The sequence below is a fragment of the Lycium barbarum genome, chromosome 3 (genome assembly GCF_019175385.1).
Source record: "Lycium barbarum isolate Lr01 chromosome 3, ASM1917538v2, whole genome shotgun sequence".
NCBI classification, from domain to species: Eukaryota; Viridiplantae; Streptophyta; class Magnoliopsida; order Solanales; family Solanaceae; genus Lycium; species Lycium barbarum.
Window position 1 is genome coordinate 147,322,498 of NC_083339.1, and position 123,803 is coordinate 147,446,300.

The 123,803-nt window shown below is 34.8% G+C and overlaps 11 protein-coding genes across 15 annotated transcripts; 8 read left to right on the forward strand and 3 right to left on the reverse strand.

The window, feature by feature from the left end:
* The first annotated feature begins 1,985 nt into the window (after positions 1 to 1,985).
* LOC132633479 (uncharacterized) lies at positions 1,986 to 5,240 on the forward strand. 2 transcript variants are annotated; one of them, XM_060349924.1, is made up of 7 exons: positions 1,986 to 2,139; positions 2,259 to 2,398; positions 2,526 to 2,566; positions 3,580 to 3,743; positions 3,855 to 3,957; positions 4,030 to 4,199; positions 4,298 to 5,240. In XM_060349924.1, exons 2-7 carry the CDS (start codon positions 2,292 to 2,294, stop codon positions 4,859 to 4,861), a joined length of 1,149 nt encoding a protein of 382 aa, XP_060205907.1. In that variant the 5' UTR covers positions 1,986 to 2,139; positions 2,259 to 2,291; the 3' UTR covers positions 4,862 to 5,240. The 2 variants fall into 2 exon arrangements, with proteins under 2 accessions (XP_060205907.1, XP_060205906.1); XM_060349923.1 differs by having other exon boundaries at positions 1,994 to 2,150; positions 2,261 to 2,398.
* A 349-nt stretch (positions 5,241 to 5,589) lies between these two features.
* Positions 5,590 to 11,714, forward strand: LOC132633480 (glyoxylate/succinic semialdehyde reductase 2, chloroplastic). 2 transcript variants are annotated; one of them, XM_060349925.1, is made up of 12 exons: positions 5,590 to 5,876; positions 6,969 to 7,050; positions 7,313 to 7,378; positions 7,613 to 7,688; positions 7,775 to 7,830; positions 8,361 to 8,445; positions 8,613 to 8,673; positions 9,918 to 9,970; positions 10,048 to 10,118; positions 10,211 to 10,283; positions 11,145 to 11,249; positions 11,327 to 11,714. In XM_060349925.1, exons 1-12 carry the CDS (start codon positions 5,747 to 5,749, stop codon positions 11,483 to 11,485), a joined length of 1,017 nt encoding a protein of 338 aa, XP_060205908.1. In that variant the 5' UTR covers positions 5,590 to 5,746; the 3' UTR covers positions 11,486 to 11,714. The 2 variants fall into 2 exon arrangements, with proteins under 2 accessions (XP_060205908.1, XP_060205909.1); XM_060349926.1 differs by having other exon boundaries at positions 5,737 to 5,876; positions 6,958 to 7,050.
* A 4,854-nt stretch (positions 11,715 to 16,568) lies between these two features.
* On the forward strand, positions 16,569 to 20,812 carry LOC132633481 (uncharacterized). The gene is made up of 10 exons (XM_060349927.1): positions 16,569 to 17,073; positions 17,692 to 17,786; positions 17,949 to 18,016; positions 18,117 to 18,160; positions 18,321 to 18,398; positions 18,489 to 18,642; positions 19,254 to 19,406; positions 19,554 to 19,664; positions 20,042 to 20,107; positions 20,367 to 20,812. The coding sequence occupies exons 1-10, from the start codon at positions 16,766 to 16,768 to the stop codon at positions 20,463 to 20,465; spliced, it is 1,176 nt and encodes a 391-aa protein (XP_060205910.1). The 5' UTR covers positions 16,569 to 16,765; the 3' UTR covers positions 20,466 to 20,812.
* Positions 20,813 to 25,289: 4,477 nt separating this feature from the next.
* Positions 25,290 to 28,161, reverse strand: LOC132634382 (transcription factor LAF1-like). 2 transcript variants are annotated; one of them, XM_060350637.1, is made up of 4 exons: positions 27,698 to 28,161; positions 27,103 to 27,232; positions 26,060 to 26,585; positions 25,290 to 25,894 (listed from the first exon to the last, which is right to left on the reverse strand). In XM_060350637.1, exons 1-4 carry the CDS (start codon positions 27,828 to 27,830, stop codon positions 25,550 to 25,552), a joined length of 1,134 nt encoding a protein of 377 aa, XP_060206620.1. In that variant the 5' UTR covers positions 27,831 to 28,161; the 3' UTR covers positions 25,290 to 25,549. The 2 variants fall into 2 exon arrangements, with proteins under 2 accessions (XP_060206620.1, XP_060206621.1); XM_060350638.1 differs by having other exon boundaries at positions 25,290 to 25,891; positions 27,698 to 28,160.
* Positions 28,162 to 57,020: 28,859 nt separating this feature from the next.
* Positions 57,021 to 60,429, reverse strand: LOC132633482 (protein IQ-DOMAIN 8-like). Its single transcript, XM_060349929.1, has 5 exons — positions 60,092 to 60,429; positions 59,346 to 59,600; positions 58,363 to 58,590; positions 58,082 to 58,189; positions 57,021 to 57,985 (listed from the first exon to the last, which is right to left on the reverse strand). Exons 1-5 carry the CDS (start codon positions 60,155 to 60,157, stop codon positions 57,359 to 57,361), a joined length of 1,284 nt encoding a protein of 427 aa, XP_060205912.1. The 5' UTR covers positions 60,158 to 60,429; the 3' UTR covers positions 57,021 to 57,358.
* A 3,053-nt stretch (positions 60,430 to 63,482) lies between these two features.
* Positions 63,483 to 69,457, reverse strand: LOC132634383 (IQ domain-containing protein IQM6-like). Of its 2 annotated transcripts, XM_060350639.1 has the most exons (8): positions 68,746 to 69,457; positions 68,528 to 68,642; positions 68,007 to 68,072; positions 67,098 to 67,186; positions 66,885 to 66,972; positions 64,942 to 65,172; positions 63,997 to 64,098; positions 63,483 to 63,889 (listed from the first exon to the last, which is right to left on the reverse strand). In XM_060350639.1, exons 1-8 carry the CDS (start codon positions 68,844 to 68,846, stop codon positions 63,773 to 63,775), a joined length of 909 nt encoding a protein of 302 aa, XP_060206622.1. In that variant the 5' UTR covers positions 68,847 to 69,457; the 3' UTR covers positions 63,483 to 63,772. The 2 variants fall into 2 exon arrangements, with proteins under 2 accessions (XP_060206622.1, XP_060206624.1); XM_060350641.1 differs by lacking the exon at positions 68,007 to 68,072.
* Positions 69,458 to 78,589: 9,132 nt separating this feature from the next.
* Positions 78,590 to 79,893, forward strand: LOC132634384 (EPIDERMAL PATTERNING FACTOR-like protein 6). Its single transcript, XM_060350642.1, has 2 exons — positions 78,590 to 79,011; positions 79,366 to 79,893. Exons 1-2 carry the CDS (start codon positions 78,892 to 78,894, stop codon positions 79,606 to 79,608), a joined length of 363 nt encoding a protein of 120 aa, XP_060206625.1. The 5' UTR covers positions 78,590 to 78,891; the 3' UTR covers positions 79,609 to 79,893.
* Positions 79,894 to 81,614: 1,721 nt separating this feature from the next.
* Positions 81,615 to 86,274, forward strand: LOC132633483 (coatomer subunit zeta-1-like). The gene is made up of 6 exons (XM_060349930.1): positions 81,615 to 81,772; positions 82,320 to 82,479; positions 83,314 to 83,461; positions 83,562 to 83,639; positions 84,885 to 84,969; positions 86,026 to 86,274. The coding sequence occupies exons 1-6, from the start codon at positions 81,749 to 81,751 to the stop codon at positions 86,083 to 86,085; spliced, it is 555 nt and encodes a 184-aa protein (XP_060205913.1). The 5' UTR covers positions 81,615 to 81,748; the 3' UTR covers positions 86,086 to 86,274.
* A 1,219-nt stretch (positions 86,275 to 87,493) lies between these two features.
* Positions 87,494 to 92,289, forward strand: LOC132634385 (serine/threonine-protein phosphatase 7 long form homolog). The gene is made up of 9 exons (XM_060350643.1): positions 87,494 to 89,244; positions 89,332 to 89,499; positions 89,586 to 90,013; positions 90,099 to 90,685; positions 90,778 to 91,278; positions 91,371 to 91,469; positions 91,597 to 91,694; positions 91,781 to 91,879; positions 91,953 to 92,289. Exons 1-3 carry the CDS (start codon positions 88,702 to 88,704, stop codon positions 89,871 to 89,873), a joined length of 999 nt encoding a protein of 332 aa, XP_060206626.1. The 5' UTR covers positions 87,494 to 88,701; the 3' UTR covers positions 89,874 to 90,013; positions 90,099 to 90,685; positions 90,778 to 91,278; positions 91,371 to 91,469; positions 91,597 to 91,694; positions 91,781 to 91,879; positions 91,953 to 92,289.
* A 1,503-nt stretch (positions 92,290 to 93,792) lies between these two features.
* On the forward strand, positions 93,793 to 100,799 carry LOC132633484 (probable phospholipid-transporting ATPase 4). The gene is made up of 11 exons (XM_060349931.1): positions 93,793 to 93,993; positions 94,466 to 96,350; positions 96,441 to 96,551; positions 97,238 to 97,514; positions 97,599 to 97,687; positions 97,769 to 97,856; positions 97,943 to 98,152; positions 98,236 to 98,361; positions 99,304 to 99,402; positions 99,565 to 99,756; positions 99,888 to 100,799. The coding sequence occupies exons 2-11, from the start codon at positions 94,591 to 94,593 to the stop codon at positions 100,533 to 100,535; spliced, it is 3,600 nt and encodes a 1,199-aa protein (XP_060205914.1). The 5' UTR covers positions 93,793 to 93,993; positions 94,466 to 94,590; the 3' UTR covers positions 100,536 to 100,799.
* A 1,358-nt stretch (positions 100,800 to 102,157) lies between these two features.
* Positions 102,158 to 109,431, forward strand: LOC132633485 (casein kinase 1-like protein 2). The gene is made up of 14 exons (XM_060349932.1): positions 102,158 to 102,546; positions 102,639 to 102,679; positions 104,350 to 104,419; positions 104,518 to 104,666; positions 104,740 to 104,835; positions 104,926 to 104,996; positions 106,782 to 106,843; positions 106,945 to 107,008; positions 107,100 to 107,184; positions 107,265 to 107,391; positions 107,531 to 107,613; positions 107,689 to 107,752; positions 108,124 to 108,260; positions 108,730 to 109,431. Exons 1-14 carry the CDS (start codon positions 102,471 to 102,473, stop codon positions 109,018 to 109,020), a joined length of 1,416 nt encoding a protein of 471 aa, XP_060205915.1. The 5' UTR covers positions 102,158 to 102,470; the 3' UTR covers positions 109,021 to 109,431.
* Positions 109,432 to 123,803: the final 14,372 nt, after the last annotated feature.

The following is a 123,803-nucleotide window of genomic DNA, read 5'->3' on the forward strand; positions in this document are numbered from 1 at the left end:
ATGACATGTTTTTTGAGCTAATACCCCAAAATAGGATGCCTTTTTTTTTTATACCAAAATGGGTACCCGCAAGCAACACTGTTCCGGTCCGGTATTTGTTGCATTTCGCTACACTTGTAGCGAAATGTAGCAAATATTTTTTTTTTTTTTGCATTTCGTTGGTATATGAACGAAATAGGATTTTTTTTTAATTTCGTTTATTAAAAAACGAAATATGAATTTTTTTTTATTTCGTTCATATAAAAACGAAATACGAATATATATATATTGTATTTCGTTGGTATATGAACGAAATAGGATAATTTTTTTTTTGTATTTCGTTTATAAAAAAACGAAATATGATTTTTTTTTATTTCCTTTATATAAAAACGAAATAGGAAAATATAATTTTTTTTTGTATTTCGTTAGTATATGAACGAAATAGGATTTTTTTTTTTGTATTTCGTTTATATAAAAACAAAATAAGAAAATAATTTTTTTTCGTTTATATAAAAACGAAATAGGAAAATATATATATATATATTTTGTATTTCATTCATATACCAATGAAATAGGATAATTTTTTTTTTTGTATTTCATTTATATAAAAACGAAATAGGAAAATAATTTTTTTTCGTTTATATACCAACGAAATGTTTTGTTCCATTTCGCAGGTATATAACGAAAAACTCTTTTTTTTTTTTTACCGTTTTTCCACCGATAGTTCAGGATCATTTGCGTTAAAAAAAAAAAGGGGGGGTTTTTCGTTGTATACCTGCGAAATGGAACAAAACATTTCGTTGGTATATAAACGAAAAAAAATAAATTATTTTCCTATTTCGTTTTTATATAAATGAAATACAAAAATAAAATAAAAATTATCCTATTTCATTGGTATATGAATGAAATACAAATATATATATATATATATTCCTATTTCGTTTTTATATAAACGAAAAAAAATTATTTTCTTATTTCGTTTTTATATAAACGAAATACAAAAAATAAATAAATTATATTTTCCTATTTCGTTTTTATATAAACGAAATAAAAAAATATTTTCATATTTCGTTTTTTTATAAACGAAATACAAAAAAAAAAATTATCCTATTTCGTTCATATACCAACGAAATACAAAAAAATATATATATATTTTCGTATTTCGTTTTTATATGAACGAAATAAAAAAAAAATATTTCGTTTTTTAATAAACGAAATACAAAAAAAAAAAATCCTATTTCGTTCATATACCAACGAAATGCAAAAATAAAATAAAATTATTTGTTACATTTCGCTACAGGTGTAGCGAAATGCAACAAATCCCGGACCGGAACAGTGTTGCTTGCGGGTATTTCATTGGATAACAAACGAAATACCCATTTTGGTATAAAAAAAAAAGACATCCTATTTTGGGTATTAGCTCCAAAAACATGTCATTTTGGCTCCGGAGTCAGTCCTCTTCAAATTCATGAAATGCTCTATGAAGATTATCATTACATTACCTGGATTCATGAATTGAAGGGCTCTATGAAGATCTACTTCATTGAAATTCATGAATTGAAGTGTCTAATAGAGAATACATCAAAAAAATCCATTAGGAAGGCTCTATGAAGATTATCATTACATTACCTGGAAGTCGCTGAAAATTAAACATCACACATAGACAGAGAACTAAGAAATTTACTTAGCATACATGTACATATAATTCTTAATATTCCTAAGAAATAACTTTTAAAGGATACATTGACAAAATAAGAATTAATTAAAAGAGCATTATCTTTAGGGAGGGTAAAGCAGTCAAGATATATTATTTTTTTATTTGTAATAAATAGAACAAAATAGTTGTTATAAAAAAATTAAAATAAGGGAGGTAGCCGTAATATTGCAAACGTGAGAAAGGTCAGTGAAACGAAACGAAGCAAAACGCGAGGACAGGTCTCTGAAATTTTCCCTTTATTTTAAAACTCCTTTATTAATTTAATTTGACTTTTATTATTAACAAAAATAGAATCGAACCCAACCTATAAGAAGTCCAGCTCGGCGGCAATTTGCCTATCTCCACCATACGAAAAAGCGCAAAGCAGCAGCAGCAGCAGCAGCTAGGGTTTCTTCTCACTATTCAATTTCGTCTAATTTCACAAGCTGTCTACGCCTCTGCTAATTTATCAAAGGTTTTGTTAGGGTTTCTTCTTTTCCCCCCTTTAGGGTTTAGATGAAAAAAAAAAGAAAAGAAAAAGAAATACGAAGTGTAGTTTAGAAATAATTTTGTATTTATTTGCAGGTAGTTAGAGAAAGAAATAATAGGAACCAAAATGGATTATGATGTAGCTGAACAAAACGTTGCCGTTTACGGCGATAACACAGAAGAGATGGAACGAAACGATGAATTAAAGCCTTCAGTTGATGATTCTTCTGCAGGGTTAGTTTTTAGATTAGTACTTTATAGTTTTGAGTCCTTTAGGTTTTAGATAATGACAAAATCACCCCCCTCTTGCATGAGGATGTGGTGAAAAAGTGTTATAACTGCTGGTTTTGCTTGTTGATAGAAAGCTTTTTGTTGGAGGCATTGCTTGGGAGACCAGAGAAGGTATTAATTTTTGATACTGCTAAGTTGTACTTGTTTCTTTTTCTATGTCCCTTTTCACCTGTAAGTGATTGATGTTTTAGCACAGGCTCTTTTTTTGCCGGGTTGTTTTAGCATAGGCTTTGTATACAAATGTGGTGTTGGTCTGGACAAGTATTATTGTTTTATATTCATATATGGATCGATGACCACATATTGAAGTCTAGTTTTTTAATAAAGTTTACTATTTGGACACTGCATAAAAAGTACTATAAGTCCCAATAATTGATAATTTAAAATATTTAAAGGCATATGAAAAGATCGTGGTAAAAGAAAAACTAGTTTTACTCTTGAAATTCGAAAGGTGCCACATAAATTGGGACGGACGGAGTAGTTGTTTACTTACTACAGCTGTCTAATAGTTCTGCCTGTTGATCATTTTGGAATTTGGCTATGATGCAGTGGAAGTTTTGAAACTCTGCTTCTGTTGAAGTTATAATTTCGATTAGGAAGGCGGGAATACGAAAGTTGGCCCTTTGTTCATACTCTCATCTCTTGAGAGCTTTTTTCTTGCCCCACAAATATGAAATGTTCGACTTTTTAAAATCTCACAACTCATACGCATCTTTTTTGATGATTTATTCAACGAAGTCATGAACATATATTTAGCTCCATGCCTCCATCACCAGTTGTAGTTCCCTGGTTCGAATTTTGCAAACATCTTCAATAAATCAGTAAAGCGCTGCAGCCTTTAAGTCATATGCTTCTTTGACATCTAAATTCTGCATTGTTTGAGCTTTCTTGGAACAATTTTCGAGTTGATTCTCTCCTTTGTTTATTGGCTTGTCTCTGTCTTCTTTTGGGTCTGTAATTTATTTAGATGTTTTAAAAAAGACAAACTGTTATTGTTGTATGAATGCACTTTCAAATAGTTTATGTTAGTTGAACTGTGTATACTGTGTCCAGTTTGTCTTTGTTTCCTACTCTTATATCCAATTTTAGCTCTATACTTATTTTGTACATATTATTTTCTCCAGAATCTTTTAGGAAGTATTTCAGCAGGTTCGGAGAGATAACAGATTGTGTAATAATGATGGATAAGATCTCTGGTAGGCCACGGGGATTTGGATTTGTAACATTTGCTGACCCAGAAGTTGCAAATAAGGTTTTAGAGGAAGACCACGTGATAGACGGTAGAACGGTAGGATATTTGCGTGGGAGTGTCTTGTACTGTCATGTTTTATTTGGTTTGTCATCCTCATTTATGGAAGTTTATGTGTTTTAAGTAAATTTTCTGTAATTTGTGGATCAGGTGGAAGTGAAGAGGACAGTACCCAAGGAGGACATGCAAGTCAAAGGAGCTCCAAAAACAAAGAAAATTTTTGTCGGCGGCCTTCCAATATCTTTAACTGAAGGTACCATTGAATACAGTTTCTCATTATCGATGATCTAAAAAAATGATGTTTTAATCTTGTGATTCGTTGCAGATGAGTTGAAGGAATATTTTTCTTCGTATGGCTATGTTCTGGAGCAACAAATCATGCTGGACCGCGAAACTGGTCGATCCCGAGGCTTTGGCTTCGTGACTTTTGATAGTGAAGATGCCGTTGAGAAAGTTTTAAACAATGGCCGTATGCATGAAATCAGTGGCAAACAAGTAAGTCACGCGACTCTGTACTTATCATGATTGATTATCTCTCTGGTGCTTATGTGAAATGAAATGTATACAGTTATTTGACATTTTGATATCTTCAGGTTGAAATTAAGAGGGCTGAGCCAAAAAGAGCTGGTGCTGAACATGCAAATGAGAGCAGGCAGCGTCGTGGTGGAAGTGGTTCTAGATCATACAATGGGTTTGGTGGATCTGAAGGAGGAGGGTTTGGTGGATATGGTGGAAGGATGGGTAGAGGGTATGGCGGCGGATACGGAGGCTATAGTGGTGGCGGTGGCGGCGGAGGATATGGTGGTTATGGAAACATGGGAGCAAGTTATGGCGGAGGTGGTGGCTATGGTGGTTATGGAAACATGGGAGGAGGTTATGGTGGATACGGTTATGGATTTGGGTTTAGTGGACCTATGTATGGAGCAGCTGGGTATGGAGGCGCTAGCTATGGTGCTGCTGGTAGCTATGGTGGTCCCACTGGGTATGCTGGCGGTAGAGGGTATACAAGTGGTGATGATGGTAGCTGGTATGGTGGGGCTAAAGGCTCTGTATCTTTCAATGCTAAAGGGTACGACACTGGTGGTAGCACTGGAGGTGCTAAAGCATATGGGAATGGTGGTGCTGCTGGCGGAAGGTTTCATCCTTACCGGAATTGAGATGAGTCTAATGTTGCAATTGTTTTGACTGGCTCAAGCTAGATGTAAATCGTTGCTGCTGAGATTGTTTTCTTTGTGGCTGATGATTCAGTTAGATGTAATCTGCTTAATTTTTGAGTAAACCATCTGTAGATTGTATTAGCATACTGATCTGAGTGAACTATAACAGTCTCTTGGCTTAAGTTATTTTTCCCTTTCTGTTAAGGTAAGGGGAAGAAGTTGCAAACTTTGTAGTACCGATCTCAAATTTGGATACTGTTGCTTCTACCGACCGGGCCATTCGCTAGTTGGTAAATTAGAGATGTGCTGTACATATTAAAACAACTTTTCATTTTTTCAGAGAAACTATGCAGAAGGCTAGAAGCCATTGTTTTGTGTTTGTTTGTTAGTTCTTAATCGAACTTGGGTATTTCTTGTCCTCGTGTTTGTGTGGGAGATAATCTATGCTCACTATTAGACTAAAATAGTAAGCAGACGTTAGGACTAAAGACTAATTGACATTGAGGTTAAGAAACTAAGTTGAAACATGTTTTGACACGAATTTTTCATGAAAATAATTGACGACTTGTGAGGAAATAAAACGTAAGTTGTTCAATATTTCGCGCAGAAGTTTAGTAGTTGCAAATAATGATAGCTAATCCTGTATTTGCGAATATTAAACTTCATTATAGCCAATGGTATATTAGGCAAAAAATTTAGTGATAGATAAGGCAGAGAAAGAGATAGCAGAATGACAAGTGTCTCACTGATAGACCCTACCCAGTAGTTGTAATTGACAGAGTAGAAAAGCCAGAGAACTTATCTGAGATAAGCATTCAGGCTTAAATCCAGTTGCAGTTTCCAAATCCTATCCGCTGCACTCTTCAGTTCATCTCCAAAGCAGCCATGGCAATGTGCTCCACATTTTGCCCCCGTGTATCAACTCACCTAAATTCCAAACCCTTTTCCTTTTTCCCAGTTAAACATCGCTTCTTTGTTTCAATCAAGGCTCAAGCTTCTGCTTCTACTCCCAAAGGTACTTTCTCTTTTACCTCCTATTTTCACTCCATGTACGTGTTTCTGTTTCTCTAATTGTAGTTTCAGAAATTTATTACTACTAAAGTTACTATTTGATTTTCTTGCAATAAGACATTATATGTGGATGTCAGTTGGATATATCTGAGCGCAATGCTACTCTTTGGTTTGTTTATTCAATTGAGTTTTCCAGAATATAGCGACTGTTGAGGAACCAGCTGGAATTTAAAAAATAAACGTAATTTATGCTTGGCGAAGGTTACAAAAGTGCTTCTTGGCAAAAGCTACTACTTTTAGCTTTTGAAAAATCAGTTTCTGTTACTACTTAAAAATACTTATTTTCCGCCTAAAAGCTTGGTCAAACACCTCTGACTTTCTGAAATAAGCATTTTTGGCTTCCCAAAAGCTTGACCAAACATGCTATTATTATTCCATAAATAAGGTTATCCGCTACACTGGCTGCTACTTCTGGCTGTACTATTGATTATGTAACATTCTAGTAGATGTAGAAAAGAAAGAGGACGACTAATTTAGATATTAGTCTATTTTATTAAGCATATATTATACTCTTCCCTGTTTTATATAAGCTTAAGGAAAGGCCTCTTTCTGTAGCTAGAAAATTGGAAGGTCTTTAAGACTTTAATCAGTGGAAACTGGAAAGTCTTTAGGACTTGCGGATATCCAAAGCAGTGGTATGTAAAAGTTGAATGGGAATATGTTGGATAACATGATGAGCTTTTTGAGTTGATTTATCACGGCTGCATGGTATCGAGGCTATTATGCAAAGCGTTAAATTTTAGCAGTTTTAAAATACTGTAATGTATGTTTTAGCACCAGCAGTTAGTAGCAATAGAAAATTATCAAGGCATTTCTCTTGATCCACACACTTGAAAGGAACAAGAAATTATTCTGGCAGCATAACATCACGTGAAAATTGAAATAGGATGAAATTATTGGTTGTTGAGAACCTGATTTCCTCTTTTAAGGTGTCATTTTGCATTGAGTTATAGGTATCTCTTTCCGATGCTATTTTACAATTGACAGAAATATTAGGTGTTTATTTTGTCTGATTGAAATTTTAGTTTGTCTGCAGATGATGATATTCCAGCAAGCATTGGCTTTCTAGGTCTTGGAATTATGGGCTCCCCAATGGCACAAAATCTCATAAAAGCAGGGTATGTTCCAATTATTGCTTGATAGACTAATTTGATGGATTTCAATGAGCTTTCACTTCGTACACTTCATAAATCACAGGACAGCATGTAGTTAACTTCATACTCATCATTGTTATCGTTCTTTGTTAACCAGCTGAAACAGTCTAAACATGTGGTCTTGTCTGGAATAATGAAACAGAATCTTTATACTTAAATACCTCTTTTTCTGAATAATCGAATTTCAAGCTCTTACAGTTTTATTGTGTTTGTTCTCATGCTGCAGACGTGATGTGACAGTCTGGAATAGGACCAAGAGCAAATGTGAACCCCTTATCTCCTTGGGTGCAAAGTAAGTATATGCCGATTTTGGTTTAAGCTGCAGGCATAAGTTTGTTTGAATTGGAAATCCAGGAAATGTGGGTTTAAACTTATAAGATAACCCAACAGTGAAGTACCCAATGGTAATCTGTGGTAATGCTTGTATGGCCTCGTATGAGATCAGCAAAAGTTTTCTCGATTGTTGTTGCTTCGGGTACTTGAGGATATTTTGCATTTCAAAGTAACTTGAGGTTCTTTTCTACAGATACAAGTCCTCCCCTGAGGAGGTTGCTGCATCTTGTGATGTCACATTTTCCATGCTTGCAGACCCGGAGAGTGCAGTGAGTTTATTTAAGTGCAATTTCTCATGTTTCTGTTTATTTGACATGTCTAGCTAGCATCTAGAAGTATTACCTTATTTTTCCAGCTGGACGTTGCTTGTGGAAAATATGGAGCTGCAAAAGGAATGGGTCCAGGAAAAGGGTATGATTTACTTTCTCTCCTCTGAAATTTTCAAGGTTTGGACGTTTATAATTGTTCTTCTGGGTGACATGTATATAATTCTAATTATTTTACTGTTAGTTATGTGATTGAGTTTGGAAGTGATTCTAGTCAAGAAGTGCAGAAAATGCTTTGTTGATTTTGTTAATTTTAAAATGAATTTTCTTGGGATTCTTTTCCCCGGTGCTTATTATGTGAGATATCTGTCTTAGTTATTTCTGGAAACATGAGGTTTATGATTGTTCATGATGCAAGAAGTTGGAATGAAAAGAAATGCAAAGTTTCCATGCTTTAGGCGGAACTAATTATAAGTTACACCTTTATATAATCTGAATTTTGTGGACCTTGTCATATGTAAAACTGGTGATTTAATCATCCTTGTGATTTAAAATTTTTGTTAGAGTAGATATTGCATTTTATGAACGCAAGTTTCTTTGGGTTGCTTTATCTTGACTCTCATTCAGATCTCTGAATTTCATTTATGCCTTCTCATTCTGTATGGGTAAATGCAGTTACGTAGATGTCTCAACAGTTGATGGTGAAACTTCTAAACTGATCTGTGAACAAATTAGAGCTACTGGAGCTCATTTTTTGGAGGTGAATATTTCTGTCAGTCATTCATTCTGCACACGAAAGCTATAATTCCAGTTTTACGGCGCCACCTTTCTCCCAGGCCAAAGAAAAACCAAATAAGAACAAAATATTGTCTTGTGTGTGTTACCATGTTGAATAATATTCCATGTTTCTTCAATATTCTCGAACAGGCTCCAGTATCAGGGTCCAAGAAGCCAGCAGAAGATGGACAGCTAATATTTCTCACTGCAGGTGAGGCTTTTCCCTTCAATGTACTCGAGTCATAGGCCATGAAATGTGCATTGGTTAGATACTGTTACATGTTTTCAATAATAAACTTTTGTTGTCGTTATACACTTTTAAGTTCTTCCTTATCCGATATATACTCCATATCTACAACAACAACATACCCACAGGTGGGGTCTGGAGAGGGTAGGATGTATGCAGACCTTACCTCTGCCTTTGTGGGGCAGAGGGGCTGTTTCCGAAAGACCCTCGACCCAAAGAAAGGAAAAGAGAAGGAAAGAAGAGAAAAAGAAAGTGAAGGGAACAGAAAAGTACTTCGGAGCAGATACAAAAGGTATAGCAGTAAAATAGCAAGATACAACGCAAATGTTCAACAGATGGTAATGCACATCGAAGAGTAAGAAACTACGTGAGTACTAAATAATATTGCTAATAGCAAGAGGCAAACCAAATGCAACAATAAATAGTAATACACATCGAAGCATGATAGACTACGCGATAACTGAAAAGAAAAATATCTCAATTAAGGGAAAACTTGTAGTTGGAAAAGGAGTTAAAGCAGAAAAGAGATAAAACTGAAATAGCAAGCATCTGAATGTCGCATATGTAAAGCGATTGGTCAAGATGGGGCTAAGCTTTGGGTGGTGAACCTATCTATGGTGATAATTGTATTATGATTTATGTTCTCAACTAGAAGATAACACACCATAACATATGAATCAATTGGGTTATATATCTCCAAGGGATGGGGGTAAAATGTGAGTAGTGTATAAACCTATGGGATGTCATACTTCTATTGTGATTCACAAGTCTAAACTCTCTTCCCCTTCCACCATCACCCTGAGAAGGTGTGCCCTGTACTGGGACTGAAATTTCAACTCATCATCTTGTGAGATAACTCTTAATTCACATTTTATGAAATGTACTATTTTTAAAGAGAAAAAAAAAAAAAAAAAAAAAAGACGGGGCTGTTACTGTATACCTAGAAGCATGAGAACTGGTGTCTAACAAATTTATGAAATTAGCAATCACCCTTCATTTATAATTAGTTTGGATTGCTCAAACTTTGTTTATAGCTGGGATAACCTATTATTTGACAAACAATTGACTTTTAATTTGTCCACATGATACTTCACCTGAAATATAGCCACAGGCAATGCATTTATCTCTCTAATTTTGTCAAAAGCTGTTTAGTCAATTTCTTGAGGCTATCAAGAATTAAGTTAAAACCACGGATGCAAACTTTTCAGGTGATGCCGTGCTGTATGAAAAAGTTGCTACAATATTGGATATCATGGGGAAGGTCTCATTCTGCCTCTTCACTGAGTCTGAGTGATGCAACTCTTTCCACCTTCTAATATTTTCTTCCCTTTATCTCAGTCAAGATTTTACCTTGGTGAAGTTGGTAACGGAGCTGCAATGAAACTCGTTGTCAATATGGTTATGGGAAGGTTCGGCTTCTGAATCCATTTTTATCTCTTCATAGTTTGTTCTATCTAACTAAAACTAATGTCAACGCTCCTTTCACTAAAAAACTGTGCAGTATGATGGCCTCATTTTCTGAAGGATTAGTTCTTAGCGAGAAAGTTGGACTTGATCCAAGTGTATTAGTGGAGGTATTTCCTGATAAAACAAAATCCTTATTTTTTAGGCTGCCCCCCCCCCCCCCCCCCCCCCCCTTGTGAATATGTTTCTTGTATCACTTTATCTTCTAAATGGTTTATAAATTATCTTGCACGATTTTCTGTTATTTGCCTAGTCGCAAATAACCCGTCTAATGAAGAGAACAATATAACGAGATGCATGTTTGTGCTCTTTAGGGATTCTGAACTGGATATCTGTAGGATGGTAAATGTTGATAACATCCTGAAAAATTATCTTTTTGGATTTCTGAGGAAGAATGGAATTCGACATTGATTAAAAGTTGTTGAAAATTTACCTTTATTGGGATACGATTAAGCCAGCAGTAAATACAAAAAGGGAAACAAAGGGGAAAGGTTATGTCCACGATCAATTCGATTTGCTGAAAACTGATACTTAAAGGATATTGAGTAGCATCCTGTGAGGCTGTTGAGTGTGGAAAAGTTATAGAGATGGCTACTTAGTGAAAAGTCTGCACTGGCTTATTAATAGCTCCCCGAGTTCCTGAGCAATGCATGGTGTGAAAATGATTTAAATAGATAAATTGTGCCTGAGGAAAAGTAAAATGAGAACGCCTAAGATGAATCCTTAATTCACTTGCTGATGTAAAATCAGCTCATCTTTGTTTGAGTTGCAAGTACTCACAATTTAATGCAGGGTGAAGACTTTCCGGCTTTCTTTTTCCTCTTTATATGCAAGGAGAACTTTTTTGAGAAATTTGTCGTCTCAATGACATACCCGAGGGATTTCCTAGTATAAGATTCTCGCAAGATGCATTGAATCTAGAAATATGTCTAATATCTGTTGCTAAGTTTTGCTCCATGGTTTATGCACAGGTGATCTCGCAAGGTGCTATTAGTGCCCCAATGTATGCCCTTAAAGGTCCTTCAATGGTTAAATCTTCGTATCCGACAGCGTTTCCTCTGAAGCATCAGCAAAAGGTTTTCTAGCATTCCAAGACTCTCTACTGTATGCAAAGTAAATGTTGTCTTCTAACCAAAAAATATGATTTCCTCAGGACCTTCGTCTAGCTCTGGGTTTGGCTGAATCTGTTTCACAACCCATTCCAATTGCTGCAGCAACTAATGAACTTTACAAGGTAGCAAAATCTCATGGACTGAGTGACCAGGACTTCTCTGCAGTAATTGAAGCGTTGAAAGTGAAATTGCAACAGTAAACATAAAAGTAGTCTTTCCCGGTGACCAGAGGCATTTTGTATTGTAGAGCTCGCGTACAATATATCCACCATGATGCGGCGAATCTTTAGGTTCACAACTATTGTTTTCATTGTTAACCCATTTCAAAGGGTTTTACATGTATACCTCCTTTCACCCTTTTAAAAATCTTTCTGGCTATTGTTCAAACAACTGGAATGTCTTTATTTGAATTGGTGCCTTTTGCACGTACTCGGATGGTGGCACTTGAGTACTTTCTATTCATGTTCTTTTAGAAGCTTTTAACTACAACAGTCAACAGTAAATCTCACTCTGTCGGCAGAAATGCCTGTCATTCCTCAACACAACACGATTCTGATTAAGTACCTCATATGCTCCCATGCTTAGTGTTATTGTCATATCTAGTCTAGATAATATTTGTATATCAGTAGGAAAACGTTGGGAATACATAAGAACTCAAATTAGTGAATATCATAATGAAGTGGTTTAAAAATAACCTCAACTAACTTGGGATCTAAACATAACAATATTATTATCATCTTCAAATTACATGTCATATTTGCTACTAAAAAGTGGGGCAATTGATTATAGAGATGGTTGAGAAGCTGGTGGAGCAGTTGGAATTTTTAAGCACTTGTATGATTTTCACTACTGGTATGGTCTACACGCCTTTCCCCATACCTGCTCTTGCTTCCCCCAAAAGGGGAAATAAATAAAGGAAGGAGTTGGTTGGTGAACAGAGTTCCAAATAATTATGCGCTGATCGCAGGTAACAGGTACCTCATCTAACTAGTTGAGGTGTATGTAAGCTGCCCGAACACTACAATCAAAAATAGCAAAAAATAAAGAAAGGAGGAATAATAAAACAATCACTTTGGCCTTTGTGACAGGCTTACCAATTACCATGGTTGAAACAGCAGGGATCTTTTTGGTTTAAAAAATTAAAACTTTGATGGTTTCAATGGATCCGTCAAACTAATCGATTGCACGTTGTATGCTAGTATATTTTCTCTCTGAATATTCTATTTCTGACATTTATCTACGTTAACCACTCTTTTCTTTTAGGATTTTGGGTCCTCTGTCAGATAATATTCAGAAGTGAATTAATAAATTCAGAAGCTACATAACTTTCTTATAAACACAAACATTTCGGAAGTCTATGAAAAATTGTTGGTTTTCTTTTTTAAAAAATTTCGAGAGTTCCATCTTTACGATAGAGGAGTTAGGCATGACTCTAATCTGTATATTTACTAAAAATTATAATTACATGGAGGATGACATAAACCTTAGCCTCAATAACTTTGGAGATGTTAGCTATGGCCAACATATTACATAATTGTATGCAAAATCTTAGTACAAGTTGATCAATAGAGACTCTGTTAGTCCTAGAGTAATATGTAGCGCCATATGGAAAATTGGTTTAGAAAACATAAATTGTTGATTGGGCAAATAGCGAATATGAACCCTTTTCCCGCTTTTCAAAGATCTGATTGCCAGATCGAAAGTAGTACTTGTACAGCTAAAAGATCAAATCAACTTTGACATAAGAATTTCCATTTGAAATGAAATGGTGGGTCTAAGGATTTAATTTCAAACAAAAGTTAATAAAAGAAAGGACGGCAGGACAAGAATAGTAGTAATGGTGAGATCCAAAGGACAAGGAAAGCTATGTGCTAAATGCTAATAAAGGAGTTTGTACTGGGGTGGGCATAAATACCAGAAATCAAAAAATCGAACCGAACCGAATCGAATGAATTCGGTTTTTCGGTGTTTCGGTTCGGTTTCAGTTTTTTTAAATAGCAAATTCGGTGTTCGGAATTCGAAATACTATTAAATGAAACATTGCATAATTCAACATAGTTTATCTATTCTTTACAGTAAATTCATTTTCACAATTGTAAATAGGTGTTTGGATATGAATTTGATGATATTTGAAAAAAATAGTATTTGAAAATTTAAGTTGTCTTTGCATATGTATTTCGTTTGAAATAATGATGCCGTTTTGTAAGAGAGAAAAGAATTACTTAAAAACGTGTTTAGAACCAATTTTTCAAACGTAAGAATTTAACTTTTTGACTACAACTGTATAACCAAATAATTTTTTGGAAACAAAAGTTTTTTTTTTTTTTAAAACCTCTATAATGACACATATGTGTATAAGAAACGCTTAAAGGTGTTATAAATGTATTAGATAACTTTATTCTATTTTTCTTCTTCTCACTCCATGTTGATGCTTGGATTCCTTTTCCAGGTATCTCTTCTTTTCTAGTCCAAAACAATACTCTATCCTCTATTCCTTTTAAACGATTTTATCTCAACTTTTCTAGCTAATGTAGACAAATGTTCTATTACCATACGTATTAAAATTTCAATTGTAATTCGACGTACTAACAAACTACTTCCCTTTCCATATTAAAATTCTAGTTAATATATAGACATACTATTAACCATTTTGCTTTTTCATATCCAAATTATTCATTGGAATACTTTTTGCTGATTCAAATCAAATTTATTACAGTAGTTAAAGCAATCTACTTTTAATAATCATGCGGGTCAAATTAACTTTATTTGACCAAGTAATTAGTATTGCTAATTGCACCTAAGACAACGTTGGAATTAAAAGTAGGGAGTTGCATCATAAATATATAGTACTCTGTTTTTGTTGCTGATTAATTAAGAAAGTCGCATAAGGAGATTATGTAAATGCCATTTACAGTAAGATTATTGAAAGGCTAAGCATCATTCATCCATAAGTGGGGCCTACAGAAAATAATTTGCAAATTACAGGAGGCTACGTTGCTAATTACTTGTACATTCGTCTGTTTATTATGATACTATTAGTTCTCGGTGCCAATTCACGCTCTTTGATACTGCGTGGCAGGCAACGCACGTCGCCAATTTCAAAATCATTGCCCCCCGCGATGGCTCCCATCTTCTCCTATTATTGTCTTTGATGACTTTTCATGTAAGTGAATGAATTCACAAGAAATTTGTTTCATTCAATTATTGCGAATTCAAAATTCAAGAATTGAGATCCGGTTACTTTGACTCTACAAAAAATAAAAATAAAAAATCAAGATATAAGAGGGCAAGTGTTTTTTTTTTTTTTTTTTTGTGAACTAGACACTACAGCATTAAAATTTATGGCATTGGAGCCATTGAGTTGTTCTGGGTTGTCACCCATTTGAGCATTACATAACAAAACATTTCTGATAGCATGTCTGCCCAAAACACACTTCTTACAAACATAGGAGGAACTACTAGGATGGTTGTCCTACCAAAAAGTTGTTGCTTCCCACCTTTCTTAGCCAAAAGATCTGCAAACTTGTTTTGTTCCTGATAGCTATGCCTTAGCACCGGATGTCTCAGCTCTCTCATTAAGCACCTGCATTAAATCAGTGATTTCCAGAGGCATTAGACCTTGTTCCAATGCAATTCTGAGTCCCTGCATAATAGTTGTTAGTTCAACAAGATCGTTAGTGGTGTGTGGAAGACCTTTCATGTAGCCCAAGACCCAGTTAGAGGCATTTAGAGTTTATGTATGGATACATCGAATTGATTAAATTAGTTGTTCTTTTCGTATTCTATTATTATTAGATGATCTTCTTAAATCCTTTTATGAGGGTCGGTTACTATTAGTTCTTTAATTCCCTATCATATAAAGACGATACATACATTTTAGGTACAGATACTTCTATCCAACTTGATAAATGTTCATTTATATAACTGACGTTACAATTTAAGATTGTATTCCTTAATTTGATACAAAAAGATTACTTGCATATTAATCATTCATCTAGAATATTTCACTTTTGCCAAAAACTCATAATATATTCATGATGTTATATGTCAAGATTCTTGTTTCTTAATGTTACGATGTTATTCTATATTGTAATATAAAGTAATTAGAATAGACAACTTTCATAAACTTAGTTATGCCCCACAATCATACAAATAAAGAAAATAAATTAATTTTCTGCAATTAAATATTTTAACTAATTTTAGAGCAAGTTAGATTTTCTCCAAAGTTGTTATACTTTCCACCTCAATGGTTTGTCTTAATTTTGGAAAGTTTCAAACATTTAAAGAAGAGAACCGATTGAAATATAACTCCAACACATTCTACCCCGTTTGGCCATAAATACCAAAAATAGATTCACTTTTTTTTGGAATTTTTGAAGTTGGAGTTGTGTTTGGCCATAGTTTTTGAAATTGTAGTTTTTGGTGAAATATAGTGTAAAAAAGTGAAAAAAAATTTGAAAAACAAGTTTTTCTTGTTTTTGGTATTCCGGAATACAACTCCGGAGTTGTATTTCGAATATTCATGGCCAAACGTCTAAAAATAAAAAAAGTGAAAAAAATTTCCGAAAAAAAGTAAATAATTTTTATGGCCAAACGGCTACTTAGCAATGCACTTCGGGTTACTTTGTTTTTTTCTTTTCTCCACGCCACATGTGGTTCATTTCACCTTAGTTATTTGGTATATTAATTTTAACATATACTCCCTCTATCTTGTATTATCTGTCGTCGATATTAGGAATAATTGTCTCAAATTATGTATCATTTTAGAAGTTCAAGACAGAATTAATTATTTTTTTCTCCATTTTATCCTTAGCAGAATATTATTATTAATGAAGATGACACATAAAATAAACATTTGATGGAGAGAGATTATAACTTAGACATATATAAGGATAAAGTCAATCAAATATCTATTCTAATGTAGTAATTTTTCAAGGGCCGTGTAAAATAAAAGAACAACAAATAATTTGAGACGAAGAGATTGCAATTTTCAAGTTGAAGGTTATACAAACTCAACCAAAAAGAGGGACATTAATTCTTCCCTTCGGCTCTTAGAGCCTGTTTGGATGGGCTTAAGAAAACCAGCTTATAAGCTGCTTTAGGAAAGCTAAACCAAATGGGTTCAATTATTTTTTTGAATTTATTTTAAGCATAAAATGACTTTAAGCTGGCCAGCCAACTTATAAGCCAATCCAAACGGGCTCTTAATTAGTAAAGTAGTTGTAAGTAACGCGTTTGAATGAGAATAAGATTTCTTATAGATTTATAAGCTTGAAAATTCATAACTCTTCCTTCCTCACGGTACCCCATTCAAGAAACAAGCCATTTTCTTTCTCTCTCTAAAACATCTCCGTTGGTACAGGACAGGACAGGCATATCCATTCTTGAAAACTTCTCTCTAGGGTTTTGAATTTCATCCCTGTAGCACATAAAAGTCATCCTCCTTCATCATCACAAATCAGAAAAATAAAAATAAAAAAATGACTACTACTTCTGCGGTGAAAAACAATTTCTTACCACCGGACCTTGTATCCAATCTTCAAGAAGTTCTTCTCAATAGAAAAGGCGGTGGCCCGGCCCAATCGAATCCCGAAAACGGCGACGTTTCCTCAACTCAGCCTTCGTCTTCCGACACGGTTCCCGATGATGACGTCACCGACAGCACAAACACAAAGCCAGTTGTATTGGTTACGAATGGTGATGGGATTGAATCGACGGGTCTTACTTGTCTTGTTGATGCTCTTGTTCGTCAAGGCTTATGTAATGTTAACGTTTGCGCTCCCCAATCGTGAGTTTTCTATATATTCCCTCCATTAACACTTTTTTTTTTTTTTTTGTGTGTGTGCGTGTGCCGTTTATTTTTAAATTCTATAGTGTGTGTAGAGCTAATTATGTGTTGAAGTTTGAATGTGGACCCTTGAATCAACTTTGCGAGTGCCTTTTAATCTGTGCTAAAAACCAACATATCCGGATTTTATTTTGAACTTATGTTCCTTTTTTGTATTTGACCTGCTTTGTTCTGAGCCGAGGGTCTATCTGAAACAGCCCTCTACCTCCCAAGGTGAATAATTCTCATGGCCAAACGGCTCCTAATTTGAATGATTTTGAAGATATTTATATATCCGCTACTGTAGAGGTAAATCGATTGGGGCTAATCTGTTACTCTAAGAGAAACCATTGCAGTTACTTTGACTGACATTCACGGTGCTACTGCTTATGAAGTTTAGTTTATGATTTTAGTGTCGTTAATTTTTAAATTCTTTAGTGTGTGTTCAACTGATTTTGTGTTGATGTTTGAATGTGGACTGTCGAGTTAGCTTTGCGAGTGCCTTTTATTTGAGCTAAAAAGCAACATATCCGAGATTGTTGAATTTATTTTGTGGTTAAATCATATCTGCTATTGTAGAGATAAATCGGTGGCGGGCCACTCTTTTACTCTTAAAGAAACCATTGCAGTTACTCCGACTGAAATTCATGGTGCTACTGCTTATGAAGTATCTGGTACGAACACACATTTATTGAAGTATTATTCTGATTCTTCTTTTGTTGAAGAGTTTGCCGCACATATTGACTCTACCTTGTAGAACAGTTTGTATGTTTAGAATTCTATACCATATTCTAGCTTTAGCAGTGTTATGCTTCTTGGATTTAATGTGCTTTCAGGGACTCCCGTAGATTGTGTGTCATTAGCCTTGTCTGGGGCACTCTTTTCCTGGTCGAAGCCGGTCCTGGTACTATTAGGCACCCTTTCTATTGTATATCATTTTCTAAAAAAAAATTGTTTTAGTATTGCTAATCTGCTCTAATATTTCTTCCCCTTTGGATGTTTAGGTAATAAGTGGAATCAACAGGGGTTCAAGTTGTGGCCACAATATGTAAGTACCATATTCTTTGTTAGTTACGTATATATGTATTGCTTGAAACTCTTTAGTCACTAAGTATTCAAGCTGTTGATTGAAGGTTTCTTGCACCTGTATTTCTTTTGTTTTTGTCTCCTTAGGAATATGTAATTATGTGTATTACTTCACTCTCCAGGTTTTACTCAGGTGTCGTAGCTGGTGCTAGGGAGGCATTGTTTAACGGTGTTCCATCCATATCGATATCACTTGACTGGTACTTACAACCTTTCATTTTTGATCAACTGAGTTTTTGTTAGTTTTTGTTGTTCTTAATTAATAGTGAGTTTTCAATAATCTATTTTAGGACGAATGATGAAAGTCAAGAAAGTGATTTCAAGGATGCCGTGAGTGTTTGCTTACCATTGATAAATGCAGCCATCAGAGATATAGAAAAGGGAGCATTTCCTAAAAGTTGCTTGTTGCATATTGGAGTTCCGAAATCTCCTCTGACAAACAAGGTCTGTTATATGCTCCTCTATCTCAACTGCACCTCCATTGGAAAAAAGAAAAGAAATAAGTGAATGAAATCCACTGTAGTTGGCATGAACTCTGCTTTTTCATTTCTCAACGCTGGAATCTTAAATTTGCATAACTTGTTCAAAATATTAGTCGGGGCTTTCTGTTATTTCTATATAATAGCAGTGAGATTTGGCTTAGAGGGGAATCTGTGGTGATTAGAGGTTATGTAGGGGATAAGCTACAAGATAATAAAATGTCTACCTTAGAATTTTATTAGTTTTTTAATGAAGTTTGAAGATTCCACATAAAAGATACAGTTTAAACTGTTATACTCCATCTAATATGCCATCGACACGCCATATAAAATTGTTGCTTAATGTATCACACCTATGTCTTCCTATAGTAGTTTACCCCAAGACAGTCATTCTTTTACCGACTCCAGTTTCCAGAAAGGAAAATGAATCAAACATATCCTTTCAAATTGTGAAAAATTAAGATCAGTCATACCTTCACCAATGGTTGCCAAAGTACACTTCCTTTGCTTTTGCTGATTGTATTTTCTTCATGCATCAAACAACAGATATATCATTTTGAAACCTCTACTTGACAGGGATTTAAATTGACCAAGCAAAGTCTTTGGAGCTCTAAGCTTTGTTGGCAAGCTAAATCATCCACCAGAAATCTTGCTGCTGGACGTTTTCTTCCAAAGCAACTAAACCTTGGGATGCAGCTTGCACAACTAGGTCGAGATGCTTCTGCAGCAGTGAGTATATGACACTGTATCTGGCATAATTGCTCCTTTGTATAATTTAGTAGCCTAATAACTGCATGGTGGGACAAAAGGGATTGGGAGGGGTCTGTTATTCTCACTTGGACATCATCACACCTCTGCCTTCTTATTTTTTCTCAGGGTGCTGCTCGCAAATTAGCTACGCAGAGAAAGAATATAGAGGTCGTTGAGTCTGTTGGTATAGCAGGAAAATCTGATCCCGACAGGAAAGTCAAGTACTTCAGATTGGAGGTAAGAGTCCTTTTTTCACAACGTAGTATCTAAATGCTGTCCTGGATGAGTACATAGGGTTAGTTGGATTTTTAATTGAAACTGCACAATGTAACATCGTAATTTCTCTCTGAGGAAGTGATCATTGATTTCTTGCTAATTTCATTTCCATATATATGCCAAGTGTTTATCATGTTGATGATAAAACATGCTTCTACTGCTGATGTCTTCAAATGCTGCAAAATTGTTGTTTACAGTTATACGGCCAATTGCACCAGCATTCCTTCTGCTACCCTTTCATTGCTCTCCACAATCCAATCCCTGCCTTTTTTAATAACTTGGTACCAACTAGGTTTATTTTGTTCTCTTATCACCTTTGTTGGTTATTTGCACTGCAGTTGCTTGACAAGAAGCAGGAAGAAGAAGACGAGGCTTTAGATTTTAGAGCTCTTGAAAATGGATTTGTAAGTTCATTTCTGCCATTCTTGATATGATTTTCTTTCTTCTACGTTGCACTTATTCTGTTTCAAACAGGGAAGTTGAGTCTGCTTAAAGGATGAGAACTCTGTGTTCGGAGTGTTATTATTCTCTTTCCTTGTAGACACATGCAACATTTGAACTTATCTTATTTGTTTAGGATCAGCTTAGATTATGCCATCCACCACTGTAGTAGAAGCACTATTTTCAGCACTCTTGACGGTGGATCTTTTTGTGCTCTTTCAGGTGGCTGTTACTCCAGTCTCTCTTGTGACGCACGTGGAAACAGATGTTCATGCAGCTGCATCTGAGTGGATTTCTTCTGCATTAGAAGTGGAACAATGAAAGATGAGCCACTATTCACTACTTTTTTTATTGTATATCTTTAGATGACTTTGTTCTGGTCATATTGCTAAATTTACACGGGCCATAGTTGTGATGCCTCGATTATTTATTTGGTTTTTAATTATTTAATTCAACCTTTTGATTTGTGTCACGTGAAGCTAATGCTTCCGCTGTTGATTTAAAAGGCCAGCATGTTGTAAAAGTGCCATACTTTTTTGCTTGGTACCACAAAATTGTGTTTTTAGGTTGCGTTGGGTTTTTATTGAGCAAATTGTGTTGTTAGACAGGATGGTCTAACTTGTAAATTGGAAATGGCCAGATGAAATAGTGGAATGCTGTTGTCTGTTTGTAATGGAGTTTGATTGTCTTTTTTCTTTCGAGCTTCTTTTAATTCATTTTCGAACAGTTGGAAGTTGGACAACGTTTTAAAATCTGAATACCGTGAGAAACCAGAAAAGAATACCCCAGTACCAAACCTCAGTTGAGTTTTCCATGGGCGTTTCCATGGGCTCAAACATGATATAAGTGGGGCAATTCGCACGAATGCCCTTATTTTGGGGTGGTCTTTAATTTTTGTCCCTCAAATTTGAAATCATTAACTTTTGCCCTGCGCTAAAATCTCTTGGTTTCAGGTTCGAGTTCCCGCTCAGTCAAAAATTAAAAATAAATTCGCAAGGTAAAGTTTTGATTCGCAAGATAGAATTTTGCCAGACTCTACCTTAAGGTAGAATTTTACATGTAAAAATTTGCCTTATATCCAAAACTCTGCCCGGAGGTAGAGTTTTGCATGCAAAATTCTACCTCAAGGCAGAGCTTTGCAAAACTCTACCCTTACATGCAAAATTTTGTCTTGCAAATCCAAACTTCTGCCTTGCGATATTTTTTTTTAACTGAGCTGGGGTTCGAACCTAGAACCTTGAGTATTAGGCGAAGGCCAAAAATTAAAAACCACCAATTTGAGGGACAAAAATAAAAGACTAGTGCTTTTGAAGGACAGTCCGTGTAAAAAAAAAAGATATAATTGCACGGTTTGTTCGTCAAATGGGCTGGTCTCTCATTTTTATCCATCAAATGGGCTGGTCTTTATTCTTCAAAATTGAATTTATGCTTAGCGGGACAAAAGTTCTTAAGGGCTCGGGGCGTAACTTGTGGGTTATTATGATGCGAGAATATAACTTTATGCCCCGTGAAAAAGTTGTGTGCATCATGGAGCAAAAATTAAAGACGAGCACAAAATAGGGCCAAAAGTACAAATGGCCCCTCACACATTAGTTAGATTTGAGAGGTCCAAGACTAAGAGCCTGTTTGGATGGGCTTATGCCTATAAGATGTTTGCAGCTTATAAGCTAAAAAAAATAAGTTGGGTAGTCTAACTTATTTTTTTTGGCTTATAAGCTGTTTTCAGTTTATAAGCTGCTTTAGATAAGCTAAGTCAAATGGGCCCAATTATTTTTTTGAGCTTATTTTAAGCACAAAATGACTTTAAGCTGGCCAGCCAAACACTCAAAAAAGCTAAAAACAGCTTATAAGCCAATCCAAACGGGCTCTAAGGCCTGATGCAGGACTCTGTCATAATTTTACTTTTTTGTGCTCAGATTGCCCTTCATTTGGGGTGGTCTTTAATTTTTGCCCGTCAAATTGGTGGTCTTTAAGTTTTACGCCTCGCCTAACATCCCGAGGTTATGGGTTCGAACCCCAGCTTAGTAAAAAATAAATAAATTCACAAGGCAGAATTTCGCCAGGCAGACTTTGCAAAATTCTGCCTCAAGGCAGAATTGAGAATTTTTACAAATCTGCCCAGCGAAATTCTGCCTTAAGGCAGAATTTGGGCCTCACAGGCAGAATTTGCATGGGCAGAAATTCTGCCTGTGCCACGTAAATTCTGCCTGAAGGGCAAAATTTAAAGACCACCATTTTGAGGGGTAAAAATTAAAGACCACCCCAGCCGCCCAGCGAAGGGCAATCTTGCAAATACTCTCCTTTGTACAAATGACCCCTCACACATTTCGTATTTGTTATTGACCCTAATGGAGCTATAAACTGTGCTTATGGTTATTACAAAATCATTAAATATATTGTGAATTCAATTATTATTGTATATTAATTTGAGATTGCTATAAGAATTCGTTATGTGGTTGTCATGGTGTGCATGATTTTATTTGGCTAGGGTTCACCTGTTGCAACTGGAGAGTACACTTGGAAAGCCCTAGGGGCATATAATACGTTTATTTTCTTCCTTAATTATGTGATGACTAGAAAATAAGGAACTAATAAATTTCTTAATTATGTGTCTGTCTACTTTACTGCTACACGCTTTTATACATGTTGTCTAGTTTAGGACGAGAGCTCTTGTTCAATTTGTCCAACAATTAGGTCCTATTGTTGCTTTCATCGTTGGCTGGGCGACTCTTTTTCTTGGCATGAAGTGTATACACATTGGTAGAATGGAGCATATCACCTACTCGGTTCAATTGAATTTAATATTTTTCAAGTTTCAATTCGGAGCATAGATATATATTTGTGAAAAATTCTTAAATTTTAAAAAATATTAAAATTTGGACTCATAATTTCTGAAATATGCTGGATGTAATGGTCGGAACCTAAAGGCTGAACCGATTAAATTTAATCTTGGATCTGCCTGTGCATATCATATACAACTATACGACTTCTCCTGTCTTACTGCATTTGTTTCCAATAATACGCGTACGTATCTGCACTACGATTGTGGAAGGACTGAAAAATCAAAGGTACATGTTGATGGTTGCATCATCTTTTTTCTGAATTGTATAGTACTTTCATGTTCTTTTTTTTTTTTTTTTTTTTTATGAGGGGCCAACCCAAGATATTCGCTTGAATATAATATATACGATTTCAAAGATAACGTCCTTGACAGAATTATATCTGCACGTATGGATAGGTCCCGTCCTTTTACAAGTTTCAACGAGAAAACTCGAAATATAAAAGAAAGGCCTTTGTCCGGTAGATCAAAATTGTCCACTGCTTTTCTTTTTCAGAAAATATTCGTAAAGAAATTCATTTTCGATATTTCTACTAATGTTAAAAAAGAAAAGAAAGAAGATGTTCAGAAGAACTAGGAAGACTTTTACCCTCTTTTGGGTGCTCTAACAATGAAGGAACAAAACTAAAATGACAAGGAATGGGTCTGGATTGGACGTAGAGTAACATTTTCTCATCAATGCAAATCACAGTATTCCTTCAGTTTCATTTTATATGACGGTATTTGACTGAGCATTGATCTTAAAAAGTAAATAGCAACTTTTGACACATATCAATAGTACCCTTAATACGTGTGTCGTGTGATATTAAATGTCCCATAACAATTTTGTAGCTAAAGAATATTGAGTAAAATGAGAAGATTAAAGTTAAAAAAATTTCAAATAAAAGAAATATGTCACTCTTTTCGAAACATATTATAAGTGAATGGTGTCATATAAAATAAACAGACGGGTTTGCTGATCTAATAATTAAGTAATAATAAATTAAAATCAAGGAGTTCCCTCAAAAGAGGTATGTGCTCAAATTGATTAGGATGTGGTGTCATGTGGACACCTCGTTGAATAAACAATAGGAAACTGGTGGAAATCCTTTTTCCAAATTTGCAGATAAATTTCCATGAATTATTTTCTTTCTGAAGCTACCAAACACAATTTCTTTGTTTTTATACTTCTTTTGGAGAACGAAAATGAAAAAAAGACGAAAATTCTTCTGAACCAATCGCTACTACAATTAATAATGACAGCTTTGGTTGATTGACTGACATATATTCTTAATTAAGATGTGAAAAGATTAATTAACAAATGTAGAAATTGGAGAATTACATTCAATTAGTATAAGTTAAGCAAAAAAGATAAAAAAGAAAATACTAGGAATTTAAAATTTAATGGGAATAGAAAATTTTTCTGAAGATGCAAGGACAATGGTCCCCGTAGCATCTGCAAATAGCTTGGCTTTAAATAAAATTTTCAATTCAGTATTTTGACTATAAGAAATTGGGAAAAACATTTACAAGTTTAGCCACACAATTACTAGAATTGGAACTTGCTATTGTCCAACTCAAACCACCTACACAACTGTTTTCTTATATGAAACTTTGTTAAAGTGACAACTGTAAATAGAAAATCCAGTTTATTTATTTTTGTTTTAACATTTACGTTGTATTTAATCTTTGAATTTAACTTATATATACTAGTTTGTAAAGAACTTTACATTGTTAGTGTTATTTTAATATGTTGTGCAGTAATGGGTAACCTGCTCTCTTTGTTTAATTTATGTGATGCACTTTCTCTTTTAGTTTGTCTTATAAAAATGACATATGTTTATATTTGAAAATAATTTAAATTTCATCTTCTCATTTTATCTTTAGTGAGATAATTTACAGTTACACAAATATCTTTAATTTATTTTGGATCAAAAGTTTCAATATTTTTTTTTTCTTTCTTAAATTCTATATTTAATCAAAGTGTATCATAGAAGAATCTTTGACTGTCATTTCTTTGTCGAGAGAGAGTATTCTATGTTCTTTCTTTTTCCTTTGTTGCTTCGTGAAGGAATGAAGTGAAAGGAGTTATGGAAATTAGAAAAAGGGTACTCTAAACTACAACAGAGGCAGAACTAGGATTTCAATTGTGTGAATTTTGGAGAACGATGATTTTAATTGTTAATAACCGTGTTTAGATTTAGCGTGTATGTATTTAATGAATTTTTGAACACAAAAACACAGTTTGAGCAAAAATTACTTATTTTGTCGAACCCTTAAGAGCATTTTACCCCGCCGCTGTCTACAAGTGAAAAAAATGTTGGGAGACATGAAATTAACTACTTATAATATTGATATCATAAGTATTTATTGTTACAGAGAGTTATAGTACTTCACGGAAGGGAACAAAAAAACAGCATAAACATAAATGTAAAGTTCTCAAACCTAACTATGCAACTCCTTTAAAGTTCCTCCATCAAAAATGCTCCCTTGATTCCATTGGAACAATATTATGGTATACTTGAGCATAGGAAAATAAAAAGTTTACCATCTTCTTCAGCACATCATCACAAATGTCAATATGTCTCTATGAATCCCAGCTTATTATAGGAAGAGTACTAGGGTTCATCATAAATTGACTGCATGAAAGTGCTGACAAGGATGATGAAGCTGAGGCTGAAGATTTAGACGACGATGGTGGTGACGACGATGGGAAGGATGACATGTGTACGGATTCTATTTGCTCCATTTCATTGACGGCTCCGTGCACATTATAATTATAAGGTGGATTAATAGTATAAACAGCTGGGTAAGAGCATGGGAGACTATTGACCACCATTGAGTCAATATGTTGTGACGCAACAGGAGTTGATTCTAGAATTCCACCTTCATTTCCCTTCATTTCAGAAAGCTTGGGCAATAAAGGCGCCTGCTGAAGATATAATTAAATAATCAAAAGTATTTAACGTAAGACGGTCACAAAATTAACATGGTGTCAAAGCAAGAGAAACGTTGATTGTCAATATAAAATAGTATGCTCTCGCTAACAACCTAAATGTTTAGATGATGAGATGGTCACAAAATTGAGAGTACATACCATCATTAAATCTTGATGAATTTTGATAGCCGTGTTTCTTGAATCCATGAAATTCTCCCCATTAGTGCAATTCAAGGAAATGTTGGAGGTCAGCATGGAATTGGAGTTGTCTTGTTTAATAACACCATGGTTATATTCAAGATCATGTTGAAGATGAGGATAGTTGAAATTAAACCACGTTAGATCATTTGAAATAGAGTCAAATGACAAAGGAAGGGAATTAGGCGCCACTGGATTAATTAAATTTAAATCCCCATTGTGATTGTTACTCATTTGGTCAACTTGTAGAATTAGGGGAGAGTTTGTGGTTGGCATCAAATCATTAATAGGAATATTGGGGTTGAATGAGTAAAAAGTTTCAAAAGAGGGATTAGGGTTTGGAGTAGTGATGATATTATTAGGAAAGATGATGGAGAGATCAGAGAGGGATCCATGTGAAAGGAGCTTCTTTTTGATGCTTGAATTCCAAAAATTCTTCACTTCATTGTCTGTTCTGCCAGGTAGATGCTTAGCTATTTGTGCCCACCTGTGAAAAAACAAAAATTCTCTTTGCATGAATTTGTATCTCGCCGTATATCCATCATCATTTTAATCACCGTTTCACAGTGAAGTAAAAAAAGAATTCTTCATGTTTAAAGATGATGATGATCAAGGGTGGAGCTACTTTTGTCCAACAGAAGTTAATTGATATTCCTTCACCGAAAAATTATATTGTATGGATAGTGCATATACATGAATTATACAAATGGCGGAAAAATAGAGTCGAATTCAATCTTTAAAGATTGAATTATGAAATTAATTATGGATCGATATCTATAGAAAAGTTTAGTGTTCTTTTATTGTTTCTTATGGAAAATACTGAATTGAACTATTGAATGGAGGATGAAGAGGTATATATATTATAGGTTAAATAATTACGATGTATAAATAAATCAATTATTTTTTTATGTATATATACTATAAGTTGAATTTCTTTAAAATTTGACTCTGTCCCTTGGTGAAAATCTTCGCTCCGTGACCGATGATAGAGAAATTATTAATACCTGTTTCCAAGAATACTGTGGAGCTCAATGATAAGTGCAGCTTCTTGATGGGTGAAACTCCCACGTTTCAAATCTGGTCTGAGATAATTTATCCACCTTAATCTGCAGCTTTTTCCACATCTTTGAAGCCCTGTGTGCCGTACAAAAAAGTAGACTCATCTCTCTCATTAAAATAAAAACAAAAATAAATTCTTAAGGAAAATTTACGTCTTGAAGGCTTTATTTAACAAGCCTCTCATCATATTCCACTCTACTTTTCCATGTCAAAATTATCATTTTTTTTTCGGGGTGTTTGTTCCAAATATGCATGAACATGAACTATACAAATGACGGAAAAATAGAGGCAAATTCAAAATATAAACTTAGCGAATTCAATCTTTTAGGTTTTTAAAGACTGAACTATGAAATTAATTATAAAATGATATTTTTAGAAATTCTAGAGATGTTTTGTTGTTTAGTGTAAAAAATACTACTGAATTATGAAATTAACTGTGGGTCGATATTTATAGAAAATTTTAGTGGTGTTTTGTTGTTTCGTATCGAAAATACTCAATTGAATGCATCGTACTTATCGAAGAAAAAAAAGAAGAGAAACCTGCAAGCTTAGGAACAGAGCTCCAACAACCATGGCCATAAGTAGTAATGTACTTAATGAGTTTTTCATCTTCTTCAGGAGACCATAGTCCTCTCTTTACTTTTTGTTTGTTACAACATGTATGATGCCCCATTTCTTCTATCTGCTAAATGCAGACATACAACCAGAGAGTACTGTAACACAAACAGATTCCACAAAGAAACAACAAACAGAAAGAAAGAAAGCTGGCACTTCTTTTAATTTAGTGATCAATCAAGAAATTAAAAGGGGCTCTTTATGATATCAAATTAATGGAGATATCTAGTACACACTCATGAGCTTATTAAAGCCACGAGTGTGTGTGGGAGAGAGGGTCCCTTTTAAAAGAAAATAGTTTTAGGGTTTGTGGTAAGAGAAGTGGTGTGGCTCTGTCTTATAATAGGTGCTGAGAACTAACTAGTACAGATTGAGAGAGATGAACATAATTGTTTCTGGGGCATATGTTATATTTATTAACAGTGTAAGGAACTTTTTATATATTTATGTAATTAGGGTGGAGTCATAATAGTCGTTGGGTTCGATAGAGCTCAGTAATTTTCATTTGAATTTGTAGAGTTGTATTAACGATTCGGAATCCTATAAACAAAATAAATACGATCGAGAACTCATAAACTAAAGGATAAGATATAGAAATATACCTAAATTGTCAATTACACACCTAAATTATAAGTGGGTCCTATTACCCTTGAGCTTATTTTTTGATGCTATTATTTATCCCTCACTAATTACCTGATAAAAAAAAATTGAACATACTATGTGCAAACACACACCTATACTAGACAAAAAACGCCTATACTAAGGGAAAAAAGGAAATATAATGTCTTATTTCATTTGATCTTTCGGATCAAAATCGATCCGATCTCATCTTCTCTCAAGTCTAGACACAATAAAGTACAGAGTTAAGAATTCTAAGTAATATTCAGGATCTCTTTAAGCTAATCAAGAATTTTTGTATAAGGAATCAAGTCAAGTCCAAACAATTTGCGTAATATATATTGAAACAAATGAGAAAAGTACTTGACGCCCCTCTTGTATATTAGATGAAAAGAATATTTTTCAGCTATAAAAAAGACCAAAAAATTCGTGGTCCTTTAAAGTATCTACTACAAATAATAAAGTGAAAGAAAACCACCCATAAAAGGATTGCTTGAAAGACGATGATTAAATGAAATAAGACATTAAAGCTCCTTTTTTTTTTTTTTTTTTTTTTACCAGATAGTTGGGGGGGGGGGGGGGGAGGGGGGAATTGTACAAATAAAATAAGTTCAGAGGAATAATTAATTGGAACCCGCATAATTTAGATGTGTAATTGATAATTATTATGCTTCATCTCTAAACTAAAATTTCAACTCAGTGTATTTTAACTTGTAATAACATTTGATCAAACAATCATTTTAGATTACTATAATAAATATATTAAATATAATTATTTATCATTAGTTTCTAAGTAATCAGATTATGATTTTTTTTATTTTATGTCGTCCGTGCATAATTAGACTCTTTAAGTCTTTATGTCTTTTCTGTGTGTAAAATGTGTTTACGGGGCAAGAAGCACGAGTCATCCATGCAGAAATAGTAGGTCCCACGTGCTTTTACAGTGTCCCACTTAGGACTTATCGACCCAAACTACATTTGACAGGTTGCTGATTTTACGTACAAAAAATTGGACATATTTGGATCTGCTCTCCATCAGTCCGTTGCTACAGTGGGGGCTAAGCCTGTCAACCGAAACGGAAACCAAAACCGGTGGACAGGTTTACCGGTCAACGGTTTACCGGTGATCCATTACCAATCCGGTTTGCATTTTTGGGACCCGTTAAACGGTCAAATTTTTTTTTTTTTATATGTAGTCGTTGTTGACTGGGCTAGACCGTTGGGCAATGGTTCACTTTGCAAAAATAATCGTTGGGTAACGGTCCATTTTACAAAAATGACCGTTGCCAACGGCTCCAAACTCCCCTTTTGGCCCCCCAACACTCCCAATTTTTTTTCAACACTTTAACTCATCCCCCATCCCTATATAAACCCCTTTCCATTTTTAATTTTAATCCGCACCAATTCACTCTTCTCTTTCTCTCAATTATAGCTACTTTGCAACAATTTTCTCTTAATTAAATATTATAAAATTTTATTCTAGTTTCAATTATTAATTTTACAATTATAAAAAAATTATTGGTGGAATTGGTGATTTTGCAACAATCCGAAGTAGCTCCAAAACTTTGGTGGATTTACAATTCTAGTTGTCTTCACTTTGTTGGAAATTAGTCCGGCAATTTGGTACCTTCGTTCCAACTCTATCTATTTTTTCCGCTATTTAATTTACGCAATTTAATTCTAGCAATTTAATTTGTTGCACTTTATTTTCTTGTGATTTAAATTAATTCTATTTAATAACGGCGATGAAATTTAGACATGGTGACGACAGTGTGGTATTGTTAGGAGTGGGCATAATGAAGAAACATTTGTGGACGAAATACCTAATTTAGGTATTGATATTGGTGGAAATAATCCGCTTTTATAGCATGAGGTAATGCAACAACACTATACTGGTACTTTTAATGAAATTAATGATGATGATGAAACACAAGCCCCCGAAAATCCCATAGGAGATATAGGTCTTGTACAATCACATACACAAGACAAATCGCAAGAACTCGTAGGTCAATCGCTAAAATTTGGAAATTTATGACTAAGGATAAGGAAAGACAAACAACTATATGTATTTATGTAACCAAGAATTTGTTTTTAGGCAATTAACTAGTAAGGATGGTGGAACGGGTTCACTAACGAATCATATGAAAGGTAAACATGGGGATATTTGGGAAGAGCAAACGGGTTCAAATGTGGGGGGTATTCAACAAACAATAGACCCACGAACCGGTAGGAATTTTTGCTATGACAAGAAAAAAAAAAGCGCCTAGAAATAGCTAAAATGGTTGTTTTTGATGCTCTATCATTTTCCTTTCCTTCGGGTTCGGGGTGTGTTACTTATATTCAACATTGTTATAATCCGTTATTTGAGGGTATTCCTAGAAGTACTTGTAGAGCGGATATTATAGATTTGTATAAAAAATATAGATTTTATTTGCGCCAAGTACTTAATTCTTTAAATTGTAGTGTCTCTCTTACTGCCGATTTGGGTCTTAGTCTTAACAAGTTAGATTTTTTTGCTATTACATGTCATTGAGTTGATGATAATTGGGTGATGCAAAAAAGAATTATAGCTTTTTTATATGATGAAGGGAAATGTCGTCATGATGAAATTTTTTTAGCGGATTCAATGTCTACTATTGTGATTTTTTTAACATTTACAGAAAAACACTTTGTATTGTTGTAGATAGTGTCACACCCCGTTTTAACCGGGTCGATTTAGGGAGTATGACGTATTGGTGATTCCTATTTCTTTTGTTTTAAGGAGTCGCCACCTAATTAATTTAACGGTGAATTAGGACACCTAGATGTTAACTAAGGTAAAGTTACAACTAAAACTCCGTTAATAGTCTGCTTAACCAATGTGATTCTAGGTAAGTGCTCTATATTATCCTAAAGGGAAGGGGTTAGGCATCCTTTAGAATCCGTTAACTTACGGTTATCCGACCAAACTTAGGTTAATTGATATAGACTAAACGCAAATATAATATTAAGAAAATAATTTGTAAATTATTGCTAAGGTTTTTAAAAGAAGAGAAGAAAAAAAATGTAATAATACTATTTAAAATGATACTTATAGATATTGCTAGGGGCTTTAATGAGAAATATTAGCTAGAATAAGACTGATGGAAAATATGATAATTTACATAGAAAGGAGATTTCAAAGGCCGTTTAGCAAAAGAAGATTTGAAATGCTAAATAACACTTAAAGATATGTTGATATGATTTTAAATACTAATACTATTTTTAAATAAACTTGCAAAAGATAGTTTGCATATGAGTAATAGTTTTTTAATAGAAGACTTAGCAAATTTGAACTTTGAATAAAATAGTGTGATATGAATATGACCGTGTAGAAAAATCTAGACTATTTTTATAAATGGGAAGCAAAGGAAGTGAGTTTTCTTTCTCTTTTAATTATCTTTTTCTTTTATCGACTATGCTTAATGCGTGATTGATTCAAACTTGGATATTTATTTATGAATATACTAGAGTTTATATTTGAGTATTAACAATGCTTTGAAATGTCTATGATAGCAAAATGTGATTCCCTTTATTTTAAATATCTAGTCATGTTATTTTGCAAATCAATTGTTTCAAATAAAATAGATATTAGACATTATAAATAGTTTTAACATGAAAAGAAGAGAATAAAACTTATGGAATTAATTATTGGTTTACTACCCGTTACTAAGACTAAAACCCCACTAATTTCACTACGGTTCATCTAAATTAACAAGTGTTAGTCATGCGATACAAATTAAATGCATAAAAAATAAAATAGAGGAGTAAATAAGTTAAATGGGCTCAGCCCATTTCATGGCTGCTGTGATCAGATTTGTTGTTGGGCTTCAGCCTAATAATTTCATTGTATTGCTGTGGCCTGCTGCTGTATGGGCTTAGCCCAGAATTTTTTATTTTATTTTTTTATATCTGCTGCAGACGTAGATTGACCCGAGAGGAGATTGCGTTGGGTTTTTAGCCCAACACCGAATGCGGAAGAAGACGAGTCACTCAGACTCGTATGTGATGGTCATGCATAAAACGAAAGGAGAAGGATTAGTATATAATCGATGAATAAGGTTAAACATGTAGAATATAAATTTGAACAAATCAGCAGATCGTGTATATTCTATGTATATTTGAAGTATACCTCGTGTATACATAGGTATACAATCTCACTGCCTTACCAACGTTAAAGCATTTATAACGTACTGAGGCACATAATCTGCCCAGCAATGGCAGTGGACATTACAAAAAAAAATTATACAATATGCTAAGGCAAAACAACATCAACACAGCAATAGCAGTGAATATTGCAAGAAAAACTGCCCAGTATGCTAAGGCAAACAGCATTAGAGTATTTATACATACTAAAGCAACATCTGCCCAGCACTAGCAGTAACGAGGGTCTGCAGATTTTGGGATGATTCATGGTATACCAAACATCTACTGATTTTAGGAGGGACATTTATGGCATTCAGACACGTTTAAGTTCATATCTTTATATTAACAAGGCAAGACACCCGTAGTTATAGTAAAAATCATCTCTGCCTGTAGCTTATAATACTAGAGCGATAACAGAACATCGTCGCCTCTCAGTTCACATTATTCAATCAGTTTCTCATTTATCATGAACATATAAAGAGGAAGACAAAATACTGAGGCAGGGACATAGCACAGACAGGTGGAATACCAGGCCTCAAAGTCATTTTGAAACAAGTAATATATGATAATGTTACGGCTATTGCAAACGCAGACATACATCATACATGATTGACTCACAGAACACTTTTCTGGTAAGGGAGCAGGCAGGTGGAAGTTCAATGGACTAGTTCATATATATTGAATCATCTTAACGCTTACTTGTATATTTTCAGCAAATGAAAAGAAGAATGCATTATCTAGTTAAAAATAATTGTCGTAGTTACCTCTTTTCTCAAGATCATTACATGTACCCAAATTAAAACAAATAAAACAGATGCTAGATCACAAGGTTGTCAGGATCATCGGAGACAACTACTGTAGTTAGTCAATAGAATAGGTGGTTTAAGAAGTCTTAGATTTTATGACATAACATGAATGGATGCAAAGAGATACAAGTAGGTTATGAACTGTAAGGAAACATACACAGAGATGGAGGGGATGCTTATGATGAGAGGCAGGATAGCAGGGAAGGAAGATATGTCAACATCAACATATAGGAGATTAATCAGAACAATGTAGGTACAATGCAAATGGTGACATGCACAGAGGTCATAAACCAGAAGGAAGCTAATATGGTGTTCCAACAGGATAGACTAGTCAATGATGATGCTAAGGGTAGTATGACCTACAAATGCATGGTTGAGATGCAATATATGATCCTGGATCCTAGAGTCCAACTAACGGCTGATCTGGAGATTAACAACAGCAATGCAGATTCTTGCCAAGAAACAGCTATAAACTAGAAATTTAGACCAACTATATTGAAAACAAAGTTACACTTTTAAAACTGTCATCAGTTTGAAGTCTCAGCAGTGGCTTCAAAACCATTTTAAAGTTACACCATATGCTAATATCTAGATTAGGTATAGATTACAACAGCAACCAAACTAAGGATGGCAACAAAAGAAACAGGCTAATGTTTAATTTGGACTAACATACACTCCACCAAGCAGACCAAAATGAACTTATGCTAAGGCCAAATGTTTATCCAAACTCTTATAGAACAAGCAGAGACCTTAGTGTATGAACTCATACCTAGGGAATTCAAACAATACAAAGTCAAAAACTGGCATTTCTAGTGCAGACAGATGAGATTCAGAACATAGATTTTTAATGACTTAGTCTAACATGTTGAAACTCATTCATTTTTTATTACAACATATTCTAGTCAAATAAGGAAGGCCATTGTCATATTCTGAGTGAGGTTACCATGACACAACTGCCAAACAAAGTTCAGATCAAACCAAACAACTACAGCGGCACAAAAGGTCAATATGCTTATGCCAAACTGATACGAAAGAGACACTAAACTGAAACAACATTCACATTCTTTATTGAACTACTAAAACATCTGGGTAAACATATACAATTGTACCGATAGGACTTCTGCTAAACTAGTATGGGGGATAATAATAAACCTAAACTAAATGTTATTACCATAGCCAGGTAAACCACAGGTTTATCTGATGCATGACTAGTCAAGACTGGATATGTATGGCATAGCTAAGTAACTACAGACCTGGACTAATATGTGAAACAAACATTATTGAGCATACAAAATATACTTAAACTGCTATAAGCTGGATGCATATGGTTGATCAAAACAAAAACATAAAATGAACCATCGCGGAACAAACTGAAAAGTAAACACATACACATCGTTAGCAAACCACAAACTATACAGAACTAATCTTATGAAGAACAAATAAGCAATGTGAACCTGACAAAGTACATGATTAATCCAAATCGATACCTAACATAGAACTGAATAACTACAGAACTAGACACAGGATTAAACTAAGCTCAAACACGCGTAAAACAACTAAAACCGAACACAAACAGGAACTAAATCATCAACGATCAAACGAATCACGTAAGCAGTTTAAGCACCCAAACATTTGCTAAACATTTGAATGAAGCATATGTTCCAAGCGAAACAACTAGTGAGGCGTTAGCCGAGATGATTGAGCGTGTACTTGACAGCCATCGAATCAGATTCGATAATGAAGAACTCCCGTCAGAAGGATGCATGCATAACAAAGCGCTCTATATAACTGTCAAGTGTCGTAACATGTTTGTGGCTAAAGTGTTGATTGATGGGGGTTCTGGACTTAACATCTGTCCATTAACAAGTCTGAAGAAGATCGGATATAATGTTAGTGAGCTCAAGACAAGTGATGTGAATATTCGAGCATTTGATGGGGCTCAAAGGCGTCCTATTGGAGAAATAGAGTTGAAAGTGTTGATTGGGCCTGTTGAGTTCATTATGGATTTTCAAGTACTTGATATTTCCACGACATAAAACATGCTGTTAGGTAGGCCGTGGATCCATCTGGCTGGGGCCGTACCATCTACTTTGCACCAAACTGTCAAATTCGAGTGGGATCAGCAACAAATATGTATACATGGAGAAGGGGACACGTCTATCTATCGAGAGCAATCCATCCCATTCATCGAGGCGGAAGGAGGGTTCGATGGAGCAACTTACCACGCTTGGGAAGTTGTGAATGTCACTAAAGAGGGTGAAGTGTGTCAAACTCAAGAGGTTAAAAGGTCATGCGCCGCAATTATGGTCGCAAAAGAAATGCTGAAAAATGGGTACCAACCTGGATTTGGGCTAGGGAAGACATTAAATGGGCGGTTTAAGCCAGTCATTCTCCCTGCACAACAGTTTACATTTGGTTTGGGCTATGAACCAACCGAGGAAGAAATGAAGAAAGCACGAAAGAATAAAGGGAAGGAGATTCCACTGCCAAAACCCATTCCTACCATTGATCAAACTTTCTCAAAACCTGCCAGCTTCAAAACTTCAGATCTGACCATTGAAGTTGCCTATGATGATATTGTGGAGGGGATCAAGAACCTGTTCGTGGAAGATGAAGATGATCATGCTGTGGTAGTCAAAGACTTTGCTGAAACACTGACCTTATAGGCTGCTGAGCCAGGACCTGAGTTGCAAAATTGGATTTCTATCTTAGCCCCGGTCCACCGGGAGTTTTTCAGTATTTTAAGTTAAATTTCCTTTTGTAATAGGTCGGAGGCATCAGCTAGAACATTTAGTTCCTTTTGTCATGTTGCCTCTATGTTTTGTTACGGCTTTCCTAAATTAAGACTTTGTCATTTGTTTTGTAACGAACTACGTTTGGCCTGACTTCCTGTTGGATACGTAGGCAGCCCACATCTGGTTCAGCCACTCCTTTCAAAATATTTCAATGTCTTTGTTTTGTGGGTGGAACTACGTGTGGCCTGATTTCCATTTTTGGATACGTAGGCAACCCATATCGGGTTCGGCCCCCCTTTTTTATTAAAAACAAAAAACTCAAAAGTTCTTATTTTTGATCACGAACTACGTCTGGCCTGATTCCTTTGGGGATACGTAGGCAACCCGAGGCGGGTTCGGCCCATCTATTTTAAAATTTTTAATATCTTCGGTTTGTCCAAACATTTTGGTTCCTATAAAACATATAAGGATTTTTATACAAGATTTTGGTCTTCCCACCGTTTAAATTCATGTGTCTTAGTATCGTGAAACTGGGACAAATTTTTGAAATCGGTCAAATCACTTTCAAAAAATTTCATTACAACTTTCTCACTTTTCAATTGTTTAGAACCAAGTGCCTCCAGGACTGAAACTGGGACAAATTTTTTAGAAGTAGCACAAAAGTGGTCTTAAATGTTTAACGATTTTAAATAAAAGTCCACCCATATATTTCTAAAATGTGGATAAATTCAAAATCGAGTCTTCACAATCATTTTATCTATTAGAGTCACTAAGGATTTCCCTTCGAAGTCATCGAGATCTCGTTACTCTTATTTTGCAAAATACACTTTTATAACTGAAACTCCCCGGTAAGGCAAATAGGGAATACAGCATCGAAGAAACGATAGACGCGACCGAGGCAAAATCAATTCAAGGGCCAAGTTCCCCAACAAGCACAAGTCAACCAATTTTCTTTAAACTCACAACTTTTCTTTGATGAGACAGGTTTCAATTAACATAGATGTGGCGCATATTTGACTCTTTTTCAAATTTTAGTTATGGACGTGAACAAAGAGTTAGCATTCTGCAAAAGGCAAATATTCTTCAATGTGGATGTAAATTTAGCTTGCGCTAAACGGTGGATGTTGTTCCATTCTTCATGAAATTTTGGTCGCAACAGCGGACATGAATTTATCTTCTCAACCAAGGGCTGACACATAATCGTGGAGTTATCTTTCTTCAAGGTGGATACGGACATGGTCACCTATTATCGGAAGTGGATTTATTCATTACACCGTATAATACGGACGTGAAAGTGGATGTGGATTCACATTTTTTGTATTGTAGAAGTGGATGGGGATCCAAATTTCAATTCAGGCACCCACATCCGAATGCGGGTATTTTATATTTCAGTTCAGGCACCCACCTCCGAATGCGGGTATTTTATATTTCAGTTCAGGCGCCCACCTCCGAATGCGGGTATTTTATATTTCAGTTCATGCACCCACATCCGAATGCGGATATTTTATATTTCAGTTCAGGCGCCCACCTCCGAATGCGGGTATCTTATATTTCAGTTCAGGCACCCACCTCCGAATGCGGGTATTTTATATTTCAGTTCAGGCACCCACCTCCGAATGCGGGTATTTTATATGTGAGTTCAGGCGCCCACCTCCGAATGCGGGTATCTTATATTTCAGTTCAGGCACCCACCTACGAATGCGGGTATTTTATATTTCAGTTCAGGCACCCACCTCCGAATGCGGGTATTTTATATTTCAGTTCAGGCACCCACCTCCGAATGCGGGTATTTTATATTTCAGTTCAGGCGCCCACCTCCGAATGCGGGTATCTTATATTTCAGTTCAGGCACCCACCTCCGAATGCGGGTATTTTATATTTCAGTTCAGGCGCCCACCTCCGAATGCGAATATTTTATATTTCAGTTCATGCACCCAACTCCGAATGCGGGTATCTTATATTTCAGTTCAGGCACCCACCTCCGAATGCGAATATTTTATATTTCAGTTTAGGCACCCACCTCCGAATGCGGGTATTTTATATTTCAGTTCAGGCACCAACCTCCGAATGCGGGTATCTTATATTTCAGTTCAGACACCCACCTCCGAATGCGGGTATTTTATATTTCAGTTCAGGCACCCACCTCCGAATGCGGGTATTTTATATTTCAATTCAGGCGCCCACCTCCGAATGCGGGTATCTTATATTTCAGTTCAGGCACCCACCTACGAATGCGGGTATTTTATATTTCAGTTCAGGCACCCACCTCCGAATGCGGGTATTTTATATTTCAGTTCAGGCACCCACCTCCGAATGCGGGTATTTTATATTTCAGTTCAGGCGCCCACCTCCGAATGCGGGTATCTTATATTTCAGTTCAGGCACCCACCTCCGAATGCGGGTATTTTATATTTCAGTTCAGGCGCCCACCTCCGAATGCGGGTATTTTATATTTCAGTTCAGGCACCCACCTCCGAATGCGGGTATCTTATATTTCAGTTCAGGCACCCACCTCCGAATGCGGGTATTTTATATTTCAGTTCAGGCACCCAACTCCGAATGCGGGTATCTTATATTTCAGTTCAGGCACCCACCTCCGAATGCGAATATTTTATATTTCAGTTCAGGCACCCACCTCCGAATGCGGGTATTTTATATTTCAGTTCAGGCACCAACCTCCGAATGCGGGTATCTTATATTTCAGTTCAGACACCCACCTCCGAATGCGGGTATGTGGATTCAACTTTCGAAACAGGGGTTGCAAGTGTAACTTCTCCAACCCTGTCTTATTTACACATATATTTCTTTATTGCTAACATTTGTTTTTAGCTGGTGGCTTTGAACAATATCGAAGTTGGCATCACACATCAAATCGTGGAACTTTTTCTTCGGCAGCGAACTGGGGCAAATTGTCGGGAAGGATAATCAGACTTCCCGACACGGGTCAAAGATCTACCTCGAACACTGGGACAAACTATTCAGAATTCTCAAGTTCTATCATAATACCAGTGTCATCATAATTCGACACTGGGACAATGTTTGCAAGATTCGCGTCAATCGGGGTTCATTAATCATTCAGGTGTCGTAATTGTCCCAGAACTACACTCGACCTGATTCTCGTGCAGCCCGGGATATGCAGGCAACTCAGAGACCTGGACTAATATGTGAAACAAACATTATTGAGCATACAAAATTTACTTAAACTGATATAAGCTGGATGCATATGGTTGATCAAAACAAAAACATAAAATGAATCATCGCGGAACAAACTGAAAAGTAAACACATACACATCGTTAGCAAACCACAAACTATACAGAACTAATCTTATGAAGAACAAATAAGCAATGTAAACCTGACAAAATACATGATTAATCCAAATCGATACCTAACATAGAACTGAATAACTACAGAACTAGACACAGGATTAAACTAAGCTCAAACACGCGTAAAACAACTAAAACCGAACACAAACAGGAACTAAATCATCAACGATCAAACGAATCACGTAAGCAGTTTAAGCACTCAAACATTTGCTAAAAATAGCTAATGGAAGGGGTATTACCTTCTTCGGGTGCAGCGAAGTGGGTACGAGACCTTCGATCTACACTCGAAACACTTCAAATTCGATGTTGCGAGACTCGAATTCGCGATATACTCAGATTCACAGCAACAACAAGGCAAACGAATATAAATTGAGATCTAGTATTTTGACCCGATTAAAATAAAATTACGATTTGCTAAAGAAACTGATTTTTATGGAGATTTTGAGGCGATTCAAGAACTTGTTTTTGCAAGGCAATTTTTGGGGTTCTAAAACCTGTTTTTTGTAAGGGGATCTTGGGTTTTCAATCCCTCCTTTTTGATTTCCGACCACAACTATTTATAGGGCTTTTGTGTTGAAGAAGGAGAGAGAGGAGCGGGGGACAAGACGAATGGGGTGGCAGTGAGCAACGTGGGGGACAAAGGTAAGTGGAGAGGAGCGGGATGCGAGAGAGAAGAGAAGTGGAGAGGGGAGCGGGAAAGGGAATGTGGTGTGCGGCGGAGAAAATGAGAAAGGAAGGAGATGAAACCCTAGGGTTTCATCTTCTTTGGTTAAAGGAGATGGGCCGACCGGGTCGAATTTTGGACTGGGTTGTTTTAATTATTGGGCTAATTATTTAAAATGCTGGGCTGGGTAAAATTAAAAGAATGGGCTGGTCCGAAAATGTTGGTTAACTATTTGGGTTGGGGTGGATTAAGTTGGGCTGGTAAATTAAAATGTGGACTGGTTTTGTGCATTGGTCCGAAAATAGTATGAGTTTATTGGGCTACTACATTTAAATAAAAGACCTATTTAAATAACTTGTGTTAAAATATTACTTAATATAAAAATATGCAATTATTAATGCTCAGATAAAAAATGGCGTTGTAATAGCCGTGCAATAATATTTCGAAAATCCACAGTACATAAACACTATTATTTAATTATGCAAAGATAAATGCGATGCGTGTGCGTGAGCTGGTAAAATGCCGAAGTGATAAAAATTGTGAATTATAATAATAATAATAATAATAATTATAATTATAATAATTATAATAATAATAATAGTAATAGTAATAGTAATAGTAATAGTAATAGTAATAATAATAATAATAATAATAATAATAATAATAAATGATGATGATGATGGCTAGTAACTGTAATAGAATAATGAAACGCCAGTATTGATAAAAGGCTAATAATTATAGTAAAATATAAATATATATGTTTTTTTAATTTTTTCCAAAAATATTAGAAGCATAAATAGGTATTTCGGAGGAGAGGCGGGACAAAATTGGGTGTCAACAGATAGTACTTCTAATAATACAAAGGCGGTTGGTCTTTTAGAAAGGGAATTAAACCCTTCGCTAAAAAATATTTTTCATGTGAGATGTAATTGTCACATTTTAAACTTGATTATCAGAGGTGGTTTTAACTATTTTGAAGATTCTATTCAAAAAGTTAGAAATGTGGTAGCTTTTCTTTTTTTGTAATGCTAATAGGCGATGAGAGATTTTAAGAATTCTTGTGTGGAAAATGACCTTAGGCCTAGAAAAATTCAAGTAGAAGTTGACACTAAGTGGAACTACACTTACATTATGTTACAACAAACATATGATTATAGGATTCCCATACAACAAGTTTACAACCGTTTTAATACGGATACTGATGATTGGTTAAATATTACCTGTTGGGAAGATGTATGGAATGTATTGGACTTTTACTAAGAAATATATTAAAAAATACTATAATATATATACTATACAAAAAAAAGTTTTTTTTTTTAAATATTTGGACCGGCCGGTTCCGATTTCCATGTTTGGAACCAGTTAACCGGAACCGGTGGAAGGTTTCGGTTTTATAACCGTTTACCAGTCCAAACCAGTTAACGGGCTTAGTGGGAGCCACTCCATACCACATTTGCCTTTCTAGAAAATTTCACAAATTGCTATTATTTAGAGCATAGTTATGAAATATAGCAATAGTTTGCATATTAATGATTCATAGCTATAGTTGTGTTTCAGAATGTAGTGATATAGTGTAGACTCATGGAATAGTCAGGATTTTCATTACGAGGTTTCAAAATATGATGAAGTAAAAAAAAAATGAAGAAGTCAAGGTGATTTAACATCGACTATAAATACATGAATTTTAACCTTGAAATAAAGTGATTTTTTTTTTGCCAAAGGAGGTTCGAATGAATCCCCTTGCTCCTACCTGGCTCTTCCCCTGAGTGTAGTACACGTACTGCCATGTTTTCGTCACAGCACTATTCATAATTTGAAATTTAAGACGGATATTTATTGCTAACAGTTTTTGACGAGGCTACCTCTCATGAATTTTGTCGAAATATCGTAAAAAATAATAATATGTGTACAAAATTATAGTAATGGAGAGCTATGTAATTCCATACTGTGATGCTTATGACTAGGGGTGACAATTGGGTGGGTTTGGTTGAAAAATGGTTTGAACAAAAACGGGTTGAGTTTCAAACCGCCAATATTTCATGTGAGTAAATATAGGTTCGGTGATAAATGGATGTTTTGGTTCTGGGTTAGCCCATATTATACAAGTGTAATATTATTTTAAGTGTAATGTTATATTTTTTTTTCTTTTTGTCAAGTTAAATTAATTTTTTCATATATTCATAAATGGTATTTTGAAATAGAAATTTCAAGAGTGGGGGGATGAATTTTTTTTCCATTTTTTATTAAATTTTTATAAAAGTAAATTATATGAAATTGAAATGAGGGAGGGGGGGGGGGGGGGGGGAGGGAGGTCGTGGAGGGGGTGGGGTGGGGGGTAAGAATTGTTTTTCCATTTTTTTATAAAAATAAAATATATGAAATTGAAATTTAAAGGGGGGGGGGGGGGGATTGGGGTAGAGATCTTTTTAAAAGTAAAATATATGAAATTGAAATTTGACTTTATAAAAGTAAAATATATGAAATTGAATTTTGGGAGGGAAGGGATCATGGACGGGTGGGGTGGGGGGTAATAAATTTTTTTTCCACTTTTTATAAAAATAAAATATATGAAATTGAAATTTAGGGGCGAGGGGATTGGGGGTAAGAATTTTTTTTCCTTCCAGTTTTTATAAATTTTTTATAAAAGTAAAATATATGAAATAGAAATTTGGGTTGGGGGAGAGGGGCGGTAGGAATTTTTTTTCTTCATTTTTATAAAAGTAAAATATGTGAAATTGAAATTTTGGGGGTGGGGGTAAGAATTGTTTTTCCAGTTTTTATAATTGTTTTATAAATGTAAAATGTATGAAATTGAAATTTGGGGGTGGGGTGGGGAGTAAGAATTTTTTTCAATTTGTATAAAAGATAAAATGTGTTGGGGTTGCGGGGGTAGGGGTCAAATCGGGAGGTAAGAAAAAAAATTCTATAATTTTTTTTATAAAAGTAAAATAAGGTATATGAAATTAAAAAAAAAAACGGTAGGAGGAGGAGGCGTTAAGAAAAAAAATTTCTTACTTTTTAAAGAAATAAAATAAAGTAATAGAAAATGTTGGGGGAGGGGGGTCATGGAGGGGTGGGGCGTAAGGGTTGGTGTGGGAAGTAAGAAAGAAATTTCTCATTCTCGAAATGAGTTGTTATTGGGTCTAGTGCATTCTTATATGGATACTCATATTTTACTCATATTTGCCCATATTTTTATGTGTTAGAAAGAGACTTGAAGCTCATGTTTATCCACCTAAAATATGAGTGACCCAACTCACTAAAATGTGAGCTAAATGGGCTAATTTTCTAAATATGAATTCAAACTGCCAGCTCTATTTATGACGGTTATGACGGAGAAGAGTTAATAGAGAAGGATTAACAGACTTCTTGGCTTATAAACTAGAAGCCCTCTTATGAAGCAAGCATGAAAATATTGTCATACTAATAACTATGTCGCATATTATCTAAACAATAATTGTATGTTTTATAATTAATTTGGGGCTCATGAAGGGTAGGGTAAGAACATCGGAAGTGTCATGATTAATTACGAATACGAATATGGTTCGTTTGCAACAAAAAAGTTCATGAATGGTACTAGTGCGTAGTTAACATCTAAATAAGTAGGTGGTCCATGTGTCTATGTTCTTCCCTTCTACCTATATCTTTAGCCTGGTGAAGACCGAAGAGGATGCAGTGTAGAGCCAAATTACTTTGATGATAGTGGGCCTAAAATGTCATTTTCTTAATAGCTATATACGAACAACACAGCTCGTCAGGGATTTTTGATGGAAAGTTCATCATAAACATTAATGTAGAGCCAAATTCCATCGGAAATGAGCTATTTTCTGGTAATGGGTTAAAGAATTTTGACATATAAAATCATTTAAGAAAATATACACAACCGTTCACAATAAGCGAAATTAATTAATAACCTTGCTAGAAAATAAGTTTGGCAATTAAACATGTTACAACAAGTTGAATACTCCTGTATAACTAAGTTAAATTCAATATTATTTATCCATTTAATTTTTTCTTTGGACAAGAGGAGAATATAAGTTTAAAAAAGGGAAGTAGAGTGAGTCCGGCGCCAAAATGACACTTTTTTGGACCTTGAAGACAAAAATGGTATGTCTCCTTTTTTTTATACCAAAAGGGGCTTTTCGTTGGTTATTCAACGAAATGTTAAGCCCATTTAACATTTCTGTCAAATGTTAAAAAAAAAAAATTGTATTTCGTTAGGTAGGTGGCGAAATACAATTTTTTTATATTTGTTTTTGTATTTCGCCACCTAACTAGCGAAATGTAATTCATTTTTTTTCCTTTTTTTGTTTTTTTTAAATCCACTTTTTCGTGTTTTTTTTAAGTTTCCTAAAATAAAATTATGAAAATATAAATTTTTTAGGATGCAAAAAAATCAATTTTCCTGATTTATTATTTCAGATATTTTAATTAATTAAAAAAAATTAATTTTTCATTTCAAGACATAACTTTATTTTGAATATAAATCTAAGTCAATTAGATAAAAACATAGTTAAAAAATATAGGAGAAAGAGTAGTTGTAAATTGGTGAAACTTTAAACAGTCGTAACTTTGCGCTCGGATATCCGATTTATGCAATTTTTTTTTATTTTGCATATTTTTCCGAGATCTAGCAGCGCAAACCGCGGCCGGGCCGATTTTCTAGAAAACCTCTTTTTTCCCTTCCAATTTTAATTTTCCCCCAAATTGGCGGGAAATTTTCAGTTTTCTTTACTTATAATATGATGATGCGCAATAGACTTCAAAATAAAAATTTCGGAGTAATGTAGCTGTGAATGTCAATTTCACTTATGTGGTTTCAATTTTTGAAAATAAAGCTGACTAATTTTCTCGACATATAAAGTTCTAAAATAACCTTACAAAAATATAACATTTAAACCTAAAGTTTCCAAAACTACTGCAGTAAAATACTGCTTTGTACAAAAAATAATATTTAACGTAGTATTTTACTGTGTTATTGGACTTAACCGCGCCGTTACAATTTAGTTTTCGAGAAAAGGATCAAAATAGTATATTACATTTAGGTTTGGACCTAAAACTATATATGTTCTCTTACATGGAGCGTTATGTTTGCACAAGTGGTGTGCTTTCAGTCAACTCCCAAATATTTTGTTAAAAATTTAACAGAAATGGCAAAAATGCTCCTGAACTGTTAGAAAAGGTCTAAAAATACCCTCCATTCATCTATTTTGCTACGAATACCCCTCAATTCAACTTTTTTGGCTCATTTATGCCATTTGACTAACGGTCAATACTAATTTTTTTTTTAAAATATGTAAATTATGGCATTTTATTACTGGCAAATTTTTTTTTTTTAAATTTGGAAAATAGTTTTTTTAGAATCAGGAAAAATGAATCTCATTTTTTAAACCTGCTTTTTGAAAAGAAATGAAAAAATGGATTTTTTTAATTAATTAAAATATCTGAAACAGTAAATCAGGAAAATTGATTTTTTTGTGTCCTAAAAAATTTATATTTTCATAATTTTATTTTATAAAACTTAAAAAAAAAACACACGAAAAAGTGGATTAAAAAAAAAAGGAAACAAAATGAATTACATTTCGCTAGTTAGGTGGCGAAATACAAAAAAAAATAAAAAAAAAATTGTATTTCGTTAGGTAGGTAACGAAATACAAGTTTTTTTATTTTTTTTTGTGTTTCCTTTTTGTATTTCCGTCAAATGTTAAAAACAAAATAAAAAAAAATTGTATTTCGTTACCTACCTAACGAAATACAATTTTTTTTTTTTTTTTTGTGTTTCCTTTTTGTATTTCCGTCAAATGTTAAAAAAAAAATAAAAAAAATTGTATTTCGTTACCTACCTAACGAAATACAATTTTTTTTTTTTTTTTTTTTTTTTGTGTTTCCTTTTTGTATTTCCGTCAAATGTTAAAAAAAAAAAATTGTATTTCGTTACCTACCTAACGAAATACAATTTTATTTTTATTTTTTTTGTGTTTCCTTTTTGTATTTCCGTCAAATGTTAAAATTGTATTGATACAAATTTAAATTTAAACCTGCTTTTTGAAAAGAAGTGAAAAATTGGATTTTTTTAATTAATTAAAATATCTGAAACAATAAATCAGGAAAATTGATTTTTTTGTGTCCTAAAAAATTTATATTTTCATAATGTTATTTTAGGAAACTTAAAAAAAAAACACGAAAAAGTGGATTTAAAAAAAAAACAAAAAAAGGAAAAAAATGAATTACATTTCGCTAGTTAGATGGCGAAATACAAAAAAAATACAAAAAAATTGTATTTCGCCACCTACCTAACGAAATACTTTTTTTTTTTTTTAACATTTGACGGAAATGTTAAATGGGCTTAACATTTCGTTGGATAACCAACGAAAAACCTCTTTTGGTATAAAGAAAAGGAGACATACCATTTTTGTCTTCAAAATCCAAAAAAGTGTCATTTTGGGGCCGTACCCGAAGTAGAGTCATGATTGGAGAAAGTACTCCAGTTGAAAATGGTGTGTTAAGTTCAGTGCTAAGTATGCTTGCAAAAGTACAATAAGTACAGTATTAATGACGTGGTAGCTAGTGATTGAGATGAAGAAAGAATCAGATGATGCAGTGAAAAAGCCACATGACGATGAGCAATGATTAAGCCTGTTGGTAACGATTACGATTACACTAACATTGTTAAGTTGTAGTACTGTAGCAGTAGTATCATCAAAGAAAAAGCCATATGTAGTCCCTTCTTTCTTAATAATATTGGAAAGTTGCTTGTACTTACGAAATTCTCTTATTAAATTCAATTCAATGGTGGACTTTTTGCATCAAGTCACTAGATATATATTAAACATATAATATATTTTATTTGCACGGAGCCTAACATGATTAATCATCATATTTAATCAATTTAATTATTTAAAGAGACTTAGTCAAAAATTAAAAAAAATGAAATAGGATATATCCTAACTAATCATTGACTAAATGGTAAAGTTTAAATTAAAAAAATGGACGTAATATGGTAAATCATATAATTTTAATCACTAAGTAAAAATCTCAAATTGCTAAATGAAAATATAAAATAATAAATTTTGAAAAGGTGAAGAAACAATAACCAGACAATTGCAAAGAAGAATAAAATAAGCAACAAAATGGAAAACTAAATATCAAAGAAAAGAGGAGCAATGAAAAAATTAAGAGGAGAAACAATTAAGCGAAGAAGCAATCCACAAATGAAACTCCTTAGCGAGTCTCCATATTTTATTTCTTTTCCTCTTATTTTTTCCCTTAATTTCTCAATTGTTGTTAAAATTTGTCTTATTTTGGTTATGTCCGCCTCTTCTATATTTAGTAAGTTGAAAATTCAAATGTCCTATATGTCAAGTTTATAATCACAAGATTCAAAAGATATTTTATTATATCGTACACATTTTTAATTTAAAACCACAAGATTCAAAAGTCTATTGTTATTGTTTAGTCAAACTTACACACTTAAATTGAAACATAGGGAGTATATGCCAAATGAAGGAAATGAAAGGACAATTGAGACACTGTGGATACGTGGGGACCTAAAAAATAATCACACAAGAGGTAGAATTAATGATAAACTTATGAAATGTACACATGTTAGTCCCTGCTTAGAGTACAATTTCATAGGCTTTCTATAATAGAGTAATAAAATGAAGTGTAGAAGTAAAGAAATATGATAACGTAAAAGTGGAATACACATGTGCAGGTGGCCAACCAAGTAGTAGTACTTCTTAAATGAAGTGGACCCACAACTGAAAAAAAAAAAAAGGAAAGAAACCAAGTACAATTGAAATAAGTTCAAATTTAATGTAAAACACAGACAACTTTTGGTACAATATGTGTAGCTGTGTTCGTCTCATCTTCACGCTTATATATTACAGAAATACGTAATATAATTAGTTGAAAATTCGGATACAACTAAGGAATAGAAAAACAACAGTAACAAACTCAATGTAATCACACAATTAGGGTCTAGGCAGAATAGTGTGTGCACAAACCTTACTCCGACTTTGAGAAGGTAGCTAGAGATTGTTTCCGAGAGACTTTCAGCTCAAAGAAGATACAACTAAGGTATATTTGTATAAATAGCCATTCGGATTTATTATTTACTTTTTTAGTCGGTACAAATAGATTATATATATTAATTATACAAGTTTATACTCATATTATATATGAAATTAATCCTATATTATACAATTGCCGGATCACTACTAGAAAAAAAGGGTTTTCCTACCAATATTCAACGGGAAATTTTTGCTATAAAATATGATTTTTCCCACCTCATTCCCACCGAACTAGCCACTACAAAACGCATGGAAGGAAACAGTTCCCAGTGAAACTCTCGGAAACTTCCCTAATTTTTTATGTGTGTTTAGACTTCTATTTAGGCTTCTCCTACCAACATTCGGTGAGAATAGCCAATGAACATTTTGCAGCGGGAAAATAGTGACTTTTCCGTAATGGATATATTTAGTTTAACCAGTTGAGTGATTATTTAAGTTAATTTTTCTACCAGTAAACCTCCGTTTTTCTTAATATGGAAGTTTTTTTTTTTTAAAAAAATATTATTACATAGGGGTAGCGGAAGGGGAAATGGGGGACGGGATTATACAACATGGGAATTCAATCCCTCACCAACAAGATAAAAATTTAGGTAGCCAACTAGTTGAGCTACTAGATCCATACCTTAATATGGAAGTCACCTTTGGATAGTTGCAGTTATAAAGAAAATTGTGGTTTGTGGAAGTTGAGTTAGGTGGATAGTTGTAGTTACAGAAGAAAATTGTGAAAGTTGAATTGATCAGTGGATAGGTACGTGGGGTCTCTAGTTACGCTGTAGTTAATTAACATTCATCTAATGAAGAACATAGTGGTGGTCAAAGATATATAAGGACCGCAAATAAATCTAGAAGTAAAAGAGTGGGGGGCGCGGATATTACAAAAATTTAAAATACACTAAAGTTGTAATATTTTGCACACAATTGATATTAGAGGCCTATATAGTAATACAGAGTATAAACTACGGATTCGTTCTAACCAAATATTTTGGTATGGACTTTGTGTATGTGCTAAAAGTTTTTTATTAAATAAATACAAATTATAGATTTCAAACTCAATAAATCGAATGAATTGTATTCTGAACTCGAACTCATAATGTTCAAATCATGAATCTTCCTCTGTATAATACGTATAACTAAAACTCTTAAAGTTAAAAAAATAAATAAAAAAAATAGGGATTAATACGCGACTAACTCTAAGCTCTGTAGAAAACAAGGTACCAGGTCTGGCTTTTGAACTAAGCAAACCAGATTCTCTTGCTGTACATATGAACATATGATTTGATTTTAGGTAATTTCATGCCTGTTGCTTAATCCTATGTTATCTTAATTAATCGGACAAATTATAGCCTATCAAATCATCCTTCCGAGAATGTCACACCTAATTAGAAATTCCTAAAATATTGCATCAAAGTAAAAGGAAACATCAAATGTAACTTGCGTTCTCAAACTCACTCTAAGTACTTGTTCAATTTTTTAACCAAAAATGAGAGTTACAGCTTAACTTTTATAGTTTGCACCCCCGCTAATGAGGAATATATATATCTTTTCTTTTTCTTTTTAGGGTTGGAGAGCATAAAAATATTGACACTAATTATGATCTCATAACCACGGAACTATTTCAGAAAGGAGAAGACAATATATTTATAACCTGCTTAATATTTGTAATGATTCTAAAAAGGAAGAATTCATCTAATTACAGTCGATCTGTATATCGGAATGTAGTTCTAAACCCGAGAAAAAAAAAAACGTAACTTCAACTTAGTTGCAGTATAGCATCATTAGAAACATAATTTCTTCCTTCCTGGTTTGACAAGGATGGGAGTTAAAGTGTTGGCATTTCATTAATAATTTTCGGTTTCATGGTCGATTACAAGTTATTTTGGTTATATGATAAGATCAGTAATAACTAGCACAAAATATTAGTAGTAGTAGTAGCAGTAAATAAAATAAATGAGACATTTGTAGGGCCATTTTCTAGTCATATTCAAATTATAATGGTTCATAAGAAATGGTCTGTGAGTTGCGAATTGCTATTTGACACAAATATTTATGTTTCGTGTCCTTTTACATCCCATTCTTAAGACTTGTATTGCCTAATATATGAGGAAATCGTCGTACTTGAGTTTATGTCACTATATTTTATGTGTCTAGGTACGATGGAGACAAACGACGGGAAATCGAGTAGTTTTGCTTGATTCTGAAGGTTATCTTATGTGCACGAGCGAACGAGAAGAGCTTGCAACACTTAGGAGAGATTCTGGAAGGATTGAGCACAAATGTGCCAGCCCCGCGTCGCGGATGTAACACGAAGTGGCACTCAGGTGTCAACCCCGCGTCGCAGGTCCATGACGAAAATGTCAAGCTGCAGAACTTCTCACTCAGATGTCAAGCCCACGTCGCGGGCTCAGCACAAATAGGGACTAAAATCACTGAAGACCCTGCGTTGGACCCGCGACGCGTGGCCAACGCGGAAAGGCCCAATTTTGTCCTATTTTAATTAGGATTAGGACCCTTTTATTTGATTAACAGCCCTAAACTATAAATAGATGTTTTGTTCGTTATTAATGGTGGGTTAGGATTATTCCAGGACTTGTAAGCCGTCATATTACTTTCTCTCTAGATTTTATTTTATTTTCATCTTTTTAACCCTAGATTATTCATGAATTCTTGTTGTTCATTGAGATTCATGAGTCGCTAAACTTCTTAATTCTAGGGTTGTGGCGAAAGACATGATAGTTGGTTTGACGACACTTTCTATTAATTAAATTTCTATATTTTTGGGTTGCTTATTTATTCTTGATCTTAATTGTTTGATTATTTGGTCAATAGTTGAACACTATCTGTGGTGCGTGAATTGGACTTGAGAAAGGGAATTCACGTACGTAATAAGAATAAATAGAGTTTATTCGATTGAATCACTTCGCTACTGAGGATAGAGATATACCATTTAGCCCTACTTAGTTGAATACGGAGAATTAAATTCGTTCTTGTTACCTCTGATGACCATAGAGATATATGTCACGTCCTTAGTCTTCAACTAAGCGCACGTGCGGCACTTGACAACCAACTCACGTTCTTGCACAACTTGCTCACGATCTTGCTATGCCAAGTCAGCCTAGTTTACTACACTCAAGATTGCTAAGGGAATAGTAATTAAGAAAGACAAGAGAAATTTGCTAGAAGGAAGCTTTTTATTATAGAAGACTTAATTGATTTTGCTTGATGATTTTTTATTAATGGATGCTCCTTTATTTATACTACTCACCTACGGACTAGTATGCAAATAATAATTAATGTATAAGTCCCTACTTATTTACAAAGAAGTCCCTACTCTAGAATTATCTACTAGGCTAGAATGTTCTAAGGTCTTCCTAAGAAATCTTCTAGGAAGTTCATAAATATCTAGAGCATCTCTACATGAATCTCTATAGCTCTAGAATCATCGAACACATGCTAGACTTTTTTTTTCCATGTAAGCCTCCACATGGCAAAAATAGCTCCAAATGGCACTTAGGTGGCATGATGACGTGGCGGGTCATCACATATAGGCGTTATAGTAACATCTACAGGCTTGTGAGTAGTTCGAGAAATTGTCATAAAGCTACAATTAATCCGTCAACTAATAACACAGGAAATAAGATAGGTAGAACTGTCAAAAGATCAACTGGATTGTCGAAAGCCATGACCCTGGAACTTTTCTCTCATCTGATAAATCTTATAGTTGTTGTCAAAAATACTTTCAGTCACAAAAACACCCATCATAAATTGTTTAATTTTCAGTTTTAGTTTAGTTACAACAAACACCTTGATTTTCACTTTCTTGAATAGTTTTATTCAGATTTGAATTAGGTTAACTGTAGAATCTAAGTCTTTGTGGGATCGATATCTGGACTTAACAGTCTATATTACTTGTACGACTGCATATACTTTCGTGTGCGTTTGGGAGCAATACGAATCATAAAAAAAATGCATCACTAGTGTCTATGGTCTAATAGTATCAGTACAATTCTTCCATATAATATGTGTAAATTGGGTTCATACTATTTCCTATTCCCATCCCCAATCCCCCAACGTAATGGGAGAAACAATTTCAATGAATCTTCATTGTAGGATTGCTTAATCCAATACAAAACGGTACTGATAACGGTTTTTTATTGTTAATTTGAGGTCTTAAATTTGAACCTTGGGAATTGAGTACTCCTCTTCGATAAGGAAACATCTTTATCGTGAACTTTCTATTGTGCAAATCAAGATTAATCTTGTAGGTGAATTCCTAACACCAAATACTGAAGATCAAAATTGGAACCGCTTATTTCAAATTATATTAGATGTATTAATGGTGAACTGGTAACATGAAAATAGTACTGCAAAAGTAACATAACGTTTTATATTTTTTAAAATCTCTTTTTTTTCCTTCAGACGTGGGATAGGGGAAAAGCCTACCATGAGTAGATCTCTAAAAAGAGGAAGCAGTTTCGTCAATGCATAAGATCATGTAGGCAAGTTTGGAATATATCGACCACCACGAACCGCATTAAATGCATAGATATCCAATAACCGTCGTTGAAAATGAGCATTCAAATATACGGTTAACGGTAAAAAAAAAAATAGATTTAAAAAAAGCAAAACAAATGGGACCAAATGTTTGAAATGGTCTTTTATTATTTTTCAAGACTTGCTTCAGAAAGCAAAAAGTTAAATTGCATGGGAGGTATGAGAATGTTTTGATGCTTGAGATGGAAGTTAAGAAAAAAAAGGTCCAAACAAGATTTTTGAATTTTTCTAGTTTGCACATGCAACAATTAATGGTTTGCTTTATTAATTGAGCCAACAGGGGACACACTCTCTGCTTCACTTTTGTTCTTATCCCAACTTATTATATGAACCAAGGAAATTCCCATCAACATATTCTTGTTTTCTCTCTTAAAAAAATCATAACTTTTTGGCACTTGTTTGTCACTTTCACACACTTATTTTTTTGTTTCAATTTTAGCGTGTTTCAGTTTGAGTAGACATTAGTGAATGCATGCATCATATCAAAGATTAGAATGGGTGGTAAGTATTATTCAATCTTAAATCAGAGATACTAGATTTGAGCTTTGAGAAAGAAATTGCAGGGAGCAATTATCACCGAAAGTGAAATTTCATAAATTCAAATTAGTCGGCGGAGATCAAACATGGGATAAAAAAGAAAACATTATTGAATGCATTAACCAGAATCAGCGGACATCTAAGAGTTATTTATCTTTTATCTATATAACTGACGAACATCCCTAACTAGATTTTAACTGAGACAGTCTGTCAATTCTTTTTCGATTTTACTCCATAACCGACGAACGTACCACTGTTTTGACCCTCGACTTTTTTACCTGATTTTAGTAGCTACAATAAAAGGAAAATCAAATGGAGGACAAAAGAAACCCCAAGCTATACATTGGAGTTAAATTAATTACTCAAATTTTCAATTAACTATTTTCAGGCTTCTACGAAGAGTTACTTGTTAATGTAAATTAATTTTACCTGATGATATAAATAGAATAAACTCAATATATAAAACTTAAACTCTAATTAATTATCCACTTAGGTATCTGCTATCTTTTGTAACTGTCTTAATAAATCAAATTACAGTAACAGTGCAAAATATATTTGCACTATTGTCTATTGATGTAGATAACTCTATTGATCAACTTAATAAACTCATCAGGCTACAATTCTTACAGCACACAGAGCATTGGATACCTATGCTAGGTAGAATCTTGAGATATCAATTTAACGATGAAGACAAAACTTACAAAAACACTGCATATTACTTCTTATCAGCCAATTTTGTGGAACTCGAAATAGTATTTATAGCTGTTCAAAGTTCAAACATAATCTTCAACATCTTAAATCAAAGTGCCTTTCTAAAATTAAAATTGCCAAAAATAATGCTAGACAAACCGATCTCCACAATAATTTACTGCTAAACATAGTAAACAAACACGTAAACAAGATGCTTGGGAAATTGTATTGTGCACTACATGTAGCCATTGTTGGCCCACTTCTATACATTAACAACAACAACAATTACCCAGTATAATCCCACAAAATAAGGTCTGTCAAGGGTAGAGTGCATGCAGACCTTACCCCTACCTAGGGTGGTAGAGAGACACTTCTATACATTAAATGTGTTAAAAAAAATTATACTATCAAATTACCTTAAAAGATAATTATAGATAACTATTCATAACATCAAATTACCTTAAAAGATAATTATAGATAACTATTCATAACAGAAAGACCAAAAAAGAAGAGTAGATAGACTGTTTTTTCCAATCACGTCTAATTGATAATCCCACCATGGAATATGAATTTGTATAGATTTTCTTTATTATTATACCTTATCTTTACAGCTTTGGGCGACCCCTTCTCGTTCTCTCTCTTCCTTTTTTTTTTTTCGTTTCAAGCCTGGACCTGAACTTATTGCACTAATCTAGTAAAGTAAAAATTGACACCTTTTGAATAATAATGCAAAGTAAACATCAATTTAAAACAAGAGTTAAAAGCTTGTAGAACCTCGCAGCTCCATATACAAACTATTGATGACAAATCAATGCCACTTGTGCAAATACTTATATACGGCACATGTTAAGATACACAGATAGTGTGAAAATTTGTTACATTTTAAATTCCAAAATCGAAAAATATAATAGTACTAATTTGGCTTTTCTTATCAATTATTTCCTTCCCTGGAATCTTTTAACCGACATAATACCTACCAAATCCTCACACGCATATAACTTATGTTTCAAGCTCAAGATCTTATAAGTAAATAGTCAAACTTCATTTTTTATTTTATTTTTAAAAAATGGATTAAAGATTCCTCTCTGAACTGCTCAAATGTCCTTCTTGAGATTGGGACTCACCAACGATATATGCTTCTCTTTGAGTAGTCTATTATTTGAAGCAGAAAAATGGGAAGAAGTTTGAAACCTTCAATATGAGATTCATTATCATTTCTTCTCTAATTAGAAGTTAGAACACATGCCCCTATTACATTTTCATAAGATGTCATTATTTCGTTCTTCATGGTCCATATATCAACCAATTGATGCATGTGATCCATTCTTTAAGCAAGCCCAAAATTTGGACCTACAAATAGATTTTATAAACTCGGCTTCAGAACCTTATAGTTGTGATTTAGGACTAGCAGAATGAAATATTGTTTTCTCTGCTGTCTTATTATTATCAATTGAATATGAAGAAATGGTGATTCCTTACTCTTGGTAGAATTATTGATGAAGGAGAAAGATACGATGCAAGTTAAAGTATTTTCTTTCTTTTTTCTTGGGAAAAGATCCAAATATATCCCTGAACTATGTGAAATGATCATTTATGCTCTTCTTTAATTATAATGAGGTGATTTGTGGTGCTAATCATTTTCCGTTAGTGAAAAACGGCAAATGTAGGACAGTTTGTAACTATGGGCAGTTTCACACCCAACTTTAGGAGGGGCAAAAGCAAAGGCGGATTCAAGATTTAATTACTGCGGGTACTATTATGACTGAAATTGAATTTTCGAGTGATAAATATTGACGGACGTTGTTAGTCTACTATTCCATTAAGATAACTAACGGACACTATATAAAAATGATATTGTTTTCTCAATTTTTCTTAATGAAGCCGACGGACGTCCGTAGGTTAATTTTGCTCAAAAATGCGCAACAATTATATAAAATGTTCTAATACCATCTTGTCTCTTAATTTATTTACTGGTGGAGGCTATCGAATCGAAGGGAGTCTATCGATTTTTTTCCTGAGATGATGATTTTCAATACATAACTATCCGTCGGGTTTGTTCCTCGGAAAAGGTGCGTTCTTAGTAGTGCACTACCTTTAATGCAAACCTACCGCTAGTTAATTAGATTGAATTAAGGTCTACGCTCAGTTGGATTGATCCATTTTGAATTAATTCTGTTCAATTCAATGACATCATTACTTACATTTGTAAATACATCTCGCTCTATGAAATAAATTAAACAATACATAATAAAAAAACAAAACAAAAAATGACAACAAAACTTAACGAGGACACCGAAATTCAACTAACTATAACAGAAGCAAAACAAAAATATATACTTGATGGAGGGAAAAAAAAAAGAAAATAACCAAATAGGGCAAAGAAATAAACAAGGAAACTAAGGGAGCCTACAATGGTGGAAGCGGAGCCGTGGTGAAGTAGTGACAGGTGTACCGGGAGCAGGGGAAAGTGGCGGAGGTCAATTTTTGTTTGGGAAGGAATTCTTGGTTTACTAGGAGAGAGATGAGAGAATATCCAAAAAAGAAACTTTCTAATTTTCTATTATTTTATTCTAAGAAAATTTCTACTATTTTACACTTAATTAAACAAATATAATAGTCAAACATTTAAAAAAGAAGAGTGTCAACTAGTATGTGTTGTAGACTTGTGTAGAGACTGAATTGTTATGAGATTTAAAACAATGCTCATTATGCGGATTGCAAAATGGAAGAAAAAATAGGCCCTCTGCCAGCGGCACTGCAGCCACTTTTATTACTACAGGTGGCACTTTTAATTTTTATACTGTTTCTTATATAAATATACATATCTATATATAGAGTTTCGGTCGAGGCTTGCGGGTGGCGTGGCACTCCCCACCTCCTTAGTAGATCCGCCCCTGGGCAAAAGTAGACAATTTTGCATAATTCAAAGGCGAATTTAAACCTTTGTCGTTAACTTATTAAGTAAAGTAGTTCATGACCCATACACATTTCTTTGAACCTGCTGTTATCCAACTCTATAGTGTACGCAACTTTGGTACCATGGAAAAGAAACTATTATCCATCCAATATATTAAGGCAATGAACAAGTAGCCGGAGAACTCTTTAAATTGCTTTAATAGGCAGAATACATTCATCAAATTATTCACACCAGAGACCAACAGCTCACAAACAACCATCCAATTGCACACAGTATTATAATACATTAAAAACATTCTTGACCTTGTATAAATCAACTTTCCAGAGGAAACTGTCACCTGCTTGTAAAATCTCACCTAATGCATAATGTATTGGTAAAGACTAAAATTCTGTAAACAAATTAACTCCTTTCACTATCAAGACACAACAAGTTGTTGAGCTAAATGGACAAACAAAATTCACCAACGAAACCCCTTTCATCAATCACCCTCGTCTTCCAGTTTAGTTGATTAAATTGCATTTGAGGGAGGGTAGAGATCCTTACACAGATCAACTGAATAAAGATCACAATCAGCACTTGCCCTTGCTATTGACCTCGAAAGTGGACTTGATTTCCTATGCAATTGCAAGTTATCAGTTGAATTCCTTTGCATACTCTGAGACAAATAACTCGAATTCCTCTGCTTAACCTTTGCCTTAATAGACTCCGTAGGATTCATGTAATTCGGTTTCTTGCTATGTCCCTCTTCTGGAGGAGTCTGATTTGATCCGAGAGTTTCAGAAGTTGACATGGAAGAATGAGAAGTCGTACTATCATCATACGGATAATACTCAGAAGATGAATTGACAATTTGACAACTTATTGGTCCCCTTGTAGATATCCTTGTAGACATGTTATTCCTTCTAATGTTCACCAAACTACGCTCAGTGAAAGATCCAGAATCATAATCTTCATGTTTCCTAGAATTCGGGGTCATCCCCGATGCATCAGTATGGAATTCATCCACCAATCTGTTTTCCCATGGCTTATTCGCCATCCAACGTTCTAACCAAGTTGAATTCCCATTAACCTTGATCTTATTAGGGGTTTCCACTTTCCTTGTTCTTGAATTCAGGCTGGGATTTGTTCTCAGTTTCTGAAATAGATCAGTTTATTTATTTTTAGGCCAGTTAGTTACATCTATAGGGCAATTTTGTATCAAATTACACGTTTTAGGAATTAAATATAATACCTGTTGGGCATATGTAATGGCCCTCTCTCTCTTGATTGCTCCTACTTGTCTCATTTTTAACTTAGACCTCACTTCATCCACTGTGCCAGGGCTATCACACCATCCACTCTGGAAAAAAAAAAGTCAAAATTAGACAATTTCATGAAACACTAATATTAGCATTTCATTCTGCTACTAAAAACATAAATTAGCGACGGACAAATTCCGTAAGTAAATTGTAAATATCAAAATTCGTCGCTAATTCCAGTTTTTTTGTAGTGATTTGTGGAAACTAGACATACCTCGGCTTGCTTAATTGGATCAGCTTGGCTACAGTTATCAGCATTAGACCCTTTCATCGCGTCTCCATCAATGGATGTTTGATTGTTTCGGGCTCTAACTCGAGCTTGCACTCGAACAAGAGCCTGCATACATTTGAGGGTTACAGCAGCTTGCTGTCTAACCTGTCGCCCACGAAATATAGCTTGTAGCCTAACTACTGCCTTCAGCGCCCTTAATGCACGTCTTGCCTTTCGATCATTAGGATTAAAAAATGTAATTAGCTATGTAAATCATTTGCAAAAAATTAAGTCGAAGCAAAACATGATGCAAGGAATACCATACAACAACCAAGCCTTAATCCCGAGATTTGCAAAAGATCAAGTTGGAAAAAAACATGATACAAGGAATACCGTACAACAACCATGCCTCAATCCCGAGCAAGTCGGGATTGGCTATATGAATCAGCACTGATTATATCGCTCCATTTAAGCTCATCTCAAACAACCGCAAGAAAACCACAAGGATTAAACGTTTTGAAGAGTGAATCTAAATAGCCGCTCACCCAACCGCTTAAATTAGAAATAGCCGGCGGATGCATAATATAAGTATAATCCATGTATAATAAGTGAATAATTACGTATAATCAATGAGTAATCCAAATATAATAACTGAATAATTACGTATAATCAATGAATAATCTGTGTATACCGGCTAGAAAAGATAAATAGTGAATTCGGCTGGCTATTTGCGTAAAAATCCCTAATTTTTCCTGATACTATTTTCAGCAAATTTTGTCCAAAACAACGATCTGTTTTCTTTCATGTTCATACAATGTATAACAAACAGAACATTTTCAAGTTTCAACAAAAAATAATAATAATAATAATAATAATAACAGCTTTGGGTCCCAAGTCATTCAAATTTCTTCCTGCATAGATCTCAACAGAATCTTAAAGGATAAAAGCAGAGGATATTATTGAGAAAAGGGAAAATTTTGAATTACCAAAAAACCCCGAAACGCAGCCTGAATTCGAAGGGCAGCCCATTCTTGCTTCACAACAACAAAATCCTTATGTGGAGCTCTAACCACAGCAGCCATAGCAGCAGCCAAAGCACTGTCTGACAGAAATGAAGACTCAGATCCATCTGAATCTCCCAAATTGCCACCACCTTTTACACCTTTCGACGACGCCACAGCTATTCCACCCGATGCACTCCTCCACAGCTTCCATTTTCTGTTCTTTACACCACCCTTCTCCTACAAAACCCCCCATGTACAACAATTTATAATTAACAAAAAATAACAACAACGACAACAACATACCCAGTGAAGTCCCACAATTGGAGTCTGGAGAGGGTAGAATGTACACAGAGTCAGTGGCGGATCTAGAATTTTTCACTCAGGCGGTTTGAAAAAAACAATAAAAGCTAAATATAAGAAAAAATGTTGTCCCTAAGAATCGAACCTGGGCACTGGAGAGAATTTTGAACACCCTAGACCGCTTGAGCTACCCTTTTGCAGTTGTTTAGGGTTTTCAAAACTTATATATGTACATAAACTGAGAAAATCTGCCCTACATATAGTGAAATTTTTATCGAGGGTGTTCGGGTCACTCCCCTTTAAATCCGCCCCACCTAACCTCTATCTTGTGAAGGTAGAGGGGCTGTTTTAGATATACCCTCGACTCAAGTAAAGCATATCAAAATTAAGAATGTAAAAAAGTACAAAGTGATGAGAATTCAACTTACAGGATCATTTGATTGGTTCTTTTTTAGACCGATTAATGATTTAATCCACTTCCCTGAACCACCCATGTTTCGTGTTTCTTGAAAAATGATGAACTGGTACAGTTTTTGCAGCTCGAATAAAGGTTTTTGTTTTGAGGAGTAAAAGAAGACAATTTTAGAAAAATGGTGTCTGAAAATTAAAGAGAAGCGTTGGGATTTGGGGATTTGTAGGGATTGGGGAGCTTTAATTACTACAGCTATGGAGTTTTTTTTTTTTTTAGGTTTTGAATTTTGAATTTCGAAAATGATGAGTAGAAAAGGAAAAGTTGTAACGGATAGTTTGTGGAAAGTGGAACGACGGCGTTTTGGAGGGACTTTTGTGTTCCCTACTTGGTTTAAACTGACACACGACAAATACATTAGTGGGAAAGTGAAAGGAATTTCCTGAAAATAAGGTAGTTAAAACATGCTGTTAAAGTTTAATTATTAAAATTTGAGTGTAAAGTACAATTAATAGTCAAAATAAGTCCCCGCGCCTCGGCATCAACAGCACTACGTGGGCAAATGGTAGGCTTCGTGCGCCTAATTTCCAACTATAAAAATATTAAGGGTACCTTATTTGGATGTAGTTATTTAATTTGTATTTATTAGGGCTGGGCATAAAATACCGAAAACCGAATTACCGAACCGAATTGGCTATTTCGGTATTCGGTAATTCGGTAATTTGGTTCGGTATTCGGTACTAAAATATAAAATTCAGTATTTCGGTTTCGGTATTCGGTATTTACAATTATACCATTCGGTATTCAGGAAATACCGAATACCGAAATTAAATTACCAATACTATACGTCTGTAGGGCCTAAAAGAGTAAAGGGCTAAAGGCCCATTGTAAAAATATTTTAAGTCCAGCCCAAATCCGTAAAAATGAAGTGTAATCCCTAAGATTCTTAACCCTAACACTTCAGTACTTCACCTGTTCGCCACCTTCATCTCATTTCAGCATTTCCCTTTCTATTCATCCAAAACCTAATCGAGTAAATAACTTGGACAGTTGTCGTCTTCATCCAAATTATTATCAAGTTGAACAAAATATTCATAGGCAGGCAAGTTATTATCTTTTTCTTAGACCTGTCTGTTCTCATATCCTTTCTTCTATTGTTGTATTGTCTGGTTATTAGTATTGGGAAAACTTAATACATTGATATGTGTGGTGATTTTCAGGTTCAAGAGGAGTTGAGTATTTTGGAAAGGAAAGCATCACTGATAGAGGAAATCACAAAAGAAAATATGAAAATGCAGGAGTTAGCCAGATATCCTTGAATGCTTATTGTTTGGGCTCCTTCTACTGAAAGTTAATTATTTATTAGATTAGCTCATTGGTGGATGAGAAATGAATCGGCAATGGATCTCAAAATTTCATGAGACATTCCACATTTTCCGCAACAGCTCATTATGTCTTATTATATTACGAAGAATTTCTTTCACACCTCAAAAATAAAAATACTTAAGGAATTAGCACCCATGCTTTAAATTCATAACAATTATTGTGTCCTTGACTGGACGCAAGCAGACTTCTGAATTGGAAAACAAATGTGCTTCCCTTGGTGATGAGCTACAGAGGAGGTCGGTATGTCCCAGATGTCACAAGGACAATGCAGAGGCATTAGGTTGAATTCTTCAAGCAGGCGATGAGAATTAGCTTCTTGTAAGTAGTCCCTGACATTAAACTGATGTAGTCAAAAGCAGGACCCTGAGGTGCATGCATTTCTGATCTTATATCTTCCTTTGGTATGCGTGGCTAATCAAGCTTCGGTTTACTACAGATAGGGCTAGTTTGCATAATTGACAATCCTAGATTTTCTACTCACTCCCCCTATACTTCCTAAAGAACAAATGTAATGGAAGCTGTACAATGAAAAGTACTTTCACCACAAGGATAGTTGTATTTCTGTTCTTTCAGCTGTTTATGGCATTTCTAAAGAAGACAGTTAATGTAATTGCCTCTGATATCCTAATGAAATTGTGTGTATATGAAGGCTTCAACCTAATCAATTTTTTGTTTGACACCTTAAGCAGTGAAGTTCCTGTGATGTAATACAGTGGACTTCGACTTCAATATGGTATTACCGAATACCGTACCGAACCGAAGTTTGAAAGTTCGGTATTTGGTATCTATTTTCAATTACCGATTACCGAATTACCGATCCCGAACTTCAAAAATACCGAACCGAATACCGAACGCCCACCCCTAGTATTTATTCTTTAATTGTTGTTTGCATGTATATCTATTTCGGAATAAATTCGGATATGCAGTGTCTGAAGTTAGACTTTGACATGTTTGAAATTTATATAAGAATTTCCGACAAAAACGACTGAAGTTCATGAAAAAATAATAATAACTCAATCACATATTGGTGAAGTTCAAGCAAAATGGTTGAATTTCAGTCATATGTGTCTGGCGTTTAGCCATACAAGACTTCAGACCCTGCATGCGTAAGTTTGTTCTGAAGTAGGTAAACTTGCAATTTTTTACATACTATGGGTATAGCTTAAATGCCGATCCCGAAATTGGGTATCTGTATACTTCGGTCACTCCAACTTCCAACCATCATTGCAAATAGTTGTTGCTCTTGTATTATTTGGTTCGTCGGTAAAGTTATAATTTCTTTGCATTTATATACAAAAAAGAGTCGAGATTGTTCTTGAACGATGCGACATGAAATTTTTTAATATCCTCTAAAAATTAATCTCGAATTTATCTCTATTGTTATTAAAGTGATTCAAAAAATTAATCTCGAATTTATCTTTATCATTATTGAAGTCAAATTTATCTCTATCGTTATTAAAGTGACTCAAAATTGCCCATCAAAACTACCGAAGTTTATTTTATGAATTTTTATTTTTAACTAGCATTTTTTGTCCAAAAAAAATTATATGCCATATGGCCTAATTAAACCAAAGTGAGCCAGATTTAATCTTTACTCTATGCGTATGATTTAATTTTAGCCTATACTATGTGCATATTAATTTGCCTCCTCTTGGACCACCACCCTCCACCGATTATTGAGAGTACAAAGTAATGGAAGAAAATCACAGCATGTCCCTTTATATTTCCAATTGATTATTGTTTTACTTAAAATATTGTCAAATGGGCAATGCATTTTCTGAATCAGCTGACCTTTCCCCCTCTACATCTGGTCTTTTTGCTGGTGACATTTATTACAGTATTTCAAAATTTTAAGATTTCAAATTTCATGTAACCAAACAAAGATTGAAATGAACTCGATTTTAATTTGTATCTTGAATGCAAATTTCATGGACATCTCCAGATAGGGGTAAACTGTTTAAGCCTATGAATTTAATGGCAAAACATATACGTTTGGATAAGAAAACAAACAGATGTGTTGGAAACAAAATATATTTCTCTCTTGAACAGCTGAAGGTACTAAATTAACGTGGTGCACTAATGTCGTATTTGATTTTTGTTGTAAAAGATTTGCGTAATGATTTGTGAAGTAGACGGTGGTTGATAAAGAATTCTTTGTTCATAGTTTCCCGTTATTTTGTTTGCATGAAGCTGCTTGCATTTTCTCTTTGCAGCTACTTCTTATTGGAATCAAACAATATTAGTGAACTTCCAAAATTAATCTTAGATAAGAGTTTTATTGAACTAATCAAAAGGATTTTCTTTAATCCTTGAGCTAGGCAGCATGTGGAATGACTTCATTAGTGGAATTTTTGGTGCCATCATCTTTTGATTCATTTGTAAGGCTTGAAACTTTTGACTTGGGGACTGTGTCATCATCTATTGCGTATTTCTGGATTAAGAAAAAAAGAAGGAAATTACAGTTAGTTAATCCCTCACGTTAATCCATATTTAGCAGATTAACTAATTTAAAATAGCATAAATTACTCTATAATTGACCTTAACATTGGTGAGGTCAACATGGTGCTCCTCAAGAAAGGTTATTATCTCCTCAAAATGCTCTTCTGTTGGCCTATAATGACCACTGTATGCCCATATAGCCTGTCAACGTATATAAATGAGGAGGAGTAATAAACAACTAAATGATATGTTGCAAGAACCTAAAAAAAAAATATAATCTGTCACCATATGGGAATTTCCATTCTTCTTTATATAGGAATTTATTTGTCTATATTACTGCAATTTCAAGAAAGAAAAATGCCAAAGCTCTAAAGCATACTGATTGCTTACACGCAACAAGTTTAACTATTATATATACACTGAGTGTATAAAATAATGTACTATCAGGTGACTTGAAAATCAATTACAAGTAATTTCTATAACAAACATAGATTGGTAGTCTGTGAAAGAGGGCAGTCACAGAGGGTTACTGCCTGTGAGAACCATGAGGTCCCAGATTTAAATTTCAATAGATACTTTTTAACTACTCGTGCATGTTTGACGAAGTCAAATTGTATTTAGGAGTCATTTTGTCTCAATCAATCGAGAATACCTCAACTTAATTCACTTATCTCACATAATTCTTCTGATCATGCCCTTTCCTCTATTTGCTTTCTATATTGGAAAAAAGTATCATATAGCTGAAAGACTTTACTTTGTTCATGTAAGAAATTCCACTCGTCAACAAATTTTTTTCTATTTGGTTTTCTTTTAAATAAAAATACTAAGTGATTTCTTTTCATCGGTCGAAATTAAATCTTGGTGTCCTGATGGGTAGAGTTACTCGGTACATGCAAGCTGACCAAGACATGACCATAATTATCCAAATAAAAACAAGGGCAACTTATAACTTGTTACTGTCGATAAAATTAAACAGTTATATAGTGAAAAGTATTTTACATCGTATGAGGATATAAGTTAAATTCTTATATGCAATGTACATACCTCGAGCTCTCCCTTAGAGACGACCAATCTTCCAGATGAAAGAGAAGCACCTCCAGCTAGAAAACTGGAGTGGTGAAAATGATGTCTTTGCTTCTCACCAGCATATAAGGTCCTTGAGGTGCTAAGCACAAACATCCATTTAGTACCCTCAACTGTGTCCACATAAACACCAGTTTTGGTGTACATAAATTTTCCATTCTTTAGAGTTACTTCATATGCTTCCCTCTCTTTCTGCACAAATTAAAGGCACAAATTACATTTTGGTACTCGTAAATGTACGTGCCGAATCAAGTTATGTTTAGTTTTAGAGTTTAATTATTGACGTGGTGTAAACACTAATAGAAAAATAAGTTTTTTCCACTGACATTTAGTAGAAAATTTGTGCTATAAAACATGATTTTCCCATCTCATTCCCACTGAACAATCTTATTGGGAAAATGCATGATGGGAAACAGGTTCCCATTGAACCGCTGAGAAACTTTATAAATTTCTGTGTGAAAACTCTACTATTTATGTTTTTCCCACTGACATTCAGTAGGAAATAGCCATTGAAGATTTTTCAATGGGAAGATAGTGATTTTTTAGTAGTGAAAAAAATATTTATGCAATTAAGTAATTTATAATGTGAGTATGGTAAACATTTATGATAAATATTAATTAGCAACAATAGGTACTAAAATCAACCCGTTTTTTAGTAACTTGCCCAAGTTTAAACGGATTGGATTATAACCCGTTATTAACTTAATTAACATAATGGTTGAGCTCGAAATGACTCATCAATGATCAAACTATTGGACTAAAACATGCCCAAGTAGTGTAACTGGGCATGTCAAAATGCAACTCAAACCCAAACGAAAATAAATTGAGAATTTTATAAATTTTTGAAAGAGCTAAAGCTAATAATTTAAGAAAAATATATTAACTTTCACTTTTCTTTTTCAAAAGAAAAAATTTAGAAGAGGTTATGTCATATTTGGTGAGTTGGATTATGATCCGTTATTTGATTCAACTCATTTTTATCCAAGTAAATTTTGCGCGGATCATGATCCATTTATTAATTTGACCCAAACAAATTTGCCCAATCTAATTAATACTGCCAATTAAGCTATATTGATGGTTGAAAACTGTGTACCAGTATCAATATATATATATAATTGGGAAAAAAAGTTGAAATCACTTCAACTTCAACTTTGCAGGTCCTATGACCCCCCAGATTATTTTAAATTGAAATTATTACCTCCTTAAAAAGTTGAAACCAAATTTATGTCCAGGGGTGAAATACACGCGCCTAACACTGTATTTATCATTAAATTTTTTTCTTCAGAATTTTCCCTACTTCTTCTTTATTTCTCTACTCTTTCTATACCTTCTTCCACCATTAACACCCAACCTCTCAATTTAGACATTTACTACGTAGAGGATCGCACATTAAAATCCAACAAAAACATCTCAAAAACTCCCTTTTAAACTAAATTAGCAGAAACTCCATTGAGAAAACCTAAATCATCTGAAAAACCAAATTCACATTTCCGTCCATCATCTCGATTGATCCGAATTTTATTTGATTTTATCTTTTGGGTTTCGAGGGACAAAGAGGAGATGAAATCAAAGAAACAAAGGGGTAGCCGGAGTTGAAGAGAGAGATGGCGGTGCTCGACAAATTTTCGATTATTCAATGGCGATTAATCTGCTAAAAACTCATAGGTTGAGTTCCTTGAAAGCAAACTTGTTGAAAAGCATCAATGCTTCATTTGTTAATGGTGGTTGAGAAACCCAACAAAGGAGATAAAATAAATTTTAAATATTTTCATTTCTTCTCTCACTCTCTTTGACAGTGAGATACAATCTTTTTGCCACCTCAGTACCTAGGGAGCTAATAATTCCACTTTAAAGTTGTTTAGGGGTCATAGGATGATGAGACTGTTTGGCAAAAAACTGCTTACTGGTCCGAGATACTTAATACATTGCGATTGTAGGTCACTCCTTGAACATTTCTCGGCAATTGCTTCTTTTCCGTCACCAAAATCTAGCCTGTAATTTTTATATTGCACGAAGAAAAAGTATAAGTAGCTAGTGACTATAGTATGATTGAGCGTGCTGCAAGAATATCAACATTTTTTTTTTTTTTAATTGTGTTGTATAGTCTCTATATATACCAGTAGAAAAATGGCTGTGAGCTTTCGCTGTTGCACCACACTTCATGATAACGATTTAGGTTCACGCCATACCGGTGGCGTGGATCTATCTGAATTTGCATGAAAAAATGCTGTCAGGAAAACAATAATCATAACAATAATAATAAAAATTGCGAGAAATTAACTACGAATAAAAAGAAGGGGAAATTTCAATAATGTATAATCCAGCATAAGAAATTACATAAACGTAAAATTACATCTGCATAGCCACTTTTTCATGGTATACAACATTATACAGATTTATACACCTATTGTAGACAATGTATCAACCTTGTATAAAAGTGTATAATAAAGTATAAGAGGTGTTTATACACACTTTTACGCAGGTATACAATATTATACAAGAGGTGTATATACCTAAGAGGTGTTTATGCACACTTCTACATAGTATAAAATTGTATAATAACGGAGATCTGGTGGTACAGGGGATAGGATGAAGGAGAAGACCTCTCCGGTGGTACAAGGGAGAGGATGAAGGAGACGACTTCTCCGATGGAGATCCGGTGATATAGCGGAGAGGATGAAGGAGAAGACCTCTCCGATGGAGATTCGGTGATATAGTCGAGAGGATGAAGGAGAAGACCTCTCTGGCAGCCGGTACAGCGGGTAAAAAAATAGTGACTAAACCGGATAATTATTTTAACCTAATTGGTATAGAGTGTAAAAATCTCTAAAAAGAAATCGTTACAAATTGCGGTACTAAAAATTGACGTAAGACGGTAAGAGTCAGCGGATTTCTCTATGAATAGTCCGTCACAAAATTGTTTAAAAAATTAGAAACTTTGAAAAATAATTGCGACGAATTAAATATGAAGTCCGTCACAGATCTTTGGCTAAATTTGGTGCTATATAAGTCATTTTTACACTTACAGCTTCTAACCAGTGCCTGTAATTTAGTGTTTGGCCTTTCTCATCCTTTGACAAGCCCTTTCCAACCTACGACAATAAATTATAAAAAAACAAACAAATAAATTATAAATGAATTTGAGTTGAGCGAATTGGGTTATAATCTAGTACTTACTATTTTATTTAATTGACCGTTAATTTTGACTCAAATAAACATTTGAGCATGTCATGACCCAATGCACATATCAATTCGATCTATTTTAGGGGTTAAATTACCCGCTCATTTGACACCCGGGATCCTTAACAATGATTTAAAATCTTCTTTCCATTGTAGCATGTCAAAGAATCCAGTCATCTATAATGACGTTGCTTTTCCGAATAATTTTTAGTTGGTATAGTGAAACGTTGTTATAGAAAACATATAATATAACATATATAACACGAAAATCGGGTCTAAAAAAAACTTGATGGTTATAGTGAAATGCTATTATAGAGCACGACTGCATGAGTGCATACATGACTATTATAGAGTGATCTAAATGTACCTTTGAAGCCCAGATTTTAGCCCTTTTCCAACGCGAAACTACTGACTCTGTCTTTGCAATGTCAAAAAAAGAGACAGAGCTTTGTCTAAGAGTTGCAAAGTCTAATGCCCTCCACCTGTATAATTATCATAATTAATGAAATGATCTTCAAATTGCTTTGATAAAATTTATACAGAAACGAGAATTAGAAAACAAAGTGATAGAGATTAGAAACTAACAAGAGGTCTTCAAGGAGAACTGTAGAATCTGGCATTGGAGTTTGCATGATTGTAGGAATAAGTAGAGCTCCTACTGAATTGGGTTTTTGATTTGCTTCCATTTTCCTTTTTCTTCACTTCAATATTCTTAATTGAACTTGATATAAGTTGTTAGTACTCGTCAAACTGGAAACAAATAATATCCCAAATTAATTGAAGTCGATTATATAAACTAGGGGACAATACAGGAGCTAGAGATAGAGAGACAGGTGATTGAAAGAAATTAAAAGTCATGACTTGAAGTTTAGTTAGCAACTTATTCTACGTGACCTTTGAATTATATTTTGATCCTTCCAACGGGTTGCTATGAATGGAGGAATGTTGGAGCTAAGGAACTTTCTGCTATAATATCTTTGATCTTTCCTCGCATCTCTAAACTTATTTTTTTCTTTTTTCTTTTCCTCTTAATTTCTTTGATCTTTCCTCCCATCTCTAAACTTCCTTTTTTCTTTTCCTCTTAATTTCATGTGGACCAAATGAAAGAATGATGACGGTTGACCAATTTGGGGAGTCAAACAACTCTTTTTTTTTCATTATGATTTTTTCCAACACTTTTCATATATTGTGAATTACTAATTATGCAGATTTATACTACTTTTTATCTAGTTTTCAAATATATAAATTTTATTATAAAATACTTGAAAAATCTATGTTTAAAATTAAGTCAAATAAAAAGTTGTTTAACTCCCCAAACTAGACAACCTTCAAACAAATTACTCCCTCCGTTCCAATTTAAGTGTTTTACTTTCCTTTTTAGTCTGTCCCAAAAAGAGTGCATCTTTCTATTTTTAATAAGTTTCTCAATCCCAATATTCTACATGGCAAGTTTAAGACCACAATATTTAAAGGACTACACACATCTTTAAATTAAGACCACGAGATTCAAAAGACTTTTTTTATTTCTTAAACTTTATGTTAAATTAAACTAAGATAATTCAAATGGGACGGAAAGAATAGGAAATATGCAAATGTAAATTATTGTGTAAAGTGCTTGATCTTTCCCACGCAAGTTTATGAGTCAGTCCTTTTATTGACTCTTTACCTTTTGTTCTCGGCCATTGAAACTTCATTACTTGACTTTTACCTAAGCCTGTTAATCGGTCGGAACCGGTCCGGACCGGCAACTGGTTAGAAAATCGGCCGGTTTCCGATCAAAATATTGGAACCGGCCATCGGTTACCGGTTAACCGGTTGGAAAGTTGGAAATCGGAACCGGCAGGTTTTAAACGTAAAAAAAAAGCATTTTTTATTTTTTGTAAAGTATATGTATATTATAGTATTTCTTAGTATATTGTAGGTATATTTATATATGTTATATAAGTTTATAACTAAATTTTATATATTTACTAACTAACAACATATATGTATATATATTAAGTTATATGCTTAAGTAATAACTTTCTATCTATAACTTAAGTATATTTATACTAGATATACCTAAAATATACTAAGAATATACTTATAATATAAATATACTTAATTTATATGCTTAGCTACTTATATATATATATATATATATATATATATATATATATATGTGTGTGTGTGTGTGTGTGTGTGTGTGTGTGTGTGTGTGTGTGTGTGTGTATGTGTGTGGTGTTTAAGTTATATGTGTTATAACTTAAGTTATTTTCCAAGCATATAACTTTCTATTTTTTAATTTAAATAGATGTATATTATAAGTATATTCTTAGTATATTTTATGTATATCTAGTATAAATATGAACACAAGTAAATAGAAGAAAGCTCAATGAGCCATATATGTTATTCATTCATGGATAACATTTATTTGCAAGTTGTAGTTTTTTTTAACTTGCAAATAATACATGAGTTGCAAAAAAGTAGTAGAATAATAAAATCAAAAAGTGTCAATCATTTGGCTAATATCCACCATATCATATTCGGTCATTGAGATATCTTCATAGTCTTTCATTTGGTCTATTCCACTTGCTATCAAATCTTCAATCTCTTCCTCTTCGCCTTGCATCGCTTCTAAGTTTTGGTTGCGTCGCTCCGATCTAATCCAATCGCGAATGCAAACTAGTACTTGCAAGCTAAATCCGGATAATGAGTGTCTATGGTCTCCAATTTGTTGTCTTCCTTGGCTAACTGTACTCTCCGAAGCCACGGTTGATATTTGAACCGTAAGGATATCTCGAGCCATTCTTGAAAGTACCGGATGACTCGCTTGTATCTCTTCCACCATGCTAAGACGTCCAAATCATCTAGTTGGTTGATATCCACATTTGGATGCATCAAATAAAGGTGATATTCATCAAAATTTGCATTATGAGGAGGAGTTAGATGTGAATGTAAAACTTTTAAATTCGACAAACCCGACAAGCCCTTTTTGCTACTTCGAGAAGTACTATGGCGTGGAGCAATAGGTGTAGCACTTTCTTCCAAATTAGAATAATGACTAAAAAATTTTCTAAACTCGGCATCAATCGCGAGCTCGGTTTCATTTAAAGATGGTTCAACTTCCTCGTCAATTTATAAATAGTTATAATTTTGAGCAACCAATGCACTAGTATAAGACAATTTAAAACAAGGATTTAAAAGAGAACCCAATATAAATAAAGTTGGGATGGGAAAAAATACTTCTTAAATTTTGTTGTCATCTTAAAAATAGTCGCTTGATAACCGGATTTATCTTTATACTTATGTAAAACTCTAGTTATTTCCGCTAAGCAGGCTAAAATTTTCGGTTACCGTGGGATAGAATTGTCTAGAAAAAGTAAGAGTTGCATTATAAAAAATTTATAAAAATTTAATACATTCCTTAACATCTTCTCAATGGGTAATATTTAACCAATCATAACTATCCATATTAAAAATGGTTGTGAACTTGTTGTATGAGAATCCTATAATCACATGCTTGTTGTAACATAATGTGAGTGTAGTTCCACCTAGTGTCAACTTCTACTTGAATTTTCCTAGGTCTAAGGCCATTATGCAAACAAGAATTCTTAAAATTTCTCATTTTTTGCTTATTAGCATTACATAAAAGAAAAGCAACCGCATTTCTAACTTTTTGAATAGAATCTTCAAAATAGTCAGGACCATCCCTAACAATCAAGTTTAAAATGTGATAACTACATCTCACATGAAAAATATTTTTTAGTGGAGGGTTTAATTTCCTTTTTAAAAGACCAACCGCCTTTGTATTATTAGAAGCAATATCTAAAGCAATACAAAGTGTTTTTCTATAAATGTTAAGAATTTTCATAATAGTTGACATTGGATCCGCTAAAAATTTCCGTCATGACGACCTTTCCCTTCATCATATAAAAAAGATATAATTCTTTTTTGCATCACCCAATTACATCAACCCAATGACATGTAATAGCAAAAAAAATCTAACTTGTTAAGACTAAGACCCAAATTGACTGTAAGAGAAACACTACAATTTAAAGAATTAAATACATGGCGCAAATAAAATCTATATTTTTTATATAAATCTATAATATCCGATCTACAAGTACTTCTAGGAGTACCCTCAAACAACGGATTATAACAACGTTGAATATAAGTAACAAAACCAAAACCCGAAGGAAAGAAAAATGGTAGAGCATCAAAAACAATGAATTTAGCTATTTCTATACGATCTTTTTTCTTGTCATAGCTAAAACATTTACCTGTTTCTGGGTCTATTGTTAGTTGAATACCCCCCCCCCCCCCCCAACATTTGAACCCGTTTCCTCTCCCCAAATTTCCTTATGTTTACCTCTCATATTTTTAATAGAATTGATCAACAAATTTAAAGAAAATAATTAATTCGAAAAACATTAGCGCATGAAGTATATAAAGTTCTTTGATATTATTATAATGTAGAATTTATTTGAGAAACTTTTTAATAAAATATCAAAAGGTAAGCAAAAGACGGAAAGGCATATGACTGCGCCTCTACGCGAGAGTCTCATTTAGTCGAGGCCGATGGAGAATTTTACATATTTCTGTCAAAGCCTTCTTTTATTAAGTACAACACGATCTCTTCAGAAATTTAAAGAAAATATATGAAATTTGCATTTTAAAATGATAATGCAAGTTTTATAAATATTCATTTTTAATTTCTTTCCTGCGCAGGATTAATTTCTATTCTTTAGGTATCTTACTCTCAATTTTTAGTGTGTACTTCAAATAATTATAATTTTATATAATAATAATTGCAATAATGTATACCCTAACAAAATGATCTCCTTTTTAAAAATCTAACAATTAGTTGACCGTACGAGATTTATTTTGAGCAAATGAAAATTCAAGATGAATAACTAAAGAACTAAAAAAAAATTACAAGTTTATAACTCTCCTTGTTATAAAAAAGCAAAGTGCTGCCTGCGCATAGAGTATTCGTTCTTATGACTTTGATAAAATTGCAATTAAATCTTTTACGAACACAATGAAATAAGCTAAAGGGCATTGAAATTGAAGATTTATTTAACTTTAGCAATTGATAAATTTTCACGAAGATGTCCGTTGGATGATTTCGATAAAATTCAAATGACAGAAAGAAGCGTACTTCGCTTTTATAGAGGATGTCATTAAATCAAAAAAAGTTGTATCAAGATTATTTGTCAGACTTCTCGACTTAATCAAAAAAAGTTGTATCAAGATTATTTGTCAGACTTCTCGACCAATTATATTGTGCCTATTTTGTTATAGCTAAATTTTGATAGTGTAGTGGACAAATCCATGATTGATATAGTATATGCTCAAAATTTATCTATTAAAATAGTGAATTAGTATTATAGGTTAACTTTTAATTGTTTAATGCAATATTTGACTATAAAAAACTATCAAGGGGTGTAATGAAATGATAAGTATTTCTCCATCATTAACTAGAGATCTAAAGTTTGAGTTCTCAATAGGGAATCATTTTTAGTTAGAAGTGTTTTAACTTAACAATGAGACTTTCTAATATGAAAACAAATTTAGGTGAGCCCTAAGCCGAAACCGAATATCAAATGAAAAACCAAGAAAAATATGAGTGTCAAATTATTAGACCTGTGCTATGAAAATGTGTGTCAAATAGTTAAGTTATATTCATCATCATCGTTTAAAAGTGTAATAAAATTATTTTCTTGTTATGTTACTTATACAAAACAATATGACCATTTCGACTTGCTACGTTATATAGAGACTAATTAATGATCTGAATAAAACATTTTCCATAAACAAATTCTTCAAAGGAATTATTTCACTGTTTTCACAAAAAGAGATTGTTGAACTATTCCAGTGGTCGTGTAAAGAATATTCACGTCAAATGTGCAATCTTTTCTTTATGTTTCTGAAGAACAAATTCTTTCTAGAGAAAACATCAATAACCAAAAAAAAAATTAATTACGAATAAGTAAATTTCCAAAAATTAGATGTACAAATTTTGGCATGGAGATAATTTGAGGCTTTATCGTTCTTTATTGGGCCTTTGGGAAAAACAAGGCAAATTTATAGATATAACTATCTTTTATGAGGATCTTATTAGCTATCATTTTTCAAATTACAATTTGTAGCTTACTTTTAAGCAAAAGCCTCTTACAATACACTCAAATACAAAGAGAATAAGATAGGGAATATATGTAAGAAAATAAATGTTGTTGGCCGGGTTCGAACCTGGGCGAGCAGGTGAGGGCTTTGCCCAATAACCACTTCTGCCACTCCTACTTTATGTATTTTGGTGTAGCTACAAATGGTAATTTACAAAATCACTGTAGTAACTTAATATAAACAAATTAAAAGATGGTTATTATCAATAATTACCTCTTAGAAAAAGCTACACCAAGTTTTCGAAAAACAATGGTGCAATTCCCAGGATTTCCCTTATTTTGGGGAAGTCTGTAATTTTTGCCCATTAAATTGGTGGTCATTAGTTTTTCCCTTAGTTAGAACCGCTTAGTTTCGGGTTCAAACCCTCGCTCAGTAAAAAATTAAAAAAAAATCGCAGTTTAGAATTTTGCCTTAAGGTAGTGTTTTGAAGGTAAAATTCAGCCTTGCGAAATTTCTTTTTTTTTTTTACTGAGCTGGGGTTTGAACCCAGAACCTCGAAGTATTAGCGAAGGGCAAAATTAAAGACCACCCCAGAAGAAGGGAAATCCGCGCAAAAAAATGAAAACAATCTATGTTATCGGGCCCAATTGCATGATTATCCTTATTCAGGGGTGGTCTTTAATTTTTGCCCCTCAAATTGTTGGTCTTTAATTTTTTCCCTTCGTTTAAAATACCCCGAGGTTTTGGGTTTGAACTCCGACTCAGTTGAAAAATCATAATTTCACAACACAGAAATTCTTAGCAAAATTAGATCTGTTAGGTCTTAAGGCCTATTTCTTGTAGAATTCCAGTAGAGTAAAAAAAAAATTACAAGATAAACTTTTGCCTGAGGGCAAGTTCGCAAAATTTTCGCGAAGCCTTGCCTTGCAATTTTTTTTTTACTGAGCGCGGGTTCGAACCCAAAGCCTCGGGGTATTTTCGACCATTTTTTTAAGTGAAGGGCAAAAATTAAAGACCAACGCCTTTGAAGGGAATTCCGTGCAAAAAAAATGTTATTTTGCATCCCCCAAACCCAACATTTCCCAACTCTCTTTTTTCCTAAGTAATTGCATGGTTTGCCCTTCAATTGGACTGATCGACATGGGCATAAGTTCTTCAAGGCGCTGACATAACTTAAGGATATTATGATGCATAACTTTCCTTATAGACATAAGTTCTATTTTAAAGGACAAAAATTAAAGACTAGCACAAAATAGGGATAGCAGTGCAAATGACACAAATCCTGCATAAAGCAACATGGACTTGAGTAGTATCTCTCAACAACAACAACAACATATCCAGTGAAATCACACAATGTGAGGTCTGGAGTGGGTAAAGTGTACGCAGACCTTACCCCAACTTGAGGTTCGAATAACATTTCTAAAGATCAAAATAAGGGAAAATGACACAAATGGCCATTGGGGTGAAACTATTGACATCTGATAGCCCAAGAATCTTATTTTAGCCTTCTCAAAATAATTTCATTTTCTAGTCATTTTTCAACTAATTCCAGTATATGTATATAAACTGTATCATTCTTGTATAGAAAGTGTATCATACGTATAGAAAATGTATTCCTCATTTTTTAACTAATTTCAATATATGTATATAAACTATGTGATTCTTGTATAGAAAGTGTATCATATGTATAGAAAATGTATTCCTGTTTTTTTGTAGCGGACTTTTAGTGACGACTTAAAGTCGCCACAAAGGTCAATTTTTTCTTTTCTTGTAGTGAATAGGCTGGGGTGTGTATAGGCTCAAGATTGGGCTTTTTTCAACCTTTTCTTTTGGCTGGGGACCTCTCAATGTCCTTTAATAAAGGAAGGAAACACATTCGCTAGAGGAAGGGGTTGAACCTTCGATCTTGTGGTTAACAGCCACACGCTCTAACCAACTCAGTTACTCCAGCTGCCTGCTTGCCAAATTAAGAATAGTATACTAATACGGCTGATTTATGCAAACACTCCATTTTTTAAGCCACCCCATTTAGATTTTGTCCCTTTAAAAATTGTGCAAATTTAACCTTTGAGAAATTCCCTTTCAGATAACATTTTTGCTCATACATTGCTCATTCTTTGCAGATAAAATATTATACTACTGTCTAACATTTGCTATTTACATAACTTTAGATCGACTTCTAATGTTATGCATAAAATTTTCAGTTTGCTCAAAAGAGATCTTTAGATTATAATTTAAATGATTCATAAATTACTCCTAAGAGAAATAGAAAAAAGTCATTTAGTAAATAAATATTCCAAAAGTAACAAAAATTCATGACTTCGCATCTGTCCAGCTGGTCCACTTACAATCGTCATTTTGTTACTTCATACACACTCCTTTACTGTACCCGAAAGTGAGAGTAGGCATAAAGAAAGATCAAAACCACAAATTTCAGCTAGAATTTGATTGGGACCAGATGGGTAGCTAGTTGGATAAATGAATTAGATGCATCAACATATAAGGAAAAAAGTTTTTTGGTGTATGGCCTGTAATACCTATACTATAATTTTCTCTTTTAGGTGTTAGCATATTTTAAGCCCAATATATTAAACTGTTCAAAATCTTGAACACAGAAAGCATGGTCATTGAATGACAGAAACCACAGTGTATCATCAAATCATTCACTGATTGACGTCAATGAAAATAATACTCCATAAACAGTCCCAAAATGAAACAAGCACTCTGAAATATACATGATGTTGTTTAACTAACCTGTCTTAATCCATACTTTTAACTCCACCAACATCCCTCAATTGCACTGACCAAATTGGTTATTGGCTTACTATTAACTTCAATCTTTTAGACGAGTTACAACTTCATCTACGCATTTGGTAGAATTCAATAATTTTGACTAATCACGTATTTATGTTTAAAAATCCACTTAAGATATAAATAATCAAGAATTCAATAAACTTTAATTTCTTGAATCCAGAAAACACAGGCTGTTATATTACATTCCTACTACCTGACTTGTCTGGACATGCTACTTCACTGCCACTCATCAGCTAGTACTACAGCAAAAGAAAATGAAAAACAGTGCATTGAATGGTACTTATCAGCTTTCCTTTTATATGTACTTGCTTCCCAGATTTGGTTTCACAGTTCTTACCTCAAATGTTAAAAGAACCAAACAAAAGAAAAGCTTGTTTAATTATTGGCTCCTCATTCTTCTCCATTATTTATTGCAACTCATTATTCAATGCTGATGCTGCAATCAGCTGCACTTACTTCACTTAGTTTAACTTTAGCCTAATAGTAAAAAAGTCAATGGAAGGCTTCATTTCTTTGGTAAAATAAAATTCAGAAACCTTTGCATGGTCCAATAGAAAATCAAGCTCTTCTTTTTGGATAACAAGAACTTTTTGGGTCACAGTGCTTCCCTATCTATGAAAGTAGTTAACTACTAAGTAGTTATACATTTTTTGTTTAGGCTTAATATATAGTGAACTCTTTAAATTTGTTAGGATATTCCATTTGGACACTCGAACTAATCCCTCGTTTAATTGAACACTTAAACTCCTAATAAATTGTTCCAATTAGACACTTTCAGTTCAAATTTTGGAAAAAGGTTTGCATGTTTTCATTCGTCTATTAGGTAGTTAAGTTAACCACATAAATATGTCATCTCCTTTAATTATACGCATCAACCTCAAGTAGAAAGTGTTTGGGGTTTTTACGACTTATTGAGGAGAATGCGTATAATTAAAGGAGATGAAATATATTACTATATTGTTGACTTAACTACGTGATATATGAATGAAAACAAACGCAAAAAAAAAAAAGTTTCAAAATTTGCCACAAAATATTAATGGGCTGGCTATGTATTCAGCCTATTGTTTAAGTTCTGTTTACTAATACAGATTTAAATCATTTTGGTACTGAATTTATCAGATATTGATTCTGTGTACTTATTTCTTGACTTAAAAACTGAAAAAAATTTAAAGAAAGATTTTTTTTGCTTGTCCAATTTCAAGAATGTGACCAAAAGAGGGAATAGGTGGCTCTGCAGTCTAGGCACCCACAATTTTCCCTTTTAATTAACCTGCCATTTCTATAGGCTGCTGTATTCAGGTTTTACTTAGAACCTAAAAAGGGTACTTCCAGTTTCATTTCAAGATTTGAAGCAACGTGTACATAAAGGAACAAGAAAAGAAATAAAGAAAATAGATTAATCATAAGGTGAATTGAGTTGTCAAAATAAGACTAGTAGTACAACTAATACTATTATTCAAGGAAAAAAAGTTGTAAAGTTGTAGGCTTTTTGCCAGAAAAATGCAGGAAAAGATAATACTATCACTTGTTTGAGAAGTAAAGATTTCGTTTTTACCGATACAAAAACTTACAGAGAGGCTTAGAGAAATCCAAGGAGCTTTTTGGTAAATGGGAGTTTGAGAATTTTGAGCCTCCTATTTTTCCTTTGCTTCCTTTATAAAGCTATCATGATATGTACACACTTGAAGTGGGCCAAATGATCAATCTTCAATTATTCTAGATCCTCTGTTTTTGTCTGATAGCTCTGTCTCTTTCTCTTTCAAGACTTTCACTGCCTCATATATACAAACATTGATGTGCAAGTAGAAAATGAAGGGTAAATTCTGCTGTTTTCTCTTAATCATGTTTGCACTTTGTTTAGCCTGTGTTAGAAGCAGGCCTTTGGCACCAAATCAACAATCTCTTCGGAACAAATTGAGTACAAATGAGGTAACTCTCAAAATCCTGTCTTTGATTTCTCTTTTTTCTTGGGGGGCGTTTGGACATAAGAATTGTGAAATTTGAAACAAAGTGGCAGTAAGTATTTGTTTTCAAGTTTAAAATGGCGGAGTATTTAAATATTGGATTTGTGTTTAGACGTGAATATAAATTGGAGCTGTTTTTAAAATTTTGCGAATGATTTGGAGTGAAAATTGTAACGATTCTATGTCCAAACAATTTTCCGGAATACTATTTTGAAAAAAAAGCCAAACTATCCCCGGCCAAACTGGCACTTAATCAGTTCATTGAAACGTACTAAACAAATTCTTTTTTTCTTTTTTTTCAATTTTCTTCTACCCCTAGGGAAGTATGAGCACTGAAGTACAAGGACAAGTGAAGGAAGAAGAAGAAAATAGTAGTGTGAGTAAAGAAGAGAAGGTAATGCTAGGATCAAGTCCACCAAGTTGTGAGCACAAATGCTATGGATGTATGCCTTGTGAAGCCATACAAGTACCTACTAAAACGGGTCGAGTTGGAGTTCAGTACACTAATTACGAACCTGAAGGTTGGAAATGCAAGTGCGGGCCTGCACTTTACGCTCCTTAGTCCTACGCTAAATTGGAGTACTTTGACGTTGTATGAGTTAAGATTATGTATAGTGGGTCCTTAAGAAATTTTGTTGTTATTAGATGTTTTTGTAGAAAAAGAAAGAGTAAGGCAGTTTTCATGGATGGTTTAATCTTCTAACTCTTGGTTTAAATTTACTCTTGTTAGTTTATTTACTCCAAATGCTGCTTTGACACTTAGTTTGATCTTGAGGAAAAATTCAGTGGTCAATTTGTAATTTGAATCTCAATGGCTTCCTAATTACTGTAGTCCTTTTATGTATTTTCTTCGTATAATTAACTACTATGAAATATATATACATCTTTTATGAAGATACATTGAATTTTTTTGTAACTACATTAGAATTACTACTAGCTAACTTAGGATTCAAAATGTAGTTTAAAACATAAATTTTGTGGTCATGTTTATACGAGTTGACTCGTGAAGTGGCAACCTATGTCAAAGTCAAAACGTAAGGGGATGGGCCTGATCAACATGATTCATCAACTACACAAGAGTGATAGATTCATCAATCTATGAGCAAATCAATAAGCACTACTTTTCCTTTGTTTATAATTTTCTCTAAAACAAAATTTATAAAGAAAAAGAAATGCCTAGGGCCTCACAAATATAGACGGGGCAAGTGCAAAATAGCCGATTTGAGGATCTTCATAGCCAAAGTATATTAATTTTTGTAAGTTTGTGCCTTCAACATCAACTTCAGAAACTGAAATTGAAGAATCCGCGTATGAAGCTATAAACTTCAGACAACGGGCCTAAGTTCATAATAAAATATATGAGGTTTAGCAAATTTAGAGTTTGGTTTGACATTTCAAAACTTCGGACTCTTATCTTATCTGAACTTTGATAACTCATTCAATTATTTTGCTTATAGTACCTCCACCTCATTTTTATTTCACTCATGGTACATTATTTATTTCACCATCCAAACTTAAATTATTCATGAATATCATTTTACTCATTTTCCCCTCATCCACAATACCTCAACTTCATTTATTATTTTTTAGCACAAAATTAGTCAAAATTATAAAGAAATTTAAGGGAATTTACAATAAGATAACTAAAACAATTGGAACAAAAAGAACATTACATATTCTAGTCGTATAACACTTAGGGGTCGTTTGGTTTAAGGTATAAGCTGGGTTATCCCAACACTAATTTTTATACCATGTTTGGTATAAGGTATAAATTAGTGCTCGGATAAATTTATACCTTATACCAAACATGGTATAAAAATTAGTGCTGAGATAACCCAGCTTATACCTTCTTAACCCACTTATACTGGGATAAATTAGTCCCGGGATTATAATCTCGGGACTAATGAGTCCTTAAACCAAACGACCCCTTAGGGGTCGTTTGGTGTATGGCATAGGCTGGGATATCCCACCCTTGGGATTATGCTTCATTTTTGTACTGTGTTTGGCAAGAGGTATATACCTCCTGCCAAACACAGTAGAAAACGAAGCATAATGCCAAAGGTGGGATATCCCACCTTATCCCAAAAGGTGGGAAAAATTAGTCCCGGAATTATAATCTAGGGATAATTTTGGCTACCTACCAAACGACCCATTAGTGTCATGAAATTTGTTAATGAACACTGAGCAAAATTTTTGAAGTCGAAGAGGAGGAAAGAGTTTACCAAATTGGCTACAAGTTAAATAATTTAAGAAAAATGAATATGAGCCCATTTGGATTGGCTTTTAAGTTGCTGAAAACATTTTTTTTTTTTTAGTGTTTGGCTGGCCAGTTTAAAGTCATTTTGTGCTTAAAATAAGTCAAAAAAAATAACTGAGCCCGTTTGACTTAAGTTATCTAAAGCAGCTTATAAGCTGAGCAAAAAAAAAGTTTTTTTTTTTTAGCTTATAAGCTGAAAAACTGTTTTTTTTAAGCCCATTCAAACAGACTCTACAGCTTTAAGAATGGGCTATCGAGTGCAATTGCTACACTATGATATGGGCTGGGCTTGATTGAACTCTCAAAAGGTTCATCACGCTAAACCCTCATTAACGGCCCAATATTAGCCTCACCAAAAAATATTTATTCTAATCAGCCCCCACACTTTCCAAATCCGACACAAACAGCACTCAAATTTTCACCGTAGTGAATCCTTCTTTCATCAATGGCCGGTTTCCTTCTAAATCACGTACGTCTTCTTCCTCTTCATCTCTAGCACTTTTTTTTTGTTTTGTGCAAGATTTATTTCTACTAAAATAAGAATTCTTCAATAAAGTTTACATTTTTTTCGCAAGATCTGATATTTCAATGCTCAATTATCTGATAATCTTCTGTTTTAGTGCGATGACCATCATTTGTTAATTTAATCGCCTTTTGATTTCAATCAATTAGATCTCACTCGGTACAGAAGCACATATCACGGTTTAATAATATACTCTCTTCCTTCGTTCATGTTTACTTGTCCATGTTTGACTTCGCAATAAATAAAATGACAATTTTACAATAATTGAAATCAATCTAGCATGATTTAAAAGTTGCGCATCCACTAACAATTCCTTGAAGTTAACAGTCGAATAATTAATAAGAAGGGCAAAATAGGTATGACTCTTGGTTTTCCAAACTGGACAAGTAAAAGTGGACATCTATTTTTAGTATACTGGACAAGTAAAAATGGACGAGGGAGTAGTTTGGTACTTGCCTGATGTGAGTGAATGGTGATTTGTTTGATTGTGTAGGATTCTTGTCCTGTGATAAAGAACATACTTCTTTTGGATTCGGAAGGGAAGCGTGTAGCTGTTAAATACTATTCTGATGACTGGCCGACTAACAGCGCCAAGCTTGCCTTTGAGAAGTCCATTTTCACCAAGACTCAAAAGACAAATGCTCGGACCGAAGGTATTGCTTAGAGATCTATTCTCGCTTGAATGATCTTCGATCTTCGTGTCTGAATTTCTACTTAGCATGCTTCTGTGGAATACAGTTGCATTTGCTTTCTTATTCAGTATCCGGTGGATTCTGGTGATAACCATATTTTTCTGATGTTCTTCGTCGTCTCACTAAGAGTACAAAAATGGTCCCTTATGTTTGATGGTAGGTTCCAAATAGTCCTTAAAGTCTGCACTTAACAATTTTGGTCCTTTAAGTTTACCCTCCGTAAAATATTTACTTAAAGTATGCACTTAACAGTTTTGGTCCTTTAAGTTTGCCAAAAGTTAACACTTTTGGTCTCCGTAAAATATTTACTGAACTTTATCGGTTAGATTCGATGGGAACTATGAAAAAAAGGAAATTAGAGGGAACTCACATTTAGAGGTACAATATTTGTAGTTTTTGCTATTTTTAATTTATTTCTAGAGTTTGGTGTGCAGCCTTTTGAGGTGTAATTTTTGCTATTTTTAATATCTTTTAGTGTTAGCGTTCTTTTGTGTTGCATATTTTAAGATTTGATGGGACCTTCTTGGTGTTTATAGTTAAATCATTTTTTTCCATCGTTTCCGTCATCTAACTGGCAGAGTTCGTAAATATTTTTTGGAGACTAGAAGTGTTAACTTTTGGCAAACTTAAAGGACCAAAATTGTTAAGTGCATACTTAAGGGACTATTTTGAACCTACCCTCAAATATAAAGGACCATTTTTGTCGGTTTTCTGATTTCTCTAGCTACTGTGAAAGGTTTGATTTTGAATGTGCTTAATTTGTTTGGGCTTACCTTTTAAATTTTCTATCTGCAGCTGAAATAACAATGTTTGAGAACAACATTATTGTTTACAAGTTTGTGCAAGACCTCCACTTCTTTGTCACTGGAGGTGATGAGGAAAATGAACTAGTTCTAGCCACTGTACTTCAGGGTTTCTTTGATGCAGTTACCCTTCTCCTAAGGTATTTTTAGTAAAGGCTTTAAAAATTCTCCGTGATTTCAGAATTGAGATCTCTTGGTCTGTGCAAATTTGCTGACTAATCCACCGTGTAATTGTTTCAGGAATAACGTTGACCAGAGGGAGGCACTTGAGAACTTAGATCTTATTCTTTTATGCCTTGATGAGATTGTGGATGGAGGGTAAGTCTAGCATGTAGTCTTTGGCTTTCCCCAGTATTTCACTTTCCATTTCTTGTTTTGTTGTTGTCATGGAATATTAAATTTATTACTTGTTCAAGCCAAAGAATATAAAAACAAGATATAATTGGCGCAATGCTTTGGAGTTGAGTGTAAATGCAAATAGGAATTTAGCCTGCGTTAATGAAGTTGAAGAGAATCCTCTGTGCAAATATGTGTTCAGACTTTTTACAGGAGACTCCATGGTAGTTACTCTTGAGTATTGGGTCTTTATTTGTTGTACAGATAGATAACAAATTCCTAGTTACGAACCGACACTGGCACGGGAGAATTTCTCGGTTATCAAAGAAAAGAATATAAGAAACTCATTGTTTAACATTTGTCCGTCCACAGTCTTGTAGGACTGGACAGTGGCTTGCATTGTGGATGCATTTTGTTTAATCACCCGAAACAGCATTACCTCTCTTACCTACCTAAATGGTTCTCAGGTAAAGGAGAAAATCCTCTTGCAAAAACTAAATAATGCTTGTACACGTATAAAATCACCTATATAGGTAAAACCAAGGACAGTATTGCAATGTGCTTTTGACTTGGCCATGGATATGGGTTCCCCTCAGTAGTTTTGCATTTCCTTCCCTTATATAGAAAAAGAAAGAGTTGAAAATAAAGAGAGAACCGGAGAAGGTAGAGTACCATACTTCTTATTAGACAGACATGCTCATTTTCATCAGCTTTTGGGCATATCTTATGGAAATCAAACAAACAGATTTTTCATGTGAAAGCTGAACGCTTGGCTGCTAGTTGGAGGGTGTAAACAATTAGCTCACTGCAGAGCAGAATAAATTTATTCTATGCTGTTGTCACCAGGAAATTTTGCTCCATTGTGCCGTAATCCAAGCTTTAGTTTGCCGGTTTTTATTGTCTTCTTATTTTTTGCCATGATGGAATAACGGGTTTTGTTATCTTGGGAATTTGACATTCGTTTCATAAGTGAACCGAAAGAGTGTTTATTCAAATACAATTCCTTCAGTAGTTTGATTGTAATCTAGCTCTCTTGTCATAGGATACTTTTATTGGTCTAGTTGTCCGCCAGCTTTTACAAAGTAGATAATTAACAACTACTATTACTGTTATGGTTCAAGTACCATATTCATCCTATTAACCACTTTGCATTGTTGCCTTCTGTTCCAACTTCTACAATCGACATTTTTACTAAAACTTTTTGGTTTTTTGGAATGTATGCTGCAGGATGGTGCTAGAAACTGATGGTAATGTTATTGCTGGAAAAGTCTCCAGTCATAACATGGATGATGGAGCACCCTTGTCCGAACAGGTAAGCAACATGTTCTTTCTATTGCTGAATCATACTTTAATGGCGGTATAATTGTTAGGATTGTAGAATCAATTTACCTTTCCTTGCCTTCTTATAAAGGTTCATCAATCTTATGGATTATAGGACAGATAACAGGCTTAATAGATCCCGTAATTAACGACACCCTCCCCCCCCACCCACCCACACACACACACACACACAAAACATCCCTTGCAAAGGTCTGAAAATCAAGCCATTCTTGGTCTATAATGTTGCTTGGGCTGAAACTGAAAGGGGCAGTGGGGCACCGGAAATTTTCTAGTGGGCAATGTTTTAAAACGTCTCATACTCTAGGCTTAGCTAGAACCATTTTGCAGTTAATGTTTTCTAGACTAGGTTTGTAGTTAGAAATCTCCTAGATCGTCCCAAAATGCCCTGGGCGCCTTCTTTAGCTCATAAAGAATGCAACTGCGTTGACCCGCAAGGGTGGCTCAGTTGGTTGAGCATGGGGCTTTCATAATGGAGGTCTTAGGTTCGAAACCCCTGCCAACGACAGCAGGGGATTTGCCTTCTGGGTCGAGCTCGTCGCACGGGGCTTGCCTAGTGCGGGTTACCTCTCCTGTGTGGTTTGCGAGCTATTGCACAGGAGCTGGGTTTACCCTGTGCGCACCCAAAGGGTAGCGGCTGCGGGTTCCTATGTCATAAAAAAAAAAAACAACTGCTTTGGTAATGTTCATAGTAAATTCATTTTTTGTTAGATTATAGTAAGTTTTACAACAACTACTCCTCAGCGCATCCCCCCTCCCCCCCCCCCCCCCCCCCCCAACCACCCAAGTTAGCTTGTTAGCGTGAATTTCTTGTAGCATAGCCTTTAAATAAGAAGCTATTGCATATTAATCAGTTGAAGGAATCCAAACCAAACAGTAAATGTATCCAATGGCTGAACTGATTTGAAGACTTCTTGCAAATATGTATCTAGTTTTGTTCTCAAACAACTTAGTTGAAATGTTCATCATCTTGGCTTTCTCTGTTTATTTGAAGTATTTGTTTTATCTTAATGTGTCTTGCAATTTTCAGACTATTACTCAAGCTTTGGCAACAGCGCGCGAACATTTGACAAGATCACTTCTCAGATGAATTTTCTTCGAATTTGCTAGAGCAATTATTTTTGACGTAATTCTTTGTGATTCTATTTTGTAGTTATTTTTCTTTATGATGGTGATGTTGCGTATCAGTAGAGTCGTTCATTTTAAACCATTTCAAAATGTTCTACTGCCTGTACTAGAGTAAGTGGAGGCCAGCCATTATGCAATTTGGATCGACATATTATTATGTGTTTCTTTAATCCATTCCTTTTAACTCACTATAAGAACAATAAGTCATAAACAAACCATCAAGTATTTCATAACCTAAAGAGACGAATAGGACTCTACTGGTATCTTAACCTCTCGATGAGAATGGAATTTGGATCATGTTGTGAACCTACTTATGAGTGGAATTTCATTGACAAGCAAATTCTTCGGGAAAACAAACATTCTCTTAAAAAGAATTGTGCAAAACAACAATATTTCTCTTCTTGACAAGGCCATCATCAACCAGGAGCTAATTTTCTGGTGCATTTGGTCTGAGAAATAGAAGATGCTTTGATGAACCGTAACTTCCTGTATCGCCCTGAAATCAAAGCGTTCTATACAACTTTTTTGAGATTTTTTTTGGATTTTGTCAGTTGACTAGTCATAGCCTAAGTCTCTAGTTGTCGACAAATATCTTTCCTCGACCATGTTGTTTTTTAAGATTAAGTGAGGTGGTTATGTTTTTTGGAGTCCGGAACCAAAATGCCCCCAAAAAAAATCATTTTGAATCAAAATACCCCAACAAAAAAAAATATTACAAAAGTACCTTTAGCGCATTAAAATACTGCGCTCTATTACTTAATGGAGACGGAGCCGTTAAGTGCTATAGCGCAGTATTTTACTGCGCTATACAAATGTTTCTCTCACCTATAACGCAGTAAAATACTGCGCTATAGGACTTTTTCTCTCACCTATAGCGCAGTAAAATATTGCGCTATATCACCCAACTAAAATCCCGTCGGGTTCCACCACTGGTCCCTCCAGTGGCAAAAAAATAAATTGAAAAACACCATTGGAGACGATACCAAGGTGGTCCCCACACCCAAAAAAACGTCGTTTTCTATTAAATTTCGTCCGGAAAGTTTAGATTCTCGGTATATTCAAGTCAAGGAGCAAGATTCTAAGTTCGAATTTTGGGAAAAAGCGGCGTACAACTCGATTGAAATAACTCTACAAAAAATCTTCGATTAAGATTTTCTACTATGAACTTTTGTTATTATTTTGTTATATACATTATATTCTAAGCATGCTTAACATTTAATCCTTGCTATTTTTCAAAATAAAAAAAATTAATTTTTTTTTTGCTCTTGTTCGGACTGGGCAGTGGCATGTGCCACTGTTCCGATTTTGTTTTTTTGTTTAATTCATTATTTGTTAAATGTTTATAAATTGTTAATTTGTTAAATGTTTATGAATTGTTAATTTGTTATATGTTTATGAGTTGTTAATTTGTTATATATTTATGAGTTGTTAATTTGTTAATTATTTATGAATTGTTAATGAATTATTATTTTGTTAATTGATTATTTGTTAAATATTGTTTATGAATTGAAAGAAGTTGATTGGTAATGAATTATTTTGTTGTTAACACTTTGTTTGGATGATTGTTATGTATTATTTTGACATTTATCGTATTGTGTTGTATTGTATAGGACCAAATCAGTGGTTACATAAAATAAGACCTTTCGTCGTTACATAACAATAAAATTAAAGTAACAATTAAAGCAAATATTGAATTTAAACTAACAACATAATATAATACAATAGGTAACAACCATCCAAACAAGTTGTAAATGATTATGAAATGTTAATCTATATAATTTTAAAAGTGTGAATATATATGTTAAATAAAAAAAGATTATCTTAAAAAGAATAGTTAAAGTTCTTCTTTTCATAAATACATAAGCTAACGAAAAAAATGTAAAGTTTGTAGGAAAATATGTGGTCGACGAATATACTCTTTTAGTTTAATTTTATCGTAGTTGTGTTGGCTATTTGGTCAATTAAAAATATATCACATATTCAAAATAGAGTTCCAAACAAATATTACTGTTGAATTTTTCGATTCCCAAACTAATTAACTTAACAAGTCTTTGCCATCACATAATTCAAAAGTAATTAACTTAAAAATCTTTGCCATCACATATGTGTCCTTACTATCACATATTAAATTTACTGCATATCCCATGTTAATTATTCACAAGATATAATACTACATAATTCACATATTCCCTACAAATTATTAATTAGTTAATATAATTTATCTTTCATTTCAAGAATAATGACTAATTTAGTTTGTACAGACCGGACTCTTTCATGGATCTGAATGTTCCCCCTGGGCCTGATGTTCCCCCGGCGCCCGATGCTCACCCGGGGCCCGATGATCACCCGGGGCCCGCTGTTCACTCGGGGCCCGCTGATAAATCAGTATTGTCTTTGCAAGAACATCATAGGTCAGAGTAATTATGGGCCGGTACTATAGGGATATCTACTAGGCTCCGTTCCCGTAGGCTGCAGAAAGCGTGGGCTCTTTTACGCGAGCACCCCCCACACCCTCGCGTGTTGGAGATATTGTTTCGGGGCGGCATCTACCGTTGCGTGTCCGTTGGTCGGGTACATCATGATTGGGCGCTCAGCAGGGCTATGGTTGAGCGGTGGAGGCCAGAGACATATCTTCCATCTTCGCACTGGTGAGGCCACGATTACACTTCAGGATGTGGAGGTCCTCTTTGGGTTGCGGGTAGATGAAGAGCCACTACACGCTCGGTACGAGCCTCCTCCTGGTCAGACGTGGGTGACAGAGTTGACTAGGCTCAACCACTTCGTGCCTGATGTCGCGGGCCAGATTTCGGGACAGAGTCGAGTTCAGCTTAGTGCACTCTGCACTTATTTGGAGGGTCTGGATCCGGTTATGGACGGCACCCTGCAGGACGATGTTGATCGTCATGCCCGTTTGTACCTACTTATTATATTCGGGGGAATCTTGTTCCCGAACTCAGCGGGTGCCTTTGTCAGTTTACGTTATTTGGTTTTCTTGGAGCATCTGGACCGCTTGGGAGACTACAGCTGGGGCGGTGCTGTTTTGGCGTATCTTTACAGATGCCTGTGCCGAGCGTCTGTTGGTGTTGTCAGAGATGTGTGTGGATTTTTTGCTCTTCTCCAGGTAATATTTTAAGTGTGCGTTCCTTTAATGTCAACAAACCTCTTGAAAGGACGACTAAAAAATCGTATTTTCTAATATCGCTTACAGTTATGGGTGTGGGAGAGGATGCTCCCTTTTCAGCCCGTACCTAGGCATCACCTCGAGATTGACATGCCTTATGCGAGGAGGTGGACAGCGGGTTTTGACCGGGATGTGGATACGCACCACAGTATTCTTCCATTCCGGGACCAGCTTGATCATATGACGGACGATGCGGTAAAACTATTTAAATTTACATTAATAATTTAATTAAACGTCTTTTCTACTTGGTGATCACTGATTTGTATTTATATGTTATGCAGCTATTTATATGGATGTTGTACTCTGCTATATTAGATGGTTTGCCGCCCTTCTGTAAGGCAGGTCAGGGGGGTTGGAGGTTGCGGTGTCCATTGATACACCTGGACATCGTAGAGGATCACATGCCCGAGTGTGTCTTACGACAGTTTGGGCATACACAGAGTATACCCCTTGATGTCCGTCATGAGCTCCGACACTACCAGCGGGATGATCGGGCTGCCGTTGATGATATTTTTTGGCTTTCTTGGATGTCCAGCTCCACCGTTGGGAGAACAGGTTGGGCACTTTAGCGGTGGTCGGCCATTTGACTCCCATTGAGCATTACATGCGCTGGTATCATCAGATCACACGCCGATTGATTAGCAACCCAGCTTTGCGTCCTCCTAGGGATGTAGGATACTCAGCACTCGCGGGGCAGTACGAGGCATTGGTAAGTTTATCGTATTTAGATTTATTTAATTTCATTAATTGTGTTTTAAAAATAAACTTTTTTTTTCTGTTAAACACAAATGCAGCTGGTGGTCGTACAGCGTTTACGCATCTTGGGGTTAGAGTATATGCCTTACCCTGGACTTGCGGGCTTGCCGCGGAGATGGTACGGATATCCGAGGATAGTATCCGGCAGGCAGGCGAGATTAGGCGCATGGCGTAGCCTGTTCCGGAGGCTGAGTATTAGGCAGCACCGGGAGGAGGACCGGGTGCTCCTAGAGGAGGAGGCCGTGCTGGCAGAGGAGGCCGTGCTGCTGGAGGACGCCGTGCGCGTAGAAGACGCGGCGCTGCTGCCAGAGGACCTGGTGGTGGAGGACACCATCTGGTAGATGAGGCGGATGAGGCCGATCCCATTCCAGAGGGCGTTCACGGTCTAGTCCATCCACAGCCGTTCCAGGCCGGTGGCAGCTCACCTGGGGACTCACCTACGTTTACGTCGGTGCTCTTACTTGCTGAGATACCTGAGTCTTCATCACAGCCGAGTCAGAATGCATACATGGAAGAGCGTGATAACGTTGATTGAGCGGCGTTACGCGCTTCATTAGCTGATGAGCGGCCAGTGAGGAATTTAGAGGGAGCCAGGATTCTTGACTTCGATGAGTTTTTGATCCCGGTTAGTATTTAAACTACTTATTTGTTCCTTTAAAATTATTTATTTTAAATATATATATGTTACTCATTATTTAGTAATATTTTATATTTTAGGATTCGGCGCCAGCGGGTCCACCAGAGGATGGTATCCGGCAGGCAGGCGAGATTAGGCGCATGGCGTAGCCTGTTCCGGAGGCTGAGTATCAGGCAGCACCGGGAGGAGGACCGGGTGCTCCCAGAGGAGGAGGCCGTGCTGGCAGAGGACGCCGTGCGCGTAGAAGACGCGGCGCTGCTGCCAGAGGACCTGGTGGCGGAGGACACCATCTGGTAGATGAGGCGGATGAGGCCGATCCCATTCCAGAGGGCGTTCACGGTCTAGTCCATCCGCAGCCGTTCCAAGCCGGTGGCAGCTCACCTGGGGACTCACCTACGTTCACGTCGGTGCTCTTACTTGCTGAGATACCTGAGTCTTCATCACAGCCGAGTCAGAATGCATACATGGAAGAGCGTGATAACGTTGATTGGGCGGCGTTACGCGCTTCATTAGCTGATGAGCGGCCAGTGAGGAATTTAGAGGGAGCCAGGATTCTTGACTTCGATGAGTTTTTGATCCCGGTTAGTATTTAAAATACTTATTTGTTCCTTTAAAATTATTTATTTTAAATATATATATGTTACTCATTATTTAGTAATATTTTATATTTTAGGATTCGGCGCCAGCGGGTCCACCAGAGCCACCCACTCAGGCATTTTCTCATGGGCCTGCCGAGCCAGCGATGTCTTCCCATGTGACTGTCGAGCCACATGTAAGCTTTTAATTAAAATTAGTTTTATTCAATATAGGGTCAATATTTAATATACATATTTGATCATTTAAAGTACTTATTTTAAATATGTATGTTACTTATTATTTCATTTTTTTCATATTTTAAGATTCGGCGCCAGTAGGTTCACAGGAGCTACCCATTCAGGAGCATTCTCATCAGCCTGCCGAGGCAGAGGTGTCTTCTCATGAGACTACCGAGGCGCATGTAAGTTTTTTACTTAAAACTAATTTTATTCAATATAAGGTAAATATTTATTTAATTTTTATAACCTTTACTTGGACTTCGAACAGCATCTCGTCCAGGAGACTACCTCATATTCACCACCACACCCATCTCAGGAGCCTACAGACCCATCTCAGGAGCCTACTCAGGCGCCCGTTGACACACAGGTTTGATTAAATAAATAACGTTGATGTATTCAATATAAATAAGAAATGGTACTAATATTTATATACTTTTCAGGTTCATCCTTCGGCGCCTGCGGTGGCGACTCCCGACGAGGAAGAGGTCGAGTTTCTAGACCCAGCTCAGCCTAAGGTTCTGAGCGTGCCAGCGGGACTAGATCCCAAGAAGAAGCACGTTCTAGTTAAGGGCGCAAGGGCTAGGGGAAGAGGAGATGATCATGACTTGGAGCGCCCGGTTATTAAGGGGAAAAAGGGCAATGGAGACGATGGCGAGGGCGGTGGGGATGGTATGAGCCTTAGGCCTAGAGATAGTCTCCGGCATACTACATGTGGGACCCATCCTCGATAGTGTATATACATTAGTGTTGTACAATTTATCGTAAATATTATCTATTTTTTGCATATTTATAAATATTATCTTAGTCTTTATTATTGTTTATAGTTTCACATCCTAAATTGATAATAATAAAAAAAAGGTGACACATTCGAAATAAAGTTAAGCATTAATTTAAAAATAAGACGAAACCCTAAAGATAAATAACTTAAAGCTAATGACTACAAGTCTTCAAACAAAAAAGGACTCCGAGCACCTTTCAACCACTAAAACGACAATCCAAAGTATTGCGTATTCTTGATGTGTTGAGCCTATTTTATTAATTGTACAAATATAACTAGAGTTCTATATAAAATATTGAAGTTCCGGAATCTCAAAGCATGATTAATATACGGCTAAACTACGTAAAAAAGATAAACTACATAAAAAGGAGTGAAAATGTAATGTTATGAAAAATGGCGGAGTCCTATAGCGCAGTATTTTACTGCGTTATAGGTGAGAGAAACATTTGTACTGCGCTATAGCACTTACCGGCTCCGTCTCCGTGAAGTGCTATAGCGCAGTATTTTACTGCGCTAAAGGTACTTTTGTAACTTTTTTTTTTGTTGGAGTATTTTGGTTCAAAATGATTTTTTTGGGGACATTTTGGTTCCGGACTCTGTTTTTTGTGCCCATGCTTTAAGCGAAAGAGGGATGTGGCATATAACGTGAGGGGGAAAAAGAGAAGGCAAATGGGTGTGTGAACACACCAGAAACATTCCTTCTAAAATCAAACATGTTCCAACTCAAAAGATGCGTGTCGCGTCAAGGGCGTGATTTAGTGGATGCAAACTTTGGAAATGGAAACACCCTAGATATTGTAGATGAAAAATATGAAAGTTTAGAACAAATTGTTATAAGAGAGATTCCTATAAACTTATGTATATATTTTTTAATTATTATTTACATAGGGGAAGGAGATTATAATGTGGAGATTCGAACCCTTACCAATAAGGTAAAAGTTTAGATAGTCAATTAACTGAGTTACTGGATCCCTACAACTTATGTATACTTCTTTTAGTGTTTGACAACTAAAAAGTTGTTATTTTCAAGCATTTTCACCTTCGTTAGAGAAATAAAGCAACATTAATGAATAATATACCCGGAATAGGCAGACAAGAGAGGAGTGGTTCCAAACTAAAAGAAACAACAAAAGAAAATAGAAATAGGATTAAACATTGTGGTGGGATAAATAGAATCTCCACTAATATCGGGTTTGAGCTACGCAAATGATTTTTTTTAAAAAAAAAATAGGAATTTTTTCAATTTTATTGAGTCGTACACGGCACAAATCTCAATTATCCATGGCCCCAATTGGGTTCGGGACATCAACTAGGAAACAAAAAATAATGCTCCTTCCGTTCCAAAATAGTTGTCACGTTTTGCTTCTCGAGAGTCAATTTTGTTAATCTTTCGGCTAAATTAGACTAAATTAATTTAATATATTAAATTTAAATTTTAGATATTAAAATCTATATAAAATTACAACTACTATATATGTATATATAAAATAGAAAGAGAAAAAGAAAGAGAGGGAGAGAGACTCCGTAAAATACTGGCATTTCTTGGGGACTTTAGGAAGAAGAGAGGACTTGAATTTCTTGTGATTCCTAATTCTACGTAAAAACTTGTCTCTCTCTTCCCCATTCTCACGTTGCAATCTCTGCATGTTCCCATTCTTCTTCTTATCTCCATTTTTGTTGTTGTTGCACTTTTCCTGCTTCAGGTAACTTTTCTTTTTCTTCCTTTTCGTTACCATTATCATTTTTCTTGTTTTCTCTGTTTTTGTTCACGAGTTTACGTGCATGTTAACAAATTGCATAATACATTTCCTTCCAATCCATTTTTTTTTGTGTGTTTATGTTATAAATGTACATGTTCCAATAGCTGCAGCGTAGCTGAATACTTTGTCATTTTCCGTCATTTTTTATATTCTATTTCAATTTCATGATATACAGTATGTGAGGGCATTCTTTTCCTGTGAAATATTCGGTTTGTTTATTTTCAGCTCTCAATTTTCGCTTCCCTCTCGATGTTTCTTGCTTTTGTTTGATTTTGATTTTGATTTTCTTCAGATAAGTTGATGCCAAAATATTCTGTTTTTTTTTTTTTTTTTTTTTTTTTTGGGGTGTTTTCAGGTTAAATCTCGACGTCTTTTAATCGTGAGTTGTGGCTTAAATTGCTATTGTTATCTTCAGGTTAAGCATGATGTTCGGTTTGAGAATGCCGTTCAGTTGCCTTGGTGAAGGAAAATTATAGCTGTGTATTGAATGTTATTATGCGTGTGATACAACTGATGTAGGCTTTGGCTTGAGGGAAAAAAATGGCGGGTGGAAGGATAAGGGCAAAGATCCGGAGGAGTAGTATTTACACATTTGGTTGTCGTAAACGACCACCTACTTCTGAGGAAGATGGTCCTCATGAATTAGGCGCTGGTTCATCAAGAGTAGTCCATTGCAACAAACCCCACCTCCATGAAAAGAAACCTCTAAAGTATTGCACAAATTTCATAACCACCACAAAGTACAATGTCATCACCTTCCTTCCCAAGGCCTTATTCGAGCAATTCAGGCGTGTTGCTAACTTGTACTTTCTCTTGTGTGCAATCCTAACACTTACAACAGATCTTTCTCCATTTGATCCGTTTAGTACGGTTGCTCCTTTGGTCTTTGTTGTTGGTTTGAGTATGGCCAAGGAAGGGTTAGAAGATTCGAAGCGTTTCCTGCAAGATATGAATGTAAATCGTCGAAAAGCTAGTGCCCATTCGATAGATGGTGTATTTGAAGATAAGCAATGGATGAAAATCCGGGTTGGAGATGTCCTGAAAGTGAAAAAGGATCAATTTTTTCCTGCTGATTTACTTCTTTTATCGTCTAGTTACGAAGATGGAATTTGTTATGTGGAAACCATGAACTTGGACGGAGAGACAAACTTGAAGGTAAGAAGAGCATTGGAGGTTACCTTACCCTTGGATGAAGATGAGGCTTTCAAGGAATTCAGCGCGACTATAAAATGTGAAGATCCGAATCCTAGCCTTTACACTTTTGTTGGCAACCTTGAATATGATCGTCAGGTTTATCCTCTTGATCCTAGTCAGATTCTCCTCCGGGATTCAAAGCTTAGGAATACTGGTTATGTCTATGGAGTTGTAATATTCACTGGTCCTGATAGCAAAGTTATGCAGAATTCTACAAAGTCTCCTTCAAAGAGGAGCAGGGTTGAATTACAGATGGACAAGATTATTTACCTCCTTTTCGGCCTCCTTCTCTTGATATCAATTGTTAGTTCCATCGGCTTTGCCATAAATGTAAAATTCCACATGCCAAGTTGGTGGTACCTGCAACCTTATGACAGTTACAATAATTCGACTGATCTAAACGAGCCTGAGTTGTCTGGCCTTCTGCATTTGCTCACTGCACTTATTTTGTATGGTTATTTAATTCCCATATCCCTCTATGTATCAATTGAAATCGTGAAGGTCCTACAGGCATCATTCATAAACCAAGATATCAGTATGTATGATGATGAGACAGGAACTCCTGCTCAAGCTCGTACTTCAAACTTAAATGAGGAGCTTGGGCAGGTTGATACAATCCTCTCTGACAAAACTGGCACTTTGACGTGCAACCAAATGGACTTCCTGAAATGCTCTATTGCCGGTACTCAGTATGGAACACGTGCTAGTGATGTAGAACTTGCAGCTGCAAAGCAGTTGGCAGAGGACATACAAGATCTTGAACAGACACCTGAATTAGAGACAGTCGTCACCTCTAAAGATGAAAGCAACCTTAAACCTGCAATAAAGGGGTTCAGCTTTGAGGATAGCCGCCTTATGAAGGGATGTTGGATGAAAGAGCCAAATGCAGATGTCATCTTGCTATTCTTTAGGATACTTGCAATTTGTCATGCTGCTATTCCTGAGGTAAATGAGGAGACCGGAAACTTTAACTATGAATCAGAGTCTCCAGATGAAGTATCATTTCTTGTTGCAGCCAAAGAATTCGGTTTTGAGTTTTTCAAAAGAACTCAAGCAAGTGTTTTTGTAAGAGAAAGATACCCTTCTTTTCAAGATCCAATTGAAAAGTAAGATCAAGTTTCAAACCTCCAAAAATTGCTCTCTCAAGAATTGCATTACCCTTGTAGTACACTTACATTTTGTTGCATTTACTCCAGGGAATACAAAATTCTTAATCTTTTGGACTTCACCAGCAAGAGGAAGCGAATGTCTGTTATTATTCGGGATGAGACTGGCCAGATTCTTCTCTTCTGTAAAGGAGCAGACAGGTCTTTCTGTCGCTACCCTTTGTTATTCTCAATTTTCGCTCCTGCATTCAAGAGTCATTCTGCTGTAGAACATACTGTCATACTGTCAAACGCTTTTTTAAATTCCACGAAATCCCTTCATTCCAATTAGCTTGTCTCTTTTTTGACTGGCATGATTATCAAGAAAAGAGTCGAACACTGTGAGCTCTCAGCTGTCTAATATTGGTTTGAGAAGCATTGGATCTAACTTTGAGTTTTGTGGTATAAAAGAATTTAATTAGACTTGTATCACATAAAAGTTCTTGTGGTATTTAGAATGTACTAAAAATTTATATCAGAGGAGAGTTGCCTGAGACATACCAAAAAGGAAATCGGCAAAAGCTTTTTGGGACAGAGAAAATATTTTTTAAGAATTACTCTAGATTTGCCCCTCAATCCTAACTCTTATATGCATGGATGTGAAAGAAGCTATTTCCTTTATGAAGTGTTAGTTCTTTCGAACTCTTCTTTTCTACCCAACCTATTTGTCAGTGGGACATGGGATTAGAGATCTTCTAAGGGCTTGACTTGTTGTCTGCGTGGAGTAGGAAATACTATTAAGGGATGAATTTTCCTTGCTTTTGTTATGTGTTAAGTTTATCAATGTAGCCTATGACTACCTCTCTTGTTTAAATTTTAAATTAAATGTTGTCTATTGGATTATGCAGCATCATCTATGATAGATTAGCAAAGAATGGAAGGAAGTTTGAGGAAGCTATGACAAAGCATTTGAACGAATACGGGGAAGGAGGGTTGCGTACTCTTGTGCTTGCCTACAAGAAACTCGATGAGGCAGAGTACTCAACTTGGAATGAAGAGTTTACTAAAGCAAAAACTTCAATTGGTGGGGATAGAGATGCCATTCTTGAACGTGTATCTGATATGATGGAAAAAGATTTGATCCTTGTTGGTGCTACGGCTGTTGAGGATAAACTACAGAAGGGAGTATGTTTTTTTTTTGCTAGAAAATGAATGTATATATTTCCATTCACTGTCCTTTCAACATATCAATCTATATGTTTTCACCAGGTTCCTCAGTGCATTGATAAACTGGCGCAAGCTGGTCTCAAGATCTGGGTTCTGACCGGTGATAAGATGGAAACAGCCATAAACATAGGGTAATGTCATCCACTATTTCATACAGTATAATTTAGTCAGTAGCTTCAAACTCCTGAAGGGAAATACCTCCTTTATTTCAGGTACGCATGTAGTTTGCTTCGACAAGGAATGAAACAGATATGCATAACAACAGTGGATGCAGACTCAGTGGCCCAAGATTCTAAACAGGTAGGTTTGTTGGAATCAAATAGTTTTATTTCTTCTGGAAATTTATTATCATTCATGACAGCTTCCATTTATTTGTCACTGATCAGGCTACAAAGGAGAACATTTTGAAGCAAATCACAAATGCTTCCCAGATGGTCAAACTTGAAAAGGATCCTCATGCCGCATTTGCCTTAATAATTGATGGGAAAACGCTATCTTATGCATTGGAGGATGATACGAAGCAACAATTTTTGAATTTAGCTGTTGATTGTGCTTCAGTCATTTGCTGCCGTGTCTCTCCAAAGCAGAAGGCGTTGGTAAGATAACCTCAAACTTGATTTGCTTTTTTCAATTTTATCCTGACTATTCTTCCATAAGTGAACCTATTCATACTTCTCAGGTAACCAGGTTAGTGAAGGAGGGAACTGGAAAAATCACCTTAGGAATTGGTGACGGTGCAAATGATGTTGGGATGATTCAAGAAGCAGACATTGGTGTTGGCATTAGCGGTGCAGAAGGAATGCAGGTTGATAATGCGTATAGCGGGTCTTTGGCTTATTAATTTATTAAAAGCAACTTTACATTCTTCTTGGGACTATAATATTTTGTCTCTCCTCTCTCTTTCACTAAACTTGTATATGGGTAAAAAAATGTGTCCAAGAAATTCTCTCAACGTAGTGGGGAATGCAGATGGATTATAGTAACTAAATTACCCACAAACGAATGAAAATTCCAAATCTCAAAAACGAAGATTACCAGATTCAGCCTTTAAGTAAAATGTGATTTTCATAGTCTAAACTGACATTTTAGTCTAAACTGACATTTTCCTTCTTTAGATTGGGACTATAATGCTCATGTGCTGATACTTATCAGAACTCATACTTGTCACCATTGCTTATGGTGGATGAGGAAGAGTCATGAGGCCAGCAAGAATCTTAAGCAATAACAACCTATATAGCTAATTTTTCTACAAACTATGGATACTGCTTGAGTAGGTAAAACTACAACCAGTTTGCCCAAGACCTATACCAGCTTTAAATTTCTTCCGCGAATTTTCTGTGCATATATCAATATCAGATCACATTTTTATTGAAGTGATTATGTTTTGAAGATTGTTACTTCGCCATAATTCCTCCCCTGTCCAGTCACCATGACCAATAATATATAACTTTCCCGTAAATTGTGTCCTTTGTCTTTTCTAGGTTCCTCCTGTTTATACTGGAGAGTTATCTAATGCTCTTACCTTGATTTCTTTTTCTCTATCCACCTTTTAAGGTTTTTCATGCAACATCAACCACAGAAAATATAAAGAAAGTAAAACTTGACATGAAAGATTAATTAAGATTTGAAACAAAAGGATTGTGGCATCAATCTTGATCCACGAGTAATGAAACAAGGCCATGTTTTCCTCTAGGCTAGTATACCCTCTTGCTGTAACTACGCTTAAATGGTTATCAGCTTCTTGCAGGCAGTGATGGCTAGTGACTTTTCTGTCGCACAGTTTCGGTTCTTGGAGAGACTTCTCGTTGTACATGGGCATTGGTGCTACAAACGAATTGCTCAGATGGTAATTGCTGTATATATGTTTCATTTTATGCACAGAACATGAAATACATGTGTGGCCTGATAACATAAAATGCCCTCATCAGATACCAAAACAATTAAGCACTACATTACTTGGATCCTTTACATATTTCATCTAATCTGCACCATAATCTTCTGTATGCAGATATGCTACTTCTTCTATAAAAATATAGCTTTTGGCCTCACATTATTTTACTTTGAGGTTTTCGCTGGCTTTTCTGGACAGTCAGTCTATAATGATATGTATATGATTCTATTCAACGTGCTTCTTACCTCATTGCCTGTAATTGCACTCGGAGTATTCGAGCAGGATGTGTCGTCTGAAGTTTGCTTACAGGTGAGTCCTTTGGCAATAACTTCTTCTTGGAGTTCCTATAATGTTAACTTACAATGCCATCCACCCTCCCCCTAAAAAAAGAGTAATGGTGTCAGTCTGTTAAATCTATTAAACCTTAATGCCCTCTGCAGTTTCCTGCACTGTACCAGCAAGGGCCCAAAAACTTGTTCTTTGACTGGTATAGAATACTTGGGTGGCTTTGCAACGGTATCTATACCTCCCTCGTGGTTTTCTCCCTCAACGTGTTATTCTTCAAAAATCAAGCGTTGGACTCTGGAGGCCAGACTGCTGACTTGACTATTCTTGGTACTTCAATGTTTACCTGCATCATCTGGACTGTCAACTGCCAGATCGCGCTCACAATGAGTCATTTCACATGGATACAGCATGTTTTTATCTGGGGGAGCATCGCTGTTTGGTACCTGGCTGTTGTGCTCTATGGTGAGATATTCCCAGATTATGCTAAATATGCCTTCAGAATCCTGCAGGAAAACTTAGGTCCTGCTCCAATCTTTTGGTGTACCACCCTCGTAGTAACTTTAGCCTGCATTTTGCCTTACCTTGCTCACGTAGCTTTCCAAAGAGCGTTCCATCCGAGGGATCATCACGTTATCCAAGAAATCAAGTATTATAAGAAAGACGTTCAAGATGAACGTATGTGGAAGAGACAGCAAACTAAAGCAAGACAAAAGACCAAGATTGGTTTCACAGCCAGAGTAGATGCCAAAATTAGGAATTTAAAAGGAAGGCTGCAGAAAAAGCATTCACAGATGGAGTAAACATAACTCTGCATTGCTTATCTTCTTTTAGGTTGGCCATTTGCAAATTTTTCCCTGGCCCTTCAAGATTTATCTGTAAAATTCCTTTTTTTGTCAAGTATAGTGATCAACAAATGAGATCATTCATTAGTTTGGAGGTACTTACTGTGAACAATAGTGTGTACTTTGTACATCCTTATAGTTTTGAGAAATAGCTAATACACATTTCTCTTGGTTTCAAGGTCAACATTTTATGAAGTTGTTACTACTAATAAGTTTACCTCGATAACTAATTGAGCACTGCAAACGTGTGTTGAACTCAATTCAGTTGACTTGTCTTTACATTAAAAGTCTTAAGAACTTGCACATTAAACTTACTAGATTGAGGCAAATACTAATTCAAGACCAAACTATCTAACCCATTTACTTTGGTTTAATATGGATTTGGTTGGCTACTGCCAAATCTATTTTGTTTTTCCATTTTATTCAAGTTTGAAAATGTTGCTAGCAAATGCATCTGAATTTTATGAGTTTTATGCATCGAATGGAAAATATTTTGATTTCGTTTTTTCCGAAAATTTAAGTGGACTAACATTTGACGTAATTATGGCACCTTATAGACAAAAGGCCAGACTTTTAAACTTGGCCATGCAGATGAATTGTATGGCAAATAGTGTAATGGTTGAAATAGAGACGTCATGTGATGCTTAACGAAGTGAAAGGCGAGTTGCATGAAATAATTGAGATTTTGAGCCTGTTTGGATGGGCTTATGCCTATAAGCTGCAGACAGCTTATAAGTTAAAAAAAAAAAGTTGGGGTAGTCTAACTTATTTTTTTTGGCTTATAAGCTGTTTTCAGCTTATAAGCTGCTTTAGATAATCTAAGTCAAATGGGCCTAATTATTTTTTTGAGCTTATTTTAAGCACAAAATGACTTTAAGCTGGCCAGTCAAACACTCAAAAAAGCTGAAAACAGCTTATAAGCAACTTATATGCAACTTATAAGCCAATCCAAACGGGCTCTTTACAACATTATAAGAGAACGAATATCGACTTTGAAAGAAGTGGAGATGTGAATGATAACCTAGATTATACAAGTCCAGGACGATTATATGTCACACCAACAAATTGCGGAATTAGAATATGTCGATAATAAAATGAAAAAAGATCACATGAAACAATTTGATTATATTTTACATACACCTCCATATTTACTGCTTATATACATAAATTACACATAGCCAATTTATCAACAGAAAAAAAAAAAAAAAAAAAAAAACATATGTACATTTGAATTGACGTTGACTAAGATAATAACAGAACATAATGAAATCAAATGATCCATAATAATAACTAGTCGGCCATTAAGATTATTAGTTGTCATGCTAAGCCTACAATTATGTTCGTGTTTGTTAAATATTCTCGTTTTCGTCATAACTCCTTAAAATAAAGAATTATATTAAAATGAACAAATTATTCATCAAACTTAAAATAAAATAATCCAAATAGAGCCAATTCTTAGCGAAATATAAAGAATTACTATATGATCAAAATTTGACTAATTTTAGATTAAGATAAACTAGTAGTTAATTGATTGATTTAGATGGGATATTTTCTTTTGTTTTAAGACCAAACACATTTGACAAAAGTCATTACCATAGTCTAGTTGGGTTTGTAAGAGAGAGAGAGAGAAAAACAAAAAGAGAGAGAGAAATGATGGGTTGAATTGAAATTAGATCAAAAACCAAAATTGAAAGCAGCAATGTAAAAAAAAAAAAAAAAAATTGGTTACAAAAAAGCTGAAATCTGCAAATATTAGTAAATGTTTTATTTTATCCAGTCATTTATTTGTGGATCATATGTTGTTGTTTCATAAGCTAAACCTAATATTAATGTCTTTTTCTCTTCTTAGATCCGTTTTTTGTATCCTTTTAATTAATTTTTGATAATTAATCAATGGAGCCTCGTGTTGGTAATAAATTTCGTCTTGGTCGGAAAATTGGTAGCGGTTCGTTTGGTGAGATCTACCTCGGTATATGCACCAAAGATTCTTCAATTTTGCTTTTTGTGATTAAGTTTTTTTTTTTTTTTTTTTTTAATAAATTGTGTTTTTGTCATGTTTAGGGACTAATGTTCAGACCAATGAAGAGGTTGCAATTAAGCTGGTAATTATTTTTACTTTTCTCAAATTTTAACTTTAATTGTGTATTTTGTTGCTCCCTGATTGCCTGAGTAAGGAATTTGAGCTGTTTGGTAGTTAAAAGTTGGAGTATTTATCATTAATTTTTAGTATGAAGTGTTTAAAGTTTTTCCTTACTTACATTCAGATCAAGCATCTGCATAATCTTGAATGTAATATTTATAGTATAATTCTGCATTTGGTTGTTTTCTTATTGTCTAAGTAAGGAATTTGAGCTGTTTTTAGTTAAAAGTTGGAGTTTTTCTCATTACTTTAGAGTATTAAGTAATTCAAGTTTTTCCTTACTTGCATTTGGATGAAGCATCTGCATAATCTTGAATGTAATATTTACAGTAAAATTCTGTATCTTGTTGCTTCCTGATTGCCTAAGGAAGGAAGTTGAGCTGCTGTTCTGCTCTTACTAAAAAAAAGTTGGAGTTTTTCTCATTATTTTTATGTTACGAAGTACTTAAAGTTTTTCCTAACTTATATTTGGATCAAGTATCTGCATAATCTTGAATGTAATATTTACAGTATAGTTCTGTATTTTGTCGCTTCCTGATTGCCTAAGAAAGGAGTTAGCTTCTGTTAGTTAAAAGTTGGAGTTTTTCTCATTATTTTTTAGTAATTAAAAGGTTTTCTTTACTTGCATTTGGATCAAGCATCTGCATAATCTTGAATGTAATATTTACAGTGTAACTCTGTATTTGGTTGTTTTCTGATTGCCTAAGTAAGGAATCTGAGCTGCTGTTAGTTAAAAGTTGGATTTTTCACATTATATTTTAGTGTGAAGTTCTTACGGTTTTTCCTAACTTGCATTTAGATCAAGCATCTGCATAATCTTGAATGTAATATTTACACCAGCTACATCAAATGGATATTAGTAGCTGATCATTGGATGTCTGGCAACAAAATGAAAAGATCTAAATAACCGAAAGCTTATAGAGCAGTAGGAGTCCGATATAGCTCAATGATTTTAGACAAGGTTTGGCAAATAATAAATATTTGCCGGCAAAAATGTGAGAAGTATAAACTCCGAAAACTGAAACACAGCCAAGTCAGGATCTTTCAGGAAAAAGTTTCCCATGCTTGTCAGAAATATCTCCAAGATTTAAATATAGCTGGGCAAGAGATAGAAATTTTAAACATCACACCATTATGTTGCTGGGTGAAATAACAATCCGGTATTCGAACCTTTAGGCTTTTAACTTGAGGTGACATCTGATCTTACCATTTCAAGATGCTTTACATGGAAATATTTAGGGTTACCAACTATTAACACGACAATAAATACGAGAACGTGTATAAATTTGTAAAGAATTTCTCGTACATATTCCTCATGACCACTTTCGGTGGCTAATATGTTTACCTTAATTTTCTTCCAGCTATATGATTTGTATGTTGAATTTGCCTGTCGATTTTGTAGATATTAGAACAGCTTCACTTTTTAAATTTTGTGGAGATTTGGTAAGCTGAAGTTCTGCTTTAACTTGATGATACTCGTGGCAGTGTTTTCTCTTTTTTACCATTTTGGTACTTATGCTGACACGTGGTTGATGACTTCTGATTTCTTCAGAGATAAAGTTATTTAGCTTCCTATACTAGTGGAATTTATTTAGTTTGTGATAAATACTTTTGTTCTTTCTGCTTACTCAGGAAAACGTTAAGACAAAGCATCCTCAACTATTATATGAATCAAAGCTGTATAAAATACTACAAGGAGGAAGTAATTTCTCATTCTTCCTGTTGACTGCTATTGCTTCTTTACTACACAATGTTTATGTCCTATCCTCATCAGTTGGAATTCTTTGTTGACATTGATAGCTGGAATTCCCAATTTAAAATGGTTTGGAGTTGAAGGAGATTATAATGTCCTTGTGATGGATTTACTGGGCCCTAGTCTTGAAGATCTCTTCAATTTCTGCAGTAGGAAGCTGTCCTTAAAGACTGTTCTTATGCTTGCAGACCAGATGGTTGGTGTGAAGTTTTGCACTTGTTTATTTCTTTAACTATTTAAAACATGTTCTCACTGTATTCAATTTTTAGATAAATCGGGTCGAATTTGTTCATGCCAAATCTTTTCTTCATCGAGATATAAAGCCAGACAACTTCTTGATGGGATTGGGAAGACGTGCAAATCAGGTATTGGGATCAAAGCTGCCGGTTGCTATTTCATTCACCTATTGCTGGTAGGGTAATTATTGATGCATGCTTGCGATTGGCTACATATAGGTCTATATCATTGATTTTGGGCTGGCTAAGAAGTATAGAGACTCCACCACTCATCAGCATATTCCATATAGGTAAGCATCTCTTTTTGGTTCTTTTTAATTATGTAGTAAGCTCCTTTGAACTTTTCAAGAGAGGATAAGATAACGCTTATATTCTATGGATTGATATAGTTTGTCTAAGAAAGATGGTTCATAACAAGTACTCCCTCCGTCCCAATTTGTGCGACACTCTTTACTTTTCAGTCAGTCCCAAAAAGAATGACTCCATCTATATTTAGTAACAATTTGACTTTAAACTTCCCATTTTACCCTTAATGAGATGATTTATAGCGGCGCAAATATTATCTATGGCTTATTTTAGACCACAAGTTCCAAAAGTCTTCCTTTCATTCCTTTATCATGAACTGGGACGGAGGGACTAGGGAGTATAAGCTTTATCTGGTCTTCTTGCTTCTTTTTCTTTGAAGGGACAAATAAGATGACTTATTTTACTTTGCACTAACTGTATAGCACTACGACCATTTCCTCCTCCTTTGGAGATACTCCCTTAGTCCAATTGGTTTGTCCCTTTTTGACTTCGGACATTTATTATGAGAAGAGTTCAAGAAATGTATTGTTTAATATTTGTAACGAGCTATTGGTCAGAGTCTGACTTTTGTGCTGTAAAACAGCAAATTAGATGATAAAGGTGTACTGAGAAGAGTGAAATATTCTCCACTAAAACTTCTTTCGGCACGTAAAATCAATTAACAATTTACATTTAAGTGGACAAGAAACATCCCAAAAAGAAAAGTAAAACAAGTATTTTTGGTTTGAGGGAGTTGTAAGCAAAGACGGAAAATTCAGTGTTCTTTATTCTTTTTCTAAATCATAAGATAGTATCCTTGTCCGCTACCAGCGGAGTATGCATCTCATAGATTTCTTGGTATTGGCACAATCGATGTAGAGTTACCAGGATCATTTTTATGTGTTGGTATAACTTCACAAATTGGTATCAGAAATATAGTAGAAGAAAATTAGTCTTGGAACTTACAAACACATCAGAAATTTGCAATGGTCTTTCTATCCTGACTGACATGATTTTAACAATATTTATTTCACTTAGTTAGCAAATTTTCAATAGCTTTAGTTATTTGTATTTATGTCTATTTTTCTTGAACTACACGTGTCTTTTTTCCTTTATTAGCACCTTTCTTCACTTAAGTTCATGCTTTAATTGCTCTTTGCACTTCAAACCCTAGAAGACCTTAATGCTTTTCTAGGCTTTTCACGTCTTGACAACACTGAATCACTGACTCCCACTTAAGAGGCAAGAAGCTACAGAAGTAGCCTGTGAGGTTTGAATATGAAATTACATTATTAACTAAAAAGGGAAGTATACATCATTTATAACTTCTGCGGTGGATCTTTCTCCTGTTTCTCAGTTACTTTCTTACATTTCATTTTAATTTCTCGAGTGGGAGTGAAGTTATTTAAACAAGAAGATTTTGAGAACTTTTTAAAAATAATTTTTTTAATAAGAGAACTTTTTAAAAATATTATGATAGGATCAAGATGCTGACTTCTATTCAAGGTTTTTACCTCTATAGTCTATTCTAGAATACCTCTTTTGTCACTAATTAGGGTTAGGTAGTGAAATTTAAGTAGTGATAGAGAGTTTTGCAGTTGGTTTGTATTGAGGTGGGTTATTTGGACTTTGAGCTTGTCAAAGTCATAGTTTTTATTTTTTATCTTGAATTCCTAATTAGTAGATGCTTTTGAGATTATTTTTCTCATGTAATCTATTAGCTAGGGAAATGATTTATTTCTAAATAATGAATGAGTAATTTTATTTTATTCTTCTAATTTCAAAAACAGAGAAAATAAGAATTTGACAGGAACTGCCAGATATGCAAGCATGAATACTCACCTCGGCATTGGTAAGCTTTTCGTTTTTTTTTACTTTTCTACACTTCGGTGTATGTGGATTGTGTTTATTCTTGAAGACATCCTTGATCCATTTGTTGCTTTCAAATTATAGAACAAAGCCGAAGGGATGATTTGGAATCACTGGGTTATGTTCTAATGTACTTCTTAAGAGGAAGGTAGAATCTCTTTATGTATATCTCCTTTTCTTTTATTTGCCTTTCACTCTTCTTTCATGACATTTCTACTTACTGATTTCAAAATGTGTAGTCTTCCTTGGCAGGGGCTGAAAGCAGGCACAAAGAAACAGAAGTATGAGAGGATCAGTGAGAAGAAAGTTTCAACATCAATAGAGGCATTTTATGTTCTAACATTTTTCTTATGCGAGCGATATGATTTTTAATAACAGTACTGACACATATTTTCCTTTTTTAGACATTGTGCCGTGGCTATCCTACAGAGTTTGCATCATATTTTCACTACTGTCGATCACTGAGATTTGAGGATAAACCAGATTATGCTTATCTCAAGAGAATTTTCCGTGACCTTTTCATTCGGGAAGGTATGCTCATTTCTTGCTTTCCGTGCAATTGTACTTGCTGTATAAACAATATAAGGTTTTTAGTTACTGCTTTTCTCAAGAGTCTCTGTTCATTTTTGCTCTCTCCTCCTTTCTTTTCTTTTCTTTTCTTGTCTTTCAGGTTTTCAGTTTGATTATGTATTTGACTGGACCATTTTGAAATATCAGCAGTCACAGCTTGCCAACCCTCCATCTCGTGCTCTTGTAAGTGACTTAGGTAGATCAAATATTGTGTTAATTGGCATCAAGATGTTTAATGAAATGATAATTTCGGTGCAGGGTGGTACTGCTGGACCAAGTTCAGGGATGCCTCATGCTCTTGCTAATGCTGAGAGGCAATCAGGTGGACCTCTTATGTGTTCTTTACTTCAAGCATAAAAGGGAATTATAAACAATCGTTACATTTTAGAAATTTTGTGTACATATAGTGGTGCTGGGGGTTTGCTGATGGTAGATTTACAATAAACTGGACATTACTTGCAACAGAGCTTGTATAAGTTTCTTTTCTGTTTACTACTTACGGTGCAGAGAATTTCATCCTCAGATCATTCCTAATAAATGTTATCTCTAGCCATTAACGAATAAGCATGTATTTTTCACTAGTTCATCATGTTTGTTATTCTAGTGATGCCGAGTTTGTCAGGAAAGTATGCTACCTCCAATCTGCCTATTCCATGGGACCTACAAGTAACATGCTACACATTTTATATGCAGGTGGTGAAGAAGGTCGGCCTATTGGTTGGTCTTCAGGAAATCTTGCTCGTAATAGGAACTCAGGGCTGCAATTCAACTCTGGAAGCTTGGCTAAGCAAAAAGGGACAGTTACCAATGATTTATCCATGGGTAAAGAGGTGACTCCTCTCGCTCTGCCACTCTTCTTGTTTTACAAATATATCCCTGTGTGGTTAAATTGTTTAAAGTGGTAGTACAATATCAAATAAATTGGGACACTTTAGTAGAATACGAGTTGGCACAAGATTCTGAATGCATTAGATTTTGTTAGACTATAGATGGCATAGTCTTGTGTCATTTCAATTTACCAAGGGGGATATCATGAATCTTTCCCCTTTTTTGTTACTTTTTATTTGTATTTATATCTCAGCAACGTATTGCACTTTTTCCGAGTGGAGCATCACAAAAGCTCCATCCTTTGACAATAAACTCACGAGTTCATAAACTCATTCTAAACGACAGAAACAGGATTTAGCAAGAGGTAGAAAAATCGTACAGTTTGCAGAACGCAAGCAAAAATACAATCATGTTTTGTGATTCTGTTGGCAACCAGTGAAATAAAGGACTTTGACTGATCTCTTCTTGCAGTTATCTAGTTCTAATATTTTCCGGACAAGTGGATCACAAAGGCGTCCAGCTGTGTCTAGCAGTCGCGACCCAGTGATAACTGGTGGTGAACCTGATTCCTCTCACATCCGGAAAACAGATGCGAGTCCAGGACATCTCCGTAAAACTACCAGTGCTGCTCAGAGAAGTTCACCGGATGTTCCATCAGATCAGAAGCGCAGCTCCTCCACTAGAATGGACAAGAACTTCGAGGCTGCCCTTAAAGGAATAGAGGGACTAAGTGTCAAAAATGATGAGAGGCCGCATTACTAGTTGTGCTGCTTTATCTCAGTTCTCTGGTTACTGTAAATCTTGGCAAAAGAATTACACCAACTTCGGGGATTTCGCGTTTCGTTATGAGTTGCCATCAGCAAAGGGTAAAATGTACAAGTTAATGTGACCTCAATAACATGATAAGGAGATTAATGGGTCACAAAGCCAAGTTTGAGATCCCTCTGATAATTTGGTTTATGCTTCTGCTGTACATTTGGCACTTTCTATGTTTTCGTCATTTCCCTCTCTATGATGTCCCTTTATATGAGTTCTTAGTATTTTTAATGGTGCTATGTTGTGAATTATCAAGATATTTTTGTATGATTGATGACTAAATATTTGTGAATTATCAAGATATTTTTGTATGATTGGAGACTAAATATTCAGTTGAGACTTCTTGTATTAGAATTACACCCATCTTTTTGCTATTATTGTGGGATAAACCTGAATTGCAAGTTGTTCAAAATTTTAGCATATACTTTTTTTTGGAAGGAAATATCAAGGATAGGTGATAGACTGATAGAGATTCACTTTTTTTGTCCGATAGATAGAAAAAGTGAAAGAAAGCAAAATAGAAAAACCATCGTTTTTAGCAGATTCCGTGTTTGGGAAGGAAATATCAAGATGAGTGATACTTGATAGAAAATCATTCTTTATCCCATAGAAAAAGCAAATTACTAGTATGGCAGCAAGCAAAAAGAAAATCTATCCTTTCTTTCCGTGCTAGTCACTTAGCAGTTCATGGGGATTCTGAGGACAACATGACTGTATGAACCATTTCAAGTTTCTAACCCCCCGTTTGGATGGTGGTTTCCCGTGGTTCATTAATGTATGGTTTTTTTATGAAATCATGTTTGTTTTCATTGTTTTTAAAATTATGTGGTATGGTGTTGTAAATCCGTGGTTCGTCCCATGATTATATAACCATGAAAAGTCCCAATTTTTGTAACCACGGATTTGGTGGTTTTTCCGTGATTACGTATTTCATTTCTCCATTATATCCCACCCTCCACCTTCCACCCCACCCCACCCCCACCCTACCACTCACCCCTGCCCCCGCCCCACCCTTCACCATCCACCCCACCCCCACGCTCACCCACACCCCACCCTCCACCATCCACCCCACCCCCACCCCCCGCCACTCACTCCCGCACTACCACCCACCCCACCCCCAACTACCCCACTCCTCTTCCACCAACCCCCACCACCCCAACTACCTCTAACCACCGCCCAAGCCCACTCCACAACCACTCACCCCCACCCTCATCCCACAGCCACCCACCTCACACTACCCACCCCTCCACCACCCCCACCCACTACCCCTCACCACCACCCAACCCCACCCCCACCCTACCACCCACTACCTACTTATTTTTTAAAGTTCCCATTTTATTTTTTACCTGAGTTTTATTAATATATATAAACTAATTTCTAATTAAGAGTTAAGGGTATTTTAATAAACTTACAAGTTATTGTACAGTACTATACAGTCAAACCAAACAATACAAATGTTATTAAACCACAACAAACGATACAGTCTGTCCAAACATTGTGTTCATTAATACAGTACAGTACAATACAACACCATATTGTACCATACCATACTGTACATTAATGAACCACAGGAAACAACCATCCAAATAAAGGGTAAAGAGCCGTTTGGACATGGTTTGAAATCATGGTTTAAAATCATGTTTGGATATGTAACTTGGACGTCTTAAGTTTTATTTTCTCTTATAGACATAAAAACTCACGAGTTGTGAAAATTATTAAAACGTTCCCAATTCTTATACAATCTTACCAAATGAGCAAGGCATAATTCATAACAAAATTAATACGCTACTAGAAGGTCTTTCTAAAAGATATAACATCAAGTGATCAAATTTTACTTCAATAAAAACGAAAATTTTGACATGAATAGTAATGTATCTACTTTTTAATATAATCCTCCCACATGTACATAAATAAAGGTTAGTGGAGGTTAATGACGTTGGTAAATGGTTGGTGGGAGTAATTGTTAAAAATATTTATCAACTTATGGGTCTTTTTTTATAAAATATAAACTTAGAAGTCAAGTTTTATATTTAAAACTTTTGGAACCATGACATGAAATGTATATCCAAACGCTGATTTCATCTCACGGTTTCAAAACCGCATGTCCAAATGCCTACTAAGCGTACATTGTCGATAATAACCTCTTTTTTTGTAACGATGGTGTTTTTTTTTTTAGCCCTTTTATTTCATCAACAAGGAGAGGTACACAGATCTGAAGTTGGGAAAACCAGACCTCAACAATCATTTACAGAAAATCTGAAAACTTAAGCTACCTAGAACAGGGGGTTAAAATTCCCAGATACAAAAGTGAAATTCTCAAAAACTTTAGCTACATTATACATACATGTTCTTCCTCTTTTGTGTCTGATGGAAGCCACATTGTCTTTATCCAGAATGTAAGTCCCGACTGCCTCTTTTGGAAGAGTCTTTATTTCAAAGACTATTGCTTCTTGTCCATTCATACTCCATTGAGCCAATGCATTCGCGACTTTAACAGTAATGAGCAACGTAGTTTGTCTGAGAGAGCAATTGTTTTATTGTATTCATAGAGTTTTGCAACTCCGAAGCAATGTTGATTTTTCCTTCTAGCATGTTGATTATGATGAGAGAATCCCTTTCCAGAATTATGTTCCAAAAGCCATTAGAGATGCACCATTTCATTCCATATAAAGCAGCTTTAGCTTATGCTAGATTGCTACTTCCCTTTCCTAGAATTTTGCAAAAAGCCATGATTAGATTTCATTACTGTCCCTGACATAGTCAGTATTCCAAGAAATGTTGGCTTTTTTTGATTGCCCCTGATGCATGTAATGGAATCGAGTACTATACCTCCAGCTCCAATAGACCTCACAGTTGCGATTGCCATCGATGGTGTTTGATTCATTTGTCATGTATCTTGACTATTTTACCAATATTTGCTATATCTCAGTTATCCATTAACTTTCTTGATCACAACTTAGATGGTGGTGTTTGATCAATTTGTCGCGCATCTTAATTATTTTATCAACATTTTCTATCTCATCAGCAAAAGCAGTTAACTGTGTCGATCACAAGTTATATAAATGAGAAGAAGTCCAGTGGCGGATCTAGCTTGCTAGGTGGGGGTTTCATTGAACCCCCAACTTTCGACGCGGAACATAAATTTATGTGTAAAAATTTATTAAAATTGTAATAAATATTAGACATGAACCCATAACTTTTAAATTACGACAGGTTTACACTAAACATCTTAAGGTTGAACCCATAGAGTTTAAATCCTGAATCCGCCTATGAAGAAGTCATATAATGTGTTTGTCTTTGTTAGCATTTACTTCATTAACTATCACACCATTGAATGCCATCGATATCAACCTTTACAACAAGGAAAAGCTAATAGTAACAAGGTAGGCCTAATTGGGAAAACAAAATACTAATTGTGACCTTCAAAGTATCTCTTTTCCTTTCTCCCTCGATATTCTCTTTGTGATAATGACAAAAACTCCGACCCAACCGGTGGAACCACCTTATAATTTCCTATTTTAGTAGTACTACTTTTTGTTGGTTGAAACTCAGCATTCTTGGATGAACCTCCTCCTCTTATTTTCTTTCTTTTTTACCTTTTTTTGTTGAGGTGCATTTCTAACTGGAGAAATGACTTCCAACTCTTAAAATTCCAATATCAAAAGTAGAATTATGAATAAAGAAGAAGGCAGAGTTATCTATGGAAAACAAGTAAATAGGAGAAATGGGCAAACATGTCGTTACAACAAAGGACAGAATTTGTTCTCAACTTAGAATTTTAAAGATCCCAACTTTCCTTTTTATGTATTACATATAACTCATATGGCACAGCGCCCCTTCAAAGCCAACATCCCAATTCTTAATAGAAGATCAATCTAATTAATGATTTTTGCAGGACTAGAACCATCTCTCTTACCTCTAACAATTGGGACTTCAAAATTTCAATTTAATACATAGTTTTAATTAAGCACAAATTTAAAAAATTAAAGAAGACTTTTAAATATTGTAATTTTAAATTAAAGTGTATAATATGTCAAAATTCACTCTGAATTTTATGATCATAAACAAGCTAGGTAAACTATTGGAATTAAAGAGTTACGTAAAATATGTAAAAAAAAATATTAAACAAGACACTTAAATTGAAGGAGAGAGAGTAGTATATTGCATTGATGATTTTTGCAAGATCACAATTCACTATGGGATTCTGAAATATTAAAAAGAAGGGGCAAAAAAGGAAGAAAAAGGGAAGAACCCCCCAATATATCACTCAATGATACGTTTATAAGATGTAAAGCTTAAATATGAAAGGGGAAAAAAAAAATAGCCCGAGAAAATTACTAGTCAAATAGGATCAGAGGGGGAGCTAGAGTTGTAGCCACAAGTTCGACAAGACTCATGTACCTTTAACCAAAATCCTGTATTTGTATACAAATAATTTATTCAGAATCTTTAATAAGCTTGTCTTTTCTAAAATTCTAAATCAGTCTCTGGATAAGTTGAAAGGTTCATTTCACCAAAATCCATGGACTACATGATTGCAAGTATTTTTAATCCACCTGAAACTTTTTCTCAAAGAACCTTTCATTTTACCTTCCACAGCATAAGATTTATAACCAAGAACTCTTTTTCTCCTCTGTAATTCAGGGTCATTAAAAGCCCAATTTCTTGATGATGAACTGCTTTTTGTCTTCTTGATCTTCACTTCTTTATCCATACCCCCATATGCATAAGAAGCATAAGAATTAGTACTAAAACTCCTCAAATCTTGCATATTTGTTGGACCTGGACCCCCTCCATAGTAATTTTGTATTTGCATGTTTCCTTCTCTTGTTGACATAGATCTATAATTTTCCATATCTGAAAACACACACAAACAGAGAGAAAGAGAGAAATAATTTTGGGTTTTGGTTTTGTGGAAATAAATTGGGTACAGCTGAAAGTGGTGGTGGTTTTGATCTTTTTTTATTTGTAGATCTTTTGAGTATCTATTTTTTTGCTGTAATGATTTTTGACATTATTAAAGCATGCTTTGACTTTTCCTGCGATAGAATAATGGCATGGCTGTAAAACTTTTACCGTAAGCTTTTACTCCCTCCGAATAAAAATAAATAAAAAAATCTACTTAGCCATTTGCACACTTCTTAAAAAAAATACTAATTCTTAAATAAAAATAAATAATTTAACTAGATTACTCCTAATTAAATAGACATTAAAATTTAATCATATAACACTTAATAGAGGCAAAATATGAAAAAACAAAATTAATTTTTTCTAGATTTGCTAAGTATACTTTTTTTTTATCCAAAAAAAGATTAAATGAACTCTTTTTTTTTTATCTAGATGGAGTAATGTTATTCAAAACATTAGCAAGTAGCACGGGGACATGACTCATCAGCACCTGACTGAGTATCCATGTTTGCATGTCGACAAGTTGCGTTACTCTTTTCATTTATTTTATGTATTTTTTTTAACAGCAGTAAATTAAGAAAAAAGATAAACTTTATGATTTTTAAATATATCTTAATATTTATATTGTTATAACAATATTGAAGTTTATTATATTAACTACGGAAAAGATCCAAAAATACCCTTGACCTATTGAAAAAGGCTCATAAATACCCTCCTTCCACCTTTTGGTCTAAAAATACCTTTAAGGTTTGTTTTTGGCTCAAATATACCCCTCAAACTAACAAAGTTAAAGTTAACTCTTTTAAAAAGCCAAATGGCATTTTGTGATTGGACACATATATTATTTAATTTAAAAATAAAAAAATATGAACAAAATTGTTTTTTTTTTTTGCATTTCGTGAATTAATCAACGAAATATGTTTTTTTTTTGTTTTTTTTTTGCATTTCGTGAATAAAAAAACGAAATAGGAAATTATAATTTTTTTTTTTGCATTTCGTGTATTAAAAAATGAAATAGGATAAAAAAAATTAATTTTGTTCATATAAAAACGAAATTGGAAAATATATTTTGTCCAATTTTCCAATTTCGTTTTTATATGAACGAAAATAAATTTTTTTTATCCTATTTCGTTTTTTAATACACGAAATGCAAAAAAAAATTATAATTTCCTATTTCGTTTTTTTATTCACGAAATGCAAAAAAAAAAACATATTTCGTTGATTAATTCACCAAATGCAAAAACAAAAATCAGTTTCGTTCATATTTTTTAATTTTTAATTTTTAAGTTGCCACACAATTTTTTTTTTAAAAAAAAAATATGTAAATTACGGAATTTTATTATTGGCAAATTTTTTTTTTTAAATCTGGAATTTTAAATTACTGGCAATTTATTATTGGCATTTTTTTTAAAATCTAGATTTTTTTAAAATTACGGAATTTTATTATTGACCAATTACAAATTGTCATTTGGCTTTTTAAAAGAGTTAATTTTAACTTGTTAGTTTGAGGGGTATATTTGAGCCAAAAACAAACCTTAAGGGTATTTTTAGACCTAAAAGGTGGATGGAAGGGTATTTTTAGACTAAAAGGTGGAAGGAGGGTATTTATGAGCCTTTTTCAATAGGTCAAGGGTATTTTTGGACCTTTTCCGTATTAACTATATATCGTAACATTTCTATTGATATAAACGTTTTCACTAATGACAAAACAAGAGTCCGGAACCAAAATGCCCCCAAAAAAATCATTTTGAACTAAAATATCCCAACAAAAAAAAAATGTTACAAAACTACCTTTAGCGCAGTATTTTACTGCGCTAAAGCACTAAACCGTAAGGGACCCGTTAAGTGCTTTAGCGCAATAAAATACTGCGCTATAAGAGTTAAGCGTAACGGACCCGTTGACTGCTTTAGCGCAGTATTTTACTGCGTTATAGAAATTTGTCTCTCACCTATAGCGCAGTATTTTACTGCGCTATAGCGCTCCGCCATTTCCAAAATCAGCCTCTTACATTTTCACTCCTTTTTACGTAGTTTAGCCGTATATTAATCATGCTTTGAGATTCCGGAACTTCAATATTTTATATAGAACCCTACTTATATTTGTACAATTAATAAAATAGGCTCAATATATCAAGAATACGCAATACTTTGGATTGTCGTTTTAGTGGTTGAAAAGTGCTCGAAGACCTTTTTTGTTTGAAGACTTGTAGTCATTAGCTTTAAGTTATTTATCTTTTCGGGTTTCGTCTTATTTTTAAATTAATGCTTAACTTTATTTCGAATGTGTCACGTTTTTTTTTATTATCAATTTATGATGTGAAACTATAAACAATAATAAAGACTAAGATAATATTTATAAATATGCAAAAAATATATAATATTTACGATAAATTGTACAACACTAATGTATATACATTATCGAGGATGGGTCCCACATGTAGTATGTCGGAGACTATCCCTTGGCCTAAGGCTCATACCATCCCCACCGCCCTCGCCATCGTCTCCATCGCCCTTTTTTCTCTTAATAACTGGGCGCTCCAAGTCATGGTCATCATCTCTTCCCCTAGCCCGTGCGCCCTTGACTAGAATGTGCTTTTTCTTAGGATCTGGTCCCGCTCGCACGGGCAGAACCTCATGATGACCTGGGTCTAGAAACTCGGACTCTTCCACGTCAGGAGTTTCCACCGAGGGCGCCGAAGGATGAACCTAAAAAATATATAATAATTAGTATCATTTCTTATTTATATTGAATACATTAACGTTATTTATTTAATCAAACCTGTGTGTCAACGGGCGTCTGAGATGGGTCTGTAGGCTCCTGAGATGGGTGTGGTGCTGAATATGTGGTAGTCTCCTGGACAAGATGTTGTTCGAAGTCCAAGTAAAGGTTATAAAAATTAAATAAATATTTACCTTATATTGAATAAAATTAGTTTTAAGTAAAAAACTTACATGCGCCTCGGTAGTTTCATGAGTAGACACCTCTGCCTCGACAGGCTGATGAGAATGCTCCTGAATGTGTCGCTCATGTGGACCCACTGACGCTGAATCCTAAAATATGAAAAAAATGAAATAATAAGTAACATACATATTTAAAATAAGTACTTTAAATAATCAAATATGTATATTAAATATTGACCTTATATTGAATAAAACAAATTTTAATAAAAATCTTACCTGTGGTTCGGTAGTCATATGGGAAGACACCGCTGGCTCGGCAGACCCATGAGAAAACACCTGAGTGGGTGGCTTTGGTGGACCCGCTGGCGCCGAATCCTAAAATATAAAATATTACTAAATAATGAATAACATATATATATTTAAAATAAATAATTTAAATGAACAAATAAGTATTTTAAATACTAACCGGGATCAAAAACTCATCGAAGTCAAGAATCCTGGCTCCCTCTAAATTCCTCACAGGCCGCTCATCAGCTAATGAAGTGCGTAACGCCGCCCAATCAATGTTATCACGCTCCTCCATGTATGCATTCTGGCTCGGCTGTGATGAAGACCCGGGTATCTCAGCAAGTAAGAGCGTCGGCGTAAACGTAGGTGAGTCCCCAGGTGAGCTGCCATCGGCCTGGAACGGCTGCAGATGGACTAGACCGTGAACGCCCTCTGGAATGGGATCGGCCTCATCCGCCTCATCTACCAGATGGTGTCCTCCTCTACGCGCACGCGTCCTCCGGCAGCACGGCGTCCTCTGCCAGCACGGCCTCCTCCTCTGGGAGCACCCGGTCCTCCTCCTGGTGCTGCCTGATACTCAGCCTCCGGAACAGGCTCCGTCATGCGCCTAATCTCGCCTGCCTGCCGGATACCATCCTCGGATATCCATACCATCTCCGCGGCAAGCCCCGCAAGTCCAGGGTAAGGCATATGCTCAACCCCAAGATGCGTAAACGTTGTACGGCCACCAGCTGCATTTGTGTTCAACATAAACAAAAAAAGTTATTTTTAAAACGTAACAATTAATGCAATTATATAAATCTAAATACGATAAACTTACCAATGCCTCGTACTGCCCCGCGAGTGCTGAGTATCCTACATCCCTAGGGGGACGCAAAGCTAGGTTGCCGATCAATCGGCGTGTGATCTGATGATACCAGCGCATGTAATGCTCAATGGGAGTCAAATGGCCGACCACCGCTAAAGTGCCCAACCTGTTCTCCCAACGGTGGAGCTGGACATCCATGAAAGCCAGAAAATCATCATCAACGGCAGCCCGATCGTCCCGCTGGTAGTGTCGGAGCTCATGACGGACGTCAGGGGGTATACTTTGTGTATGCCCAAACTGTCGTAAGACACGCTTGGGCATGTGATCCTCTACGATGTCCAGGTGTATCAATGGACACCGCGACCTCCAAACCCCCTGACCTTCCGTACATAAGGGCGGCAAACCATCTAATATAACAGCGTACGGCGTCCATATAAATAGTTGCATAACATATAAATACAAATCAGTGATCACCAAGTAGAAAAGACGTTTAATTAAATTATTAATGTAAATTTAAATAGTTTTACCGCATCGTCCGTCATGTGATCAAGCTGGTCCCGGAATGGAAGAATACTGTGGTGCGTATCCACATCCCGGTCAAAACCCGCTGTCCACCTCCTCGCATAAGGCATGTCAATCTCGAGGTGATGCCAAGGTACGGGCTGAAAAGGCAGTATCCTCTCCCACGCCCATAACTGTAAGCGATATTAGAAAATACGATTTTTAAGTCGTCATTTCAAGAGGTTTGTCTACATTAAAGGAAGGCACACTTAAAATATTACCTGGAGAAGAGCAAAAAATCCACACACATCTCTGACAACACCAACAGACGCTCGGCACAGGCATCTGTAAAGATACGCCAAAACAGCACCACCCTAGCTGTAGTCTCCCAAGTGGTCTAGATGCTCCAAGAAAATCAAATAACGTAAGCTGACAAAGGCACCCGATGAGTTCGGGAACAAGATGCCCCCGAATATAATAAGCAGTTACAAACGGGCATGACGATCAACATCGTCCTGCGGGGTGCCGTCGTCAACCGGATCCAGACCCTCCAAATAAGTGCAGAGTGCACTAATCTTAACCCGACTCTGTCCCGAAATCTGGCCCTCAGCATCAGGCACGAAGTGGTTGAGCCTAGTCAACTCTGTCGCCCACGTCTGACCAGGAGGAGGCTCGTACCGAGTGTGTAGTGATCTTCATCTACCCGCAATCTAAAGAGGACCTCCACATCCTGAAGTGTAATCGTGGCCTCACCAGTGCAAAGATGAAAGGTATGTGTCTCTGGCCTCCACCGCTCAACCATGGCCGTGATGAGTGCCCAATCATGTTGTACCCGACCAACGGACACGCAATGGTAGATGCAGTCCCGAAACAATATCTCCAACACGCGAAGGTGTGGGGTGTGCTCGCGTAAAAGAGTTCACGCTCTCTGCAGCCTACGGGGATGGAGCCTAGTAGATATCCCTATAGTACCGGCCTATAATAACTCTGACCTATGATTGTCTTGCAAAGACAATACTGATCTATCAGCGGGCCCCAGGTGAACAGCGGGCCCCGGGTGATCATCGGGCCCCGGGTGAGCATCGGGCACCAGGGGAACATCGGGTCCAGGGGGAACATTCGGATCCATGAAAGAGTCTGGTCTGTACAAACTAAATTAGTCATTATTCTTGAAATGAACGATAAATTATATTAACTAATTAATAATTTGTAGGGAATATGTGAATTATGTAGTATTATATCTTGTGAATAATTAACATGGGATATGCAGTAAATTTAATATGTGATAGTAAGGATACATATGTGATGGCAAAGATTTTTAAGTTAATTACTTTTGAATTATGTGATGGCAAAGACTTGTTAAGTTAATTAGTTTGGGAATCGAAATTCAGCAGTAATATTTGTTTAGAACTCTATTTTGAATATGTGATGTATTTTTAGTTGACCAAATAGCCAACACAACTACGATAAAATGAAACTAAAAGAGTATATTCGTCGACCACATATTTTTCTACAAACTTTACATTTTTTTCGTTAGCTTATGTATTTATGAAAAGAAGAACTTTAACTATTCTTTTTAAGATAATCTTTTTTTATTTAACATATATATTCACGCTTTTAAAATTATATAGATTAACAATTCATAATCATTCACAACTTGTTTGGATGGTTGTTACCTATTGTATTATATTATGTTGTTAGTTTAAATACAATGTTTGTTTTGATTATTACTTTAATTTTATTGTTATGTAACGACGAAATGTCCTATTTTATTTAACCACTGATTTGGTCCTATACAATACAACACAATACGATAAATGTCAAAACAATACATAACAATCATCCAAACAAAGTGTTAACAACATAATAATTCATTACCAATCAACTTCTTTCAATTCATAAACAATATTTAACAACTAATAAATTCATAATCAATATTTAACAAATAATCAATTAACAAAATAATAATTCATTAACAATTCATAAATAATTAACAAATTAACAACTCATAAACATATAAAAAATTAACAATTCATAAACATTTAACAAATTAACAATTCATAAACATTTAACAAATAATGAATTAAACAAAAAAAAAATATCGGAACAGTGGCAAAAGCCACTGCCCACTCGAACAAGAACAAAAAAAAAACGATTTTTTTTTTTGGAAAATGGCAAGGATTAAATGTTAAGCATGCTTAGAATATAATGTATATAACAAAATAATAACAAAAGTTCATAGTAGAAAACCTTAATCGAAGATTTTTTGTAGAGTTATTTTAATCAAGTTGTACGCCGCTTTTTCCCAAAATTCGAACTTAGATTCTTGCTCCTTGACTTGAATATACCGAGAATCTAAACTTTCACGGACGAAATTTAATAAAAAATGACGTTTTTGGATGTGGGGACCACCTCGGATTCGCCTCCAATGGCGTTTTCGTTTTTTTTTTTTTGCCACTGGAGGGACCAGTGATGGAACCCGATGGGTTTAAAGTGGAGCGCTATAGCCCAGTAAAATACTGCGCTATAGGAGAGAGACGAATTACTATAGCGCAGTATTTTAATGCACTAAAGCACTTAATGGGTCTGTTACGGTCAAGTGCTTTAGCGAAGTAAAATACTGCGCTAAAGGTAGTTTTGTAACTTTTGTTTTGTTGGGGTATTTTGGTTCAAAATGGTTTTTTAGGGGCATTTTGGTTCCGGACTCGACAAAACAACAACTCATAGCTCAATCAACAACAGTTGAGGAACTTCTGTATTAGGTAATAGGTCTAAGTCCTACGCGAAGGTAACTAACTTTGATATTTAAGTGGAAAAGGGTATAGAGACATACCCACCTTTTAGAGTTTAAAAGGGTGCGAATTGCACACTACAAGAAAAAAGATATTTGGCAATTAAAAAAAAATTGTTGTCATAGATTGATTATTGTTGTAAAAAGTATTTTTGGCAACAAAAAAAAAATTATTGCATAAATTTTTTCCAATGGCTATTATTGTAACGGCGTGCAACAACTTTTTTTTTTTTTGCCAAAAGTACTTTTTGCAACAATAATCAATACTATAGCAACAAAATTAAATTGTTTGGCAACAAAAAAGTTCATTTGCCAATAATAAAACTAAGTTGTTGCCAAATATTAAATTTTTTGTTGCCATTTCTATACTTTCTTGTAGTGTTGGCTCAAAGAATCCGTTCGAGATGGATTTAAAGGTTACACAAAAAAAAAAAGAAATAGAAAGTTTCAATTACCATTTTCTAAATTTAGAAAGAGTTATTTATACTTGGAGCGGACTAAAAATAAAATAAAGTCAGATAAAATGTAATTAATGGAGTATTTCATGTTGAGTTTATCTTCTATAGGTTTAACGCATAAAAAATTAGAAACCTGAAAATAAAACAGCTTGTATACTGGGGGTAGGCGTTCAGTTCTTCAGTTCAGTTTTATCAAACTTCGATTTGGCTATTTCGGTTTCGATTTTTGAAGGTGGATATCGAACACCGAACCCAACTAGTTCGGTTTGGTTCTTTCGGTTTCGATTTTTTGAAGTTTGGTTCGGTTCAGTTTTGGTTTTTTCAATTCTTTTTTTTTATATGATATTAGAAGCGATTCCATTTACACTAATTCATTTTCTCAAAAGCAACAAAACATAAAAATAACAAATTAAAATCAAAATCAAACAAACATGATACATAAGAACAGAAAACCATAACCATAATATAAGATTACTAGGTGTTATATATACATACAGTAAGAATAATTAAGAAAACACATAAAAGACATACATTAATCCTAAAGACACATCCTAGTCGTCTTTCTTTGTTAAGGATATTTGATTTTCTCAACTGAAGTGGAAAATTAGGGATACAAAAGCAAAAGAGAGCTTATTACAATTGGATTTTTTTGGGCTTAAACTTAATGGGTCTGGACTATTTTAATTTTTTTGGATAATGTATAAATTTCGATTCGGTTTCATCAAAGTTCGGTTCGGCTATTTTGGTTTCGGTTTTTTGAAGGTGAACAACAAACAGTTTGTTTCGGTTCTTTCGGTTTCGGTTTCTTAAAGTTCGGTTCAGTTCGATCCAGTTTTTCGATTTTTGGTATTTATGTCCAGCCCTATTGTATACATCATAGAGTATAATGATATAAAATTTTTTAAACTTTACAAGTTGTTTAAATCCGTTCATATTATATTAGTGTATCATTTAGGTTTAGTTAAATGTCACCTAAAGTTCTTTTCTTTTCTATTTTGTCCTCTATTACTAATCAATGGCCGCCGAGAAATTTTTAAAAAGAAAAAAAAAGGAGAAAAATCACATGCCACATTAACACATTTCATCAATGTTGACTGTTAATATCACATTGAAATTCTGTCTTTTCTTTGCTTGTCAGCGATATAAAAAGATATAAATAAAAACAAAAAAGATGAGCATGTGTGATTCACATATGATGAAATAAGATCTCTTGGCTTCTCCACTTCAAATATAAACAGCTTGGATTTTGGAATGAAAAATGATTGGCTTATCCATGACCTTAATTGTTGTTTTAGAAGTCAATTAAAGAGAAATAAAAGGTGGAGACTTTTGCCATTCAATTGGCTTTAATTCCTGAAATTCCAAAATTACATACGTGCAGTGGCGGATGTAGATAGAGCAGAGGGGGTTCATCCGAACCCTCTTCGGCGAAAAATTACACTGTATATATAAGGTGAAAATTATTTTTTATGTATATATAGTAGACGTTGAACCCCCTTAGCTTCTTCATTTATGACTTCTTTATATTTTTGAACCCCCTTGACATAAATCCTGGCTCCGCCACTGCATACGTGTACGTATAGTTATGGCATGTAGGATATTCAAATAAGCATTTATATTATACACCTCGATAGTATCACAAATCTTTACTATATCGATGCAATTTAAACGGATAGATCAGTTGTTGTGTTGTTTTTATATTATCATTTCAGGTTATATATGAAGTGGTATTTGTTAATCAATCCGTGCATACGAAAATGTTAGACTGAAACAGCGTTTAAAAAAGAAAAAATAACTTTTAAAATGTGCGAATTAAAATAAATTATAAATATTTACCTGATATTAAATAAATTTAATCAACGCGCACAAAATAAACTTTAAATAGTGTGATAGTTGAGCAAATGTTTTTGAAAGGAATAGGTAGAAATCTCAATCAAACAATTAAGAGCTGTCTGGACTTTGACAGTTACCATAAAGGAATTGTCTGACCAAGTCAGACTACTTCTAATTAGCACGCTTGTTTGACATGTAACAAATTAGTACTATAACCAAAACTGTACTATATGGCCATACT

Bases quoted from the DNA above. Each gene is read 5' to 3' on its own strand.
- LOC132633479 (XM_060349924.1), top strand. From the start codon at position 2,292: ATGGATTATGATGTAGCTGAACAAAACGTTGCCGTTTACGGCGATAAC. The intron at 3,958-4,029 runs GTACCATTGAAT...GATTCGTTGCAG, and splicing joins TCCAATATCTTTAACTGAAG to ATGAGTTGAAGGAATATTTT. The intron at 4,200-4,297 runs GTAAGTCACGCG...TGATATCTTCAG, and splicing joins ATGAAATCAGTGGCAAACAA to GTTGAAATTAAGAGGGCTGA.
- LOC132633480 (XM_060349925.1), top strand. From the start codon at position 5,747: ATGGCAATGTGCTCCACATTTTGCCCCCGTGTATCAACTCACCTAAAT. The intron at 7,831-8,360 runs GTATGATTTACT...GGGTAAATGCAG, and splicing joins GGAATGGGTCCAGGAAAAGG to TTACGTAGATGTCTCAACAG. The intron at 8,446-8,612 runs GTGAATATTTCT...ATTCTCGAACAG, and splicing joins CTGGAGCTCATTTTTTGGAG to GCTCCAGTATCAGGGTCCAA.
- LOC132633481 (XM_060349927.1), top strand. From the start codon at position 16,766: ATGACTACTACTTCTGCGGTGAAAAACAATTTCTTACCACCGGACCTT. The intron at 19,665-20,041 runs GTAAGAGTCCTT...TTTGCACTGCAG, and splicing joins TCAAGTACTTCAGATTGGAG to TTGCTTGACAAGAAGCAGGA. The intron at 20,108-20,366 runs GTAAGTTCATTT...GTGCTCTTTCAG, and splicing joins GAGCTCTTGAAAATGGATTT to GTGGCTGTTACTCCAGTCTC.
- LOC132634382 (XM_060350637.1), bottom strand. From the start codon at position 27,830: ATGGGGCATCATACATGTTGTAACAAACAAAAAGTAAAGAGAGGACTA. The intron at 27,233-27,697 runs GTTTCTCTTCTT...TACGGCACACAG, and splicing joins CTCTGTTCCTAAGCTTGCAG to GGCTTCAAAGATGTGGAAAA. The intron at 25,895-26,059 runs GTATGTACTCTC...TTATATCTTCAG, and splicing joins TTCATCAAGATTTAATGATG to CAGGCGCCTTTATTGCCCAA.
- LOC132633482 (XM_060349929.1), bottom strand. From the start codon at position 60,157: ATGGGTGGTTCAGGGAAGTGGATTAAATCATTAATCGGTCTAAAAAAG. The intron at 58,591-59,345 runs GTAATTCAAAAT...AATGATCGAAAG, and splicing joins CTGCGTTTCGGGGTTTTTTG to GCAAGACGTGCATTAAGGGC. The intron at 58,190-58,362 runs GTATGTCTAGTT...TTTTTTTTCCAG, and splicing joins ATCCAATTAAGCAAGCCGAG to AGTGGATGGTGTGATAGCCC.
- LOC132634383 (XM_060350639.1), bottom strand. From the start codon at position 68,846: ATGGAAGCAAATCAAAAACCCAATTCAGTAGGAGCTCTACTTATTCCT. The intron at 68,073-68,527 runs GTACATTTAGAT...TTATTGTCGTAG, and splicing joins CTAAAATCTGGGCTTCAAAG to GTTGGAAAGGGCTTGTCAAA. The intron at 66,973-67,097 runs GTATATATAGAG...TAAAAATTACAG, and splicing joins TCACAGCCATTTTTCTACTG to GCTAGATTTTGGTGACGGAA.
- LOC132634384 (XM_060350642.1), top strand. From the start codon at position 78,892: ATGAAGGGTAAATTCTGCTGTTTTCTCTTAATCATGTTTGCACTTTGT. The intron at 79,012-79,365 runs GTAACTCTCAAA...TTCTACCCCTAG, and splicing joins ACAAATTGAGTACAAATGAG to GGAAGTATGAGCACTGAAGT.
- LOC132633483 (XM_060349930.1), top strand. From the start codon at position 81,749: ATGGCCGGTTTCCTTCTAAATCAC. The intron at 81,773-82,319 runs GTACGTCTTCTT...TTGATTGTGTAG, and splicing joins CCGGTTTCCTTCTAAATCAC to GATTCTTGTCCTGTGATAAA. The intron at 83,462-83,561 runs GTATTTTTAGTA...TAATTGTTTCAG, and splicing joins GCAGTTACCCTTCTCCTAAG to GAATAACGTTGACCAGAGGG.
- LOC132634385 (XM_060350643.1), top strand. From the start codon at position 88,702: ATGATTGGGCGCTCAGCAGGGCTATGGTTGAGCGGTGGAGGCCAGAGA. The intron at 89,245-89,331 runs GTAATATTTTAA...TATCGCTTACAG, and splicing joins GATTTTTTGCTCTTCTCCAG to TTATGGGTGTGGGAGAGGAT. The intron at 89,500-89,585 runs GTAAAACTATTT...TATGTTATGCAG, and splicing joins ATCATATGACGGACGATGCG to CTATTTATATGGATGTTGTA.
- LOC132633484 (XM_060349931.1), top strand. From the start codon at position 94,591: ATGGCGGGTGGAAGGATAAGGGCAAAGATCCGGAGGAGTAGTATTTAC. The intron at 97,688-97,768 runs GTAATGTCATCC...CCTTTATTTCAG, and splicing joins GAAACAGCCATAAACATAGG to GTACGCATGTAGTTTGCTTC. The intron at 99,757-99,887 runs GTGAGTCCTTTG...TGCCCTCTGCAG, and splicing joins CGTCTGAAGTTTGCTTACAG to TTTCCTGCACTGTACCAGCA.
- LOC132633485 (XM_060349932.1), top strand. From the start codon at position 102,471: ATGGAGCCTCGTGTTGGTAATAAATTTCGTCTTGGTCGGAAAATTGGT. The intron at 104,667-104,739 runs GTTGGTGTGAAG...TTCAATTTTTAG, and splicing joins TTATGCTTGCAGACCAGATG to ATAAATCGGGTCGAATTTGT. The intron at 107,009-107,099 runs GTAGAATCTCTT...CAAAATGTGTAG, and splicing joins ATGTACTTCTTAAGAGGAAG to TCTTCCTTGGCAGGGGCTGA.